Here is a 136280-nt window from a genome sequence, read left to right on the forward strand (position 1 = left end):
GGACGGCCGGAATTCAACGTGCGAATCGGGTGATGTCAAATCGGATCGGGCACGACCCGGAAAAAATACCTCGTGCGGTTAGGCGACGATGTCGACGATGACGTCATGCGGGAGGATGGTCCCGACCCGATTTTTGCTGTTTTCGGACCAGTTGTAACTAAAAAGACATTAGCTGTCGGCTTCGATGATTAATGTTAATAGTTGATCTATGGTCTCTCGCCCCTTTTCCGTTTTGCATGCTAGTAATAGGATTCAATCTTTTTGGCATAGGATTCCTCGTGGTACGAAGTTGAAAGAGTGCCTTGTGCTGTGTTTGGAGTTATCGCCCTAAGTGCGGCTGACCAAAAAGGGAAGAAACGAGGGATCGATTCATACGAGAACCCCGATAAATTCGTCGTGGTTTTTTTCTGGGATAATTTGATCGATAAACGATCTGTCGTATCAGGTTTTTGGAACGATGTAACGGCGGTGTATATTTATACGGGTACAGATGGTTCGTACGTGTCTGACCTCGGTTGTTGTGGCCGGCTATGATCGCGAGCCGAGAGTTTGAAGCCATTTGGTCCGTGCGCTAGATCAGCTATGAAAGATAAATGTGGAATTAGGATAATTGTTTGATACCTACGTACATGGTAACATGAAACGAATGGTTCTTAAACTTTGGTCAGGTGCGCGGTGTTGGTTTTAGACTTTTAATTTATTCCATATGAACCTTAAATTAATGGTTAATGTTTAATGTGACACAGTAGGCATAGTTCAGGATTTTTTACGGTGAACATAGTTTGTGTCTGTTTTGGCTTTTTTCCTTATTATTTTTTGATGATTTTTGGGTTGCGTTATTTTCTGATTTTATGCTGAGGACGATCCGCTTTTTTTTTTTTTTTAAATTTGGTTAGAGGTGCTCGACGTTTTGAGGAGTGCAATGTATGGATTGATTGTTAAGGAACTTGTTTCGTACGCTAGAATTTGAGTCCATAAGGCTCTTTCAAGGATGAGTATCGGGGTTTTCGTATGCGCTTTTAGCCCGCGCTCGGTAAATTGCTTCGATGGTAACTTAGGTCGCCGGACTTTGATTTTCATCGTCTAGAGTATCGAGTTCTCGATTTTATACGATTAATTTGTTTCGATTGGAATCTAAATAATTTAATGGGAAAAATTGCTAACACGATGGCCACTTGGATCTCACACGGTTGCCATGTCAACCCCCAACAAAAGAACATAATGCAGGTTTAGAAACTAACAAAATCGAGTGCCAAAAAAAAAGCGTCTTGCCAGCAATGGCCAAGGGTAGTCACGAGCTTGTGCGAGCCAATGGGTTCGAGGTGCATTTGTCATCGGATTTCGATGAGGCTATTTAGTCACGAAGCCTAGCCCCGGTAGGCTCGAGACCGCCCAGCGGGACTCGACTAATTCATATATATTAGGCACCAATGACTCTATGAACATATCAATTTCAGCTTGAAAATTGTTTGGGTTGGCTTATTGTTTGGGTTGGGCTTGGGTACCCAAGCCCAATAGATCCAAACAATACCCAATTCTTTTTATTGTTACCCAAACAAGTTGAGACCCAACCCGACCCAATAAGAAAATTTCGTGTTCGGATCGGGTCGGTTCGTGTTTCGGTTCGGGTACTGTGTTTGGTTTTGACACCCCTAATTTCAGGCCTTTCACTTGTGCAGGTGGCCATCGCAAGTGGCAGTTTGCACTCGGATGTGGGATCGAAGATATGCAACCTAAAATTCATAAAGCTCAAAATCCCCTTGACACCCCCACTCAACTATGCCAGCTGTTAAAAGATCATTTCAACCTAGAAGTCGAAAAGAGGTCGGAACTCGGCTAGGGCTCTTGCAGTCAGGTCGAGATAAGATGACTTTTCGTGAATTCGCTAGTCCCAACAATACGTGATTTACGCATATGACCAGGTCAGGCCGGTAGATATCAGTATCGAGATTGAAACTACGTCAATATGCCAGCCATACAAAAAGAAAATTTGATTTCGAGAACTCGTGTTTCCCTTTTTTGCGCATCTCGGTAAGATTCTCGTGGCTCTCCGGTGAATAACTGAACGAATATCGTCATATGCCCGAACGGTCGCAACGTTTGGACCCAACACCATGGCGTGGAGTGTGGTTCATGCCAACGTCGCTCATTTGCTTTCGTTAGCTTCCGCACCACATCGTACATGTCTCGTTCGAGCCATCAAGTGCAAGGCATAAATGAACGATGGGGAAGCAAATTCCAAAAACACGTAATCACAAACCCCCAATCTTTTTCTCCGTTTCTCATCCTCGAAGTTGACTATGGCCCGAAATGAGCAATTCAAGGACAGATGTCAATGCACTTCGAGCACCCAAAAAATATATATATAAATAAAAATAAAAATCTAATAATTAATGATAATTTCGAGAATGGTTAATACCACGAAAAGCCTCAAACTGATACACCAGCGACAAATTTACCCTCTGTTGGTTTCCGTTAAATTTTACCGTCAAATTGCTGAGTTGGATGGCACGTGGCAGTTGACTGGTGTACCGGTTTGGCGTTTAACCTAGGGGTGTGCAAAACGGATCACCCAAACCGGGATCCACCCAGATCGGGCCGAGCCGAACTGGCTGGTTGGGTCCGGTTTCTAGAAGTGTCGATCCAGTTCTCGGTTCCTAAAAGTGGAATCGGTGTCCAAGCGGTCCGATTCCCGGTTCCAATGGGGAACCGGACTAAATCGGACCGACTACATGTACTTTTTTTTATTTCTTCAAAAAAATTTCTAAAATATGAACTAAACTTTAAGTGAACCTCGTTGGCATAAATTCATTGACAAAAATTAGTAAAATGTGAACTAAACCCTAGGGGACCGGTCCAGTCCTCGATTCTCGGTTCCACCTTGGAATCGGATCGGACTGTGAACCGATCAACCCTAGTTTAACCCATCCGTTTGTCACAAGTTTATCAATTTGTGATTTTTCGTGATATTAATCCAATTTAACAAGAGATAAATTTGTCACAAGTAAACCGGTTTTGGGTTTTTTATGATTTGGCGTACCAGTTTTGGATTTTTTGTAGTAAAAAAGTTAATTTGGGATAATTCTGTCGCATACGTTCCAGTTTAAGGCTTTTCGTAGCATTAACCCTTTCAAAAATTGCTATAATGACGATTACATCATGTGTGAAATGGGCTTGGCATCTTGTACGAAAAAGAGGGCGAGGCCAGGTTGCGCAAGACGGCCGGAGTTCAATGTTCGAATCGGGTACGACCCGGAAAAAACCCCGTATGATTGGGCGATGATGTCGACGATGACATCATGCGGAGGATGGTACCGGCCCCATTTTGCTGTTTTCGGACAGTTGTAACTAAAGAGACATTAGCTGTTGGCTTCGATGATTAATGTTAATGGTTGACCTATGGCCCAGGTTTTCACATTGAGAGTCGATCTCTCTCTCTCTCTCTCGCTCCTTTCCGTTTTGCATACTAGTAATATAGGATTCAATCATTTTGGCATAGGATTCCCCGTGGTACGAAGTTGAAAGAGCACCTTGTGCTGTGTTTGAAGTTATTGCCCTAAGTGTGTCCGACGAAAAAAGGGAAGAAACGAGGGATCGATTCAGACTGGAGTCCCGATAAATTCCTCGTGCTTTTCTCGGGTAATTTGATCGATAAACGATATGTCGTATTAGATCATGGAAATGATGTAACGGCGGTGTATATTTATACGGTTACAGGTCGTTCGTATGTGTCGACCTCGGTTGTTGTGGCCGGCTAGGATCGCGAGTCGAGAGTTTGAGGCCATTGGGTTCGTGTGCTGGATTGGCTATGAAACATAAATGTGGAATTAAGATAATTCTTTGATACATATGTAAATGGTAAAATGATACAAACGGTCCCTGAAACTTTGGTCCAATGTGCAGTGTTGTCTTTAGACTTTTAATTTGTTCCATGTAAACCTTGACTTATTAGTAAATGTTTGATGTAGTCCTTCTGTTTGTTCAAAAGTACATGGACGGCGTTTCGCATTGAACCAAAGTTCAGAAACCATTTGTGTTGTTATCCCATGCAAATTTGTTACGTGTAAAATTTCAAGTTGCTCCTCAAATTCTCACGATTCTATCCACTCGATGGATTGCCATGCAATGACCCAATATTTTGTTGCTCCCAAGAGTCGTGAATGGTCGAATTTCAAGATTGAAAATTCAATGCGGCACATCATACACTTGGGGGAATTTCAGTGGTACACCCCTAGTGGCTGCACAAGGGCAAATAGTATATACCATATGCTCCATTTATTATTCCTCATTATCTATCCATTCCTAATGTTTATCATCATTGCTAATTTGGTTAATCAAACAAATTTGGCAACTGGGTACACGTCACGAGCCTATTTTGAAAATAGGAAAAGAAGAAATCATGATGTTTCGTGTCCTTATTTGCCAAAATGTGCACGTGAAAATAGTTGTTGCTTAGACGCGAGCACAAAGCGTCTGGAAGCGAAAGAAATCCCACGAGGTTGTGACGTAGAATTTGCTTTCTAAGTACGAGTTTCCTTTCCGTTCTCGCACGACATGTTGGTCCGAAACGCCTGGAAATTGTCGTTTCGAAACTGTCTTCTCCTTTTCTTGTGAGATGAGAGTCTTATATAGGAAATCTTACTATTTGAAGAGTACCGACGTTTGAGTTCCCCGAACGTAGTTTTTTTTCTTTGAGGACGAGTGCATCAAAGACCTCGAAATTTGCCGTGAAAGTGCAATCGAGTTCAAAAATTTCCAAATTTCCAAAGAATGTAGTCACGTCCTGAAACTCGTCGAATCCGTCCAATTTGGATGACGGGAAGTTTGCATAAGAAGGCGGAACTCTTTTTTGTTTTTTCCTCTGTACCTAGATTTTGAACACTTTTCGAGATTTTATATTGTTTTTTAATGTTTTGTGTGAGATTGACAATGAAGTTTCTTGAGGCTATTTGGACATGAGATTTTGTCGGATTGCGTAATGGGAATGAATTCGAGAGCTGAGGAAGTTTTCTATTTCTCTTTCGATTCCTCTCGGATTCTAGGCCGCCAGCTTTGTACAATTTAGACAAGGATGTTCGTTTGTAGGGTCCGTACCTTAATATCCAAAATGAAATTCTAATTCAATTAGACATAGTCCATATAAGTCCGGGTCGAGCGGACGGCCTCAGCAGGGCGGATCGGGCCTAAATATCCTCTACTCTGTTCAAATCCTCAAATCCTCAAACTAGTCAAACTTGGCAAGAATTCGATTAGAGCGAATTGGTTTTGGCATCAGGGTCGACATCACGTCGGCTAACAGGGGACGATCAAGGGCGGATCTGAACTCGGTATCAATGCGTGGATCGAAGCAACATGACCACACAGGCATCGGCATGAGATCTATGCAAGATAAAAAGAGAGGCACAGAGGATTTGAAACACACATTTTCACTAGCAACCACTAAAATTGAAGTACGGTGCTTCTATAGCACGTTCAGGTTAACAAAAGAAATGGTCTTCTCGACCTGTGTAAGAATTTCTGCTTGTTCTAAAAGGTAAGAACATGTGTAGAATTGAAATGCGCCCCAAAAAATGAGTTCCCCATAATTTAGTCAATTCCAAGACGACATATCGGGTTCCTCTTAATAAGACCGAGATCAACCTGCATGAGACAAAAGTACATGGACAATAGTAGGGGCAGTTCACTGGAAAGATCTCGAGAAAGGGAAGAACAAAGAGAGATCGTACCTTGTGTCCAAACAGATCCCGGATGTTATCAATCCCATAAAGTATCATTGTAGGTCTGGGTCAAAAACCACAAAACATGAAAGGATTTGAGCAACAAATATGCCAAGCAGCCTAACCTAAACCTATAGTAACGAAAGAAATTGGAAAAACTGCAGCTACTTCAGAAAATCAATTTCATTTGCATTTATCCTAACATCAAAACACGCCCAATGTGATAGTACCCCTGCAACTTCATCATCCAATTAAGCCACAAACAAGAATATGAAGAGACACTATTTACCTTTCAAGGGAGAGTCCCCAGGCAATAACGCGAACATCCTCAGGAAGTCCCATTGGAAGCAACATTTCAGGTCTGAACATGCCAGAGTTCCCTATCTCCACCCATTTCCCAAGGCCCTCATGGTAACTGGCCAAAATGTAAAACAATTTGCTTAGCCAAGTATAGGGGTGCGAAGGTAAGCAATAGGGAGAGGTAGGAATTGAACGGAAGACCTCTTGGGTCTTGTAACGAAGAAGACCACCGCTACTAGATCGATCCCTATTCCGTACGAAACAAGCTATACAAAGCTACTTATGTTACCTGAAAATCTCCATGCTAGGTTCGGTATATGGATTGTAAGCAGGCTTGAAACGGAGCTTCGACATGCCTGGATAAAGAATTGAGGTACGTCAAATATACATATTTACCAAGACCACCTTAAACCTGCACATCATTGTCTGGGGCTCCCCAAGGTCTTTCTGTTGGCTGATATCATGGAACACTCTTTACCTATACGAGAGAAAAAATCATGCAGGACTCCAATCAAATCTCCAAGAGTAAGCCCTCGATCACATACGAGACCTGAAATCAGAGTCATGATTCGGAAAGGTGATTAATACAAAGAACCAATGTGATATCTACCAGAATATCCAAAAATGTTTCTACTCACTTTCACTTAAACACGGTTCTATCTAGAGACAGCATATCCGTACCTTGGACACAGCTTGACACCTGATGCCACAGATCTACCGGATTTTATTTATCGTAGAGACAATTGGAAAACTCAGGACAGAGAACAGATGTAAACTCCAATTAAGTATTTATTCTACTTATTTGAGAAACAGTGTAACTGAACAACCTACAAAATCCAGATATACTCCGACAATTCTCGACATGCCAGGATAATCAGATAATTACCTTCGATCTGGTGGAACTCTGCGAGATGGGTCCGATCTACCGCTTCATTTCTGAAAACACGATCGATTGAAAAGTACTTCTTTGGTTCAAAGGGTTTCTTCTGCAAGTAATGTCAAGAAATCAAACAATAAAAGGTCAATTTGAATTGACTTCCACTTTTATTTGCGACTCACATTTTAGCTTTATCTAATTTGGAACTCCCAAAACCTTGCAAAACATCTAAACATTGACATTTAGTAGCTTTTCATAATTAAAAAAGATTAATCTCTTTCTTTTTAAATCTTTTAAGGCAGAATCATACACCGAAATAATACTTATTTTGCTTCCAAAGAGGCCCCAATAATGCTTCTAGTTCAAAGCGGAACATACTAGGACAAATTGCACAATAACATCACAAAGTCATTTAGTGTGTGAAGCGACTTTTACTTCACTATGCTACTGTTTCCTTTTTAGCAATCGATATTGTACTTTTTACTTAATGTTGAACACCCTGATTCTTAAAAACATGGACAGTTAAATTCATTTGCAAAATTGAAATCATGTAATTGTTTTTGTAATCTTTTCTATTCTTTTGGTTTTGGCGAGAAAGTAAAAACTGAAACAAGTGGGTATGTAACAGTTCTATAGGAACATGAAGAACTGCAGAAAATATGTTAACGGTATTTACCAAGTGTCTAAACCAACATTTATTATGTTCTACAAACTATAACTGGCTATGAGGTGGTATAGCAAGGGAGCAAAAATGAAAGGCTCATAAATGGTTCTAGTTCTTGTCGGCAATGTTGCAAGTTATTCTAGATGAAGTGATCCAATACTATGCAACGAGACAATAAACAGAAAGAAATGCAAAGTCTAGGATTGGCCAAACAATTGCAGAGGAAGCTTTTTGACAGGAAAGCATCAAGCACAACCACACCTGTGCCAACAAGTAAAGCATCCGCGTGGAAACAGCAGTCGTGTGAGTTCGTAAAAGGTTCTTATTTGCTTCATCTCTTTTCCACTCATATCCATATCTGTTCACCCAAAAAAAAAATCCATCAGCAAAAAAAAAATGTGAGGCAAATCTTACATCAATAGCAGAGATTAATACAGGAGTGGAGTTAAAAATGAACATGAATTGATAAGAACATGAAACAAATAAATATGATACCCTCGAGACTGGTAACCACCCGATTCGTGAACTCTCTTCACACGTTCAACATAATCTTCAGGAAGTTCCCTCGTGATGGAAGGAGCTATATGCGTTTACAAGCCATATAAATATGAGAACAACTTCACAAAAAGTGAAACTACCGATCACACAATCAAATTGGACAGACCTTTCAGAAAGAAAGTATCATGTGAATCACGAGCAGGGTGTTGCTGAGGCTGGAACAGAGCATCAAAGTTCCAGAAACTGCACATTAACCAGAAATGGGTAAGATCTTCATAGACTGGTATTCTACAACAAAGCTGGGCAACAGTAAATATAAGGCAAAAGCACCTCATGCATGGTAGATCTCATTATTCTTATTACTGATTTCGTGAAGTAGACAATAAACAACTAAACTCATATTTATCAACTTAGCCTTCAAGATGCACGCTTACATGCATCTGCTTAGCCCTCAATACATCAGATGCATCATCAGTTACAAAAAGTTGAAGAATGTAGGCATCCAAAACCCCCCATGTTCAGCACCAACAGATAGAACTCACAGACAAATTGAGATGACCTTTTATCCAGGGAAAATGTGTACTTTGTGCTATATATTCTTTCTACTTTCAATCTGTGTCTGGAGAGCATGCAAAAACCAGGAATTGAAGCATGTTGTCCAACTATGGAACCTTAATATAGATGTATTATACATAAGACCAATTAGTGTAAGTTTTGTGATCATTGTAATGAGTGCTTAACATATCACTGAGCACCGACTTCAACATGAAGCTTGTATAGAACAGCAAAACAGAGATGAGAACCCATACCTGCTTTCCACAAAGTTGTTTGTGGGCATTTCCTCGAAACTGCAACCAACAAAAGAGCCACTGTAAGCAACTATGGAACCAACGAACAAAAGGGTAAACAAACTGTCATACTTTCAGTAGCATGAGAAATTGCCACGTCTTACCCCATATAAAGAAATATATTCTTCAACTGCTGCCTCACCTGAAAATGAGGAAAATAAAATATTCGTAAGAAAAGTTAGGAAAGTGATGGGGAAGTCAGACTATTCGAAGTTGATGAGGATCTATAACTAGTCCAAGTTTCAAATTTAAGAAATTAAGCTTAAATTGCATATGTCGAATTTGCAAAAACTTTAAATGATGGACATATGAGAGAATATCGGTGGCAACAGCACGAACTTGAGGATGATACTGCAAAGAGCTCACTGTCATATCGAAGTTCCACTATGTTTATGAAAGATTTCAAATGAATGTTGCAAATGGAGCAGCTTTTAGTAGCCATAACAATCGGAGAAAGCAAGATGGTAGGAAACATAAATTACATGGACTTTGTTTTTGGGCAGCTATACTTGCTTTTTATCTTCCAAAAATAAATTAATACTTCTGATAGCCGATCTAAAAAATTAAGTAATCAAGAAGTTCAATAATATCCTTTGCAAGTCAAGTTACTTGACTCCAGATACTGTCCTCACTTCTTTGATAGGTAGCACGGTTCGTAATTCAATTAAAAATTGAAACATTTTGGACCTTATGGAGTGTTGTCAACAATATGTGACCCAGACCCGCATAAAAATATTCAAGATCTAGCTGAACACATTCAGCATGTGACAAAATAGACTTTCCATAACTTCTTTTTTCAGGTTATACCATATCATAGATTTTTATGCAGATTTCATCTCCTCTAACATATCCACTTAATTCTCTTCAATAGATGCCAATTTATTGATCCACATGGCCAGTTCCTATGAAATTGACAAACAGTCCGACTAAATATACTCTTTATGATTTTTGCAGGACCCACTGAGTACCTAGCTCTGTATTTCTCTACACAATTGACACAGTATTCATCCTTATGATTAACAAAGGTTTTCCACATCAATGTCAAGTGAAGGAGATAACTCTAGATCTCAAAATTTAGAAGCGATACCATGATTAATAAAAAGATACATGCAACAACCAGTTGAGTTGAACATAACATCAAAATCTCAGTTCATGCCCGGGGGGACGCACAGTTTCCATGGCACTAAGCACCTTAACTGTCTAAGAGATTAAATGTAGCCATGATGACTCATGGTACTACTTCAGTCTACAAAAGTGACCGGGGTTCTGAAGTAGTTGGTCCATTGTGTTGATTTGACCACCAAGTAGGGACCCTTCAGCAGAGGTCAAAGCTAAGGATATGATCAATTCATATTCTCCTTAGGCCCTACGTCCAATCATCTTGGGTCAAACAGACTGGAACAGGCTAAGCATAATATTAATCTCCTCAATAAAAACATCTAAAGAATAAAATCCTTGCCTTGAGAAGTGGATGAATATGGCCACCTCCGGCAGGTGGACCCTTGGCGCTGAAGTTATACTCTTTGAACTCTAAATCCTTCCAGTCACCCCTGCAATAAAAGAGCGCGCTTTATCAGTTCACAAAAGTGAACCGGACACAAGCACATCATATCTCATCTAAAACAGTATGAGCTACCATTATCAGGGTCTACATCCATCGACCAATCAGCCTTGTGTGATTTCCTCAATTTAAAATAGCCAAGTTACATGTATGTGACAAAGACAACCCATAACAGTAAATAATCCAATGATTACGAAAATGGAGAGTTACTAGGTAATAGCGTTCATAGATTCTAACAATGTGAGAATTGCTTGGCTGCTAAAGCAAGACATTCAAATAAGTGAATAAATTAGTAAAAGAAAAAGCATAAAAGTAAACACAAGAACTTAAAGGTTACGTCTGGAAGACCAAAATCACCCTTCAACCGAATCGCCGTTTAAGGGTCAAATTCCCTTTCCTCTGTCAATAAAGAAAGTGAGAAGCATTTGAAATCCACTTAAAAGGTAAATGTATGTTCCTTTTTCTCTCTAATGATAAATCTGAAGACTTTCATACAACAGCAGACTCCCTCTACTTTTCCGAAATAATGGAACTTCACATCTTTAGGGATATGTAGCTGTAAGGTAGGGGACATTGGGTAAACAGAAACTCACACGTCAAACAATTTCCCTCATAGACCAACTAATTTAGCAACATTAATGCACAACTTTCTCAATAAATAAACCAAAAGGTAAAACACCGACCAAAAAAAAAAAAACCAAAACGTAAAATTAATACCTCTGGAGATTTTCCCGAGTCAAATCTGTAGCAGCCTTCTTCCTTTTAGGGGCATAATTAGGACCTCTCTTCACTGAGTAACCCTTCCATGTCCTTGAAGAAAACAGGTTTTACATAGATGTGAGCATTAAGAACAGAAAACCCGAGAAAGTTTACAACTTCTGGACCAACCAAGTAATTTGCAAACCAAAAGTTAAAAGATAGTATTTACTGTGGAATAATAAGCTTTCTTGCTCTGAGAGCTTTGATGTTGTCTGCATCAATATCCTGAGACAAAGGGGATATTAGGTCAAGAGACCTTTCAAAAATGACATGAGCGGGAAGGAAAAAAGGGACAAAATAGTCTGTATAAACTACTCAAATTTAAATCTGGATCTAAAAGAGAAGAACAAGAGGGGGACAAGTCCTTAAATTACTAATGTGTCGATTTTATTGTAGTAAACCTCATGCTACACATCCTTAAGCTTGCATCGATGCACAAGCAACCAGATACTCACCAAAGCCTACCAAATATCCATACCCCATTATGCATGACTTTGGTGGATGAGAAAGTTATCCATGTGAGAAGTACACCACTTCCCAATAATACGTGGTGTGACAAGCCAATTAAAATTGAGTGATTTCAAATTTTAAGTGCCAAATAAATGAAATGCATAGCAAGCAATGTGATTGGTCAATCACGCCAAATCAGCTGTATGACCAACACATAAAATACTTCTCCCTGATGGATAAGCCCACATTGTGAACCTCAATAACTTACAGCACCCATTGCAACTCAAACAATCGCATGTCTACTAGCCACAGGAATTTCAGTAGTATCTCTAGCAAAAAGTTGAGACCATTTGCCACAAATGGCTTAAGGGCCCGTTTGGTTCAACTTTGCAAATGAGCCTCGGGGGAATGCAAATACCTTTAGGTTAAAGCCCATTGGGAAAATGCAAATGGCATTTAGTAAAAAATTCTTTGTGAAGCTACTTTGGCCCAAGTAGTGTTTGGTTTTTTTTTTTTTTTTGCAAAGGGCTTTGGGATTTTCTTTTTTATTAAAAAAAAAAGGTTACCCTTTGCCGAAGGCGGGAAGGGCTAAGGCCACCAGCGAGCCAGATCCGGCACTGACAGCCGTCGCCCGACCTCAAGCGACAAGGCCTGAGGTCGCACGACCCAGGCACCGTCGCATGGACTCACGCGACCTCAAACGACAGCCACCTGGGGTCGCGCGACCCAGGCCGACGGCGCCTGGGCGGTCGCGCGACCTCAGGTGGCCATCGCCTGGGTCGGGCGACCTCGCCCGCCCTTTGCCGTCCAGTTCCGGTGTCGCCGGCCGCCCTTTCACGAAGAAGATGAACAATAACAAGTGGAAAACCGGAATATTAAAGAATAAGTGAGGGTAGTTTAGGAGGAAAAAAATTAGTTTCAGCATTTGGCAAATGTTGAAAGCCCAAAGTTGGTCCTGACCAGCTTTGAGCATTCTCAATGCTGGCTTTCGGTCAAAAGCCCATGGGGAATGCTTGCCAAACGCCCTAGCATTTCCCCAAGGGCTTTCGAGGCCAAAGCCCCTTGGGAATGCTGAACCAAACGGGGCCTAAGAAGGTTCATAACTTCATACCGAACGATAGACAACATGGACCTACTAAACAATAATTTTCTCGAGTGTTTGGTATTATCCGCATGCATCTTTTGAAGAACCCCACTTCATTGAAGATCTTACCATTTTACTCTCAAACGTCAGAGAGATCTCTTGTTACATACTAGATGATACTTATTACATGGAAAGTAAGTCTTACAATGACAAAAAAAAAAATTATAATAACGAATGACATATTACAACGAAGAAGGTCTAAGTGGTAAGAAAGAATTCACGAACAGTTCACTCACCTGCCCATCTTTTATCCGTGTAAGCATATCTTTGACTTTGTCATCCACATGTTGAACCTACAAGAAGATTTCTATTTCTTTGTTAAAAATATAAAATAAGGAATAGAAAATGGGTGCATTCAAAACTTAGAGCCAAGAACAAGTGGGTTTCCTTTTTTTATCCTCAAAGAAAAACTCAACCAATAATAATGTATCAGGAACTTATATACCAACTAAAATTCAAATCCAGCCACTCAAGCTCTCCACAATTGCACTAAACATTTGACTTCACTCTTAAACTTATGAAGACAACTGATGCTAATAGTAATGGCAGAAGTCATGAGAAAGAAAAAAAAAAAAACCTATTCAACGCAGCAAACCAAATGAGGCAAGCCAACAAACTATCTGATGTTAGATCATCTAACATCCAAGACACACTGATTCTTCCTTTAGCAGTTTATAATACAACTAGAACAAAGAAAAGTCACATAGAACTTATATACCCACAATCAAATTCAAATGCTAACAATCTGGGAAAGTAAAACATTGAACATGAAGAACGGAGTGCAGCTCAAACAATATATTCCATGTTAGAAACTAAAAGAAAATACTTTATAGCTCTCAAGTAAATTTCAAGCCCATTTATTTTGCTCGTATGCTTTGTACATTTTATTTTATTCTATAAATATAAAATAGGACATGCATTAAAAAAAAATTAAAAGGAAACCAATATCGCCAAGAGCAAGGATGGCAGCTGATTGGCAAACGAAAATGAAATGCTAAATGAATTAATTGTTAGAAGAAAACATTTTAGAATGCTAAATGGTAGAAAAGATCATGCTAAAATGAATACCCTAAGTTGCAAGATATTTAAAGATTCAATACAAGTTACTGTGTTTCTCCACTAAAAATTTGGCAATGTAAATTTTAGTGCTCCATAGTTCTAGTGTATCATAATGCATTGACTGTGTTGCAAATTACAAATGTGCAAAGGATGAGTACATCTCATAGATTCTCCAAGCAAAACTATGGACACAGAAAAACAATAGCTAATGAGAAAGCCTAAATGTTAACAGGGAAAGACTGCACTGCATTACTTGAAAGTCCAACATGGACGGAAGGCAGAAAAATGTTCAGAGAAATCCAAATGACTTGAAAATGGGGGAAATTTCTTCCATCTCAGCTGCTTTCAGTAAAAGTAAATGCCAAAGGTAATGCAAAGTAGCAGCAAATAAGAAACAACACATTTTCTGTAGTGCTTTCTTCTTCATTTCTGGATACTCCAGAAATAGATGGCTTTCATTGGATGTTGACCTGAAAGGCAGGCATTCCTCAATAAACCTTTACAGCAATTAGCAGAATGTTTAGTTCAATTCTTCCAACTTTACAGTCAGTAAATTCCAGTAGCATCCAAACAACTAAAATAAGGCACCATTATGCAGGAAATTGCATCAACACATCTGCAGTCAGAACATTTTATAGATCAAGAACCGAATATCTGTAAAATACTCACTTCACGAGTTCCGCGAAACTCAAGAAAAAGGAATTAAATAAGAAAGAATTATTCACGCTCTTACAAATCGGAGGAATACAGATCAGACGATCTAATAAAATGAAGTCAAACCCTAAGGAAACCTAAATAAGCAAGGAAGAAAGCTTTTGAACAGAAGATACAAAGCCAGAAAATTCATCAACAAAATAGCATAGTTGCTTACCTTTCTAGATATATGTTTGCCCATCTCGACCCATTTATTCTTCCCTGCTTGTGCACAACCTATTTTGAAAACCGAGGGGTCCAGCCTTTTCTGCATCCATGAATTAACTCGGTGATAATTCATCCATTCTTAGATATTCTTACATAGAATTCGAAAAGGGAAAACTTTTAGAAATATGTCAACAGCTCCATATGCTATACACTCAACTCGCAGGATGAAATCCACATTTACCCCCTAGAAAGCAAACTTGCTACAAAAGAATCACTCGCCAGGCACAACGTCGACAGCATGGCAAAAACCAATCAGATGGAAAGTGGCGGTACTAACCTGAAGTTCATCACGAGAGATACCCTCTGGCGGTACAGCCAAAAACAGCTGCACTTCAGGTGATCCGGCAACCGCATACGTCTTCCCTTCCTCTGTAAGCACCCACGTTTCCCTCTTAATGTCCTGCACGTCCAGTCCAGCCCATAACGTTAACATTGGTGTAACAAAGAAGCGAAAAGCACAAACACATGCAACGAAATCCGCGACCCGGTGGATGATCGGCGTCCACAAACTCCAATGTACCCATATCAACACCAATTCCGCCATGTCCAACCCCGTCATAATCAAGACTCTCCCGCGGCGTACGAGCAACGGAACGGACAAGCATTGCCCCATACACACACACGCCCTTTAGCACTCGCTACAAACAAAACCCAGAGAAGAATCGACGAAAAATGCGGGCGCACGACCGATCGGCAAAAGCAGCGGGGCACCACTGGACGGCGAAAATGACCTGAGGGTCGATGTATCTGAAGCCGTGGAGGCTCTTGATGACGTTGACCACCTCGTTGTGGTCGATCCCATGCGCCGCCGCGAACTCGCCGGAATCGGCGATCTCGTCGTGGTTCTCCAAGAACCCTAGGATTGCTTCTTCCGCCATTTCTCTCCTCTTCAGCTGACACCAAAACCCCCCCGTTGAGTCCCTGAGTAATAAGGGTGGAGAGAAGACGATCCCGTTTGGCTGGGCTTGGGCTTGGGCTTGGGCTTGGGCTCGATCCAAATCAACAAGAATAGTCAACGAGATGAATCCGTTGACATGGCCGCCGATCGAGCACCGAGGAGCACCGTCACGGCGCGCCACCGGGTTGCCGTCGCTGGTCGGTCTTGCCATGAGGAAACCCTAATACTCAGTGGATCCTCGGTGGTTAAGGGTATCCTCACCACAAGAGCGGGAGCTGAAGCTCCGACTAGACTGCCCTACCTGTCTAGGTGTATACACTCGACGGGTTGACAAACCTTCGTTCCTTATTTTAGCGTGCCCGCACACCTAACCCCCCAATTCCCCCCGAACATTTATCTTTTTCAGGAAGAGGAAATATCTTCTCGATGTTTTACGTCCAAGGTATGTCGAGGTCCACAAGAAGTGAGGCCTCGGACCAAGTAGCTTTACCTCTTGCTTAGGAGGAAGGAAACCCCAATCTATAAGCAAAATTATTTGATCCTCTTCGAATGTTGTTGTTTTCGAAATGCGGATAAATCGAAAGGCTTTTTTGCTGCTTTATATGATGTTGATGTTCTCTTGCTAGTTTTGACTTTTACGCATGTTAGGATGACTTTGGTTGGATAGATATGGTGAAATTTATGCGAAACTTATCTCATTGTAAGGCATTGTGTTATTTTGGATCCTTTCTCTTTCATGGACCATATCGAAGAATTGTCTTTTTTTTCTTTACTATGGGCGAGATACTTTTACATGGAATACGGAAGACGTTACTTGAATATAGAAAAATACAGTGAATACATTATGCACAATGAGATCTTGATATTTTTTTTGTAAACATCAAAGATGGTATTAATATCTATTAATCCAAAACAATGAGATTTCACTAACATTCTTATTTTTATGTAATGTTTGGATTTAATTAAATTTGATATTTGAAAGATGTAAATGTGACTTTATTTTGGAAAATCTTCAATGAGGGTTGTTTTTTCTTCATCCAATCATCCCATTATATATATGTATACGAAAGAAAATCGATAAGAAAGGGTCTAATGGTGTTATGCACAACAAAAGTGAAAAATTATAAACAAGTGATTGTGTTAAAAAATTGTCTATGCTAAATTTTTTCTAGATTCTACTTGACAGTTTATCCATAAATTTACTCGACAAAGTGGAAAAGAATAAGGTTTCTTGGAAATCTCTCTTTTTGACAAAAATGATTTTTATGGAACTAAAATCTAACAATGAAAAAAACATATTGCCTTTAATATACACGGGATACCTACAATAAACAAAAACTGAACATATGAAATTCTTAGTTATGGTAATTGGATCGTACATATAAATAGAAAAACTTAAAAAAAGGAAAGCAAATATATTTGGTGTCGCCAAATTAAATTGCAATTTAATGATTAATGGTCCGTTTGTTTCGCGAAAAACCTTTATTTTGGAAAACATTTTCCTGAAAATTATCAATTGTATTGCATACATTTATACACGATGAGATACTAATTGGAAAAATTCTACATTTTCTTAATTATATAATTGTACAATCGATTATATTTTAGGAAAATGTTTTTAAAATGTAGGTAGGTAATTTTATTCTTTTGGTAAAAATTGGGTGGATTTTAGTGATATAAAAGATCATAAGATAAGTGCATTAGAAATCCTAAAACTTATTACAAAAGCGTAATTGAGTTATAAAATTTTCAAAATATGCAATAAAGTCATAAAATTTATCACAAAAGTGCAATCAAGTTCTGAAACTTTCAAAAAAATACAATAAAATCCTAAAATTTATCGTAAAAGTTCAATCAAGTCCTAAAACTTTCAAAAAATACGATCAACAAATGGACTTGATTGGACTAATTATACAAGTTTTATGAGTTGATAAGTTTTAGGACTCAATTATAATTTTACGATAAATTTTAGAACTTAATTATATATTTTAATATTTTCAGGACTCAATTATACTTTCGTGATAAATTTTAGAACATTTTTAACGTACTTATTCCAAGGGTTGTACGGCGCCGTCCTTGAGATTTTGGCAAAAGCGATGAGATGACTTGTTTTCGTATGTCTGTGTATCTTGACACAGAAGTCCCGTGTGGACACGTCTCAAGCCAACGCAGCGACGCCGTATCAGCCCGTGTCAGAGAGTCCGAGGATCTTCCTATCGCTGTGGCTAAGATTTTTAAGGAAGAGCCGATTGAAGAACCCCAGAAGTCAATTTCCTTCCATCTTCACCCGTACGGGCACGATCATTCATTGCCATCTCCAGGAGGCTTTTTGGTCGTGTTTCATCAATCGTGGCGTCGTGTTCGTCGCGCCCAGGGCGTCTGAGAGGTGACCCGCCACGAAAGGTAGCGTCTTTTTGCCCCCCACCCCACGAGGAAAACCCTAATCCGTAAGCAAAATTATTGGTTCTTTTTGGCGGTTGTCGTTTGAATCGTGGGGGAGGAGCTGGTGTTTTCTGAGGTTTTTTTCATCTGGGTGATTGATAGTTCAGTGAATTAGGGAGAAATCGAAATGCTTTTTTGCTGTTTTGGTTAATGTTTGTGCTAGTTTTGATTTTCATGCGTGGGAGATGGTTGTTGATGTTTGGATGACTTTGGTTGGATAGGTATGGTGTAATTTCTGCTGCTTGTTTTACGTGAGGATTTTGATGCCACTTTCTGTTTTGGCGTTTCTTCTGATGTTTTATGTCTAGTTGAGACTTATCTTATTGCAAGGCATGGTTATTCTGGATTGTTCTCTGCAATATGTTGGTGTAATTAGCTGCTTGGAGCTTCATATTCTCTCTGTAGTATGTCTATCTGAAATTCTGTGCATCTTTTGCAGGGCAAGTTACCATTTTCATAGCCGAGTTCATGTATGATATGCGTTGTGGTGCTTAATTATACATGCGGGTTAGTCCATGGCAACTTCTAAAGGGAGAGTTTCGTATTCTTCGCTGTCTAAGATAGACAAAAAGGAGAACGGTGGGTTTACATACGATGATGAATACTCTGATTCTGGATGGATTGTTTCGGAGGGTGGAAATGCTGGTCCAGCGGCCTCGAAAGACTCCAAACAGGATGGACTGTACCCGTTTCTGCCAGAATTGGAAGATGGTTATGAGGAGGAATATGATTCCGGTGATGAAGTGAGTAACCCGAGTCAGGTTCATGGTCCACCAGAGGTGAACTTGAAAAATGTGGTTGGCGGTATAATTGCAATTTTGACTGGGCGTAATAAAGGTCCAAGTCTTCCTGCAGGGCAGCAATTGTCGAGCTCCAATGTCTCATTCTTGGGGTCAGGTAAAAATGGAGATACGTACTTGCACTCCTCGGTTTACATCCCAAGTGCCCCACCGCTACTTGAATTCGATGGAAAGAATCACAGTGCATATAAGGATTTGTTGGAAGCGGAACCTCCAGACTGGCTTCCTGATAGTTCTACGACTGTTTGCATGCAGTGCACTGCTCCTTTCACAGCGCTTACTAGGGGACGGCATCATTGTCGGTCCTGTGGTGGGATTTTCTGCCGTATATGTACCAAGGGGAGGTGCTTGTTGCCTGTCAAGTTCAGGGAGAGGAATCCACAGAGAGTTTGTGACACGTGCTACGACAGGCTCGACCCATTGCAAGGAATCCTTATCCACTCCATTAGCAATGCGGTGCAAGTAGCTAAGCATGACGTCATGGATTGGACCTGCACGAGAGGATGGCTGAATCTTCCCGTTGGTTTAAAGATGGAACATGAGATATACAAAGCTTCTAATACATTGAGAAGTTACTGTCAGGTGGATTGCGCTAATAATGGACACTCCTTCTGCTATGCTTCAATTGAACTCTACTTTTCTTCCATCCCATTGGCCTCATTCTTATGAATGATAAATTGGTTCTTTTTTTCAGACAGTTGTGAACTATTATTGTTTCTTTCATGCCCTTGTCAATTATGAAACTAGGCGCTAATGCCTTTAATCTTTTGCATGATGATGTGGGCAGGTTGCTCTTTCTAGCCCAGAGAAGTCCATACCCTTGGCAGTTTTACAAGGTGCAAAAGGCTTGGCCATTGTGACTGTAGCTAAAGCTGGTGTGCTGGTTACGTATAAAATTGGCACTGGTTTGGTCGTTGCTCGAAGAGCAGATGGAACTTGGTCTGCCCCATCGGCAATACTCTCTGTTGGTTTAGGATGGGGTGCTCAGGTAACTTGGATTCTAACATTTCCTGTGCTTTTTGATTTGTATTCCCTCATTGTGAACAGGTAGATATGCGCTCTTCGGCTTTTGATGCTAATCTTGGGGAATTTTAGTCTGATGTTTGTCTTATGATTTTCTACTTTCTCTTGTTTTCCCATCATTCATTGATGCACTCCAGATCGGGGGCGAGATCATGGATTTCATCATTATACTCCATGATTACAAGGCTGTGAAGACATTTTGCAGTCGCATGCACTTCTCTCTTGGTGCTGGTTGCAGTGCTGCAGCAGGTCCTGTAGGGAGAGTGTTGGAAGCAGATCTTCGAGCTGGTGATAGGGGTTCTGGCATGTGTTACACCTACAGTTGCAGTAAAGGTATATTGTCTGGTTTTATGCCTTCAGATGTTCTATTATGATGTTTTCGGTCGATATGCTCATAGAGTAAAATGCCGGGAACCCCATTCATTCGCATCTAATACTTGCTATGCTGTCAAATCAAGATTGGAATCATGAGTCATAAAGCTCATTTTCTAAATGGTAAATCATGAGATTCAGTAAAAACTTTTTAGAGTAACTTGAAAAGAAGGAAAATGTTACTGAACCCTAGCTATTAGTGCGAAAATGTAGAAAAAAAATGTAATAAGACATATAAACACATTATTTTGAAGAAACATCATGCTATCGTGTCAATGAACACAAATGATATATGTAAGAAATTCAAGAAAATGATGCCTTTATCAATGGAATTGTAACATGTAAACATTCACAACATTAAATGTTTATAAAACACAATCCCAAAACTTTTGGAGTCCAACAATCACAAGTCTAGGAGTCTGACCAAATTGTAGTGAATCGTACCAAATTGTATCGAATCATGCACAAATTGCAAGATTCGCTTGTGATACTGATGCATCTCCAATTCATAGCTAAGAATTGAATTGTCTTGTGTATGAATGAGTCGAGTCACACGATTTGGATCGCTAATGGTACGATTTTTTAACGACACTGCTTGCTCCTATCTCCTTAATATCACAATGTATCATGACGTTGGGCAGAGCTGATCTAATCTGGAGTTGTTTGGTTCTTATGGTTGAGGGAATTCAGAATATGGCTTAAAATGCCTTTAGAAATCCTCGAGCCTCGTAATTGTGGGTGCTGTATGTCTAAAACAATGTTTAGTGCCATGTTTCACCAGTAGCGTTGCGCTGATTGCTTTTCTGTTTTGCTGCTCAATATGGTCGGATGATGCATGGAACTTAATGCCTTATTTTTTTACCTTACTTTGAGAGGCATGCTTGTTGTAGCATAAAGGAGGCTTAACTTGTAGATACTATATGTGCAATGAAGTTGCTAAGAAATTGAAGAGCCTATGTCGGAGTTATCTCACAGGGTGAACTTCTTTTTCTTTTTTCCCCTTGCACCATTTGTTGGGATTTCCTTACAATTTGATGCTTCAAATTCGGATTGAAGTTTTTTGAAACTGTTGTAACATCAAGGGTAGAGAAGCTGGGCGGGAAGTCTGATGAATATTGACTTTTAATTTACCATCTCCTCTTTCCCTATATGAAAAGCTGACGATGGCTTGTTCCTTGATGGAGGTGCGTTCGTGGGGGTGTCACTGGAGGGTAACATGGTTGCCACGAGGATGGATGCTAATCTGCGCTTCTACGGCGATCCATATCTCACCACATCCGACATACTGCTTGGGACGGTGGATAGACCGAAGGCTGCCGAGCCTTTATATGCTGCACTGGAAGATCTTTTCTCGACGGTCCGTGGTCCTACTGCTCATAGATCATTGCCCTATCGTCACACGTACGCATGATTGGCCTGTTCTGCTCTATCTGTTTCCCTCTACAAATGGTGGCTACTGTAAATACAAAGTCAAAGGCCTGTAAATAACAATGGTTGGGTATAGTTTATTATGACATTGGACGAACGAATGAACTGCGGAGGTCTTTGTGTGAAGAAGGCCTTCTATTCTTTTCCAAGTTTAAAGATTGTTTTATGCACTGTGAACTGGTAGCAATTGAGATTGTTTTCCAAGTTTAAGACTGTTTTATACCTTGTTCGGGCCTCGAGAAGCCTTGGAGAAGCACGGAGTCTCGTCGTGTTCGATCTCGAACCGATTCTTAAAGCTAGTGTCCCCAGTCACGACCCGATTCTTAAAGCTAGTGTCCCCAGTTTTGGCAATTCAGAAATGATCGACATGAGATAACAATAGATGACGGTAGACGGGATATTTGTTTATGGATATTTCGGCAATTCATAATATTGTATTTGTGGTTGCTCATGATCGTTGTGATTACGACAACAAGTGAGAAATTCCTCGCAGTTGAAAACCATTTCAACTCAAATTTAAATTATGAATTTGAAACTTTCCAATCCAAACTCATCGATCACCATTCACTTTGTAATTCCATGTACATAAATACCAAGAAGTTATTTTCTTTTCTTTAGACACGATCTTCTTCAGGGTTGGGATAAAGTTAATCCGAATATATTTTCTTACTTTTTCCAAAGTAATCCCAGTCTACATGTGGAAGCTACTTTGGAAAGTACAAAAGGAGAAGGAGAGAGAGATCTTTGAAGGTCCTTATTAAATTAAGGAGTACATAAATCTTAGCTTAATCTACGATTTGTTATCTTGAGAAATCTGTAATTTGGTCATGATGTAGTGCAATATACCAATTAAATCAGTCAGTAAAAGATTTGGACCTTGCTATTACCAAAAAAATTCTTCAAAAAGCCCTTGCTTGCTACTAAAATGAACCATAAAATATTCACGCCATTAACAACTTCTTCCACACTTTCCTGTTCATGCCCTTATATTTTTCTGGATTTTATGTAAGGAAACTAAATTAGCGGAATCGAATCGATATTAATATAAGAGCACGGGGAATCAAACAAAAAGAGTGAAAAATATGGAGAATTGAGAAAAAAATATTAATGTCATCACAAAATCACATTGGTTCTGTAATTGTTTACGCATTCAGAATTCAAACCTTCTTACCTCGCAACCATTTAAAACCCTTTTTCCCGAAATAATTCAAACCCTAAGCATTTATTTTTTATACACACATTCCGGATTTTTTTACGCAATTGCCAACCTTAATATATTTTACTTACAAAGAAATAGAAAACCTCCAACGCTTTAATGGAAAACTTTTGAAGATAAATAGCCGTTGCATATCCAAACGGTAATTTAAAAAAACCCGAACATCCCCACGATCGCATTCCATGATTTCGTTAATTCCGAAATCGAAATTAAATTTCCGTCATTTTAAAATATATTTAAGTTCTTCGACCAAAAAAGATAAAAATAAATAAATTTAAGTTCATTCTTATCAGCCCACGAAGTCGAAACGTCAGCTCGTTTTCGCTCCGAGCATCCCGGACTCTGACGCGCCCCGCAGCTCCCACGGAGAAGGAACCCCATGGCGACGGAGGAGGTCGCCGTCGAGATCGTCGACGTCGACCGGTACGACGTGCCGGCGTCGCGCTTCGCCCCGATCGCCGCCGGGGGCAGCAGCAAGTCCGACGCCATCTCCGTCGAGCAGTACATCGAGGACAGAGACCTCTACGAGGCGATCGTCGCTTCTCTCCTCCAAACCAGGTCCCAAAGCCTCAACAACGGCGGCGGCGGCGGCGGCGACGACGACGACGTGCTAGTCCTGGACGCGGTTCCCGCCGGAACTCGGCCGTCGTCCTCGCGGAAGCGGAAGAAGCGCTACAGCGGCTCATCGGTGACGGAGCCAGGTCAGGCGTCGAATTCCAAGCCCGATCCTTCGTTCGTCTGCGAAATCTGCGTCGAGCCGAGGACGAGCGGCGACCTGTTTCGGATCAAGGGCTGCAGCCACGCGTACTGCAACGATTGCGTTGCCAAATACGTGGCTTCGAAGCTTCAAGACAACGTGACGCGCATAGGCTGCCCCGTCTCCGGCTGCGGCGGCGTTCTGGAGGCGGTGTACTGTAGGTCGATACTCCCTCCGGAGGTGTTCGATCGCTGGGGCAACGCGTTGTGCGAGGCCCTGATTTTGGAGGCGGAGAGGTTTTACTGCCCGTTTAGGGATTGCTCGGCGTTGTTGATCCGCGACGGAGGCGAGGTCGTGAGGGATTCCGAGTGTCCGAATTGCCGGAGAATGTTCTGCGCGCAGTGTCGAGTGCCGTGGCATATGGGGGTGGGGTGTGAGGAGTTTCAGAAGTTGAACGAGGGGGAGAGGGGGAGGGAGGACATAATGTTGAAGAAGCTGGCGGAGGAGAAGCATTGGAGGAGGTGCCCCAAGTGCAGTTTCTATGTTCAGAAGATCGATGGTTGTGCGTTCGTGAAGTGCAGGTTGGTTTGCTTGCTTATGGCTCTTCCTTATATTTCCCTAACCAGATTGTTCACGTGAAATCTGGAAATGTTGTTGTATGAATTTGCCGCGTGTTAGACCCTTCAACCCGATATATCTTGATGCTTGCTTATATACCTGCGGCACGTCTCATGCGGGGCTCGCTAAATTGAAGAGTATCAGATTTTACGTGCTCGATGCATTCAACAATGTCTGGTGAACTCACTTTCTGTGGGCTCTTGATGAATCATTGTTGTTTATTTGTTCTTTGGCTTTTCCTATGCACCTTTTTCGTTGTTGGTTTGTGTTACTAGGTGTATTTTACTTGTCCCTTTCATTGGTTTTGGCAATAATTGCGCGAATCCGTCTTAGTTATGTTTGATCAACTTGGTTTGATTTGCCATGGTCACTCATTGCTCGTATGTTTCTTCTCACTCCTATTGGTTTTCCCATCTGCATCTGTAAAAAGCTTTCTGATGAGGAGATGAGGTTCCTTGGAGGGTATCTTTTCAGTGAGGAATTACACTTTTTACTCTGATAGGAAATGTGATGGATGGCTGCAACTAATATAAACTCAATGCTTGTAATAAATCAGCCATGCACACGCTTGAGTAGTTAGCTGCTTACACGAACTTTTCTCTCTTTTCTGATAACAACTTGAGTGATTGTGGCTAATTAAAGAGACTGATCTTATTATTCTTTATTTCTTTTATTCTTGGTTTCTTTATTAGAGTGCTATAGGATGTGCCTGCAGCTTCAATAAGAAGACAGCAAACCTTTCTAGCATTTGTATAAATTCTCAGTTCATGCTACAGCATAGGACTTGTTGGTATTATGTCTGTCACTTTGACTCTTTGAGAGAGATTCCTCCTTAGCCATGGCAATAATGTACATTAAATGGAAGGTCATTGTTTTCAAAAAGGTAAAACTACAAAGGTTAATGGTTAATGGGTTGGTGAAATGATAACAAGTTAATCTACCATATGGATATGCATTGTGCCGTGTCACATCTGCTTCATTAACCATCAATATCTCTTAAAACGGCAAGCTATATGCATGCCACAGATGTGATTAGTTGATGAAATCTGACTAGCAGTCTTTCCGTGAATGTAAAAATTGCTGATGTTGCTGAAACTACTACTTCCAAATTTTGTTACTATGCTTACACTAGCCCCGTTTGGTTCGGCTTTGCAAATGGGCCTTGGAAAATGCAAATACCTTTAACTTAAAGCCCCTAGGTTTGGTAAAAAATCATTTTTAAAGCTACTTTGGCTCAAGTAGTGTTTGGCAAATTTTTTTTTTGCAAATGTCTTTGGGTTTATTTATTTTTCATTAAAAAAAAAAAAGCAAATGGCAGCGAAGGGCTATGGCCGCTGGCGAGCCAGACCTGGTGCTGGCCTCATCGGCGGCCGTCGTCCGAGGTCGTGCGACCCCCGGCAAGGGTCGTGCGACCTCGGGTGGCCCTCACCGAGGTCGCGCAACCCTAGGCAATAAGGCCTGAGGTCGCGTGACCTAGGTCTGCTGTTGCTTGGGAGGTCGCGCGACCCAAGTGACCGTCGCCTGAGCGGTCGCGCAACCTCAGGCGGCTGTTGCCGGGGTCAGGTGACCTTGTTGGCCCTTTGCCGTCCCGATTTGGCCTCGTCGACTCTGGCCAGCCGCCCTCGCGCAAAGAAGATAAACAGTAACAACGAGGGGCAAAATAAAACAATTAAAGAATTAGTAAGGTTAGTTTGGGAAGAAAAAATTAGTTTCAGCATTTGCCAAATGCTGGCTTTTACTTGAAAGTCCCTTGGGAAGGCTTACCAAACTCCCCAGCATTTCCCCAAGGGCGTTTGAAGGCCAAAAGTCCCTTGGAAAAACTGAACCAAACGGGGCCACTGTCATATTTCAAAATTTCTCCTGCTACTGTGATTCCGGGGTTCTCTGTATATTAAGTATATACCAAGGTCTTATCTTCTGTTTGTAGTGTCTAACACTTGGGTGCTGGATTTGAGTTTCCTTGGTCAATGATATTCGTGTAGCTCTGTTTGCCCCTTGTAACGTGTGCATCGTATTTGGTTATCTTTTTCGACATTTCTCTAGTCTGTTCAATTCAGGAGTGCAACGATTTTCAAGTTTTCAAGAGCTGTTGTCTTTTGATCACCTACTCTTTTTTTATTCAATGCCTGTGAAGAATGGAAACTGTCAATGTATTTTTGCACTGAAACTGATCCCCCGCAAACTCAACGTCTTCGTTCTGTTCTTGGAATTGTAACAGGTGTGGAGTCGAATTCTGCTACCGATGTGGAACCCAGGCACAAGTGTCGCATTATTGTCCAAAGTGTCGGGGTTGAATCCTCTCGGCATGATGTACATAATCTCTTCTTTAGGGTTTTGCAGCACAGCGGTGTATACGTCCTGCGATCTGTTTAACATGAAACAATTTCTGAAGTGGCTAGCAAGCTACTAGATTTCGGTTCCTTTGTTGAGCTGAATCTTGCACCTTTGTAACTTGTACAATTGTGCTTGGAGATTGTTATCTTTAGCCAAATGTTGATGCAGATTTACTCATCAAAAGCACGGCAACAACGTTAGGCATGCTAAGGTGATTTATTGAATTATGCATATTAGATGATGCGGCAAGATCCTATGGGGTATATAAAGAAGCGGGATTCATTAAATACTGATTATGTGTTTCTCAAATAATTGACTAAACCAATATTACTAAGTGAATTAAGGTTTACCTCAAGTAGATAATTCGAATTACAAATTTTCGACTGTATAACATGAGTTTGGTTGTCGGTCAGGGACTGGGCATGGGCACCGACGTCCTTGGGCAGCCTTGATGGACGAGGGCTTGAGTGTCCAGACCCAAGTCACCGGGGTTCCACGCTTGGCTTTTATGGACCCGGGGCTAGATGTCGGCGACTTGAGCATGAGCACCGGGGCCTTAGGCTCGACCTTTGTGGACCTGAGTCAGGGTCCTAGTAAGTCTTGCAGGAGCATTGGATTTTTGGTTTCGGCTTTTGTGGACAAGGGATTGGTGCCTGTGTTTTTGCTTGGGACTCGGGTCACGGTGAAATGAGGCTGGATTTGCGATCCACTTACCCATGCCTAGTTTCCCCAAATGTTTGGGTGTAAGTTACGGGCTCATGAATAGTGTATATATATTTAGAAAATCATATTTTGCTTTCAAAACGACAAAAAATATTTTCGGGCTCTTTTTCACATTTCAACCAAACATTGAAAAATGGCAAAATATTTTTGGAAAATGACTTTAAATGTAACATTTTTCATGAAACAAACGAGCCTAAAATGTGTGAATAATCAACAAAATGCTTAAAAAATACGAGAATGAAGAAATTTTTTAATTTCCATCATCAATTACATCGTTTCTATATTTATGTATGTGTTCGATATTCAAATCTCCTTATATTGCAACAACTTAAATTCCTTATATGGAAAAAATTCAAACCCGTAAATTTATTTTCTTATAGAACACATGTCAAACCATTTTGCACAATTTAATATATTACTTATAAAGGAAAGATCTCATTTACAATAATCAGATCCCGTAATTTCCAAATTTTGAAAATTTTCCATCATATCAATCACATCCCATAATTTCTTTAACACCCAATTTTATTTAAGTTTTCCTCATTTAAAATAATTTGAGCTTATTCAACACACTCCAGCCTTCTGAATCCCAGAAAGCGAAACGGTACACCGTTTTTTCGTTTTGTGCTCACTGGACTGACCCACCGCTGGCTCGAACGGAAAAACCCATGGCGACGGAAAAAGCCCTCGCCGAGGGCGTCGACGTCGGCCGGCGCGGCGCGTCGGCGTCGGCGTCGCGCTTCGCTCCGACGGCCACCGGGGCCGACGCCCGGTCCACCGCCGTCTCCGTCGAGCAGCACACCGAGGACAGAGACCTCTACGACGCGATCTTCGCTTCTCTTCTCCCAACCAGGCCACAACGCCTCAGCGAGGACGGCGCCGGTGGCGGCGGCGGCGGCGTGCGAGCCCTGGACCCGGTTCCCACCGAAACACGGCGGTCTTCGTCTTCGCGAAAGCGGAAGAAGAAGCCCTACAGCGGCTCCTCGGTGACCGAAACAGGTCAGCCCTCGAATTCCAAGCCCTGTCCTTCGTTTGTCTGTGAAATCTGCGCCCTGCCGAGGAGGAACAAGGACCCTTTTCGTGTCACGGGCTGTGGTCACGCGTGTTGCAACGATTGCGTTACGAAACACGTAGCTTCGAAGCTTCGCGACAACATGACGCGCGTAGGCTGCCCTGTGTCGGGCTGCGGCGGCGTTCTGGAGCCGGGCTGTTGTAGCTCGATACTCCCTCCGGAGCTGTTCGATCGTTGGGGCAATGCATTGTGCGAGGCTCTGATTTCGGAGGCGGAGAGGTTTAACTGCCCGTTTAAGGATTGCTTGGCGTTGTTGATCGACGACGGAGGCGTGGTCGTGAGGAAATCGGAGTGTCCGAATTGCCGGAGACTATTCTGTGCACAGTGTAGAGTGCCGTGGCATGCAGGGTTTAAGTGTGAGGAGTTTCAGTGGTTGAATGAGGGAGAGAAAGGGAATGAGGACATAATGATTAAGCTGGCTCAGTCTTCGTCCTCGCGAAAGCCAAAGCGCAAGAGGAAACCCTACAGTGGGTCATTGGTCACCGAAACAGATCAGCCGATGAAACCCAAGCCTGATCCTTCATTTATCTGTGAAATTTGCATCGAGCCAAGGACAAACAGCGACCTGTTTCCGATTAAGGGTTGTAGTCATGCATATTGCAATGATTGCGTTACTAAATACGTAACTTCAAAGCTTCACGACAACGTGACGCGCATAGACTGCCCTGTCTCTGGCTGTGGCGGCGTTCTGGAGCCGGAGTATTGTAGGTCGATACTCCCTCCGGAGGTGTTCGATCGTTGGGGCAATGCATTGTGCGAAGCTCTGATTTTGGAGGCGGAGAGGTTTTACTGCCCATTTAAGGATTGCTCAGCGTTGTTGATCAATGATGGAGATGCGGTCGTGAGGGAATCGGAGTGTCCGAATTGCCGGAGATTGTTTTGTGCACAGTGTAGAGTGCCGTGGCATGCAGGGGTGGAGTGTCAGGAGTATCAGGGGTTAATTGAGGGGGAGAGAGGGAAGGAGGACATAATGTTGATGAAGCTGGCTAAGAAGAAGCATTGGAGGAGGTGCCCTAAGTGCAGGTTCTTTGTTCAGAAGATTTCTGGTTGCGCGTTTGTGAAGTGCAGGTTGGTTTGCTTTTGGCTCTTCCTTGTACTTCCTTAATTAAACATTTTCCCTTAACCAAACAGTTCATATGAAATGTGGAAAAGTTGTATGAATTTGCCTCAGTTAGACACTTCGACCCAGTTTATCTTGAGGCTTACTTATACCTGTGGTGCGTCTCACATGGGGCTCGCTAAACTGAAGAGTCTGAGATTTCACATACCGATGCATTTAACAGTGTCTTGTGAACTCACTGTCTGTGGCCATTTGATGAATAATTGTTGTTTATTTGTTCTTTGGCTTTTCCCATGTGTCCTACTTTTTTTCTTGGTTTGTGTGGCTTGGTGTGTTATACTTATCCTTCATTGGTTCTGGCATGCCTGTGCAAATCCATCGTAGTTATGTTTGATCAACGTGATTTGATTTGCCATGGTCACTCATTGCTCTCATGCTTTTTCTCACTCCAATTGCTTTCCCCTCTGCATCTGTTGATTTCCTAATGAAAAAAACTTTTGATGAGGAGATGAGGTTCCTTGGAGGATCTTTGCGACAAGGAATTACACTTTTGACTCTGTTAGGAAATGTGATGGATGACTGCAACTCATATAAACTTGATATTTCAAATAAATTAGCCATGCACATGGGCAAGTAGTTAACTGCTTACATGAATTTTTCTTTTTCTTTTTTGATAAAAACTTAAGTGATTGTGGCTAATCAAATTTAGAGATCTTATGATTCTTATTTCCTTGATTCTCGGTTTCTTCATCAAAGAAACTAGTTTGTTCCGTGTGAACGATGATAATAAGAGAAACTAGCCACAGTTCTATACACAAGTTAAATGAAAGGTGTTTTAAAAAAAAAAAAAAAAAGAGAAACTAGTTTGTTCCGTGTGAACGATGATAATAAGTAAATTTGATACCGTATGAATATGCATTATGTTATGTGTTGTGTTTACTTCATTCACCACCAAGATCTTAATGCTACGTGCATACCACAGATGTCATCAGTTGATGAACACCGATTGCATTTGAATTAGCAGTCTTTCCATGAAAGTAAAGTTAATTCACATGTATACCCTTCTTTTCGATCTCTTCAAACTTGTATTTGTTACATGGACACACTTGAAGAATGGGCAAAGGTTTGCTAAATCAAGTTGTTGTTCTAGGTTTGCAACCTCTCTCACGTTTGTTTACTCTTGTTGATTGGTAAAATTGCCTATGTTGATAAAACTACTGCTTCCAGATTCTTTTGCTATGCTTGCACTTAAATTTCTCCGCCTACTGTGATTCCGTGGTTCTCTGTATGGTAAGTTTACCGTGGCGTTATCCTCTGTTTGTAGTGTCTAAGTGCTAGCATTGAGTTTTCTCATCAATGATTTTCGTTTAGCTTTATTTGCACCTTGCAATGTGTGCATCATATTTGGTTATCGTTTTTGGCATCTCTCTGTTGTCTATTCAATTGGGGAGTGCAATATTTTGCAAGTTTTTAAGAGCCATTGACTTGTGATCACCTATCGGTTTTCTTTTTTTCAATACTGGTGAATAAGGAAACTGTCAATGTATGATGTGCTGAAACTGAAACCATACAAACTCAATGTCTTCGTTCTGTTCTTGGAATTGTAACAGGTGCGGAGTTGAATTCTGCTACCGATGTGGAGCCCAGGCAAAAGAATCGCATTATTGTACTGAATGTCGGTGTTGAATCCTCTTGGTACTATGTACCTATCTCTTCTTTAGGCTATTGCAGCACGGTGGTATATACATCCTGATACGGGAGCATCATGCTCAATGGAACAACTATCAAGCTCAACTCATATTTCGTTGATTGATCCAAGACCAATCCTTCCTCCTGCAAGCAAAGGCAAGTTTCGGCTATAGGGTCCATGTCTGAAGATGTTGATTCAACTTGGAGCATCACCCTCGATGGACATATTTGGAGTGTTCAATATTAGATACATGCGTCTGGTCTTTACTTAAATGTATTTAGTTCTTAGTTTTTATGAATCTTTATTGTGAAGTCTGTTTGAAGTAGATTCGTCAAAATGGATCACTTCTTAATCCTTATACGATGGACTGAGTTGTTATATAGTTATGTTAAGTAAATAGACCATGATATGGTTTAGAATGGTAAAACCCAGCATAATATGGGTGTTAAATAGTTTACGGCTTGTTTAGACCCAAACCACCTCTACGACCCCGTCTTCATTCTCTCGTTCTCACCCGATCTCGAGTTCGCTCATTTTGCACTCTAATCTCAGTCTGGGTATTGGTTTTTCTAAATTGGGTGAAATATGAAAATATTTCAACAATATGGGTTGGGTCGGATCGGGTACAAGTTAGGCATGTGCCGTTTTGGGTCGGGTATGGGTTACTAGGTTTGTTTTATATGGAAATGGGTCAAAATGGGTTTATTTGGGTTTGATAATTTTTTACCCGATCCACTCATTTGGTAGATCTAGTTTCAAGGGTCTTAATTATGTGAGTACCCCAAGAGTCATTTCGGCTTTCTAGATTTCGAGAGTCGCTTTCGTTTGCTTAGCAGAATCACTTTGTAAATATAGGTGTAATCTTATTTATACGAGATACAAGAGTTGAATTTGAATATATGTGAGAATTTCCTCAAGTGAACAAAATTCTATTTCGGTTCTTTATGCAAATATCTTTGATATTGAACCAAGAAATCCTTTATTGGGTTTCTTTTAAGTATTGGTGGTGAACTTTTTCCTATTACGAAATTCTTTTTCCTTGACGGGTGGCTTAGTCTTTTATTCTTAGGTGATGGACTTCATTTATCTAGAAGTTTTTTATCCTCGGTTGATGTTGTGTTTTTAGGCCTTGGTCGTGAACCTCATCTCAATCTTTTTCATTGGTTAGTGACGTGTTCTTTTTTCTTGGTGATCTTTTAGCCAAATGACTAACCATCTGATCCAAGATTAGTTAGGGCACAAGGTTGGCGAATGGATTCTTTTAGTCATAAAAAACACGGCGACAGTGTTAGGCATGCTAAAGTGATTTATTGAATTGTGCATATTAGATGATGCGACAATATCCTATCCGGCATATAAATAAGTGGGATCCATTAAACACTGACCGTCTAGGGGTATTAATGGGTGAGGTCGGGTTTCCATGATACCCGACCCAACCCGAATTATAAAAGATGTATGGACTCTTGACCCGAACCCAACTCGAATTGAACATGATCCAAAATGGAAAAATCAGGTCGAGTTTTCGAGGTTTTGTGTTTATGTGTGTGTGTTTTTTTTTGGGGTTCAAGCTAATATTTGATGATGTTACAGTTGACTCGAAGGTTTTTCGTTTTTCTCATCCATTCTTTAACGGACATTAATTGAGAATAATACAATTACACATAGGGTGTCAACGGGTTGAATTTCCATATGCGTTCCATGTAGAAGGTTTGGTGTTGCAATCAGACTTTATTTGTTTGTGTGCTATAGTTGTAGAATCTACATTTTGACTGCATCACTTTGTTTGTCTCAAAAGATCTCTGGTGGTTTATAAATGTTGAACATGCCATCCAAGCTTGAATTTTCACATTCAAGGAGATCAGTGGATAAGATAATTAGTTCAGATATTTTGACGATTGATGATTGCACAAATTTGCTATTCTCATAATTTATGAATATGTAGCACACATATTGGATGTACATTCATCGTCAGCTGTTAATGGAGAATGTTTATGTTGTTAACAAGATGTATATTGCATCCAATTAAGCATAAAGAGTGGATAATTGCCTGCTTAAAATCTTCTTAGCAGAAGAAAAGCTTATTTGGTCGAGTTTCGCTGCATGAGATTGCTGTTAATATTGGAGTAGTTTGTGCTCCAATCCGCTATTTTTTCCACGTTGTTGGAACCTATGAAATTTATAATTGTGTCAATCAATTATTTTGAAAAATTTTGGCTAAGAGAAACCATTGAGAAGAAAGGATCTTTACTTTGTGTTTCAGTTCTAAAAATAAAAGTAAAAATGAAAATAACAATATATGTGTTTCGGTTCGGTTCGTGTTCATAAACACGAAGCGAACCGAAACCATTGTGATTCCCATTTGCTTAGCTAATACACAAACATGAAGTAGACCCAGCCCGAAAATATCCGAAACGTCGGGTCGGTTCGTGTTTCGGTTCGGGTATACTGTTCAATGCTAACACCCCTACGACCGTCCTATGTGGTGCTGATATGAAATTTTTTTAATAATATTTTAATTTTTTCTTTTTCTTTTTCTTTTTTTTTCTCTTTCTTTTTTTCCCTTCTTCCTCTAGTTGGTTGCCGAGAACCGGCCAGAGGTGAGGGCGAGGAGGGTCGAGCCTCACCAGTGGCGGGCGAGCTCGCTCTCGCCCAGTGACGGTGAGATTTAGCCTCACCAGTTGGCTAGAGGAAGAAGGGAAGAAGAAAAAAAGAAAGAGAAAGAAAATAAATTAAATTAAAAATAAATAAATAAGTCAAAAATATATATTATTTTCGACTACCGCACAGGAAATTAGTAATTTAAGATCGAACATCCCAGCAATCAAATCCCATAATTTCATTAATACCTAATTTAAATTAGATTTTCCTCATTTAATATAATTTAAGATAATTTGAACTCACCGGACTGACACAACGCGGGCTCGCAAGAAAAATCAATGTCGACGGAAGACGTAGTCGTCGTCGTCGAGGGCATCGACGTCGACCGGCACGACGTGCCGGCGTCGCGCTTCGCTCCGATCACCGCCGGGGGGAGCAGCAAGTCCGACGCCATCTCCGTCGAGCAGTACACCGAGGACGGAGACGACGACTGCGACGTGCGAGTCCTGGACTCGGTTCCCGCCGAAACTCGGTTTTCGTCCTCGCGAAAGCGGAAGAAGAAGTCCTTCAGTGGCTCGTCGGTGACCGAAACAGGTCAGCCGTCGAATTCCAAGTCCGACCCTCCGTTCATCTGTGAAGTTTGCGCTGTCCCGAGGACGAATGAGGTCCCGTTTCGTATCACGGGCTGTGGTCACGCATGTTGCAACGATTGCGTCACTAAACACGTAGCTTCGAAGCTTCATGACAACGTGACGCGCGTAGGCTGCCCCGTCTTGGGCTGTGGCGGCGTCCTGGAGCTGGGGCATTGTAGCTCGATACTCCCTCCTGAAGTGTTCGATCGTTGGGGCAATGCATTGTGTGAGGCTCTGATTTTGGAGGCGGAGAGGTTTTACTGCCCGTTTACGGATTGCTCGGCGTTGTTGATCGACGAGGGAGGCGCGGTCGTGAGGGAATCGGAGTGTCCGAATTGCCGGAGATTATTCTGTGCTCAGTGTAGAGTGCCGTGGCATGCAGGGTTTAAGTGTCAGGAGTTTCAGGGGTTGAATGAGGGAGAGAGAGGGAGGGACGACATAATGTTGTTGAAGGTGGCTCCGTCGTCAATCTTGCGAAAGGGAAAGTGCAAGAAGGAGCCCCACAGTGGGTCATTGGTCACCGAAACAGACCAGCTGTCGAATTCCAAGTCCGATCCTTCATTTATCTGTGAAATTTGCATCGAGCCGAGGACGAACAGCGACCTGTTTCATATTAAGGGTTGTAGTCATGCATATTGCAATGATTGCGTTACTAAATACGTAACTTCAAAGCTTGGCGACAACATGACGGGCATAGGCTGCCCTGTCTCGGGCTGTGGCGGCATACTGGAGCCGGAGTATTGTAGGTCGATACTCCCTCCAGAGGTGTTTGATCGTTGGGGCAATGCATCGTGCGAGGCTTTGATTTTGGAGGGGGAGAGGTTTTACTGCCCGTTTAGGGATTGCTCGGCGTTGTTGATCAACGACCGAGGCGCAGTCGCGAGGGAATCAGAGTGTCCGAATTGCCGAAGATTATTTTGTGCACAGTGTAGAGTGCCTTGGCATGCCGGGGTGGAGTGTCGGGAGTTTCAGGGGTTAAAGGAGGGGGAGAGAGGGACGGAGGACATAATGTTGATGAAGCTGGCTGAGAAGCAGCATTGGAGGAGGTGCCCTAAGTGCAAGTTCTATGTTCAGAAGATTTCTGGTTGCGCGTTTGTAAGGTGCAGGTTGGTTTGCTTTTGGCTCTTCCTTATATTTCCCTAACCCAAATTCGTGCGAAATCCGGAAAAGTTGTGCATGTTAGTCCCTTCGACCCAGTTTATCTTGACGCTTACTTATACCTGTGGCACATCTCGCGTGGGGCTCGCTAATTGAAAATTCCGAGATTTCACCTACCGCATGCATTCAACATTGTCTAAATTGAAGAGTCTGAGATTTCACATACCCAATGCATTCATCAGTCCCTTGTGAACTCACTGTCTGTGGCCTCTTGATGAATAATTGTTGTTTACTTGTTCTTTTGGCTTTTCCCATGTCCTACCTTTCCTTTTGTTGGTTTGTTTGGCTTGGTGTGTTTACTTGTCCATCATTGGTTTTGGCATGCCTGTGCAAATCCTCTTAGTCATGTTGGATCAACGTGGTTTGATTTGCCATGGTCACTCATTGCTCTGATGTTTTTTCTCACTCCAATGGCTTTTCCCCTCTGCATCAAAGATACAGATCTTTTGATTCTTATTTCCTTGATTCTCGGTTTCTTCATCAATGCTATAGTATATGCCTGGAACTCAAATAAGAGGTTACCGTACTAGCATTTGTTTAAATTCTCAGTGTATGCTACAGCATAGGATTTGTTGGCTTTTCTATGTTTGTCATTTTGAGAGAGAGAGAGAGATTCCTCCTTAGCCGCATTATATACACAGGTCAAATAAAAAAGAAACTACAATGGTTAATGATGGTTAATGAATTGGTGAAAGTATACCAGGTTAGCTCCATGCAAACGATGATGATAAGTTAATCTGATACCATACGGATATGCTTTATGTCATGCATCACATTTGCTTCATTCACCATCAAGTTTTTAAGCTATATGCATACCACAGATGTCATCAGTTGATGGACACCGATTGCATTTGAATTAGCAGTCTTTCCTTGAAAGTAAAGTTAATACACAAGAATTACCCTCCTTTTCGATCTCTTCAAACTTGTATTTGTTATATGGACACACTCGAAGAAAGTACACAGGTTGCCAAATCTCTACATGTCGTTCAAGGTCGAATTGCTTTAGGTGGCGGTGGTGTGTCCCAATTGAGTTATTAGCTTATTGTTTATAGATGTCTGCCGTCTACTTTGCAAGCTCTCTCATGTTTGTTTACTCTTGTCAATTGGGAAAATTGCCACTGTTGCTGAAACTGCTGCTCTCAGATTCTTTTACTATGCTTGCACTAAAATTTCTCCGCCTACTGTGATTCCGTGGTTCTATGTATGGTAAGTTTACCGTGATGTTATCATCTGTTTGTAGTGTCTAACACCTAAGTGTGCTGGCTTCGAGTTTCCTTGTCAATGATTTTGGCATTCCTCTGTTGTCTGTTCAATTGGGGAGTGCAATGTTTTTCCAGTTTTCAAGAGCCATTGACATGTGATCACCTACCGCTTTCTTTTTTCTTTCTTTTTTCATTACCTGTGAATAGGCGAGACTGTCAATGTATGATGGCTAAAACCGAATCCATGCAAACTCAAGGTCTTTGTTCTGTTCTTGGAATTGTAACAGGTGCGGAGTTCAATTCTGCTACCGATGTGGAGCCCGGTTAAAAGAGCGGCTTTTCTGTAGAGAGTGTCGGCGTTGAATCCGCTCGGCACGGTGTACATAATCTCTTCTTTAGGCTATTGCAGCACGGCGGTATTTTCATCCTGCCATCGATTTAACATGAAACTATTTCTGAAGTAGTTAGCTACTAGATATTGGTTCCTCTGTTGAGCTGAATCTTGCACTTATAACTTATAGAATGTGCTTGGAGATTTTGATCTTGTAGCCAAATTGACTATCCATCTGACGCAAGATTAGTTACGGCATAAGGTTGATGAATGGATCGTTTAGTCATCAAGAAGACTGCAACAATGTCAGGGATACCGAGGCATGCATTTAGTTGAATTTTGCAAATAAGATGATGCGGCAAGATTCTATTGGGTATTTATATAAGCGGGATCCATTTATACTGAATATGTGTTTGTCGAATTATTGATTAAATTGATATTACAATGTGAATTTGGTTTACCTCAAGTAGATAATTCGAATCCGAGCTTGAAAACGAATGTTGTTCCGTTCAGTTTGAACTTGTAACCTAAAGCTCTGGAATTACATCGGTATTTGTTATCTTATGAAATCTGTAATTTGGTCGTGATGCAGCACAATATACAGAATAAAATCAGTAAGTAAGAAAAATTTCAACCTTGATATTACGAAAAAAATTCTTCAAAAAGCCCTTTGCTTTCTATTAAAATGGACGATAAACATATTCATGCCTTTATAATTTTTAGATCTTATACGAAAAAACTAAATTAGTGGAAGGGAATCGATATTTAATATAGGAGTGCAGGTAATCAACAAAAAGAGCGAAAATATTAATTTAATCAAGAATCTCATTGTTTCTATATTTATGTACTTATTCTAAATTCAAACCTTTTTATATTACAACCATTTGGATTCCTTTTCCCATAATAACTCGTACCCTCACGTTTATTTTCTTCGTAAACATATGTCGACTTTTTACGAATTTTCAACTTCAAATGCTTAATATATTACTTATGAAAAGTAAGGGTCGCGCTTTTTTCACTCCCATTATGGCTGAAACACTCCTCATCATAATATTTTGACAATATTAACCTTTATGGGTCCCACATTTTTTTTAAATATTCGTTACTCTTATTTATTCTCATTTGTTTCTCTCTATTCTCTCTCTTTCTAAAATACCCCTCTCATGTCAATAATATGTGTTGTTGCCCACGTATCCTCCTCACCCAACTAGTCCTCTCCCATCTCCGTTTCTTCAACTCGAAAGCTCAACTATTAGTGAAAAACCCATCTCATAACTCTTCCTTATTCTCCCCCGTTCCATCCCTTTTTCTTTATGTGTTATTTGTTGTCCCATCTCGCATCGAACCCTTTGATTGATCTATCACAAAGACAAGAAAACCCCCCAGAATTAGATCTAGGAGCTGAAGCCCTCGCCCAAAACCTCATCAAGATAATGGCAATGTGTGCTTCTTCGTCTTCTTAGTCCTAATTGTCACTGTTATCACCGATTTACCATCACCTACGAGCCTCCAAATACATGGCTCGAATCCCCTTCCCTGCTCTCACTAAGTTGTTTACACCACCTTCTAGAACGACAATCCTTAAGACTAACAAGGATTTGCCCCTGTAATCTCTCGTACTTCTGCGTCAATCTCAGTTGCCAAGCCATCGCTACCAGTGATTGAGAGGGCTGAAGAGGTGACAGAGAAGTCGATCCTCATGTCTGAGCACCCTTATGCGATGAGGCGATCTTGTTGCCCGTCAAGTATTCGGATCCCTGTGTTCTAGTAACCATTCAGAAGTTCAATGCGAAAATCTTTAGGTCTGTTGTGTTCCTGGATATCAAACTCTGGTTAATGATTCAAAAACCGATGAGTGTAACGTGGCTTGGACTAGGGCTGTAAAAAAAGCCCGACCCGTACCGACCCGGCTTGTACCGACCTGACCCAGCCCCAAAAATTGGGCCTTTTTCGGTTTGGGTCTACTCCGGTCCGAGTAAGAGCTCAAAAACTTGGGTATTTTCCCTGTTTCGGGCCGGGTCGGTCCGGGTCGGTCCAGGTCGGGCTTTACTCGTGACTTAAAAAAACCCTAGTCATTTCCTAGAAGTCGCACAGCCTCGTCCTTGTCCCTGCTCGGTCTCGGCCTCAGCTTCGGTTTCCATTTTCCTCCACGAAGCCAGAAATCAAACGTCCTCTGCAAATCAAACATAGCACAGCGACACATCTCTCTCACTTGCTCAAGCATGATCGTAGCTTTACTAGACAAAACCTCAGTTCATGGTTTCTGATTTTATTCAACTTTATGGGTGTCTTCGGTCTAGCGTCTTGTCGGTGATCAGGGGATTTCTAGCTCAAGTCGTGGTTTGATCGTTCACAGATTAGGGGACCATATTTCAATGGCAGAAGCATTCGACTCGGATTTGAACTGGGTAGAGAGAGAAATAGCGGCAGCACACCATCTCGGTAGAACCAGGAGCATCCGAGTTGTGTTTTGTGCAGAAGGAAGCTACTTTTGATGGTTTTTGTTGCGGCATTTTCATTAATCTTTCGCGTCTTGTGAGAGAAGTGAAGATCCATCATCTTCTTCCTTGCTCCGGAGCATTTGCATCAAAAGATCTCTCCTTTTCTTTCTTTTTTGCACGGAAAAAGCTTGCAATAATACCTCTCTCAAACTAAATTTGTCTTTAATCTTCCGAAAGGAAAACGACCCACATCATGTATTGGGTTGGTTCCCTTTTTACGACTTGAATCGGATTGTATATTCAAGTAGAAGTGGGATATTGATGCTGTTGCTGATAGTGACGGATCAAGAATGGGTATGCTGATATCTTCGTTTTCTTTTGTCTATTGATTTGCTTAATAAATTAATGCCTGAGTCATTGAACTTTCCTCTTGCATTTTTTGTGAGATCTTTTCGGGTCGTTGCCTCGTGTTTGTTCTGCCCAGTCTTTGAGTGGGTAAACAAATTTTCATTCTTTCTATATATATCACTTTTTATATATTGCTGGACTTGCTTCTAAACATACCCCATGAGACCCCAAAAAAAAAAAAACTCGAAACCCGACCTGGACCCACCTGAACCGACCCGTCGCTGTGGTTATATGCTGAATGGGTCTCGGGCCGGGTCGGTTCGGGTCAAGTACATCACTATGGGTTTCAGGTCGGGTCGGGTATCATGAAAACCCGACCCGACCCATTGACACCCCTAACTTGGACGACTAGTGACAACGACATATCACAAAAGAGAATTTTTTTTTTTAGTAGATACCACCAAGGCTTGAAAACAAATGGGACAGCACAACTAAACCAAAAATGATGCTTAAAAAAGTGGGACCGGTAGAGATTGATAATGTCGAAACACCGTGAGAATGGAAAAAACGCGGCAAAAAATGCTCAAAAAGCTGAATGGAAAGATTCTGAAAGGATCTAATTTAAGATTGAACATCCTATCAATCAAATCCCAGAATTTCATTAACACCTAATTTAAATTAGATTTTCCTAATTTAAAAATAATATAAGTTTATCCAACTCACTCTATCTCCACGAATCTCAGAAAGCGAAACGATACTCCGTTTTCGCGCGCGGCTCGAACGAAAAATCAATGGCGACGGAAGAAGTCGTCGTCGAGAGCGCCGGCGTCGACGTCGACCGGCACACCGTATCGGCGCCGCGCTTCGCTCCGATCGCCACCGGGGGCGGCGGCGAGTCCAACGCCATCTCCGTCGAGCAGCACACCCAGGACGGAGACCTCTGCGAAGCGGTCGTCGCTCCTCTTCTCCAAAGCAGGTCCGAAAGACTGAACGAGGTGGACGATGACGACGACGACGTGCGCGTCCTGGACCACATTCCCACCGAAACTCGGTCGTCGTCTTCGCGAAAGCGAAAGAAGAAGCCATACAGTGGCTCGTCGGTGACCGAGACAGGTCAGCCGTCGAATTCCAAGCCCGATCCTTCGTTAGTCTGCGAAGTTTGCGCCGTGCCGAGGACGAAGAAGGACCTGTTTCGTATCACGGGCTGCAGTCACGCATGTTGCAATGATTGCGCCGCTACATACGTAGCTTCGAAGCTTCGCGACAACGTGACGCGCATAGGCTGCCCTGTCTCGGGCTGTCGCGGCATCCTGGAGCCGGGGTATTGTAGCTCGATACTCCCTCCTGAGGTGTTCGATCGTTGGGACAATGCATTGTGCGAGGCTCTGATTTTGGAGGCCGAGAGGTTTTACTGCCCATTTATGGATTGCTCGGCATTGTTGATCGACGAGGGAGGCGCGGTCGTGAGGGAATCGGAGTGTCCGAGTTGCCGGAGATTATTCTGTGCACAGTGTAGAGTGCCATGGCATGCAGGGTTAAACTGTCAGGAGTTTCAGGGGTTGAATGAGGGGGAGAAAGGGAGTGACGACATAATGTTGTTGAAGGTGGCTCCGGCATCGTTCTCGGGAAAGCGAAAGTGCAAGAAGGAGCCCCACAGTGGGTCATTGGTCACCGAAACAGACCAGCTGTCGAATTCCAAGCCAGATCCTTCATTTGTCTGTGAAATTTGCATCGAGCCGAGGATGAGCAGCGACATGTTTCGTATTAAGGGTTGTAGTCACGTGTATTGCAATGAGTGTGTTACTAAATACGTAACTTCAAAGCTTGGCGACAACGTGACGCATGTAGGCTGCCCTGTATCAGGCTGCGGCGGCGTACTGGAGCTGGAGCATTGTAGCTCGATACTCCCTCCGGAGGTGTTCGATCGTTGGGGCAAAGCATTGTGCGAGGCTCTGATTTTGGAGGGGGAGAGGTTTTACTGTCCGTTTAGGGATTGCTCGGCGTTGTTGATGAACGACGGAGGCGAGGCCGTGAGGGAATCGGAGTGTCCGAATTGCCGGAGATTGTTCTGTGCTCAGTGTAGAGTGCCGTGGCATGCAGGGATAGAGTGCCAGCAGTTTCAGCGGTTAAAGGAGGGGGAGAGAGGGAGGGAGGACATAATGTTGTTGAAGCTGGCTGAGAAGCAGCTTTGGAGGAGGTGCCCAAAGTGCCGGTTCTATGTTCAGAAGATCGATGGTTGCGCGCTTGTGAGGTGCAGGTTGGTTCGCTTTTGGCTCTTCCTTATATTTCCCTAACCAATCAGTTCATGTGAAATCTGGAAAAGTTGTCTGAATTTGCCACATGCTCAAGTAGTATATGCCTGGAACTAATAGGAAGACAGTTACCTTACTAGCATTTGTTCAAATTCTCAGTTTATGCTACGGCATAGGACTTGTTGGCTTTTCTATGTTTGTAGAGAGAGAGAGAGAGAGAGAGAGAGAGAGAGAGAGAGAGAGAGAGAGAGAGAGAGAGAGAGAGAGAGAGAGAGAGAGAGAGAGAGATTCCTCGCCACAGTTACATACACAGGTTAAATGAAAGGTGTTTTTTTTTCGAAAAAGAAAATGAAAACTACAAAGGTTAATGATGATTAATGAATTGGTGAAAGTATACCGGGTAAGCTCCATGTGAAGGATGATAATAAGTTAATCCGATACCATATGGATGTGCATTATGTTTATGTGTCACATCTGCTTCGTTCACCGTCAAGTTCTCTAAGCTATATGCATACCACAGATGTCATCAGTAGATGAACACTGATTGCATTTTAATCAGCAGTCTTTCCATGAAAGTAAAGTTAACTCGCAAGAATTTCCCTTCTTTACGATCTCTTCAAACTTGTATTTGTTACATGGACACACTTGAAGAAAGGACAAAGGTTGCAAAATCAAGTTGTCCTTCGAGGTCGAATTGCTTTAGGTGGTGGTGGTGGTGAGTCCCGATTGAGTCATTAGCTTATTGTTTATGGATGTCTGCTGTCTACTTTGCAAGCTCTGTCATGTTTGTTTACTCTTGTTGATTGTGAAAATTGCCATTGTTGCTGAAACTGCTGCTTCCAGATTCTTTTACTATGCTTACAGTTAAATTTCTCCGCCCTCTGTGATTCTGTGGTTCTCTGTATGGTAAGTTTGCTGTGGTGTTATCTTCTGTTTGTCGTGTCTAACACCTAAGTGTGCTGGCTTTGAGTTTCCTTGTCAATGATTTTCTTGTAGCTTCATTTGCCCCTTGTGATGTGTGTGCATTCTTTGTGGTCTGTTCAATTGGGGAGTGCGATGTTTTTCAAGTTTCCAAGAGCCATTGACTTGTGATCACCTACCCTTTTTCTTTTCATTATCTGTGAACAAGGGAAACTGTCAATGTAGGATACGCTGAAACTGAAACCATGCAAACTCAATGTCTTCGTTCTGTTCTTGGAATTGTAACAGGTGCGGGCGTCAGTTCTACTACGGATGAGGAGCCCAGGCGAAAGAGCTGCATTACTGTAAAAAGAGTCGCCGTTGAATCCTCTCGGCACGATGCACATAATCTCTTCTTTAGGCTATTGCAGCACGGCGGTAATTTCATCCCGCGACTGATTTAACATGAAACTCCTTCAGAAGTAGTTCGCTACTAGGTTTTGGTTCCTTTGTTGAGCTGAATCTTGCACTTTAACTTATAGAATGTGCTTGGAGATTTCGATCTTTTAGCCAAATGACTATTCATCTGATGCAAGATTAGTTAGGGCACGAGGTTGACGGATGGATCCTTTTTTAGTCATCAAGAACATGGGCAACAATGTTAGGTACATACTAAGGTGATTTATTGAATTTTGCAAATTAGATGATGTGGCAAGATCCTGTTGAGTATTTAAATAAGCGGGATCCATTGATACTGAATATGTGTTTGTCGAGTCATTGGTTAAACCCGAGATTACTAAGTGAATTTGGTTTACCTCAGGTAGATAATACGATTCCGAGCTTGAAAACAAATGTCGTCCTCCGGAATTACATCAATATTTGCAGTAACGTCATCTGCATGTATTTAATTCGGTTATGGGCATATTGGTAGGTACGTGTGCAGATTTGGAACTACTTTTTGACGGCAAAGCTTATGAACGAGTCAACTGCTTCGGGACAAAGCTGTCCTATTATCATGCACCAGAATGTTTTATCTAACTGGGGTCTTCTGACCAAAAAAAAAAACCGGGGTCCATCTGTCAAAGTTCCTATTGTCACTCAAAACACATCCCCATCACGCATCGCATCTTGCGATCTATCTAACACGAAACTATTTCTTAAGTACATAGCTACTGGATTTTGGTTCCTTTGTCGAGTTTTACTTGCACTTTGACTTATAGAATGTGCTTGGGCATAAGGTTGATGATTGGTTCCTTCTAGTCATCAAGAACTATGCAACAATGTTAGGCACGCTAAATTGATTTATTAAATAGGCATATTAAATGATGCGGCAGGATTCTATAGGGTATTCAAATAAGTGGGATCCATTAAATACCGAATATTCATTTGTCAAATCATTGATTAAATCGAGATTACCAAGTGAATCAGGTTTACCACAAGTAAATAATTCGAAATCCGAGTTTGAAAATAGAGTTTGTTCCGTTCGGTTTGAACTCAAAACCTAAAGCTTTCGAATTACATTTGATATCGGATCGAGTCGATTGAGGCTCATCTTCTATTGGCTAGGATACGAAAGGTTGTGAGAGGTAGGGCGTCACTCTACCAACAGTGTAGGCCTTCCCATGTAAATGTTTTATTGGCTACTGTATGGAGGCTTCCTTCCTCCGTCTTCTTGCATAATTAGTCTCTTTGAAATGCTAAGGGTTTCTCCTAAGCTTTTGTGCTTCATCTGATTAATGATATCCACATATTTATGCAAAAAAAAAAAACAAATTTTCGACTTTATAACTTTAATCTGTCCTATTCTCTCATATACAGGAAATTACAAAAGGAGAGAGAGATCTTTGAAGGTCCTTATATAATCTTCGTGTAATCTACATTTTGTTATCTTATAAAATCTTTAATTTGGTCGTGATGTAGTGCAATATATGGAATAAAATCAGTAAATAAAAGATTTCAACCTTGCTATTACCAAATTCTTTTTTTCAAAAAGTCCTTTTCTTTCAATTAAAATGGACGATAAGCCTATTCATGCCATTATATTTTTTTTTGATCTTATAGAAAGAAATTAAATTAGCGGAAGCGAATCAATATTAATATAAAAGCGCCGAGTGATCCAACAAAAAGTGTGAAAATACCGAGATTCATGCAAAATATTAATTTCGTCACGGATCACATTGTTTCTATATTTATTTTATGCACTCTAAATTCAAACCTTTTTATCTCGCAACCCTTTAGATTCCTTATCTCATAATAATTCAAACCCTTATATTTATTATTTTTCCCGTAAACAAATGCCGACTTGTTACGCAATTTTCAACCTCGAATGCTTAATATATTACTTATATTAATAAAAAAAAACTCGAAAAGCCTAATGGAAAGATTTTGAAAGAGCCTATGTCTGCGCCAAACTAGTAATTTAAAATCGAACATCGTAGTCAATAAAATCCCAAAATTTCATTAATTACCTAATTTAAATTAAATTTTCCTTATTTAAAGATAATTTAAGTTTATTAAACCTAACCAGTTGAAGCGAAACGATACCCCTTTTTCGTTTTGTGCTTCCCGGACTGGCACACCGCGGGCTCGAACGAAGAAACCCATGGCGACGGAGGAAGTCGCCGTCGAGATCGTCGACGTCGACCGGTACGACGGGCCGGCGTCGCGCTTCTCCCCGATCGCCGCCGGGGGCAAGACCAAGTCCGACGCCATCTCCGTCGAGCAGTACACCGAGGACAGGGACCTCTACAAAGCGATCGCCGCTTCTCTTCACCAAACCAGGCCCGAAAGCCTCGACGAGGGCGACGACGTGCGAGTCCTGGACTCGCTTCCAGCCGGAACCCGGTCGTCGTCTTCGCGAAAGCGGAAGAAGCCCTACAGTGGCTCATCGGTCACCGAACCGGGTCAGGCGTCGAATTCCGAGCCCGATCCTTCGTTTGTCTGTGAGATTTGCGTCGAGCCGAGGACGGGCGGCGACATGTTTCGGATCAAGGGCTGTAGTCACGCGTACTGCAACGAATGCGTTACTAAGTACGTAGCTTCAAAGCTCCAAGACAACGTGACGCGCATAGGCTGCCCCGTCTCGGGCTGCGGTGGCGTTCTGGAGCCGGTGTGCTGTAGCTCGATACTCCCTCCGGAGGTGTTCGACCGTTGGGGCAAGGCGTTGTGCGAGGCTCTGATCTTGGAGTCGGAGAGGTTTTACTGCCCGTATAAGGATTGCTCGGCCTTGTTGATCAAGGACGGACGCAAGGCCATGAGGGAGTCGGAGTGTCCGAACTGCCGGAGATTGTTCTGCGTGAAGTGCAGAGTGCCGTGGCATGCGGGCATGGGGTGCCAGGAGTTTCAGAAGCTGAACGAGGGGGAGAGAGAGAGGGAGGACATAATGCTGAAGAAGCTGGCGGAGGAGAAGCATTGGAGGAGGTGCCCTAAGTGCAGTTTCTACGTTCAGAAGATTTCTGGTTGCGAGACGGTGCGGTGCAGGTTGGTTTGCTTAGCCCTTCCTTATATTTCCCTAACCAAACAGTTCGAAGTTGTGCATGTCAGAACCTTCGACCCAGTTTATCTTGAACAATTGTTGTTTACTTTGTTCTTTGACACTTCCCGTGTGTCCTGCCTTTCCTTTTTTTTGGGTTTTTGTGCCTTGGTGTATTGTACTTGTCCTTCATTGGTTTTGGCATGGCCGTGTAAATCCATCTTAGTGATGGTTGATCAACGAGGTTTTCATCAGTAGATGAACATTGATTGCATTTGAATTAGCAGTCTTTCTGTGTAAGTAAAGTTAATTCACAAGAATTACCCTTCTTTTGAATCTCTTCAAACTTGTATATGTCATATGGACACACTCGAAGAAAGGGTAAAGGTTGCTAAATCTAGATGCTATTCGAGGTCGAATTGCTTTAGGTGGTGATGGTGAGTCCCGATTGAGTCATTAGCTTATTGTTTATAGATGTCCACCGTTTTCTTGGCTAGCTCTCTCATGTTTGTTTACTCTTGTTGATTGTGAAAGTTGCCAAATGCTCCTGAAACTACTGCTTCCAGATTCTTTTACTATGCTTACACTTCTATTTCTACGCCTGCATTCTGTGGTTCTTTGTATGGTAAGTGTACCGTGGTGTGATCTTCCGTTTGTAGTGTCTGAACACCTAAGTGTGCTGGGTTTGAGTTTCCTTGTCAATGTGTGATGGCCGAAACTGAAACCATGCAAACTCAATGTCCCGGTTCTGTTCTGGAAATTGTAACAGGTGCGGACTTCAATTCTGCTACCGATGTGGGGCCAAGGGGCCGGGGCATGATTACTGTAGAAAGAGGCGGCGTTGAATCCTCTCGGCGTGATGTACATAATCGCTTCTTTAGGCTTTGCAGCACGGCGGTATATACATCTGGTGATCGATTTAATATGAAACTGTATCTGAAGAAGTTAGCTACTAGATTTTGGTTCCTCCGTTTGAGCTTAATCTTGCACTTTAACTTACACATTGTGCTTGGAGATTTTTTATCTTCTAGGGCATAAGGTTGACGAATGGATACTTTTAGTCATCAAGGACACAGCAACAATGTTAGGGATACCAAGGCGTTTCGTTGAATTTTGTAAATAAGATGACGCAGCAAGATTCTATTGGGTATTCATGTAAGCGGGGTCCATTTATACTGAATATGTATTTTTCGAATTATTAATTAAATCGAGATTACTAAGTGAATTTGGTTTACCTCAAGTAGATAATTCAAATCTGAGCTTGAAAACAAATGTTGTTCCGTCTAGTTTGAACTTGAAACCTAAAGCTCCGAATTGCATCGGAATTTGTTGTCTTAATAACTTTGTAATTTGGTCACGATATAGTGCAATGTACAAAATAAAATCAGTAAATAAAAGATTCTGACGTGGCTATTACAAAAGAAAATTCTTCACAAAGCCCTTTGCTTGCTATTAAATTGGACAATAAACGTATTCATGCCTTTATATTATTTTAGATCTTATAGATGAAAAGTAAATTAGTGGAAGGGTATTGATATAAATATAGAAGTGCGGGTAATCAGCCAAAAGGGTGAAAGTAATATTTTCATCAAGAACCGCATTGTTATTGTCATTCTAAATTCAAACCTCTTTAGTTGTGGGTATTATTAGAGTTGGTTTACGGTCGGGCCTGACTCATGACACCTTGGTACCACCCACAAATCCCCCTCTCTCTTTCCCCTTCTCTCGCTTCTCTGTCTCTACACGACGAAACCCTAAGAACATTAACCATCGAAGCTCACAGTGCTAGCAATCGTGGCCCACCAGGCGCCCCCCCACCATGCCGCTCCAATCTCGGCCGTCCGCAGCCGTCGCCGCCGCTGCCTCCGCCTCCGCCTCGTGGCCCGGCGACGACGGGACGTCCGTGTCCTCCAGCTTCGGCGAGCTGCACCGGGAGCTGCGTCACCGGACGAAGTCCCCGCTGGCCGCAAACTTGAGCTCCGGCACTCGGAACGGTGGCGGCAGCATTGGTATTAGCAGCAACCGCGCATGGCTGCCGGGGTGATGGACGGCTGGCTTCGCGGGCAATGGGGGCTTCGGACCCCAACCCGATCCGTAAATCTACGTCCCCATTATTCATACAGACGTCATCATCCCCATCAATCACCCCAAAATCCAACCTATTTACCTCTTCCGACACCGAATCCGCGTCTCCCACGAACCGAGACGCTCGGCGAACAGATCCATGCCAGAGCCGCTCCCGCCGTCGAGCTTCCGGAGCAAATCGTCGGAGTAGGGATCGGAAGCGACGTCCCTGCTCGGGGCTCCAGTTCGATCGGCAGCGGCGATCGGATCGCAGACGGGCAGCGTTAGGTTGTCGTCGGAATCGAAGAGATTGATCGCGCAGCGGCTGCTGCGGCGGCGATCGGGGTGGCGGAGGCGGGAGGTCGGGGCCTCTGCTGACATGACCTTGGGGTATATGCTGATCAAACCCGAAACCCGATCCCATCCTTGGGGTATATGCTAAACTGGGTCTTAGGCTGGGTCTGGGCGAGTCAAGCGCGATCCTGTTGGTTTTGGGTCAAGTAGGGTATCATGAAAGCCCAACCCGACTCGACCCGACACCTCTAGTAATCATCCAAATCCTTAAATTTATTTTTTTTCGTAGAAATATGTTGACTTTTTACGGAAGTTTCAACTTCAAATGCTTATAATTTCACTTATGAAAAAAAAACTCAAAAAAAAAGAAGCTTAATGGGAAGATTTTGAAAGAGCCAGTATCTGTGCTAGAAGATAAATCACTGCATACCAAATTAGTAATTGAAAAAATGACACAAACAGTCTCTGAACTTTAGCTCAATATATAATATGATCCCTGAACTTTTAATTTGTTCAATATGGTCCAAGAACTTTAACTCAATGTGAAATGTGGTCCCTGAATTTTTAATTTGTTTAATATAGTCCCTGAACTTTAACCCAATAGTCCCTGAATTATATGTTCAATGTAGTATATGAAAATGTTCAATGTAATACTTCCATTAATTCATGTTCAGAGACTACATTGATCATGTTCATATAGTTCAGGGACTACATTGCACATTGGGTTATAGTTCAGGGATTATATTGAACAAATTAAAATTACAGAGACCACATTGCACATATGATTAAAGTTCATGGACTATATTGAACAAATTAAAAGTTCAGGGACCACATTACACATTGGGCCAAAATTCAGGGACTGTTTGTGTCATTATCCCTTTGTAATTTAAGATCGAACGTCCTATCAATCGAATCCCATAATTTCATTAATTACCTAATTTAAATCATAGTTTCCTCATTTAAAAATAATATAAGTTTATTCAACTCACTCTATCTTTATGAATCCCAGAAAGCGAAACGATACTCCGTTTTCGCGCGCGGCTCGAACAAAAAATCAATGGCGACGGAAGAAGTCGTTGTCGAGAGCGCCAGCGTCGACGTCGACCGGCACGGCGTGTCGGCGTCAAGCTTAGCTCCGGTCGCCACCGGGGGCGGCAGCAAGCCCAATGCCATCTCCGTCGAGCAGCACACCGAGGACAGAGGCCTCTGTGACGCGGTCGTCGCTTCTCTTGTGCAAACCAGGTCCCAAAGCCTCAATGAGGACGACGACGACGACGACGTGCGAGTCCTGGACTCGGTTCCCACCGAAACTTGGACTTCGTCTTCGCGAAAGTGGAAGAAGAAGCCCTACAGTGGCTCGTCGATGACTGAAACAGGTCAGGCGTCGGATTCCAAGCCCGATCCTTCGTTTATCTGTGAAGTTTGCACCGTGCCGAGGACGAAGAAGGACATGTTTCGTATCACAGGTTGCTGTCACGCATGTTGCAATGATTGCGCTGCTACATACTTAGCCTCGCAGCTTCGCGACAACGTGAAGCGCATAGGCTGCCCTGTATCGGGCTGCGGCGGCATTCTGGAGCCGGCGTATTGTAGCTCGATACTCCCTCCTGAGGTGTTCGATCGTTGGGGCAACGCATTGTGCGAGGCTATGATTTTGGAAGCGGAGATGTTTTACTGCCCGTTTACGGATTGCTCGGCGTTGTTGATCGACGAAGGAGGTGCGGTCGTGAGGGAATCGGAATGTCCGAATTGCCGGAGATTATTCTGTGCACAGTGTAGAGTGCCGTGGCATGCAGGGGTGGAGTGTCGGGAGTTTCAGGGTTTGAAAAGGGGGGGGGGGGGGGGGGGAGAGAGAGTGAGGACATAATGTTGTTGAAGGTGGCTCCGGCATCATTCTCCCAAAAGCGAAAGTGCAAGAAGGATCCCCGCAGTGGGTCATTGGTCACCGAAACAGACCAGCCGTCGAATTCCAAGCCGGATCCTTCATTTATCTGTGAAATTTGCATCGAGCCGAGGACAAACAGCGACCTGTTTCGTATGAACGGTTGTAGTCATGCATATTGCAATGATTGCGTTACTTAATACGTAACTTCAAAGCTTGGCGACAACGTGACCCGCATAGGCTGCCCTGTCTCGGGCTGCGGCGGCGTACTGGAGCCGGAGTATTGTAGGTCAATACTCCCTCTGGACTTGTTCGATCGTCGGGGCAATGCATTGTGCGAGGCTCTGATTTTGGAGGGGGAGAGGTTTTACTGCCCGTTTAGGGATTGCTCCATGTTGTTGATCCATGATGGAGGCGCGGTCGTGAGGGAATCGGAGTGTCCGAATTGCCGGAGATTATTCTGTGCGCAGTGTAGAGTGCCGTGGCATGCAGGGTTAGAGTGTCAGCAGCTTCAGGGGTTAAAGGAGGGGGAGAGAGAGAGGGAGGACATAATGTTGATGAAACTGGCTAAAATAAAGAGTTGGAACAGGTGCCCTAAGTGCGGGTTCTTTGTTGAGACATAATGTTTGCTTTTGGCTCTTCCTTATTATTTCCTAACCAAACAGTTCATTTGAAATCTGGAAAAGTTGTATGAATTTGCCACATGTTAGACCCTTCCACCCATTTTATCTTGAAGCTTACTTATGCGTGTGGCGCGTCTCGCTATATTGAAGAATCTGAGATTTCGCATACCCGATGCATTCAACAGTGTCTTGTGAACTCACTGTCTGTGTCCAGCTGATGAATATGGATATGCATTATGTTATGTGTCACATTTGCTTCATTCACCATCAAGTGCCTTAAGCTATATGCATACCACATATGTCATCAGTTGACTGATTGCATTTGAATTAGCAGTCTTTCCATGAAAGTAAAGTTAATTCACAAGAATTACCCCTCTTTTCGATATCTTCAAACATGTATTTGTTATATGAACACACTTGAAGAAAGGGCAAAGATGTCGTTTAAGGCCGAATTGCTTTAGGTGGTGGCGGTGAGCCCCAATTGAGTTATCAGCTTATTGTTTATAGATGTCTGCCGCCTACTTTGCAACCTCTGTCATGTTTGTTTACTCTTGTCGATTGGGAAAATTGCCCTTGTTGCTGAAACTGCTGCTTCCAGATTCTTTCACTATGCTTACACTTGAATTTCTCCGCCTACTGTGATTCTGTGGTTCTCTTTATGGCAAGTTTACCGTGGTGTTATCCTCTGTTTGTAGTGTCTTACACCTAAGTGCTGGCTTTGAGTTTCCTTGTCAATGATTTTGGCATTCCTCTGTTGTCTGTTCAATTGGGGATTGCAATGTTTTTCAAGTTTCAAGAGCCTTTGACTTGTGATCATTTACTGTTTTTTTTTTCAATACCTATGATTAAGGGAAACTGTCGATGTTTGATGCGCTGAAACTGTAACCATGCACGCTCAATGTCTTCGTTCTGTTCTTGGAATTGTAACAGGTGCGGAACTGGATTCCTCTACGGACGTACATAATCTCTTCTTTAGGCTATCGCAGCACGATGGTATTTTCATCCTTAGAGTTATTTAACATGAAACTATTTCTGAAGTAGTTAGCTACTAGATTTTGGTTCCTTTGTTGAGCTTAATCTTGCACTATAACTTACAGAATGTGCTTGGAGATTTTGATCCTTTAGCCAAATAACTGTCCATGTGATGCAGATTAGTTAGGGCATAAGGTTGACGAATGGATCCTTTTAGTCATCAAGAACACAGCGACAATGTTAAGGATACCAAGGCGTTTTGCTGAATTTTGCAAATAAGATGATGCGGCAAGATCCTATTGGATATTTAAATAAGCCTGAGCCATTAATACCAAGTACTTGTTTCTCAAATCGTTGATTGAACGAATGTCGAATCCGAGTTTGGAAACGAATGTCGTTCTGTCCAGTTTGAATTCGAAACCTAAAGCTCTGGAATTGCACCACGGCAAAAGTAATGGTCGAGTCAAACTGCTTCATGACGAAGCTGTCCTGTTACCATGTACGAGAATATTTTATCTAACTGCGGTCCAAGGATCAAATTGAAAGGGGTCTCTTCAAAGTCAACCATGACTTGATATTTTGTCTAATTTCCGCCAATCATGTCAGAGTTTAAACCCTTCATTGGAATACAGTCTTATTGAGTATAAAGAACAGTTAAAAGACATGGGAAAATGATGTGTAAATAAATGTCAATTGCTTCTTGACCTGCTCTTTGTTCCGTGTTCTCTAACTGAACTGTACAAATAATGTTAAATATGTCTTGAATTTTATGTTCTTGGTCCGGTTCAACACCCGACCCGACATATTTTTGTGCGACCCGAAAATTGAGATTTAGTTCGCGATGCGGAGAGTTGGGCCGATAGGCCCAACTCGTAGCAAGTGAACAAATCTCTATGGCGGTCCGCCCGAGCTGGAGTAACGAACCAATGTTTCGGGGGGTTCGGGGGCGTAGCCCCCGAGGAAAAATTTCGGGAGCACTATTTATACTGCGGCTAGGTTTTCTCATTGATGTAGAGAGAGAGAATTTTATTTTCAGAGAGTTTTGTAAGCCGTGAGCTTTTGTCGTTGTTTCGACTTCTGAAAACTGTACTCTCTTTGATTATAGTGGAATTTTGTTTTGCCTCGCCCGTGGACGTAGATCACGTTGTGATCGAACCACGTAAATCCTCGTCTTCTGTGTTTGCTTTTCCGCGTTTGCTACAACAAATAACGTAAGCCTATATGCCTGAAAAAATTGCAAAAAACCGCGAACTGGAATCGCCGATTTCTCGGGTCTGGTAAGTAAATTTCTAGAGGGCGGTGGTGATTTTCTGTGCGACGGCAGACTTTCGTTGTTTTGGAAGTAAACTCTCTAAAACGTGTCGGTAAACCGGGATCCGTGCAACCGTCGATCCCCTCTCTCTATGAGGGCGAGGCGTTTCTGTTGCATCACAAATTGCGGTTGAATAGTCCGTAAACAACGAGTAGTCCCACGGCGAGTGAATGATCAACTTTTGGTTCCACGCTCATCGTCAAGACATCGCCCCCCAGCGAGACCCCCGAGCTTGAGATCTTCTCTTTCACCTGTTCAATGGCGAAGTAGAGATTGAGTTCATGTTCATGCCATCTTTTAGAGAGAGAGAGAGAGAGAGAGAGAGACCTCTGCTATGAGACCCCCGAGTCTCTTGGTTATGTTGCACGCAGACTTGGAGGTGCCATGTCCTTGAATGAAGAAGTAGCTAGGTTGGTTCTTGTCTGTCCAAACCGTGACCTCGTACAACGACTCTCCCTTCTTAAAACTCAATGGCTTCTTGACTTGAAACAGCGTCCTCCTCTCCTCCGATCCAGTTGATCCATAACCCTTCCATGTCTTGCACAAGCTATATTTCTTCACAGAACAATAGAAACATGCATGCGATTAATGAGAAACTGACACGATTCGACTCGATCTCACTCAACTTCTTTCTCATATCTATTGAAGTTTCTGTAGTGCGGTAACGAATTTCGAGAGTAAGGCGCAAACCGCCGACTCTAGACAGTTGAAGAGAGAATTTGAGCTGATGTTGTGTGCGTGATCTTTTCTTACCTTCTTAAGAATGGTGAATAGAACCTTCCCTCCGCGGTCCATCAAATAGACCTCGCTGCTTCGCTCGCAGTCGTAGTTATCTACCCGATAAACAATTCCACCGCTCGAGTCGAACACGGTGCATCCCTTGCTGTTCATGATCATGGACTTCATCCACACGGTGAAGACCTCCCGTTTAGCGGACGTGCGATCACGGGAAGTCGTCAGGGACGGGAGATCAAGCGTTGCTTTCGGATGAATCTTCGACATATGATCAGCTGAATTATTTCATGCACTGCAAACTCGTGGAAGAGGGCATTTTAAAGGGCTTCCCTGTAGCTGTCCTTGTAGTAAATTATGGAGGCTGACTTCATACGAAGAGGAAATTCGCAGCATAATGTTTTAGAATCATGTCGATAAGATATAGTTTATTTTTTGGCCAAATATAGGAAGATTAGACATGAGTTATCTTATATGACGGCCACCTTTTATATTGATTAGTTTAAAGAACCAGATAAGAGCATGGTTATAATAAGTGAAATTCAAAGACGGCTTATAAAGTTGAAAAGCATAGTATAAAAATGGAAAAATGATACAAACAGTCCTTGAACTTTGGTTCAATGTGCAATGTGATCCCTCAACTTTTAATTTGTTCAATATGGTCCATGAACTTATAATTTGTTCAATGTCGTCTCCGAACTTTTAGTACATGTTCAACTTTAGTCCCTGAACTATATGGAAAATGTTCAATATAGTCATTGAATTTGAATTTAGTGGAAGGACTACATTGAACATGTACCAAAAGTTCAGGGATCACATTGAACAGATCAAAAGTCCATGGACCATATTGAACAAATTAAAAATTCATGGACTACATTGCACATTGGGCAAAAGTTCAAAGACCGTTTGTGTCATTATCCCTATAAAAATTTAGTGTAAGGCATATGAGACTATGCATATCAAGAAGGCATAGGATATATGCAAATATTTTATAGTAGCTTCTCTATACCAGTAGAAAATATATTATGTATCACGTGTCATCGATAAAAAAAACAAGACACTTTAGGTTTAAAATAAATTTCTTTATATAATTAAGTACGAACCAATTGGACTTTACTATGATTGATTGATCTCATCTCGTTAGCAATCAAGTCCTAATTGAAATGCTCACGATGAGTACATAGATTATTGCATTATTTTTGTCGTATATTTTTCGAATTTAATTTATGGACGTCACACTTGGTGCTTATCCATGGGTTTTGCTAGGCATGGAGAATAAAATAACTATTTTTTTGTGCTACACAATAAAATATGTGCTGAAAGAGTAAAAGCCATGTACGGCACTTTTCTTAATTATTTGATGCCATCGCTTAACTTTTCTTGGGAATGAGCTTGAACTAATTTAATGATAGTGCTATTTATAGATGGTCTTAATAATGGATGCAATAGAACAAAAATTCTTCGATTGTAAATAATGTCTTTACATGTAGATGCATGTATGCCTCCGCATAGCAGGTTTCTTTCATAATTTCTTTGAGAAAAAAAAAAAGAAGTAGCCAAACTATGTCGAATCAATAAGCCAACTAATTTCAGACAGCACAATATATGACGAACAATTACAGATCGACACATATATGTGCACAATTCAATCTTCTAAACTTGCAAATGATAATGCTTGGCAGACATCGTGAAAGATTGCTGAGTGAAAAATTGCACGCATTTTATGTCAGTTCAAGTTGTCAAACTCGTGAGTACTCTTATCCGAGGGTATACCCTTGTTTTACAAAAAAAAAAAAAAAAACATACCCACTTTTACTAATGTCATTTTAGATTGATTCTATTATAGATGTTGGATTAGCTAATTAGCCATCTCTCTATGCAAATCCAGATGATGATGATGATGATGGTGATAAAAGTTATGTAGTGGAAAAGTTAAACAAGCACAGAAAGTAAATATGATAAAATTGATGAGTTTCACAATAGCATGTTCAATTTAAGCTTTACAGTAAAGTGCATGATCAATGGACATAATATCACTAATTGGACAAAAAGAGATATTGGTTTTGAGTTTAGTCTTTCTTTGCTATCTTTCCTTCAAATTCATCAACGTAAGAGATTTTATATTTATTTAATTCTCAACCATGTGAAAGTAATTTTAATTGTGTATCTATAAAAAACTTCCATCGATATCTACATGAGCCTATCACTTTCCATGACTTCGCCATCATTTGGGTGCTTCTTCTGCCAATTCTATAAAGAATGGTTTAACAATAATAGGAAAAAATTAGGCAATCAAATACAAGTTTGGTCTTAAACTTCGCCGTCACTAGCGTCCGTATTGTGCGACGTTGCAACGACCCTATGTTTGGCATCCGTCGTTAGCACGGTAGACCCCCCAAGCATAGCTAATTAGATCAGATTAGTCAAGTGAAATGAATGTGATTATGACAATAGAGAAAATGACACAAACAGTCCCTGAACTTTGGTTCAATGTGCAATTTGATCCTTGAGCTTTAATTTGTTTAATGTAATCCCTGAACTTTAGCCTAATGTTCAATTTGGTCCCTGAACTTTTAGTCTGTTCAATGTGGTCCCTGAACTTTGAGTGCATATTCAATTTAGTCCCTGAACTATATGAAAATGTTCAATGTGGTCCTTCCATCAATTCAAGTTCAGGGACTATATTGAACATTTTTATATAGTTTATGGACTAAAATGAACATGTACCAAAAGTCTAGGGACCACATTGAACAAATTAAAAGTTCATGAACCAAATTGAATATTAAGCTAAAGTTCAAGGACTACATTGAATAAATTAAAAGTTCAGGGATCAAATTATATATTGGACCAAAGTTCAGAGACTATTTGTGTCATTATTCCTATGACAATGTAGGAAATATTTTACTAATTTCGTGATTTTTAGTACGGGCCAGGTGAGATTTTGTTCATTGGACCCTAATGGGCTTTCAAAACACAATGAATTTAAATCTATGTGCTAAGAATTTTGACTTTTTAAGATGAGTAGCACTTTGACTTTTTATGTTTATTAAAGTAGGGGTCCTGACTTCTTCCCTTTTACTCTAGGCATGCTGAAGGCCATTTGATTTTCAAATCCACTTGAAGACTTGATGTTACTTGCCCTCCCAACAGGGCCATAGAAGTCAAACCTGTAGGCTCTAGTGTCTTTAGACTAGGGGTGATTGGTTCCCAATATGGTCCGGTCTCACTTAGAAACCGGGAACCAGACCAGTAGGATCGGTTCCCGGTTTGATCGGTCCGTCTTGCTCACTTCTACTTTTGACAATTCTATTATTAAATATCATTAACATTCTAATTGGTTTTTACTAGATTTTCATTTCACAAATTTATGAGAAACTTCTAATTCTTTACTTCGTGCCTCTCCCAACCTGGAGACTCTTCATACGAATGTTTCATGGTTAATTTGTTTATTGGCCAATGAACTAATATATCCATTTGTGCAAATTTTGCAACTATAAAAGATTACATCCCGTTCATGATTTCATGTAAGTGTGGACTTTATAATTATCAACATTTTGGAATTCCCACATGTCTTATACAACAAAAATTGGAAATTGTCAGCTTTATGTAGTTTCATTTTCAAGGTACTTTTTCTGGCAGCATGTATTGCATAATATCGATAACCAAAATTAGTTTATTACGGACCCATTCGTCCAACGTGTCTACTCTTTATTGGGTTTATCTCGATAATGGTTTTGATCATATTGACTATGTATAAGTCGAGCTTGATTAGGAATTTTATGTGGCGGTGAGGTTCGCGTTTGTGGATTCTTATTAGGCTAGCCCTACGGTCTTCCATATATTTTGGGAAATAATTGGTAAATCTCTTGTTCTTTAATAGTTAAAAATTATAGAGATGAGCAACAAATGCAGCTATCCCCTATGAGCATTATGATAAGAGTCCATATTCGCTATGAAATGAATGGTTTGAGCTATAACTCTTTAGTCCACCAATAGGTGTACGAGCCTGACACTTACATTTATACTTTGGTAGCTGCCGAGTCAGGGAGCATGAAGGGTTGGGCACAGAGAGGGGCGGTGTGCAGAAGAAGCTGAACATGAGGATTACAAAATTGCAAGAGGAATCGATGGCGAACGCAGCTAAAATAGTGGAGGTCAAAGCTAAAGAGATGGATGAGAGGATGAGGTGCAAGTAGACCTGTCAAAATGGATCATAAACTCATTTCTTAACCCATATATTAATAAATTGGTCATAAATTGGTTAGTTATATTTAGTAAATGGGTCATAAATGGGTAGAGGTATAATATGGGTGTTAAATGGGTTGTAAATGAGTCGTAAATGGGTTTACAACTTATTTAAACTCAACTTATCTCTCTCGTCCTCACTCAATCTTGCGCTTACTCCCTCCACACTCTCATATCAGTTTAGGTATGAGTTTTTCTAGATTTAGTTAAATATGGAACCGTTTTAGTAATATAGGTCGGGTTGAGTATGGGTCAAGAAAATTGCATTGCGCATAAATGGGTTATAAACGAGTTAATAAGTCAATTTGGATCGGACCATTTGTGACCCGACCCAAAACCGACTCAACCCACCCATTTGACAGACCTAGGTGCAAGCATGAGCAGTGGGTGAAGACTGATTTCGAAGGCTGAGCTTCTATTGAACTGAAATAGTTGTTTGTTGGGTGGCCATCTTGTGTAGTGTACAGGATTTGTGTGGATCATTGCTTTGTTTGAATGGATGGACCCTATTGAATATCGATGGCCATGTTGCCAATCCTTTGAAAAATTGCATTCACCTTAATACAACAATGAGCAATGAAAAAATCGCGCACTGTTTAGAGGCAAAATATCGACTGACACATTGAGACAAGGTGTGCACTTGATGGCATTCGTTGAACTTTAGCATAAATATGGCTGATGCCGCACTTAGAAAGTCTTAAAACATGAGTAAACGCCATGATTGTCACATTGCACACCCTATAACAACTGCAGACAAAGATTAGATGACAGATTTCCTTATCTAGTAATAGCAGAGATCATTTCCGAAGCTACAGGGGACGGTAGAGGAGGGGCCGATAGGTGGATTCGAGCATTTCAACACACAAAGGAAGTAGTGGGATTGCAAACAATATGACAAGGGAGGCAGCCAGAAAAGTAATTAGAATGTAAATCCACTTCAATGGTTCACTCAGAACCATTGTAAGAGCAGAGCCGAACACAATCAACATAAAGGCCAAAGAGAGGAAGAGAAAAGTTAGGCCCACTATCATTTTTCTCCATAGCGAGCAGAGGAAATCATCGATTGCGTAGCATGAAGTTAATATAGCCAAGAACATCAATGTGGCGATGATAGAAGAGAAGAGAGCGAAAGTGTATGCAACCGCAAATACCGTGAATGTGCCATTCTTTAGTAAGATCAGTATTTTCGTACTGCTGTTGGTGCCCCCAAATATTGTAAAAGCTGCAACGTAAACTACCATAATGATGGTGGGGACAAGGCTACAAAATGATGTTGTATTCTTCATCCACTGCCCTGCCTCCTTAAGTAAACCGTTGCGGTGATAGAAGAGAGAGAGCGAGATGGTATGCAACCGTCGCGGTTTTTAACAAAAACTTCCCGATATGTTTTCTTTTCTTTTTTCGATGTATATTTTGGCAAGTCCGGACGCTTTAAAGAAGGAGCGCTCCTACCTTCCATTACCTTTAGAAAAATAAAGGACGACCATCAATGTTAATGAGAATTAAAGAGCAGAAAGGGTGGCAAACAAATCAGGTGAACTGATCTTAAACCGTTGAAGCTCCTTCTGCAGAAGAAAAGCTGCCGCAGAAACATCTGGGGATTCACATCTTGGTGACCATTTTGTCACATGGTTTGTCAGGCCTTCTTTCGTCAGAATACCGTTAGTAAAATGACAGTCCACTAGTCTAATCAACTCAACATGCCGGGTAACTTTTTTTTATCATCTCTTTTATGAAATCTTTATCCCATATAAACTCTGGAAAATTCTTTAGACATAACTTGACAATTTCGGAGATTTCTTGAGATGCATTGTGAAGGACAATGTCAAAAGTAAATTGAAGTATTTTCGGAGATTTCATAGCTGTTTTCTTCTTGGGAAGAGCTAAATTTGCAAACTTAAGTGAGCATTTGTGCCTCAACTTCAGTTCTCCAATCCTTTTGATGAAAGATGCTGCACGTAACATTAGATAATCAATGTTTCCAAAGATGAAGAATCAAAAGGTTAAAGAGGATTTCGCATTTGTACCATATTCTTTTGTACATAATAGCAGTTGAGAAGAAAATGATGGATTTAAGATATTAATCTAGAAAGTCAACTTCATATGGCTTGAAAATCAAAATGCATGCATCAAAAAACAAATGGATCTTTCGATGAGCACAACCAATGTCATGAGAATATAAGAGTTTTTTTTTTCTTTCTAAAAAGTGGGTATATTCGGTCTGTTTTCAATTGACTATTTTTATAGAATGGATGCATATTTTAGACTTTGAATTGCATAGATTCGAATCGTATCGTAATATAAGATTGAGAATTGGTCCGTATTAATAACTATGATGTCAAAGGAATATATGAAAATATCAATTTACACTTCAAATCTAGTATCTTCCCATGGATGGAATGAGTTTCTTTTTCTATAGATACCATGGCAGTTTCCTGTACCTGGTTATGTAGCAACATTCCAAAGTGATATCTTGAACGGCATAAATGTTGGTTGGACCACCATGAAGAGGAGAGAAAAATCGAGTCAACAAATTAGGAATTTATGACGAACAAAAAGAAACACGCAAGCTCAGTGGCCGGCGAGCTCCGACAACCCTCACCTGCTACAATGAAAAATAAAAGAAAAGAAAAAAGAAGAATTTTGAAAAAAAAAAATGTTCACGATAACGCCGGTCGTCGGCCATGCCACATAAGACAGCGGGCATGCACATCGGCGATTTCTGACCAAAACCAAAATTGGTTAAATGGACTATATTAGCAAATTGGTTAAATGGACTATATTAGCAAATTGTCAAGAGGTTTATGATTAATTTGATCAAACTGAAAGGATTATGATAGAATTGAGACAAATACAATAGGTTTATGAATTTATTTTTGATAATTATCCCATTAAGTGATGTTCACTCGCATTTCATATGGGACTTTTGACCATGCAATTGAGCAATCACTTCTCTGTTGTCTGTACAATGGCATGTGCTTTTCTATGGAGTTTGTCTCCTTTTCGTTTTCGTTTTATGCTTCTGGCATCTGCTAGAGTCGGGAGATCCACCAGACATGCCAGCGAAGTTGCCAGGGATGTACTACCAAGAACGATTGTTAGAGTGATTATTGTTTTGGCCTTGTTAATTTAATTTAACTTATAATGCATTCTCAGGAGTCACAATTACATATTCAAAGCGACGTGCCAACGTAGCCCAAAAAAAAATTTCTCGACTATACGCATTTTTATGTATAAATTTTTTGACACGTACTTTTGATCGGGTAACAATATTATGTTTTATCCCGTCGTTTCACTTTCACCATCCTTATTTTCGTGCGCCTCTTTTGATACAATTCTCATATCATATCTCAAAATCTTCTCTAACAAATATATTTATCGGAAATCTTCTCCCAAAAATATTTTTTTTATTGGAAATCTTCTCTCGTAGATATTTTTATTTGTTGATAAGGAAGCCTTATTAACAAAATGTGTGCCTTTTGGCTTTTGAAATTGCATGGGAGGGAGCAAAATGATTGCACAAACCCAAAGATAAATAAATAAATAAAGCGGGCCCCCTCTCCAACCTGTGTCCTAGCCGTTGAACTTTTAAAACTTTGCCTTTCTTTTTAACGTTCGAATTTCTCAGTTCTTGTTCTATATAGAGAGATTCATCAGTCTTCCATTTCATTCGAACAAGAAAATTCCTCAGCTCCATCGAATTCGATAAAGAAGATGTCCGCCGTCAAGTCGAGAAGTTCTTGCTCGTTCCCGAATCTCCTGCTCTCGTGCCTAAACTTCTTTCTGTTCATCCTCTCCGCCGCATCTTTCGCTCCCGTGATCCTCCTCAGAATGCCCCCGACTTCGCTCGGCCTTGCGTTCCTCATGATTTCGTCGATGTCGCTTGTCTCCTCTTTTGTGGGCTTCTACTCCCAGCTCACCCGCTTCTGCTTCGTGACCCACGTCTCGATCCTGCTCGCCTCGCTGTCGGGGCAGGTGATCGGGGTCCTGGCGCTGTTCACCAAAGAGGCGTCGAGCCTCTCGCTGCTGAAGTCGCGGAGAGACCCGAAGGAGGCTAAGGTCCTGGTGAGGCTGGAGTGCGGGGTCCTGATGGCGATGCTGCTGATGGAGCTGGTGGTGCTGGTGCTGACGTGCGCCGTGCACAGCTGCTGGGTGAGGGAGTACGAAGGGCTGGGCGCCGAGAGGGACGCGGTGGAGAAGAAGCGGAGCATGAGGATCGCGAGGGTGCAGGAGGAATCGATGGCGAACGCGGCCAAGATCGCGGAGGTCAAGGCCAAAGAGCTGGATGAGAGGATGAGGTGCAAGTATGGGCAGTGGGTGAAGACCGATTTCGAAGGCTGAAGCTTCGATCTCGGATCACTACATCGGAAGTTCCTCGTGTCGGGCCACCAGTTGGGTGGCCATCTTGTGTAGTGTAGAGGTGCTGTTTGATCTAAACTTCCGCCATTCATGGGAGAGCTTCAACCCTTCATTCAGCCCGACTCAAATTCAATTGAAGTGTTCTTTGTTGCAATGTCTGCTTCATGAATCTCTCTGTCTTGACTTCCTGTGAATGCTAAAGGCTGAGGAGTATGATTTCCTTGTACTGTGCTTTATATGATAAGCATTGAAGTATGAGCGATGGAGGAACCGATAGCGAACTTATTTTCATAGCATGTATAAAGAAGAATCAGACATGGGAAAATGATATGAACTTCGAATGGGAAAATTCACAGGCACATCTGGAATGCCTCTTGACCTGCACAAACAATGTAGCACATCCGTTTGAAATATTCTGAAACATTGTGGACTGAACCACTGATTTTTCCAGATTCTGCCAGTAATTTTTAAGAGGCAAAGGTGATTTTTCAAACAATCGTCGCGTGCTGTAAAATTAAATGCGGAAACTGACATGATCCTGCAATTTAAGTCGATGCGAAATTATTGAAGAAATAGACGAGAAACGATAAAGGCCACCATAGATTTATGTGATTCCGTCTGAGTGTCGGTACACTTACATGGGAGAACCAGCAGCAAATAATTCATTATAAACATCGGAGAATCAAAATTACAATCGCTCACATGCTCGAGTTTTCCACACTTAGATTTCATCAAACCAAACCCGTGTGAAGGGTTTGTTGCGACGACGATGGGCGTCGGGGCTGGTGGAAGGTGTGCACAAAAGAGGGCAGAGGGAGATGGCCGAATGTGGTTGTGTTATGCGTGTGCGAAGGGAAGGGAAGAAGGAGAAGCAAGAAACAAACCCCAAACCCAGCCTGAACCGAGTCGTCAAACTACCCAAATTCCTTTACTTATTACCCGAATTGAAAAGACCCGAAATTTTCAACTCGGATCAGGTATTTCTTATGCCCTAATTTCAAGAAGGCATATGGTATATGCATGTATAATGAAGTAGCCTCTCTATAGGCTGAGAGAGTATACTATAAGGGATAAGGACGATATCGGTGTTATAATTACTGTATGGCGACCGCTTTGATGTCAAAACTTTTCGAATGATCATTTAAGTATTACAACTTCTAAAGAGAGATCACTTAAGTAATTTCAGTGATGGAAAATCTGACGTAACTCACTTGAGTAACTTAAATGAACGCTTTTAAAAAGTTTTGGCACTAAATTGATCGTTCGTAAAAGTTTTGGCCTGAGGCATTTATGTAATGAACAACGTGGTTAAATGCATCAAATTTTCAAGATATTGAGGTTAAATTGGTTCCGAAACGTTCCATAGTATTGATCCTCACAGTTGATCAACGAGAAGGTTCCATTTCCATCAGGCTCCAAGCTTTATTGTCCAATCTCAAAACGGAGATTCTCAGAGATACTTCATGGTTTAAGATAAAGTCTTTGTACAATTAAGTAAGAACAAGCAGACTTTACTAAAGATCATTGATTGATCTCACCTCGTTAGCTATTAAGATGCATTCTCAAAGACGTAAGGTCGGATGAGGATTTCTTTGCTGTTGTAAATAAAGAAAGTATATCGTGCGCCAAATATATCACGTGTCACCGATCATATTTGAGATGTTCTAAACATTCAAAAGTAAGTTCCATCATATGTAAGAACAAACAAATAACTGATTTCATCCCGTCGCCAATAAGGTACTTTCTCATCCACCGATGGAAGAGTTGCCCGATTCTTTTTTCAAACCAATCGAGATCAATACCAATAAACAATGCTGGCTTGACGATTGAGAACCTAATCATAAAAACGGAAAAGCCGGCCAACTCATGAGACAGTGACATGAACACCGATCGAGTCTGCATCAACTGTGTCTTTAAGCTTTTCCCGCCATATTTGATTTGTAGGGTTTAAACGATGAGTCGGTAGGGCCTTCCAAGTTGGATTCCGCACCATCGTTTATGATCGAAAATAAGAGAGGCGAGTTTGAACGAGTGTATCTTTGCCTTCGAACCGCCATTCCCAACATGAATAGCATATGCATTAGAGAGACGCGAGACGCATAAAAATTAGGAGTGTACAAAACAGATCACCCAATCCGGGAACCGCCCAGACTAGACCAGGACCGTTCGGTGTGGTCCGATTCCTGAGAATGTCGATTCGGTTTTCGGTTCCTAAAAGTGGAACCGGTGTCCAGGCGGTCTGATTCCCAGTTCCAATGAGGAACCGGACCGAACCGACTACAATAATTTTTTTTATTTTTTTTATTTTTTCAAAAAAATTAGTAAAATGTGAAATAAACTGTAAGTGAACTTCATTGACATAGATTCATAGATAAAAATTAGTAAAATGTGAACTAAGCCCTAAGTAGTCGGTTCCATTGGACCGGAACTAGAACCGGGTCCAGTTTGGTCCTCGATCCTAGGAACAATCGGTCCAGTCCCCGATTCTCAATTTTGGGAACCGGGAATAATAGAAATGGAATAGATCGATCATGGGTTATTCTTGGCACAAGGATAAGTAATACTCATATAAGATTGCATGTACATTCCATCACAAGGATCACCGATTTTGATCGCCTAAAGTCCTAATCAAAATGCTCACCACAAGTATATGAAATTATTACATTTTTTTCGTATATTTTTTGAATTAAATAGATCCGCGGAGTGCTTATCCATGGGGTATATTGTTTTTTGTGTTTTTTTAGACCATATAATATGTGCTGAAAGAGTGAAAACCATGTACGCTACTTTTTTTTTTTTTATAGTTATTTGATGTCGCCACCTAACTTTTCTTGGACATGAGCTTGAACTAACTAAAGATAATGCTATGTATAGGTGGTGTTACTAATGGATGCAATAATATAATGTCTTTACGTGTGGAGAAATTCCTTGACTTGGCAAGCAGAGTCTCTTGGCTTTTTCATATCAAAGTTCTTTCTAATTTCTTCGGCAAAGAATAATATTAAAAAAGCGGATAAGACAAACTATTGCGGATCGACACGTGTTTGCGCATGATTCAATCTTCTAAACTTGCAAATAATAATGCGTGGCGGACATTATGAAACATCGTCGGGCGAAAAATTGGTCCTACTAATCGTGTAAGTTCGAGGGGTCAAACTAGTGGAAAAGGTGCCCTTGTTCAAGGGTATGCCCTTGTTTTACTACGTAAAAAAAAATAACACTCTTTTTATAACCAGACACCCTTAGAAATATTTCGATTGTACTTTTATTAATGTTGTTTTAGATTGATTCTTTTATAGGATTAGCTAATTAGCCATCTTTCTATGCGAATTTAGATGATGACGACAATAAAAGTTAGGGTTAATATTACGAAAAACCCCAAACCGGTACACCTGTGACAAATTTATTCCAAATTAATTTTTTGACCATAAAAAATCCCAAACCGGTACACTTATGACCAATTTACAAAAAACTAATTTGTTACCATAAAAAACCTCAAAATGGTACATTTGTGACAAATTTATCCTCCGTTAAATTAGATTAATACTACAAAAAATCATAAACTTGTACATCTATGACAAATAGAGGGTAAAATCCACAAACCGGTACACCCTTTAACTATCACGTGTCATTAAACTCAACAATTTGACGGTAAAATTTAAGAGAAACTAACATAAGGTAAAATTATCACAGGTGTATCAGTTTGGGATTTTTAATGGTCAAATAATTAGTTTGGGGTAAATTTGTCATATGAGAATTTTTGTGATATTAATCCTAAAAGTTACATAGAAGAGTAGTTAAACAGGCACCGAAAGTAAAAGTGACTGAATTGACTAGTTTTACAAAGATTTACAGTAAAGTGCATGATCAAGGACTAGTTTTGAGTTTAGTCTTGTCTTTGCTATCTTTCCTTCAAATTGATCAACGCAAGAGATTACATTTATTTAATTGCCAACCATGGGAAACTAATTCTAATTGTGTATCTATAAAAACTTCCATCAATATCGACATGAGCCTGTCATTTTCCATGACTTCGCCATCGTTTGGGTGCTTCTCCTTCCAATTAGGCAATCAAATTACAATTTGGCCCGAAAACTTCGCTCTCGCCGGTGTCCGTTATCGTGTAACATCGCACGATGCAATGTCTGGCAACCGTCATTAACACGACAGACTAATGGTGTCTTATCTTGCTAATTAGATCAGATTAGTCATGTGAACAGAATATGATTGTGACATTAAGGAGACATTTTACTGATTTCCTCGATCTTTGTTCTGGGCCAGGTGAGACTCCATTCATTGGTCCATAATGGGCTTCCAAAAAACAATGAATATGGGCCTAAACGTGCTAAGAATCTAAAGGGCCCTAGTGAATAATCTAGCCCCATCAGTTTAATTAAAAGTTTTATTTTCTTGCTTTTTTTCCCTTCTCGCATTTAAGAGGGCAGCTTTATCCTAATCCTAAGGACTTTTTGACTTTTTAGGATGATGACTAGTCATAGGGAATTGAAGCAGGGGTGTTGAGTTGCTCCGCTTCTACCTAGGCATGTTGAAGGCCCTTTGATTTTCAAACTTGATGTTACTTGACCTCCCAACTAAGCCATAGAAGCCAAACCCCTCAAGGCTCTAGCGTCTCTACAAGGTTCAATTATAATGTCCAGTACAGCAAAAATTGGAAAATCTTCATATATTGCACCTCTATGTAGGTTCATTTTCAAGGTACTTGCTCTAGCTACATATATAACATAAAATTAATTACAAATTTGATTTATTACAAACCTATTGATCTGCCAGGTCTGCTTTTCATTTGGATTGGTCTAGATAATGATTTTGGCCGCATTGGCTTAATCCAAGATAATTTGAGTTAATATAGAGAAGAGGGGTAATTGAGTAGCGAAATTGAAAAGCCCCCCAAACCAAGAATGTTAAAATTGAGATTTTAGGTAACATAGTTGCGGGGTCCTGTAAAACCGTATCATCGAATCGTGAGGTTTTAACAACCTGTATGAATAATCTCATAAAAATGTCATTCTTGTTTTTTTACCTCATAGATATGTTAGATGATATTGTAATAAGTAGTGACTATTTTCAAAACTTACGATATAAAGTAGGGGTGAGCACTGAAACTGAACCAAACTGGCTGATTTTGGACAATTCCTAGGAGAAACTGGTCCAGTTCCTGATTTCTAAAATTTGGAACCGATGATCGTTGGACCGGTTCCTAATTCCAAGTGTAGACTGAACCACATGGACCGGATCGATACTTTTTTTTAATTATCAAGTTAATGATACTCTAGTGTCTTTTCACCAATATTTTCATTAATTAAAGATCCAAAACACTATAGAATGGGAGTTTGGACGATGCAACAACACTTGCAGTCTTGTAGGAAATAAGGAAAAAAAAAATATCACCGTCGGTTCATGAACCCACTCGAGAATTAGACCAATGGGTCGGTTATTGATTTCACAAGATGGAAACCAACCCCTTTCCGGTCTAGTTTCGGGTTTTAGGGTAGGAACCGACTAGCCCTAAGAGCAATCACCCTTAAGACAAAAGCCAATCAAAGTATGTCAAGTAGGAAAGGATACCAGATGAAGATATAAATCTATTAGTTTAACAATCTTACGATTCCGCGATTTTAATTGTGATCTTGACAATATTATCAAACATATAAGGATTTGACCCTTTTATTTCTCATATTAGGAGCACCTGTTCCTTATGGCTTAACATATTTCACTTCTCACTTTCTCAGCGATGGGGTGACATTTCACATAAATTTTCAAGCACCAAGATCGAGTCCGCTTCCCTATAACCCGATAAAAGACAAGCCATCTCCGACAAGACTAGGAGTTTAGACGAATTATTTCCTTTAACATGAAATTAAATAATTATTCACAAATAAGAATTCAATTCGTGATTCGATTGATATTGATTTTATTTTTTTATATCGGTCGTCGCATTTTTTTAATATTGTGAGATTTCAATCAATGACCTAATTTTATTTGGTTCCTTCAAAAGGGGTCCAAAGAAAGTGACGACCCGGAGATATTTTCCATTATTCCCATCTCTCTTTCGTCCATTTCCTCCTCCGATTTTATTTTTTTAAAGTCATTTTCTCTGCTCCACAGGAAACGGAGGACTCTGGCCATGAAAAAAACAAGACATCCGACAGAAAGGAAGAGAAGAAAACAGAGACGGGAAAGAAGGAAAAGCATTTCAACGAACACATGGTGGGCAGGAAGAGAAGGAGGTAGAATTTTCCAATCACACATTATCTGTGATCTCTATCTCTCTCTCTCGTACGCACGAGCGTGCGTGTGCGTACACCTGTGCATGCAATTATCACCGTCACGGTAATGCCGACCGCGGACGTATCATCATTCACGTGTTAAAAAAGGAAGAAAAAAATTCATTGATGGAAGCAGCTTGGTCGTGTTTGGGGTTAGGTTTTGATTGATGGGGTTCGTGTAGGTTTCGCATTTCGAGCCGTCGTTTCGCTTTCGGAGGGTTGTGGGGTTCGGCTTCTTTTTTCGGTTTTCGTTTTTTTTTTTTTTGGGGTTGCTTTGGATTGGGACGTTTTGCTCGAGCTCGCTTGATGAGTGGAATTTCTGCTGGGTCGATGGTGGGGGGGCGAGGTTTCTTTGAGTGTTGGCATTGGGGTGGAGGTTTAGTGGGTGCTGGAGAGTTTGGTTTTTGCTGTTCGGGGATCGAGTTGGAGTTGGGTTTTGAGTCTGCCTGAATTCGTGTGCCTTTGTCGAACGATGGACCTGAATGTTTTGTTTTGATGTCAGTTGTGGCTGCGGAGAGTTGATGTCGGAAGAATTCGGATTTGCTTAGGAGAATCGCAGGTAGTTTTGTTCCTTTCATTTCCTTTTCCGGTGAAAATGTTTTGCTTTGGGTAATTGTGCTCGGGTGATTCCGGCTGGAGCTATTTAAGCTTTAATGCGGTCCCTGGATTTAGTTATACCGTTCACGCACCTCTCTGGAAATGGAAATTGCCCATGCATGTTTGGTAGGGAATTTTGGTTCTTTGGGCCATATCTAAAGTATCCGGAGTGTTTTTCTTTCAGCTCTATAAGAGGTTAATTTTGCTCTGCCGGTGATATTTTGGGTTTTGCTTTGATGAGCTTTTTTCCAGGTTGTTGACTCCTAGTTTGGTTGTGGTGGGATTGTTTGGACTTGGCAAATGAGAATATCGGGATGAGGGGTCTTGGGTGGGAAGTTGTCGATGGGCACCCCCGACAACAAACTATCCGAGCTGGTTGACTTGGTGAAGTCCTGGATCCCTCGGAGGGTCGAGCCAGCACAGTTATCTAGGGACTTTTGGATGCCTGATCACAGCTGCAGGGTATGTTATGAGTGCGATTCCCAGTTTACTGTCTTCAACCGCAGGCATCACTGTCGAATTTGTGGACGAGTTTTCTGTGCTAAGTGTACGGCGAATTCCATTCCTGCCCCATCTGATGAGCAGAAGACTGGACGGGAAGATTGGGAGAGGATCAGGGTTTGCAACTATTGCTATAAGCAATGGGAGCATGGGATAGTGGCAGTTGATAATGGAAACGGCGCCAGTGCACCCACCCCTGGCCTTAGTCCATCACCATCTGCAACGAGCTTGGTGAGCACCAAATCAAGCTGCACATGTAATAGTGGCAGTAGTACCGTGGGTTCCACTCCTTATTCAACTGGACCTTATCAGCATGTGCCTCACAATTCCAGTCATAGCCCTCCTCAATCTTCTCAAATGGATTCAACTGCAGTCGAGCAAGATGATGTAGCTTCTGGGACAGGAATGCCACCCTACAAGGATGCAGGGGATCAATCTTCTAACCAGTACAGCTTCTGCATAAATAGGTATCAATAGCTCATGCTGTTATGGTGAGCAGTGTGGGGAGTCGTTCCCCTCTTCTTGATTTCTTCACAATTGTCGATATATCAGTATGTGCTCCCGCATCTGTGTTGCTGGCTTTTATGTAAATCCAACAACATTTGAGATGGGGTATATGAGTCATGGAAACTAGCTACCTTCAGTACCCTGCCTTAGTAGTTCCTTTCTCTAGCATGATTGATGATTTGCTTAAGAAAGCTATCACGTTACTAGGTCTAATAAACTGACTTATTTAAAATTTTTTATTCATACCAGGAGTGACGATGAATATGACTATTACGGTGGGTATCCTTCGGATTCTGAATCCAGGCAATATTGTCCTGTAATTGTAGATGAGATTACCCACATGTATGGACCATATGAAGCCCATCGTGGTGGAGATAACGTCAGTTCTAAAGACGTCAGTTGCTCCCCAGTACTTGAGAATTTTGCCTCCCCAGTTGTAGATGGTAGTATAGAAGTAGGGGAGCAAGAAGGGAAACCGCGGCATGGTCTGGACACTGAAGCTTCTATGCATGATTTAGAAGAAACTGATACAGAACCTGTGGACTTTGAGAACAATGGGTTACTTTGGCTCCCTCCTGAGCCAGAGGATGAGGAAGACGAAAGGGAAGCTATTCTATCTGACGATGAGGATGGGGAAGGCGCCGGTGGGGAGTGGGGTTATCTACGCTCTTCAGGCAGCTTTGGTAATGCGGAGTACCGTAGCAGGGAGAAGTCAAGTGAGGAGCACAGGAAGGCCATGAAAAATGTGGTGGAAGGGCATTTTAGGGCTTTGATAGCCCAACTTTTACAGGTTGAGAACCTCTCCATGGACAATGAAGATCGGAAAGATAATTGGTTGGATATAATTGCATCCCTTTCTTGGGAGGCTGCCACACTCCTTAAGCCTGATATGAGTAAAGGTGGAGGAATGGACCCTGGTGGATATGTGAAGGTTAAATGCATTGCATGTGGGCGGCGGGGTGAGAGGTACCTCGTGTGGGCATGTGACTACTTTATTTAGATTTATTTATTCTGCTAAAAGCTTTTTCCACTCCTTTTCTTGTAAGTTTTTTCCATTTGTCTGCTTTGGGAGCGTTGCGTTGTTTAAAGGGGTTTTCTCCTCTCAACAACTGCCAGTCGGGCACCTGTCATAATAGTTTATATACTAGCTTTGCCCCAGGCTTACATGGTTCTGGGAACTCGGTTTTCATGGACAGTACAACATTATATGAGGTTATTAATTCACGTCATATGGCTAAGGTGGTATAATTATTGAACAGGTGGTAAAAAATTGTTAAAGTTCTGCTTGCTGCACTTTCAATATTGCTAGCTGCTTTCCTAATTGATTAGATAATGGTAAATATCAACATTTTTCATTTAGGTATTTGTAGACAGGTTATTTAAAGTGTCTTGTCCATAATCTATAAAACTGGTAGTGTGAATGATGCAGTATAATGAAGTGAAAGTGAAGTCAACGCAATGAAATTACTTGAACTAGACTTTGATGGTAAATTCTCTGCTAGATGTCAAGTTTAACCTGAGCTTGATTAAACTTCAGCTGACCGAGCTCAACTCAACAAGATACTTAAAGTTTTGAGTGTGACTTGGTTGTTCCCGATTGCCGCAGTCGAGTTGGTATTTGGGCTAGAGCGTCAACTTCAGGTTGAATTTGATTGTTGCAAGAAAGACAAAGCCTACACTGTCATGCTGTATGAAGGGTAAATTAAAGACTGAAATGCTTGATGATTTATTGAAGTGCTTGGGCGAGCTAAGAATTTCATTGAGCTTTACTTGGTCGATGATTTGATTACTGTTGACACCTAAATTTTAATTACCCAATTAAAAATTATTATGAGTTAAACACCCCTGTGGCCCCCGTCGAGGGTCACTGGCGGGGAGGTCGCGACAATTACTTGGACACTATCATAACTTAATTGAGCTCAGATAGGTGAATCAGTACATTGTGATTATTCTCCCTGAGAGTGCAATCCCATATATATTTATTTTCGCCCCAAGAGATTAATATTTAATTGTTTGCTGATCTTGCTTTTGTACATCTTTTTCTTTGAACTCATGAATTTCATGGACCTGATTTCAAGTTTAGATAATGTAAGGACGATGTTGTTATCGAATCTGATGAGATGTGTTAATTTGTTGCGTAAAGCTGTAAATTTATAGTTATTTAGTTTAATCGGCTAAATAGTGTCATAACTTATCTGGATTCTTCCTTTCATTATGACTAAGCTTCGTAACCTTTCTTATTTCATTAGGTCCCCCCGCCCCCTTCCCTAGAATATACGTTGGGTTTATTGTCACTGTTCTTAGCACTTATCATTAGACTGACACGATGATGTCAATTTGGTTTGCTCAGTAAGGTGGTCAAAGGAGTTGTTTGCAAGAAAAATGTGGCTCACAGGCGGATGACGTCCAAAATAGATAAGCCACGTCTTCTAATTCTGGGAGGAGCTTTGGAATACCAGAGGGTTACTAATCATCTATCAAGCTTTGATACATTGTTGCAGCAGGTTCATGTGTTATAGTTTTCTGTTCTCACTATATGACTAAATAACGGCTTTGTATCCAAGTATTTACAAGCTTTCAGTGTTAAAACATTTTATCTAACCAATTTAAGTTTTCTGCTTCCTGCAATTTTCAGGAAATGGACCACTTGAAAATGGCAGTTGCGAAGATCGATGCGCATGATCCTGATGTTCTTTTGGTAGAGAAGTCTGTATCTCGCCATGCACAAGAATATCTTCTTGGCAAAGATATATCTCTTGTTTTGAATATTAAGAGGCCACTGTTAGAGCGTATAGCTCGCTGTACCGGTGCACAGATAGTTCCTTCAATTGATCATCTAACATCACCCAAATTGGGGTATTGTGAGACGTTTCATGTGGAGAAGTTGATGGAAGAGCATGGTAGTGCGGGCCAAGGAGGAAAGAAATTGGCAAAGACGCTGATGTTTTTTGAGGGTTGCCCAAAGCCCTTTGGTTGTACTGTAAGTCTGGCATAAATATGTTACTACATACTGAGTGAACCATCTTCCCTGCCCTCTCCCTCTTTCCTGCTTGATCAGATGGAAACGTTGAAAATCAGGGATCTTTGCTTGATCTGATATGGTTGACTGGTGCATTGCTTGATAATTTCTCAGTGGACATGAGGACTCACTGTTACATCATGGTTTTGCTTTAGTATTTAGGAGATCTTCTCCGATTCTGGAGCAACAATTGATAGCTCTAGTTCTTTAAATGAGGTGGCTTAGCAGTTACAATTTTTAGTTAGGCTGATTTCTATCATTAGTGTATGTTGCGAGTTTTGTGTTGAAATCACAATTTCAGATGACTTTGTACCTCCTTGGTACAATTTGATTAAAATCTTCATACCATCGAAAAGAAATGAGACTATAAAAGGTGGATTTAGATGAATCCTTTTACTAAACTATGGCTGATAAAAGCAGGATGTGATGACCTCTTAGAGTGACAGCATTATTTGGGTTTAAGTTGAGAAGGAATAACAAGCAAATAATGGTGGGAAAGACTTGCAACGATCTTTTTTTAAAGAGGGTGACACTTGCAATATCATGCAGTTGGTAGGTTACCCACGAGTTATTAGTGCTGTCAATAGTATTGGCTTTCAAAGGAATTTCAATGAGCCCACTTCCCATGAATGGCAGCTGAGAGGATTAGATTAACTTTTTTTGGGCCATTGGATTTTATTGAGGTTATAATGTTTCGCAATTGTAAAGGTTACTTTTAAGTTGACTGTAGTTGTATTTTAGAACTCTTGATAATAATTTTCTTGGAAGAGAAATATTTGTAAAATAACTACGCTTTTTGCATTTAGTTCTCTCCATTAGTTTTTAATCTGTCAGGGTTGAATGAGAATTCATTTATCAATATATGAATGAACAAACTAAATAAAGAAATGGCTCTTCATGGCAATGTATTGAGTCTGTTGCTTTCTGTATGACCAAGAAAGGTCTTTTGCTGCAGATTTTGCTCAAGGGCGCCAATGGGGACGAGTTGAAGAAGGTGAAACATGTCGTTCAGTATGGAATTTTTGCAGCTTATCACTTGGCGCTAGAGACATCATTTCTTGCCGATGAGGGCGCATCACTTCCGGAGCTACCTTTGAGATCCCCGATAACGGTTGCATTACCTGATAAACCATCAAGTATTGAGAGGTCCATTTCCACTATACCTGGTTTCTCTGTCACATCTGCTAGTCCTTCGGATGCACGACCAGTTAGCGAAACGAGTTTAGATAAAGGCTCTACATTAGGTGGATCCTTGCCTGCCAACACTTCACCCACTGACAAAATGGAAGGTTCGAGGTCTATTTTTCCTTTTAAAGGTTCTATTCTCAATCTTCATATAAGAACTCTATCTTAAGGTCTACTTGTTCAGTTGTCCCATTCACCTTTTCTTTCTTTTTTCCCCCTTTTAGGGTTGGATAAGTTGGATCCTAAGAGCAATGAACTTTCGTTAAACCATTTTGCGGAAAATTTTATAGTGGGCAGAGGGGAATCTTTTCCAATGACATCTGCCAGCGCATTCAAAGATGATTCGGATAACAGTTTTGTCTCTAATGCTCTTTCCACTTCTGAGAAGGTCGGACAAAGTGACAATTATAGGCATGGGAATAACATTATTTTGCCGGCAGATAATGTTGGGAAATCAGATTTGGCAGCTGCAAAAGATGGGAAGAACCATAATGGGGAAATGGGCCCTTCAAAGGAAGAGTTTCCTCCTTCTCCTTCCGATCATCAGAGCATTTTAGTTTCTTTATCCACAAGGTGTGTGTGGAAAGGAACTGTATGTGAGAAGGCTCACCTCTTACGCATTAAATACTATGGATGCTTTGATAAGCCCTTGGGCCGGTTCTTACGGGATCACTTGTTTGACCAAGTACTACCTTTATCCTCTCCTTACTAATTGTTTCTCACACTGAGCATAGTTTTTGCAGTAGAAACTCCTGCCCCCTTCCTCTTCCTTCTCCTTCGAAAGCATGAGCTACTATTAACAAACTCAATTTTTGACAGAATCACCATTGTCATTCATGCGACATGCCATCAGAAGCACATGTTCATTGTTACACTCACCGGCAAGGCAGCCTGACAATTTCCGTCAAAAAACTGCCAGAGTTTCTCTTACCAGGAGAACGTGAAGGAAAAATCTGGATGTGGCACAGGTGTCTGCGGTGTCCTCGAAAAGGTGGCTTTCCTCCGGCAACTAGAAGAGTACTTATGTCTGATGCGGCGTGGGGATTATCTTTTGGGAAATTTTTGGAGCTGAGCTTTTCCAATCATGCTGCTGCAAGTAGGGTTGCTAGCTGCGGTCATTCACTGCATAGAGATTGTCTCCGCTTCTATGGGTAGGGTTCCTTCCTCACTAAGATCCTATACATGCTATTGGCTGAACACAGAAAAATAAAAGAAAGAATCTAAGGCATACTGGCACTTACTAGATTGATAAGAATGCCTTTAGATGTTCTCATTTATGCATTAGGAAGAACGGATTCTTCCAGAGATTATGTACTTAGATATGCCATGCTGTACTGATTGATGACAAGCTGAGGAAATTAGAGGCAGTACCTTCTGGCATGGATTCTGAAGTTACAGGACTACTTTGCTTCTCTCTAAGCAAACCTTTGTGAAATTTGACTTAGTTAAGAAAGATATTTTATTGTTAGATTAAAGAGAGATTTGGTAAGTAATATTTATATTTAGGTATGCCGTGTATGCTTGGCACTCACATAGGAAGATTTGTTTCTGGTGGTTCAAGAAAGGGGTTGATCTGGGGCCTGGGTAGCTTCATTCAATTCCACTGTTATAGCATCTAAGGACCTATTTCGCAGCTGCTTCTGCTCTCAAAAGGTGTAGCATTTCTTCTTTTAAAAAGTAGAATCCGATGGAAGCACTGAAAAAGCTTTTTCTTTGGGAAGCATCCCAAGGGTGTTTTTTGGGCTTTTGTTGGATTGGCTATTCTATTAATAGATTTTTTATACTATTAGTAAGGACAACAAATATTCAGGGGAGCTCATTTCCAGTCTGAAAGATATCAACATCAATATAAGCATATATGAAATATTTTTTGTTCATTATAGCACATTCAAATATCACTCGCCAAGCACCCAAGACGTGTCACAACAAGGCATCAGAGCTACAATATCAAAAGCTATAGCAATGCCCCATGGATAAAGTACCTTATTACTCGGGCCTAACAGCTAATTGTTGCAATGCTCTGATGTATTTTCTAGGGACTGCTGCTCTGACATGATTCTTCTTGGATATGCAGATGCATATATCTGTCTCTTGACCTAGTCTCATGATGACACACTTCAGTGCTATCTGACATACTTTCTTACATGTGCAGCTTTGGGAGAATGGTTGCATGCTTCCGCTATGCTTCTATTGATGTTCATTCTGTTTATCTTCCACCTGCAAAAATTGAGTTTAACTATGATAATCAGGATTGGATAAAAAAAGAAGCAAATGAGGTGCAACTGATGGATATCCTTTTTCTTTATTATTTTTTTATGATAGATGACCTGATAATTATTAACATACCATTATTTTGTTTAATAGGTTCATGAACGAGCAGTACTCCTATTTAGTGATATTCGTAATGCTCTTCAAAGGGTAACGGAGAAATTACCTCCTGCGACATCACTGGAAGGCAGTGATAAATCATCAGACTTAAGAAATCAAATGGAGGAATTGGAGGAGATGCTAGTTAAGCGGAAAGCAGAATCTGAGGTGGGGTTCATTTCAACTAACGTGTATAATTAACAGAAAAAGGGCATATTAAAATTCATTCACATTCTAATCCGTTCAGTATACCTGTGAACATATCATACTAATATATAATGGTGTTAGGATATTAAATAATAAACGACGCCTTCATCTAACAGCTTAAGCCTTCAAAACAGTTGGCAGTGGTCCCACAAAATCTCAAAAATTTAAAGTTGAGCATTTTGGCACTTGCCAACTTCTTGGGGTTTGGTTGGTAAAGGCTATATATTCTTCTTTGCTTCTTTTCAAAGCATTTTCTTTTGTTTTTTATTAAGAAAGTCTTTGTAGTCCTTTGATTCTTGGGGGACAAGGCCCATTTACACTATGTACGACTAGATAAACTTCATTATTAAGAGAGCGTGTCATTGTCCAATATTTATTATCTTTGATGCTTTAGATTCATATTTATATTTTTAAGCATGGATCCAAATGTTTCGCTACACTTTGGTTTCTACTTGAACTATAAATATTGATGTAATTCATTATTTCTGGTATTGGCCATTTTAGGACCCTCGCAGGATTATGTTGTAGTGATGAGGGATCGGCCCTAGCAACCAAGATGTGTACGGAACTTAGTGAAAAATTCTTTCTTCTTGATTTAGAGATTATTCACTTGCATGTTTAATGTGATAATGCTTGATCAAAGCTATAGCTCTTATCATTATCAGTTACAAAGAATAAATTTGTGAATAATAATTGTGAAGCAGTCATTAGGATGAAACCTTAATGACAAAAGTTATGAAAAATATCGTTTCCGCCTTAAGACGTGGGGTTTTCACTAGTTACATTCGTGTCATGCTTTTGCATCATTTAGATCGCTAAATAAACTAGAGGTAGTTAGGCTTCTAAAGATTTGGCTGCCATGACATTTCTGCCTTATGATAGGTTTATTCATCAAACTACAGTCCTGCAGTCCTTTCTTATTTTTTACATGTAAGCAGAATTGTTGTTTACTATAGTCACCTTACATGGCATAGTAATAATTAGAAACAGCTACTCTTGGAGAGAGAGAGATTTCATTATTATCTGTTCATTGTTCTTTCAACATATGTTTTCCTTGCCTTATGCAGTCTCGTTTATTTTTCTTCATGCTACAGGACCTATTCGGAAAAGTGCTGGCTGGAGAGTTGAAAGTTGGCCATCCCATGATTGATATTCTTGAGATCAATAAATTGCGAAGGCAGTTACTCTTCCATTCTTACACTTGGGATCGATGCCTAATCCACGCTTTGAGATCTAATAATAATAGTCTGCAGGAAGGTTTGAACAGCTCTACTCAAAAACCTAGTACTGCTAAGGAGAAAAATGTTGCTTCTGTGGAGAAGTTTGTTGAGACTGCAGCGCCTTATAATACCGCTAAAGGCTTTAGCAGTTGTGATTCCTTTCTTCTGGAGAAAAAACCTCGTGTAAGCCTTAATCAACTTGAAAATGGAAGTGAAGGTAGCGAGTCAAGTAGGGGTCTTGAAATAAAGAATTCAGACCAGGATTTAAACAATAAAAAACAAAATGATACTTCCGCTTCTTCTAGTGCAAATATTGGCAATTCTGATCCCCTCGAATCTGGGAAAATTGTGCGGAGGGCCTTATCAGAGGGGGAGTTCCCTACAGTTGCAAACTTGTCAGATTCCCTTGATGCAGCATGGAGTGGTGAAAGTCACCCATCAACTACGGCACCTGAAGTGAACAGCAATTCAGCTGCAATTAGTTCTTTAACTGTCTCAATTTCTGCCAAGGCAAGGTCTGAGTCAGACGTTCAGGGTAGTGAGCAAAATGGAAAGCCAACTGCGAGTTCTACCGCTGTATTTCCATCGAAGGGAGGTGACGACTCGAACAGTCTTACCAGTGTGGGAATGGGAATCCCATATATCTATAGCTCTTTTAATACTTACACTGCTAATTATCAGAAGCTTGGTATTGGCGAATACCATCCAGTGTGTGTCCTGTCATTTTGGGAGTCAGAAAGGCAAAGTGGTGCCAGGTTTTTTCTCCCAGTCGGTTTTAATGATACCATTGTGCCTGTTTATGATGATGAACCAACTAGCATTATAGCGTATGCGCTCACCTCACCAGATTATCTTGCCCAGATATCTGACTGTGAGAAATCAAAAGATGGTCTCGATTCTTTGATCTCATTGCCTCTCTTTGATTCAGTAAATTTACTCTCACTCAATGCATTGAACGAAGCAACCTGGGATAGCCTTAAAAGTTTCGGATCAACGGATGAGAGTGTCTCATCCACATCTGGATCTAGGAGCTCCCAGAACACAGACCCGCTTTTGTCCACCAAGGATTTGCATGCCAGAGTATCTTTCAATGATGAGAGCCCTCAGGGAAAGGCCAAGTATGCCGTGACTTGTTATTATGCAAAGCAGTTTGAGGCTTTAAGGAGGATTTGTTGCCCATCGGAATTGGATTTTATAAGGTCTCTTAGTCGTTGCAAGAAATGGGGTGCCCAGGGTGGCAAGAGCAATGTTTTTTTTGCCAAAACCTTGGATGACCGGTTCATCATCAAACAGGTTACAAAGACAGAGTTGGAATCATTCATCAAATTTGCTCCTGCTTATTTTAAATATTTGTCTCAGTCAATCAGTTCCGGGAGTCCGACTTGCTTGGCTAAGATTGTCGGCATATATCAGGTATAGTGATTGTTCTTTTATGAGGATTGCTTAAACTGCTGTTGGCCCAGATAGCAGTCGGCATTTTAATGGCTTGCAAACATTTCTATTTTAATTTTACTACATTACAACAATAACAAGCAAAATGACGTCTACAACCATTTCCCCTTCATCATTGGACCTATATTATTGGTTACCCTTTGATGGGGTTGTTCTTAATGAGCTCTTAAAATTTCTTGTGCTTTTTAGAATACCTTAAGTGGACCCATATTTCATGTTTGGCCATTGCATTGTGCTGGTTTTTTCTATTTATTTATTTTACGATTAGATGAAGTTGACATTGATTGGAAAATGGTCTTATCCAGAAACGTTTTTGGATATCTGTTTGCTACTGATACATATGCAGTTTTGATTGCTTCCAAGGTCCAAAAAAAATTTCTATTTTCCGTTAATTTTTTTTCTTCACCAGTGGAAAATTTGTTGCCTTGTTGGTAATGTGAACTTTGGCTTTTTTTATTTCTTTTGTTGGATTTAAAGGTTTCTTCCAAGCACACTAAAGGAGGGAGGGAAACCAAGATGGATGTTCTGGTGATGGAAAATCTTCTCTTTCGCCGTAACATCACACGCCTTTATGACCTTAAAGGATCTTCAAGAGCAAGGTACAATCCTGATACCAGTGGGAGCAATAAAGTACTACTGGATCAGAACTTGATCGAAGCAATGCCAACCTCTCCAATATTTGTTGGAAATAAGGCAAAGCGGTTGCTTGAGAGAGCTGTCTGGAATGATACTGCATTTCTCGCTGTAAGTGTAACTCGCTTGCGTACCAGGGGAAACTCTAAAACCCCTTTTTAGATGTGGAATTTTATGCTGATGTTGGAGTTGTTGCAGCAACTTTAGTTTTGCCTGTTGAAATAGAATTTTCTAATCACATTCTTTTGGAAATGGATAGAAAAATAAGAACAACCAATTGCAACGCCTTTTTAGTTTCAGTTATGTAAGCCGTCTTTTATTGGGGTTTCACTCTGTTTGATGTGTAAGTGGTCTCTTATGTTTTGTTAATTGCTCGTCCTAGTCCTACTAATGCGGAGATTATGGTCTTGCAGTCTATTGATGTGATGGACTACTCATTACTTGTTGGAGTGGATGAGGAAAGGCACGAGCTGGTTCTTGGCATTATCGATTTTATGAGGCAATATACATGGGATAAGCACCTCGAGACTTGGGTGAAAACGTCAGGCATTCTTGGTGGGCCAAAGAATGCGTCTCCGACCGTGATCTCCCCTCAAATGTACAAGAAACGATTTAGAAAAGCTATGACTGCATACTTTGTCATGGTGCCAGATCAGTGGACACCTCAGACGATAATCCGCAGCGGCTCGCAATCGGACGTTTGCGAGGACAATTCCAAAGGTGGGAACACCTTAGATTGATAAAGGTCATATTTTTTGCTGTATGTCCAAAATGTTAGTTCAAAATAATCATCACCTTCCCTTTTTTTTCTTGTATTATACACCTTTCCCTCTTCTATTCTTTTCCCCTCCCAAGCCCCCATGCGTGTTGTTCTGATAGATGTACATGTTGAAAATTCTCTCTTTGGGCAGCAGTCAAAGGTTCTAAATGCCGAAGTGTTTTTTCAGCAAGGGCATAGTGCCTCACTCCTGTTCTTCTTTGTACAATGTCTTATAGCCAAAGCCAAAAACGAAAGAGAAGGAATTACAGAATGTCTACATGTAATCGTCGCATGTGTTTTCTTCTCTCTGATTCATTTCCCTTGCTCGTTTGGGTTCCACTCTATCTTGGTCCCATGGATGTCTCTGCTTTATCATCTCTAAATGGCAATTTGCAACCGTTGATTGGGTATTTTCTTTTGCTTTGATAAAAGATGCAATGAACTGTTTCTGCCTATTGAAATGCTTGATATCTTATTTAAATTGTCAGAAGCAATACGGGTTGCAATTCTATTGTGTATTTTTCAATTGATTTTTCAATGCTAGGCACCACATTTTTACGCTGAAGTTGTACATTTGAATAATCCTCCCGCGGCCTGCTGAGGAACGTCTAGGCTGTCACGTTGTTGAAGGGCCCGATCCGGCAATTTCGGATCGTGAAGCCCATGTTCTGATTCGGGTCTGACTTTCCCTGGGCCCTGATGATGTTCAACTGACTTGCCATGGGCTGTCTCGGCCGGATGCTACAGTTCTGGAGCACGGCTGCGGTGTTCCTGAAGATGAAATCTACAATCCCCGTGGTGAGAATCACAGTAGAACTGTCGGCCAGAATACGCGTAGAGAGTGTCTTGATACGCGTCATTGAACAAATTAAAGTTCAGGGACTACATTGCACATTGGGCTAAAGTTCAAGGACAGTATTAAACAAATTAAAAGTTCGGAGATCACATTGCACATAGGGTTAAAGTTCATGAATTATTTGTCATTTTCCCTTAATATAATAAATCAAATGGTTAATACTACTAAAAATCCTAAACTAAAATACCCCGAAAACCCTAAATTTGCCCATTATGACACAAATATCCTAAAAAAATTTTCATATCATAAAAAATCCTTAACTTATACCAGTGCGACAAATATGCCCTAGATGAAATTGAAATAGAGGGTACATATGTAACGCATACAAGTTTGAATTTTTTCATGACACAAAAAAATTGGGGTGTTTATGTTATAGTGGGCAAGTTTAGGGTTTTGGATGACACTAAAAAAAGTTTGGGATATATATGTCACAATTGACAAAATTTTGGGCTTTTGATGTTATTCACCCTAAATCAAAAGAAACCATAGATTTGGTATTCAATTCCTTTTTTTTATTTTCCTGCTTTTATGAGGCCATAGGATCGAATTTAGTAGGACTCTTTGGAAATATGCATGAGATGGACAAGTCGCAATTTTGGTGCATATCTTCCAAATTCCATCACTTCATTGATAGAGTGATGTGACTCTACATGTGATGATACCTAATTCTTCAGTGATGCCATGATGTAATGATATGACACCTAATGGCCAAAACCTAATTCGATAGTGCTGTATCTAAACTTTAAAATCAAAGCAGTTAGGTGTGTTTGAATGACTAGTAATGTGGACCGATGTGACCTTATGTCCTAAAAAACACTTAGTGAAATCTTCATTTCATGTAACACATGATTCCTTTCAATCAATTACTTCGGGTTTGATTGGAGAATGCAATTTGTTGCTAAAGCGTGGACGATAATGACATGTTTGGTGCCTCGCAAGATCCATGATGAACTCAGAAGACCAGAGCGAGCCAAAAACCGAGGCGAAAATATGTGATAACCATCATTTATACCCTTTAATCATGTTTAGCGAAAGAAAGAATCAAATTTGTAAGTACACAAAATATAACAACATCGTCATATTAATAGATTTGTATGTAGATCAGCCTTTAAACCCCGAGGCCAGCCGTGTAGGCCACACCGGTTGACGGCAACCAGGAGTTCCCTTCGATGAATTGGGCCACGGTGAAGTTATTTGCCTGCGCCGTGTTGTTCAACACGTGAAACCCAGGCCACTTGACCCGCCCGGTGAGGCCGGCGCCCGGCCCGGAATTCATGAACTCCCCGTAGTACAAGGTGTCCAAGGCAAACTCACCATTCCACTCTAGCCATCCTTCTGGCCTGATGCAATTGCTCATATAAGACTGCATGAATATGGTCCTTGAGTATAGCTTCCATGGCCTCCCTAAGTACGTTGGCGTCGAATTCACGGATGGCGCCAGATCGGAGTCGGCCGAGACGTTGCAGAACTGGAATGAGAAGCCCGTGTCCTGGTTCAGGTCCCTCCGGCCCTGGGCCGTGACGGTGTTCTTCTGCTGGGGGAGGCCCTTCTTGGCCAGGATCTGGCAGTTCTGGAACACAGCCACCGCGTCCCCGAAGATGAAGTCGACGGTCCCGCTGATGCGGCACTCACGGTAGAACTGACGCATCGTGTGGGGGTAGAGCGTGTCCTGGTAACCCCTGATTGTGCACCGGTAGTAGACGGACAGATCGGAGTCCGACCGGAGGGCCACGGCCTGGTGCTTCTGTGGGCCCGCCGCGTTCTCGAACGCCATGTCACGGGCTATGAACCCTCTGCCGCTGACGGCTGCATTTGTGATTGACAGTGTTAGATGCGCAACTTTATGGATAGAAAACGTGGGCAACTCATAGCGCCAGACTGGTTTCTTTTCGGATGCTCAATTCAGAGCATAACTTTACGAACAAGCGACCTTAGTCATGTTCCCAAAAGATGATTACCAAGGACATTAAAGTTTATACTTTGGTGCATAGTTAATCAAATTCAATAAATGATGTGAAAAATTATCTGGATACTTAACCCTTAAATTCAATGAAGCATAGTATAAGTAAAAAAAAAATACTAACCCTCCTGTACATTGTGATTTCTACATATGATGAGCGAACAACAAAAGAGCAGTCGGATAAGCGAACCCTAATAATTTTCTCCTCGACCTGACGCGCGCCCGAGCCATCTGTCCCGCGATAGCTCGCACCGACAGTTTCGATTTACTTTGTCATATGTTCACTAAATAAGGAGGGACACCATATGGCATCATCAATTGCCACACAATCTCCACCACCACCACCACAATAACTACAAATATACACAAAAGAACAAATTGAACAAGCCCATCAAGTGAACATGGTTAGGGGGACCCAGATGCATGTACTTCTTCTCAGTGAACCCAACTGACCAAAATATAACCAGACATCATGTATCTTAAGTTCGACCATAAGACATAGGTATTAGGTTATAACCCAATACTAGGAAAAAATTTTAAAAAAATTTGGAAGGTCATAAGGCTCACCAAATGTTGCTGTCCGGAATGTGGTCCAGCCGTCGACGAAGCTCCGATTCCCCGAAATCACCGTTGCATCCATCCCGTCGCCAACCATCATAATGTTCCACTTCTTCTTCTTGATCTCCACGTTTTCCCTATACACGCCCTTCTTCACATAGATCACGAACCGGCGCGTCCCGTAATCGGGCACGGCTGCGATCGCGTCCTCCACCTTGGTGAAACTGCCGCTTCCGTCCTGTGCCACCACTAGATCTGCTGTGACCCCGCTCACTTGCAACAGCTTCCGGTCCTCGCTTTTCACCCAACGAGGAAACCGGGGGCTGTCGCCGGAGAGCTTCCGTCCCGGGCCCTTGCCACCTCTGCCGCCGCCTCCTCTGCTGGTGGTGGAGTTGGAAGAAGATGGGTGGACCATGGTGAGGAGTTCTGTGACAAGTGAAGTAATTTGGTTGAGACTGCCGGAGACAACGCTCTTGACAATGCCACTGGTGCCCTCAAAGCCATCTCTGCATGTCTCCTGGTTTGCAAGTGCAGCACTGAGCCATGTCCTCAAGTCAGAACTGAGATCCCCAGTACTGTCGTGTTTGCCTGAATGAACAAACAATAAATAAATAAACGAACATGCATTATTAAAAAAAATCAATTGGAAAGAGTAAAATAAAAAGCATAAAGATAATAGGGTAATAGAAATGAATAATGATAGACGGGTCGATACAGGACTCTACCTCGATCATGAAAGTACGAAGTTGTAACCTACCACACATCCTAGTACCCCCAAAAAAATTTCGTGTTTCTTATCTTTATGTTTTTTTTTTATCTTTATGTTCATATATTAAATTGTCCCATAATTTCCTTCAATACACATAATTTTTTATCAAGAAAAAGAAGATCAAGAACAGCATTGCACCGACAAAACTTGGTGCTGAAAATCAAGAAAAGGAACAGAAGGCAGGAAGCAGCAACAGAGGGAGAGGGTGTCGCACCAGATGGGTTCTGAGCGGCGGAGATGGACCAGCTCAGCTCGTCGACGGAGAAGTCCAGCAAGTCGAGGCAGTCGGAGACGGCGTTGGAGAGCCTGAAGTCCCCGAACACGGTGCCGAACTGGGACACAATGCCGGTGACCTGCCGGAGCACCTCGACGGTGGACCTGAGGGAGCTCAAGAACTGGGAGGACGGCACCGTCAGGCACTCGCTCTGCAGGAGATCCGGGGGCCCCGAGCTCGGCGCGCCGTCGCCTGAGCTGGCGAAGCAGCACAACAGGATGGCGAGGGAGATGACGATGGCGGAGGCGACCTTAGGAGCCATGGATGTGAGGAACATGAAAACGAGAGAAGACAGAGAGGGATGGAAGATGATGAAGGAGAGAGTGAGTGTATTTAAGGCCTAAGCGAGGGGAGATTAGATAGGTTGTGAAGGGAATTTATTGGGAGCGTTGGCGTTGTATCGATCGTTAGCTATAGTAGATGACATTGCCAAATAGGAAAAAAAAAAAGGTCAGCTGTTTGACAACTAGACTATGATTTTATAGTTAGATTTGATCTACCATAAAAGAAGAATATTGGAAGAGAAGAATGAGTGAAATGAATGAGGAGGGTGCCGCAAGAAATAATTTTTTTTTCCTTGAAGAAATGATATGGGTTTTTCTCTCTCCTTTCTTTTCTCTTATTTGCATAGGTATGAATTTTACTTTATTAATGAGTGCTCTAATAAAGTTGAGATCAATTTGTTTTGGAAAATGTAAAAAGAAAGAACACCTTTTCATGTCAATCTTTTTTAGGAAATTTAAACTTGATTTTATTACGCGTTATTTCATGGATCAGGGTGTTTTGCATGTCTTAGAGTGCTAGCTTATGTGATCAATGACCACAATTTCACTCTAATCAAAGTAATAATCATAGTAAAAGACGGCCTAAAATGGGTCATGTTATCATTCATTCTTGATCGGAGAAAACTTATTCCCAACTAGTCTTGTGATTAGTGAGTTATAAATATGGACATAAATCGTATTCGTTTTAAATTTTCATATGAGCGACGTTCATACTCATAGCACAACAGTCAAGGCATTTCCTCCTACTAAAAATGGAAGAGTAGTTATTAGAATTTACCGTTTAGTGTTGATCAACTAAGACAATTGTCGTGTGACCACTAAGCGTGGTTTGCTGAGTGGTCCTGTGCTCACCTATATTTTATAAAGGCACAAGTTCAATTTCATGTCGTGGGCGACTGATGACGTGTTCTCCCGAGCGCTGCTACCTCTCTAGAGAAAGAGTTAAAAGCTCCTAATACACCAATGGAGCTACAACAACATTGCGGACTCTCCAATCTCTAAATTTGATGTCTCGGGCACTGCCAAGTAGTTATATGGCTCAAACTCGGGACTCTTTTGAGAACGCTCGACGTCGATAGCCCCTACTTACTTTTTTTTTCCAGCTCCCAAAGATAAAAAGACAATTACCTTATACATTATACGTATGTTTGGTGTTGGGTCATCAGTATAAAGTCAAAATATACCATCGGTCCGTAGAGGGAGTCAACTAGGCCACGGGCAAAGGTACCCCCTATGTTATCCTAATGTCGGCGGTCGCCGGATGCGGATTCTCTTCACGCCTTTAAAGTTTCAACCCCACATTCCTTCCCCCTTCACTTTAATGCACGGAAGACATACAAGGTATAAATACAACGTACTATACTGATAAAAGCATCTTCATAAAATAATTTATATCATGTCGAGTTGTCCTGTCCCTAAATATTCACTTGAGTGTATGGAATACTTCGTAAAGCATTTATACCACGCAATGCATCGGTAATTATATCAATGTTTATACTGCCCGAAAATTTTGGCTATACATATTGAAATGTGCATTTCATGAGATCTTGCAAAGATCCCAAGTGAATATTTAACAAAATGAAATACTGTTTTTTCTTGGCGTTGCTCCAACCTTATAATCATAGACATCAATAAATTCAGGAAATTTCGTACGGTCAGAGTCAACTGAAGAGCGATGCACACTGCCCTCCAACATGTGAAGACATGCAGAGACTGCAATGAATGCATGGATGCATGCAGTGGTCTCGCAAACGAGCGGTGGTCAGATCTTGCTGCTTATCGAAGTCATTCAAATGCTGACTCTTGACTTCAATTCTCAACCAACTCTTTAAAGAAAGCAAGAACTTCAAGAAACCCTAGACTGATTACGAGTGCTCTAAAATCTCATCTATTGATTGACACAAGAAGTGATGTGACGTACAGTAAATGGATAGACCTATCTTTGCCGTGAGATTATAAGTGAATGTTTAGACAAGCGAGACGATGTTTAACGCCCGGTAGAACTCCGACTAATCGTTGTGCATGCCGAGTTTGTAAACGAGTTTTAATATAGCTAGAATTATGCGAGCTACTTTATCTAATGTTCTTTATATTTTAGTGTTAAATTAGTAACAAGTAAAGCATGGAGAGAGAGAGCCACAATCGTTATGAGGGTCAAATGTCCTAAGAATACTTGTTAGATATCCTTAATAAGAATGTTTCAAATATCGAAAGGAGCGACTATACACATCATAAAGAATGTCGGTGTGCTAAAACTTGAAAAGCTTACCGATCTAATTTAGTTACTCAACACCGTTACAACAAAATCCTCGCATATGACACGATAGAGATAGTCAATTTAACTTCTGTTACCGCTTAACAGGTGGATGAAATAATCAAGTACAGTACGCATAAAATCATCTTTATGTTCACGTAATGTATTCAATATCTAGTAGGCTATGTCATCTCATTTAATATATCATTATTCAAAATGTAATTTAGAAAATAAGTGTCATTGTAATAGGAGATTAGTTCACGGGTAATGGCACTATCTTCACAACATATGTGAACTTTAACTTGAAGACAAAAACTTCACTTATTCCAGTAACCGACATTTTAAACCTTTTTGAAGATGCCCGCGTCTCCTCGTAAGCATTGTCGGCTGTGGTGGTGAAATCTCGACAAGGATCACAAAATATTATCTTATTTTGCTCCAAACAAGGAAAGTACAGACAAAGGAAGAACATGTAATTAATAATTATGGTTAATACCAAGAAAAACTTCAAACTAATTCTCATATGACAAATTTACCACAAATTAAAACCCAAAACTGGTATACTTGTGATAAATTTACTCTCCGTTAAATTTTATTTTCAAATTACTGAGTTAAATGACACGTGACAGTTGACGGGTATACCGGTTTGGAGTTTTACCCTCCATTTATCACATGTATACTAATCTGTGATTTTCGTGATAATAATCCAATTTAACGAAACTAACAGAGGGTAAATTTGTCACAAATGTACCAGTCACGTGTATCGATTTTGATTTTTGATGGTCAAAAAATTAATTTTAGGATAAATTTGTTACAGTATTAAGCCTAATAACTATCACCCGGAATAAGGAATAATTCACCCCCTTGCCTGATGAATTCAAGTTGGTGAATCATCATATTCCTTTTGTCATCTGGGCATTATTCTTTCAAGACCCACCTCAGAATCAATGCAAGTAATCCTCTCGAGAACGTTCTAGCTGGCAATTCGACATTATCAATCATTAATCACTCAGACGACTCGAGAAAAAAGTCAAAAAATGCCAAACGAAAGAAGAAGAGAAGAGAAAAAGAAAGACAAGTTTGACTTTTTCCACGTCGAATTGGTCAGAAACAGGGCATTGGTCGAGAGGCATTAAACTCCTTCCCACAGCACGAAGATTTGGCCATTAAAGAATAGGGGAATATAATGCAAGTGGATCGAATTATGCATGGGAATTTCATTCTTCTTTTTCTCTCTCTCTCTCTCTCCTCTTGGGAGCCCACGCGTTCGATTTCAGTGTGCTTTTTCCATTCATAAGCAATAAAGGCTCTAAAGAGACGTGCTTTAAAGAAGGAAATGCGAAGACGCGTTGTGTTTTACAGCTAATTTGCAGTGTGTGTCCCCGTTCATTAGGCTGCTTTCCCAAAGACAAAAGGCACGACGACCACGGTCTTATTACGCTCTTTGTCCACCACCGATGATGCTGTTAGCCTAATGCCTACACGAAGATGGCGACATGCATCGTGCATTATTCAATTCTTGCATTCTATCTAAGCCCTAGCTAGGTTTGGCTGGGGGAGTTATCATGCTTTCCTTTGGCCCAAAAAAGGGTTTCGTTCTTCTTTTCATTTTTTTTTATTCTTGGTGTCGTAATGTATCGATATGTTACGAGCTCTCCCTTGGATACAATTAGGGTTTTAGAAATTAGGAAATTTTGTGATTTCACGTCGCAATTCTTGAGGAGCAAAATTCCGTCCGAGAGATAATTGTGGTTATGTCTTTGTCATATGTAAGAGTTAGGATGATTTTTTTTTATTTCTATTTTTTGTTACGAACGGCTTGTCACCCTTGATAGATCGAGAAGTAATTAATTTCCCTGGGATTTTGTTGATATGTTTTGGGTTACGTGTGACATTCACAAATTAGTGACCGATTGATGATGATTAGCTAGATCTCTTTGCCATTAGATTGAACCTAGTAAAGATTGAGTTGCTAACGTGAGGGCAAGATGGGGGGAACTTATTATCTTTATTTCCCTCGCGATGCTAAAAATGGGATGGACAATGGCACCATTTTTGGTTGGTTCTTGGCTTGGAAAAGGTAAAAATCATCCTTGGATTTGAATTCATTAAATCTCTCTGTCTCTTCAATGACCTAACCAGCTGATTAGAGGAGGAGGGTGATGCTTTTTTGGGCATTGCTTGCTCGTGTTGCAAAGAGAAAGTAATCATGGTTCCCTTCCGTGTACCTTTTTGGAGCCCTCGTTTTCACCTTAGTCACAGCCATGAAAGTTAAAATGACCACTAGGAATCACTTTCACGAGCCTGTCTTGAGACACTCGTCCTGCTTCTCTTGCCCTCGTTCACGGCGGCTCGACCCGTGTTCATGTCGGACGTCAGATTAACCCCTACAAAATCATCTTGTATACGAGCAATCATCTAAAGATGGATCTTTACTTACAAATCATTCGACGATTCTCTGCCGCCGCCAGACATGGGACTCAAGATCTTAAATCATTCCTCACTAAAGCCCCCTAAATCCCATACAGCTCAAACTTCAAACTGACAAATGAATAGGAGTTCGATTATCCTCTTGGGTCATTCGGAAAAATAACGAAAAGAAGGTTCGGTTCGGTTCGGTTTGGTTTTTGCACACAACCCTCGTCTAGCACTTTGGAATTGAGAATTTGAATTAAACTACATTCTGAGTGATTAATTTTCATTATCCGGAGTTGCCTATATGCACCATAATCGCAAATTCATAAGGAAAATGCAAATACTAGGTAGCCAAATTTTTCAAAGTGTAGGCCGGCAATCTTGTCTGTACTAGGCCCAACCGAACTTGTCATGTTCTTTTCAACTCTAGGCCCAATAGGCTCTAACAGGCCTGATGGACTTAGATCAGAGAGGCCTAGCCTAGTACGTGGTAGGTAGGCAAATACGACATTAGCTTGGTTTTTCTCACAATCAAATACTTTGATTGATTTTTTTTTTTTGGATAATGGCACAAATGATCCCTGAAATTTGACCTAATGTGTAATGTGATTCCTAAACTTTTAATTTGTTCAATGTAGTCTCTAAATTTTAGACCAATGTTCAATGTAGTCCTTAGACTTTTAGTACGTGTTCAACTTAGTCCCTGAAGTATATGAAGGAGTTCAGGGACAACATTATACATTTTTCATGTAATTCATAGACTAAGTTGAACATGTACCAAAAGTCTAGGAATCACATTGAACAAATTAAAATTTTATGGATCACATTGCATATTAAGCTAAAGTTTAGGGATAACATGGAACAAATTAAAAGTTTAAGGATCACATTGCACATTGAGTCAAAGTTTAAGGACTATTTATATCATTATTCCAATTTTCTTCTTGGGAAAATACCACAAAAAACCCCAAATTATGCCACTTGTGATAAATTTACCCTAAACTTTTTTTTGTAACACGAAAAACCCCAAACTATGCCACCTGTGACAAATTTACCCTGAACTTTTTTTTGTGACACGAAAAACCTCAAACTATGCCACTCGCGACACATTTACCCCACAATACTTTGGCCCATGGGCATTTTCGTCTCTTTCCTTTTTCTGTTTTTTTTCCTTTTTTTTTCTTTTCTTCTCCGGCGAGGGCAGTCGGCGTCGCGCGAGGGCTGCCCTCGCTCGCCCAAGCGAGGGCGACCCTCGCTGGCGTCGGGCGAGGGCGACCCTCGCCGGCGTCGGGCGAGGGCTGCCCTCGCCGAAGAAGAAAAGAAAAGAAAAGAAAAAATAGGGAAAAAAATAGAAAAAGGAAAAAGACGAAAATACCCATGGGCCAAAGTATTGTGGGGTAAATGTGTCACAAGTGGCATAGTTTGGGGTTTTTTGTGTAAAAAAAAATGTTCAGGGTAAATTTGTCACAAGTGACATAATTTGGGGTTTTTAATAGTATTTTCCCTTATTTCTTTTTGGGGGATATTCTTCTGTTATACTCCTTCTAACCCTTGCTTTCCTTTTTTTTATTTTATAATAATGTGTGAGCCAAAGATTGCCTGCCTCGCACACCACAAGTTAATGCTTTCCATATACGATATAACCAGAAAAAGTTTTACCGAGAGAAACTCGCGTTTTACAGAAAATAAATATCCATCTCGACTTGATCTCTCTCAAGGTATATTTCTCTTTCTCTATGTTCTTACGTAGACACTGACAATTCGTTGATGTGGTTACATCTTGATCATTAATGTTCTAATCGAAATTAAGGCGTCTCTTATCGTATCTTGAAAGCTGATAAATCCTCCCATTTCATCCTCAATCCACTTCAGTTGAACGGCAGAACATGTTAATTTTCTTGTACCCCACCTCATATAGAGTGATAGAAGGGGGGAGCAAATCTTGCTTAAAAGCAAATTCCAAAAGTTCAATTCGGTTTCTGATTAATCATTAATTTGAATCATCAACTTAGTCATGTCGACATCAATACACCAACACTTCGAACTTATTTGTGAAATGAATATCGATTTCTTCTCTATCAATAAACTTTCTTTCTTTTTTCATTAGAATCAAATAAATAAAACAAGTTGGGAGTGCACCTAATCAAAAATATGAGAAGGACCACTAATATAGCTTTGAAGTTAAAATTGATTGTTTTCACCTGCCGACGAACTTTTACCACTACCATTTATCAATAGTTTGGTTTCTCCTATCAACTCAAAAGTCATGTCATTGCCTTGCTGGTCATGGAGCCCACAGTCTAGCATCTATCACTATCCAAAAGACTTGTTTGTGGGAGCAACTCTCTTTAAATTGGGAAAATATATTCGAAATATATATTTATATATCTATAGGAATTCATGAACATAAACAAGTGTATTCACTTTTTCACAATTGTCATGAAATTGCCACAGTAATCGCTAATCTATCTCTGGTGGTAACATTAACCCATCGAAATTTATAGATTTTGTTGAGCGGTCAATCGGAAGTTTAGTCTTACGTTTGATACATCAAATGATTTCTCTCAATGCACATTGAAAACGTGCAATCATTCAATCATAAGTTTAGTTCCATGGACTTCTCACTTTAAATCTAAAAGAAATTAGAGTCACGTTAATCTCGACAAATATGGTAGTATTAAATAATTTAATGGGAACTATCTCTTCAAGGACAATACGTTACATATAGATTTGAGTGGGGCCAAACACTCAAATTGAGATTTTAATAAAAGAAAAATTAGTAGTTTTTATCTTTTAAGAAAGAAAGATGATGTTATCATTTTGGGTTTTTGAATGAAAGAATTTACACCTTTTACGCATCGGGATTGTCCAACTCCACGAGCTAGCAGTTACGTCCCGTCACTTACAATTAGGTACGACTTCTTTCCTTTTTCTTCTTTTTTTGTACTTTGACCCATAATGCTCTTTCTAGTAGTTCTAGAATGAACTTTAATAATACAAAAAATTGATATAAATAATCCATAAATTTTAAATCATTATATAATATAATCCATAAAATTTTAATTTATTTGATGTGATCTTTAAAATTTAACTCAATGTACAATGAAGTTCCTAAACTTTTGGTACATGGATCATATTGAATAGATTAAAAATTTAAGGACCACATTGAACAATTAAAAGTTTATGAATCACGTTACATATTGGGCCAAAATTCATGAACTATTTGTATCATTATTTCTTAATAATAATTATAATCATGATGATAACCAGACAAATGCTTGGTCAACACAAACTTCTTTCTCTTATTAGAGATCTGTTTTGTAGATACGGGCTCTAACGTAGGATTTTAGACAACTCCTTTTGATGAAATTTGGATAACCAGCCCTTAATCGCACAATTCTTGACTAATCTTGTGAAGTTTACGTGCTAAATTCTTGTGCTCATGTTTACTTTCTTGCCCGCGTAACAATACCGTAAAAAAAATTGTGAAGTACTTAGATGGACGCCCTCACTTACCTCCCTTGTTGACTTGTTTCACATGTACTGCCATCGTTTGCAAATACGATGCGTCTAGATTGATTTCGCGACTCTTAAGGTCGATTCGAATTTTGGAATTGGACCGATCATGCTACTAGCTCGCATGCTGAACCTAATGTATCCTTAATGTTCGTAGCAGAACAATTTCGGAGGAAGGAATTGGTAGCACCTTTTTTTTTCCGATAAGAATAGTAGCATTTTTTTGGTCAGCTGAAGTTAATTTGGATCGCACTCTCTTTCGATAACAACATCACAGAAGTTATCGCAAGCTACATCTATTGCGTTGGCAGCCCGTTTTATATACTTGAGCATCCTAAATGATGATCAATAGACATTTCGACGTGTTACAGGAAGCACCATCACGTCATAATATGATCAACTTGACCCTTATTTCAATAAGTTAGATGTAAGTATGCTTTCGAATCTAGTGGTGGCCACGGGCCGGTTTCGGCCCGGAACCGGACCGGTCAAACCCGGGCCCGCAGTTTGGAACCGGCCCGGAACCAGCGGTTCCATGCCCGGTTTCGAAAAAAAAAAAAAAAACTGCTGCACTTGCAGCAGTGGCAGACCGCAATGACTGCCCTCTGCCGCCCTCACGACCCTTGGCTCGCATTGGCAATGACCCGTTGCCAACGAGCAAAGTTTTTTAAAACCCCCCCCCCCCCCCCCAGCCTCGACCTCGCCGGCGTCGGGCGAGGCCGACCTCACCTGCAACTGGCGAGGCCGGCCTTGGCCGACGCCGGCGAGGCTCAACCTCTGCGAGGCTCGACCTCGCCGGCGTCGGCCGAGGCCGGCCTTGCCCGGTTGCGAGCGAGGTTGGCCTCGCTCGACGCCGGCGAGGTCGAGCCCTCGCTCGATCCGGCGAGGCCGGCCGCCCGGACAGCCGGCGAGGCCGGCCTCGCCCGGACGCCGGCGACCTCCACGGCCCGGCTATAGCCGGCGGAGGAAGAAAAAAAAAAAAATATGAACTGGCCGGAACCAGGTTCAATCGACCGGTTTCGAACCTGAACCGGAACCGGAACCGGCCCGGAACCGGAACCGCCAGGGGAGGTTCCGGTTCCGGTTCATGCTTGGCCACGAACCGGAACCGGTCGGTTCCGAACCGTGGCCATGACTAATCTATCCAATAATAATGAGAAAATTTCAAATAAAGATATAGATTAGGGCCGTTTTCTCATATCAGTATTCAAAATGGCCGGTTCAGCCTCGAGTAAGGGGCCGAGTTCGCAGTCCGGCAACATCTTAGCTGGTCGGCTTGCACAGGCGTTCTCGACATTTCGGCACGTTGCACAGAAATTTCAAATTCGTTTTTGGCATGGCCTTTATTTTTAATATAAGTTAAATATAAGTTGGCCTTTAGAATCTGGCTAAGGACACAAAAAAAAAAAGAAGAAAAGAAATCTGGCTAAGGACAAAGGAGACAAGTGGAAACCCGAGAACAGCAACGCACGAGGGCAATGGGCTAATGACACGTGGACTCCTGTTGCTTCCGTATCGAACTCCGACACGTTTGTCCACGTGTTCCACAGCCCCTGATAAGGCCGAGTACATTTCGCTTCGAATATAAAAAAAAAACCGCTATATTATTTTAAGGAAATTTACCCAAAAACAATTTATATGGTCATGATACTTTAATAGTTTATTTCACAATTTGATATGCAAAATGTATTTTTTTTTTCCCGCGATCGACGTGTCCATCCGAATGCACGAGTTTAGATGAGTCCGGAGGAGTCACTAGCATCGGTCGCCCCCCCCCTCCCATTCCTTAGAAAAAAAAGTCCGGAATTTCTTTTTTATATAAGTGGAGTCTCGATCATAATCCTAAGTCTCAGAGGAGTCATTATTGTCGGTCGCCCCTCCCAACTTCTAAAAGAAAAAAAGAAAAAAAAAGTTCAATTTCCTTTTAAGTGAAGTCGGAATGATAATCCGAACGCTCATAGGAGTCATTAGCGCCCACCCTTTTATTAAAAAAAAAAAGAGGAGAGAGATCCAAAATTTCTTTTCTTTTAAGCGGAGCCCGAACCATAATCCTAATATCTGCAGGAGTTGCTACCGTCGCTCGCCTCTCCCACCCTTTTATAAAATAAAATAAAAAGGAAGAAGAAGGAGGAAAAAAAAAATCCAAAATTACTTCGTTTTTTCTTTACCAAGCGATTATAGGAAAAATATTCGATAGGCAGAGAGCGGTGGACGGGTAATATAGTCGCTTCCGACTCATATTGCACGAACGTGACTACTTCCAGCCTCAGCTCCTCAGTTATCTGTCTCTGTCTCTGTCTCTGTCTCTCTGCCTTTTCAGGTACGTAGGTCACCTGCGCATTGGCCTCGTCACGGTCACGCCTCACGTCCTCATCTCATTATCGCAATCCAGCCACGACCCTCACATTCAATCCTCCACAATTGCAATATTATAAGACGAGGATGGTTCGTGATGTCATTATGCGTGTTGTGTTCTTCTGGGTAGGAGGAAAAAACTGATCTTGAAACGCAGACAGACCCGTGGTGCGGGGATCCCACGAAGAAACGCCGATTTCACACTCTCGGAGTGAAGTGCAGAGACCCCTTCTTCGCAATTTGCAGAGGCAGAGAGGTACCGTTCAGAGAGGTCCACGTTTCTTGCAAGGTTTTCTTGTGATGTCGCAAGTCTGTGCATGGCTTTCTCTTAAGGATTGTTTGTTGATTAGTTCCAACCTTTCGCTAGATGACGGTCTATGTTTTATAGTTAATGGCTGGGTTGTGACGATTGATGGAAGCGATTGTAATTTGTATAATATGTTTCATTGTCAAGGGCTCTGAATGGTTTGAATGAAGTCACAGCCTTAAATCTTTTTTTGCTCTTCTAAGGCATTATATTTGTTGAATTCTCTTGAGTTGGCTGATGCAATGATTTCCAGGTTTTGACTGATCAAGGTCTGCTATTTTCAAAGTGTAAAGATGTAGCGCATGCAGGCAGATTCATGACAAGGATCTATATGAAACCGTCACCTTCACTTCTGTCGCGTTATTTTGTATCAATTAGCCGAGAAGTTACGCTAATTAGGTCAACTGTGAAGAGCTGCCGCGGTTACGACCTATTCGCTCACCTCTCTGATAGTAAAAGTGATTTTTTGTGCGTGTGTTTGGGGAGGGTGGTATGAAGGCAAATTAAAAAAAAAGCTAATTTAAAAGCCTTACGCTGAGTGGTATGATTTGCATTGGTGGTTCTGTGTACTTGCGAGACTTCAGTCATATAATCTGACTGTTTACTATAAGAAAGGCCAGAGCTGAGAGTTCTAGAATTCTGCGTGAACTTATGCTTATCCTTTGTCAGATTTGCCAATAATCAGTTATCGAGTCGGTAGATCATATATGATTACTATCGTGTTGCTACTCTTATCAAAGTGTTAAACATGAAGATGCCCTTGTAGGAATTCTATTTTGTTCCGAGAGACATCCTGAGTATTACATAAAACTGATTATGATGACAGATAAAGGGCACAATGCTTGGGAATGGAGTCGTCGGGATCCTCTCCGAGTCTTCAAATAAGTGGGAAAGAAGAGTGCCCCTTACACCTTCTCATTGCGCTCGGCTTTTGCTCGGTGGCAAGGATAAAACTGGAGTAGCCCGCATCATCGTGCAGCCATCGACGAAGCGAATCCATCACGATGCCCTTTACGAAGACGTGGGCTGTGAAATATCAGATGACTTGTCTGAATGTGGTCTTATTTTGGGCATCAAACAGCCGAAGGTTCGGAATACCAAGTCTTGGTCCAGACATAAGCAAAATTATTTAGTCATTTTTTTTTAATTATAATTGGTCTTTTGCAGTTGGACATGATTCTTCCTGATAGAGCCTATGCCTTCTTCTCTCATACTCACAAGGCCCAGAAAGAAAACATGCCCCTGTTAGACAAAGTACATATTCCTTCATTTGCATATGTTGCTCGAGTATTAATGGTAGAGGAAATTTTTGTCCTCTCTAATTCTCTTTAAATTGTTCTCAGATTCTAGCTGAAAGGGCTTCACTTTATGACTATGAGCTCATTGTAAGTGAGCACGGGAAGAGATTGCTTGCATTTGGAAAATATGCAGGAAGAGCAGGACTAATTGACTTCTTAAGTGGACTAGGACAAAGTAATTTTCTAAGCAATATTTTTGTCTCTGTATGCCATGTAATCCAATGTAATTGTGCTGAAAAATAAAGAGTTTTTCCTTTGGATGTTTCGTGTACCTCAGCAGCTGTAATTTATAGGCAGTGCCAGTCAGGTTAATCATCATCTTTGTTCCTGACATCTTTCAGGATATCTAAGTCTTGGATACTCAACCCCTTTTCTCTCACTTGGTGGATCTTACACATACTCCTCCTTGGCTGCTGCCAAGGCTGCAGTAATTTCTGTGGGCGAAGACATTGCAACTCAGGGACTACCATCGGGAATTTGTCCTCTGGTCTTCATATTCACTGGTTCAGGAAATGGTACTGTATCTTTGTAAATGGCTCTCCTTGCAACCATCATTTATGATGCTGTACACTTGCAATTAATGAAATCAAATTGGGTATGCTGTTTTTGTTTATACTGTTACTCTATTAAAAGAAGGAAGCCATCTGTCAATTTCAGATGCATTAGTATCGTTCATTTCTCCCTACAACCCTTTACTCTATCATGGTATCTCATCTCTTATTTGCTTCTCTGTAGTTTCTGCTGGAGCACAAGAGATATTCAAGCTTCTTCCTCACACTTATGTTGAACCGAGCAGACTCCCAGAACTCTTTCAGATGGTAAGCTGATATATAGCTTAGCATAATGGAAGTCCCATCGAATTGAATTAGGGTATGGGTTATTTTGGTTTTCCATATACTAAGACACTCCCCTGCCAGAGGGTCCATAAGTTTCATTAATAGATTGAGACTTAGAAGATGACCTCACATAATGAGACGAAGATTTCATCTTATAACCGCTAGTCAAGTGTTCTGACTAGACTACATCTTTCATAGAACTGCGTAACTGTTAGTCCACTGGATTGCCATTTGTTTGTTCTCATATATACATGCAATTTTAAGTCAATTTTAGGTTTTGCTCCATAGTTTTGGTTTGATTCGGCTAAGCTCTTACTGTATGTTTCTTTCTGCTAGGCCAGAGATCCAACTCAAACGGCAAAAAGATCGAAGAGAGTTTTCCAAGTATATGGTTGCGTTGTGACTTGTCAGGACATGGTTGGACACAAAGATCCTTCGAGAGACTTTGACAAGGTATGCTAGACCACTTTTCATTTTTCCTTTTCTCAAAAGTTACAATAATCTTGTTACACATACTATGATTTCGAAATCACCAGTCCAGCTGTTTTTGAATGCTGACATGGACCTGAAATTGTATGCACATGGACATTTGGTTTCTTTCAGGCTGACTACTATGCACACCCGGAACACTACTCTCCAATTTTTCATGAAAAAGTGGCACCATACGCATCTATCATCGGTATGCTACATTATGTTGACTCTCATAAGGTTGTTTCAAGATTAGGATGCAAGAATTTTGAGCAATGTAGGACAGATCTCATATCTTTTTGATATAAGTTTATCGAATACTCCCTTGAATTATATATTCCTTTGATCTGGTCCAGCTGATGTATCGCTGTGATTCACTCTCATGCAGTCAATTGCATGTATTGGGAAAAAAGGTTCCCGCGGTTATTGAGTAATGAGCAGCTCCGAGGTCTAATAAAGAAAGGATGCCCACTGATTGGGATAGCAGATATCACTTGTGATATACGAGGCTCAATGGAATTTGTCAATCAGACTATGTCGATTGAATCACCATTCTTCAGGTATTGGTAATGCAAATTACTAGTGTTTCGTTGCACTGCTTATCTCATGTTCGTCTAGTTGGCACTCTTCGATATTTCTCCACATGAACAGTTGGTAAAATATTGATTGAGATAAGATCCTATTTTCTCGCGATAAAAACCAGGAGGTGATCACCATCTTAATAGGATCTTAATTCGATAGAATATTTATTGGTCAGATCATCCCAGCCAATCAATGAAATGTAAAAGAAAGATTGATTTTACAGTCTCTGGAAGCCTTACTAACTGCTGTTTATAGGAACTCATATCCAATTCTTCTTATTTCTGCTCTCTTGTTGTTTTTTGTGGATGATGCACGCTCTTCTATGTGTTGGTGGTACATGACTTGCTAATGTTGGTTGGTTATGCTCCCAATTTGCAGATACAATGCCCTATGTGATTCATACCATCATGATATGGAGGGTGACGGTGTGATATGTTCAGCTGTGGATATTTTACCAACTGAGTTTGCAAAAGAGGTGCATTTCTGAATACCCTGCATCTGATGGGACTTATGTATCTTATGGAATGTGTTAGTTCTCAGAGAGGGTAGCGAAAGTGCTCTAATGTTTTGCTTGTATAAATTAAATTAAATTTCCATTTTACTTTGGAAAGGCTTCCCGACACTTCGGAGACATTCTATCAGAATTTATCGGAAAATTAGCGTCTTCAGTAGATATTGCGCAGTTACCTGAGCATCTAAGGAGAGCTTGCGTAGCACACAGAGGAAGACTCACTGCCCTGTTTGAATATATACCACGTATGCGAGAATCCGATACAGAGTAAGATTTCTTCTGTTGTCTCTACTCTTTTTTTGCCTTCTGATCATTTTGTTTGGTGGAAAAATTAAAGACCGCCTCAGGGAATAAATATATGTTGAATGCAAGGACCTCCTTACTGAGCATACATATCTTCCCCCTCTGTCTACACTTGGCTCCCTGTAACATTGCAGTGCTATGATGCTCCTCAGTTCCGGATTAGAGATATTTCATAGTCTAAAATACATCTGTACTTTTACATGTGAAAGAGGAAATAATTCTCAGATTTCAGTGTAGAAGCAACCCTTCTATGCAGAGTTAGGTAATCAACTGAGCAGTGCTGTTCAGTTCTTGTAAAAAATGATAAGTTGCCTGGCAAGGTTAACTTTTAATTGGAAAAGCATAAGTGAATCTGGATGAGTGGTAAATTCCCAGAATATGAATAGGTTGCCATCGCCTGATGTTTCTTTTGGACATAGAACATTTTCAAATTATATTGGAAGTTGCCTCTGTCAGTATTAGGGGTCCATTTGATTCCCTTTCTATCTAGTCTATGATATTGATAAGTGATAAACCTTTACCTTTTGTCCTTTTGTATCTGTGGGTCCTACATAGGATAGAGACATCCAAGAATGGAGTTCTTAAGCAAGTCTTGAATGGATACTGATAGTTAGCCCCTTTTTCTCTTTCAATTATCTTTTCTCTTGAGAGAGCTATACTTTTTTTTTTCCTTCTGGTTTGTGAGAGTTTGATATATGCAACCTGGTCAGTTCCAGTAACAAAAACTCCAGGTTTTTTCCTTTATGATTTGTCATTAATTATCATGATACTACTGAATGCACGTTTAGGTTTCCACTTCATTACATCAATGTTTTCATTTTGCATCTGCAGAAGCATGCCAGTAAACCGTGTCAATATTCCAGCATACAGGACAAGAAAATTCACAGAATTGGTAAGTTATATTGTGTCTCTCTCCTTATCAGACTTTCTTGAGTCTGTTATGCACCGATGCAGAATATTATCTCGACTTTGGTACGTATAAGCTCATTATATATGTGCAGTTACCTTATGAAAACTATTCTAACCAATAGGTTTCCCTGAGCGGTCATTTATTCGACAAATTCCTGATAAATGAGGCTTTGAATACCATCGAAGCAGCAGGCGGTTCCTTCCACTTGGTTAAATGTCAAGTTGGCCAGAGTGCTGATGCTCCTTCTTATTCAGAACTCGAAGTGAGTAGATCTGTTCACCACTTTTACTTTGGAAGGTGGAGCTTATTAAGTGGGTCAATTTGCTTTTTTACCTTTCTCTGTAAGAGTAAATAAAAGTTCCATCCGTGTTTTTACATCTTTTTTGCTTTAGCAATATTTGGATAGAATATCTAACATAGTTGCACATTCTGAGTCACTGTTTCTGAAATTGTTATACTTGACTATATTTTGGGAGAATCTCTATAAAGACCTATCTGTGGATGCTTATACGATCTGAATTACTAAGAGCTATTTCCTTTGTTAACCCTGATTACCTTCAAGTTTGACAATCTACAGTTTGAGTAAAATATGAATATACTCCACTCGCTTTTATCACTTTTGCTTCTCGTTGCCGTTCATGGTTCTGCTTGTCGTGTAAGTTCAATTTCGCAACATTGCGTTTGCAGGTGGGTGCAGATGATAGGGAAGTTTTGGATCAGATTATTGATTCTCTAACTTCTCTTGCTAATCGGAGTGAAAATGGACCTCAGCCAGACAACAGAACAAGTCCAACATCAAAGACGGTAGGTACGGTGGTGAATAATGGCACTAAAAGCAGCTGTGGTCCGGGAAATATGAGTTCCGTTCTGATTCTTGGTGCTGGGAGGGTCTGCCAACCGGCTGCTGAGCTCTTGGCATCTGTTGGAAGCACTTCATACCGCCAAAGGCATGATTTGCATTTGAAGGTCGACTCTGAAGAGCAGGGACATGTTCAAGTTGTTGTGGCGTCTCTCTACCTAAAGGATGCAGAAGAGGTAGAACTGATGAAATATTTTTTTCATTGAGGAAATTAAGGCTTAATTATAATGTTAATGAGCATATGATTGTTCCATTACTTTCGCATTTTGTTAATAAGGAAAAAATTTTCTGTATGAGAATTAAAAAGTAGCAATAATTGCAAACGCATGGCGACTACGCTAATTGCTATCTTTCTTTCTGGGATTTAATCTTTGTTCTAATGTTCGGGTGGGCACAGACTATAGAAGGCATTCCAAATGCAACCGCAATCGAGCTCGATGTGACAGACCATGGTAGTCTCTCCAAGTGCATTTCTCAGGTGTTTAAGACTTTTATTAATGGAGATTATATGTTCCTTCTGGTTATGTGAGTCTCCAAACGGAGAATTTCATTAAGCTGTACAGTTCACTGACGATGTTGTTTCCCTTGTCAAGGTCGACGTTGTTATAAGTTTGCTTCCCCCTCTTTTCCACGTTACTGTAGCAACTGCTTGCATCGAGGTACATTGTACTTTTTAATTTCATATTAGGTGCTTGAATTTATCTTAACATATCAGCAAAATAGTTCCACTATGAACACTTCTGTTTTATAACATGATCATGAAATTAATTGATCATCTCATGCTGTTGTCTCTATCCTACATTTGGTGCAGCTTAAAAAGCATCTTGTAACGGCTAGCTACGTTGATGATCAGACATCGAAGTTAGATGAGAAGGCAAAAGATGCTGGCATTACAATTCTTGGAGAGATGGGGTTGGACCCTGGAATTGGTAACTGTTTTCCCAATGCATAGTGCTCGTAGAGAACTTAATATTACAAAGAGGCACTAGTTTCATATATTTCGAATTTTACACTGCGCTCCTTCATTTGGCAATTACGTACTCGATATGTTTGTGCGCCTTTCATGTACATTCACGTGCCCTTTAACATGCTGATATGATATCAAGCATTTATTGCATCATTTTGTTACCGTACTGGAGCTGCTGTATCTGTTTAAAATGCATCAGATCATATGATGGCAATGAAGATGATTGATCAAGCACATCAACGGAAAGGGAGAATAAGATCTTTCACTTCCTACTGCGGAGGCCTCCCATCGCCTGCAGCTGCAAATAATCCACTAGCATATAAGTTCAGGTACTCTCTGTCTCGAAGCGTGAACAAATCGTTCTCTATCAACTGGTCTATGGAAGACCATAAGAACACATTCCAGCTTTTTCCTTCTTTAAACCATTTCTTTTGATGCAGTCTATGGAATTGATCAGAACCGTTGGATAGGATATGTAATTTGACCTTAATGTAAAAATAGATTATTTTTAGATTAGTAAGTTCATACTTCTTCATTCCCTGCTTATTTTTCTTCCGCAATTAAATCTATAACTTCCGATGCATCCGGTTTCTGATATTATGAAAAGAGTGTTTTAAAAAAAGCTCTCGTAAACTTTTGTAGTTGGAATCCTGCTGGAGCTATCCGAGCTGGGCGTAATCCTGCCTTATACAAGTCTCATGGTGAAACTATACATGTTGATGGTACGATATCCACTTTCAGCAGAGTGAAAATTTTCAGATGTAGTTTTGATTTTATTCTCTTGTCCACAAACTTTTGGCATTTCCAATTTTTATCACGTGGTATAGCGCCGCATTGATTATCAAGTTCATTCTGATCACAGCGAATTTATCGTGCTTCTAAATTTGCTTTCTGCCTTATATTGATGGTGTTAACAATATGCAGGAGAAAAACTCTATGAATCTGCTACTAGACTCCGAATACCCGAACTCCCTGCCTTCGCACTAGAGTGTCTTCCGAATCGCAACTCTTTGATATATGGGGACTTGTACAGAATAAGTAAAGAAGCTTCGACCATTTTCCGTGGAACCCTCCGCTATGAAGGCATGATGAACTTTTAGATCTTTTATAATCTCAGTACCTCTCATTTTTATCCTGCAATAAGCTAGCTCCAGAAGCATGGTATGAAAGTTAAAGTTTTGAAAGAAATAAGAATTGAACATGCTTGCTGTTTTTAACACAGAGAATTCAAAAATTGGCCACATGTGAATGTTATTAATATACTCGGAATTTCTGGTTGTTTCTTTCTGTAGGTTTCAGTGAAACAATGGGGACTCTTGCAAAAGTAGGTTTATTCGATACTGAATCCCAAATGATTCTTAAGAATAGCAAGCGACCCACATTCAGGACTTTCTTGCTCAAGCTTCTCGAACTTGAAAAAGAAGATTCAGATAAGGCTTCATTTGGGGAGAAAGAGATTGCCCAACAATTGCTTATACTAGGACACTGCAGTGAAGAAGGAACAGCCCTAAGGACCGCCAAAACTGTCGTGTACGTAACTTTTGATTGTTCTATGTAGTTCTTACTTACATAATATCCAGTTGGGCCTGTAAACTATTCTACGATCACTTATTTGTACGTTTTCTAGAGCCAAATGTTTTTCTCTTGTGCGTTAAGTAATGAAAGCATTTCGTTTGTTGCTGCATGCTTTAGGTTCTTGGGTCTTCATGAGCAGATGCAAGTCCCTGCATCCTGCCAGAGTGCCTTCGATGTAACCTGTCTTCGCATGGAAGAAAGATTGGCCTATTCTAGCACAGAACAGGTATGATTTTGGCGTGTATTATACTAGTAGTAAAGATTGGGCTAATATGTATGCATTAGTGTGGTTAGTGCACAATGAAACTCCATTTGACGAGAAGTTTAATTTATGATTAGGATATGGTGCTTCTGCATCATGAGGTGGAGGTTGAGTACCCGGAGAGCCAGCACAAAGAAAATCACCGTGCCACTCTACTAGAGTTTGGTAGGATCGAAAATGGAAAAACCACCGCCGCCATGGCTCTCACAGTTGGTATCCCGGCAGCCATTGGAGCTCTGGTACTTTCACGCCCACCTTGTTCCTCCATTAAATGAATCTAATTAGATGCGTCGACTAAGCTATTTTCTTCTCTGCTATTGCAGCTATTACTTGAGAACAAGATCAAGACAAGAGGCGTGTTGAGACCTATTGAACCTGAAGTATATGTGCCAGGTATATTCGAAAATCAGCTGCCTCATTCCCATTGTCCAGCATTATCGACTATTGTCTTCTGCTGCATTTTTTATATAACAAAAGGTTGATTACACCATTCTTTTCAGCCTATCAAGTGATTTTGCTAGTCACCAATTTCCCATCTGAGAGTCCTAGGCAGGATTCACTTATTGGCAACTTAAAGCCTCTGACCTGACTACTTTAATGTTGCTATTATGTTAAAATAATTTGACATATAGCTCCTCGAGACTCCCTCTTGACATTGGAATAAACCGATGACATTCTCTTTTTTTTTTTTTGGTTGCAGCACTGGATATCCTGCAAGCTCAAGGTATCCGGTTAATAGAGAAGATCGAGTGACTTGGACTTTCGGGAATGTGTCCGATTGTATCGTGCATGCATATTGAAGGAATCAAAAAGAAGATGGAAAACAGAACTACATATGTTCTTGTATGATGTAATAATTAAAATCTCATTTAGCATTCCTTGTGCATAAATTGTCCGAATCACCATCTTCTGCAACTATTGAAACTTGGGCGTCTATTAACTGAAAGATCCCAGGCATTGCATTAATGTAGATTCACTTGCTTTTTGCATCAAACTGTACATTTTCAATTTTTGATTGCTTTAAAAGTCAACAAGCTTTGATCTTGTTTCCATGGTTAGATATGACATCAAGGTTCCGTTGGGGGAGGCACTGCAGAAGTCTCAATACATTCGTAATAGAGAGCCCATTACCCATAACTTAATGGCTTATGTTTTTAAGTGAAGACGGATCTAAACATCCAATATGAGTCTTCTTTCTTACTCACACATGCACTCGATAGGTTCTCATATCAGCAACTGCAAGCTTGAGGCAAGAATGAAGAAAGCATTTTTTTCAGTATGTCATGATACAAGTTACAGGATAAAATAAAATTGAAGCTTACTGACATCACTGAACTCAATGACTGTCGGAGCGGAATTTTAACAGTAAGCTTCAGCAAGAGACGAGATAATACTCGGGTTAAGTGACACCGTCAAATCTCGGTAAAAACAGCCATTCTGATAACAAGTTTGTCACGCACACCATGATGATTTAGCGATAATGGTAGTATCACCTCCGGTGTGGTCACTCGACTAGAGCTATTGGATAAGCTGTCCTGTTTACTGTCAAGGGAAAATTTAAGCATGTCAAGCATCAAAGTTGCAACTTCTGACAGGTCAAAGCACCGGGTTTCATTATTTTGGCACCAAAAGCTTACAGCATTACTCCAAATCAGAAGCCCAATACCAGTTAATGCCCTGAACGTTTATAATTGTTAACCTATTTCTGGACTCAAAATAGTTAAAGATTAGATGCTTGAAACTTTCATGAGTACATAACAATGTCATGAATATTTCGAATATGTAAACGCAACACCTTTAGCTGAAATTTTGTAGATTAAATGCTCGAAACTATCCTGAGTACAATGCTAGCATCAAGGACTCATTTGTCGTAGCGTTTCTAATGGTTTTGCTTAAACTATCTGGAAAACTCAACTGTGCTTATGTTGTTATGGATGTACTCTCTCTCATGTACGCCACAAGAGCTCATTCATGATAATTTGAGCCTGATGTCGCGAACATTGACAAGGGAAAGTCTGGTTTACTTTTGAAACTTCCCCTTTTATTTTATAAGTACTAGTGAAGCTTGCATCGTGAGATCACACCACAGTCACCCCCTTAATTACAGATCATCATCATCAAGAAATAATCTCTCTATGTCTGAAAAAAAAAAAAAGAATGCTCTTTTCTTGATTCTCTACTAGTCGACTGAGCTTTTGAGCAATCAGATGGTGAAAATCAATGCTCAGCCTGATTCTAATATCTCTCTTTCCACGCCATTCGGGCTAGAATCCACCGCTGATGTTTATGAGACCTAATCACGTCCATTAGACGACAAGGACTTCGAGTTTCCTCGACTGATCATTGCTCAAAACAATGACCCGGATGCCAAATCCCAGTACATACAACAAAAGATTAGTGCTAAAACATGCAGAAGAACCAAAAGTGATGGCACATGCTTTCCTCTGCTTGAGTTTCTCGCCGATGGGGTCTTCTCGTGCGTTCCGGTATCAATCATAATCTCGAACCTGCAACCGTCTCGTGAGGGATCGATCACAGTGAGGACCGTCAAATTGTTGAACGAGCACGCGCCTTGCCTCTGATCCATGGTCTGGTAGTACATGTTGAATGCATATGAAGCATTGCTCCTAGCGTCAAGATTACCGCAACTCGATCCGTAGCCAAGGCTAGTGCAATCCGCGTAAGAACAAGCATAACTTATCCCTCCCGGCACATTCGGATCTAAAAGGCTCACCTGGGGCGACATCACACACCAGTTCCTGGACAAGTACTTGACGCCTTTCGCAGGGACTAAACTCTTTCCATTGCCCATGTCCAATGGGTACTTGATGGTCCCGTCATAGTAGAATATCCCCCAGTGCCGCTCGAAATTCCCTGGGTCGACGCTCTTGATGTCCTCATCTATAAGGGCGAAGAGGTAAATATCGGGCTGAGACGGGCGCTTCGGGGTGCCCTTGCCGCTGAATATGCGGTTCAGGAGGCCCTGGTTGAACCGGCGAGCATTTTGGATGTTTGCACTCGGGGTGCCATCCGAGGGCCACCCGACCTCTCCAATGATCACAGGCATCGATCCGAAACCATTCTTCTCAAGGGCAAAAATGAGGGTGTCAAAATTGGCGTCTAGGACATTCGTATACGTGATTGAGCCATCCACCACAGGGGAAGCAGCACCATCAAAGAAGGCATAATCGACAGGGAAATTGGGGTCCGCGTCAAGGCTAAGGAAGGGGTAAATGTTGACAGTGAGAGGGGCGCCGTTGTTGCTCAGGAACTTAGTGATGGAGATCATGAGGTCGCGGATGTCGGCCCGGAAATCGCCCCCCGAGGGGAGGCCGCTCTCCGTCTGGTAGACATCACCATTGAGCGGGATCGTCGCCTTGACTTGTTGGCCGAGGCCAGCTTTGATAAGAGCTGCTTGGATATTTTGAAGAGCTGGAAATGTAGTATTGACGAACGTGTGTTTGTAGGCCTTCAGGAATGGCTCATTACCAACAGCCACATACCTAGGAACAATAACATCTGATTGTCAAGTTCATTTCTGGTTTTAATTAGCTACCTTTAAATGGACACTAACTAGGAGCATTGCCTTGCATGTTTTAGTTTAATACACAGAGATTCGTACCTTATGTCGACCCCATGTGTGGAAATGAAAGTGGACACATTCTGCGACACCCAGTTGATGGCGGCTTGGACGCTGCTCGAGAGCATTAGGAGGAGGTCGTTCGGTATCCCGACCATCACTTGGATCCCAGAATGCCCGAGTGCCTTGAGGGGCTCTGGATCAGCCTCAAAGAGCTTCACTTTGTTGAATCCGTTGTCCTTCAGTAGCTGAACTGCTATTTTTGGAGGAAGCGGATGCGAAGCGCGCGACCCCCAGTTGCATGCGAGGCCTTGAACTTCCAGGGTCACACCTTCAAGGATTACAGACAGGATCAGGAACCATGAGAAAAAGCGAGAACAGCCCATGTTTTCTCGAATTATTGATTCACTAATCATTTTTTCCGAGTCTGCTGTTTATAAGCTGTCTCGAAAACTTGAGTAATTTGGAGAATATCAGAGAAATCATCCTTTTCAAGTCTTTTCAAGGGACAGGCAAGGAATTACATGGAGATTCAACAAGGAACTCGATACCATTTGAATCAGCACGTAGCCATCTCGATACAGATAAAAGAATATCAAGCCCAAGAAAGGGATGGAGTGAACGTGTTGCAGATTATTTTGTCCAGGAATGCCTTGGAAAAGTTGCGATTGGAAAGTCTCTTTCTTGAAATCTTCAATTTGCTAAGCTTTTGGCAAAAAGTGGTTCTTAAACATTCTTTAGCTGTTCATGGAAAAGGTAAGTGCCTATGCACACATTTTGTGAGGACTGAGGACCTCCATTGCCACTGTCTAGAGGGCATCAAAGCTTGCTTGAGCTGTAAGCATTGGGAGAACCTCCTTAGATATATTGAAGATGACAAAATAATGTTCTTTGTTATTATCTAACATATGCGGATTGTATGTTAATTAGGTGAGTTGAAATGACGAATGCAATGCCACTATCATTGGTGAATAAGATATCGTGCGTTGAGATGGCTATAAGCTAAATGGACCTGATAGAAGAACAATCACGGTAGAACAAGATGTTCATGAAATGTATAGGTGAACAGCTGAATAAAGCCGTGATCGCAGATAAACTTGGAAGGACCGCAGGATAGTTGCCTTGAAGTCGTTTCCAGCGTATAGCTTGGATAGACTCATGGGATCACTGGCAAAGGCAACTTCCTATATCAATTTTGTAGAAGACATTGGACGTGCTTCTATCACCTGTTCAAGAAGACCTTGACTACTTTTCATTTGAATCGGCCTGAAGTTGAATTAGAGCAGTTTTAGCTTATTTGTGCAAGCAGCCACAGGGACAGATTGTTGATAGAAGCATCAAACTTTAATTAGAGAAATCTTACTTTTATCAAGGAAAACGGCAGTCTGTTTTCCAGCGATGCACTCCCAATTCCAATGGCTCTTTTAGCTTTCTAAAGACACTTCAATGGCTAGATTGGAGCTTGAAACGTCTATATAAAGTATACCAAACAAGTTGAAGGTTTTGGCAAAAAATTGGCCTAATTCCCTAAAAAACCTCAAACTTTAAGGTTTGTTCCAATTCTACCCTGAATTTTTTTTTGTCTCATAAAAACCCCTCAACTTTCATTTAAGTCCCAAATTTGCCCACTATTTGACCTTCGGTCCAACTTTTCGTTAATTGTCCATCGTGGCATTTCCACGTCAAAAAAAGTCCAGGATTTCAGACACTGTTCACACGAACTGTTCATCTTCTTTGCGATTACTGTTCATTATCTTCAACCTTCACCTGCCTATCAAAAGACACAGAACTCTACTTACCCATTCACCTTCACCTTCACCTCCCAAAACACACGAAACTCTTAACTTACCCAGTCACCTTCACCTCAACCTCTCTCTCTCTCTGCAGCCATGCTCGAAGAATCAGTGACAAGTGCACCGTCAATCTGGGCGACCATGCACAGCTGGTTCACGCCAGTGTTTTCTCCGTGCTCCTCAACCTCATGATTGGCACCATTTTCACCACATCAAGCCTTAGCAGCCACAAACCCAAGGAAGAAGAAGGAAACCCACATCAACAACAAAGAAATCACGAAGATAGCCCAAAACCCCAACACCTCGCCATATCTGCATCAATGTTGCAGAGGCTCAAGTCCGTGAGTTTCTACAACTACAAATCCCAAGAACCCAACACCCATTTTGGCAAAACCCTTGAAATGGAAACCCTTCATGGGTTCTTACAGCAAGGCTCCGAGCTTGGACAAGAACAAGAGGGGGAAAGCGAAAAGGGAACTCCTTTCTTGACCAGATCTCCTTCAATGCCGGACAGGCTCAAGTCGTTCAATCTCTACAGGTGTGTGTCCCAAGAAGCTAGCTTTTCACAGACCTATCACAGCTCTGAGCTACCCCCAGGAGCCAGAATAACACGGAGCCCAAGCTGAGGAGGAAGAACAAGTTGACCCAGCTGGAGATGAGGAACCAGAAGAACAAGATGAGCAAGAAGTAGAAGAAGTTGAAGAAGACAAGGAAGAGGATGAACAGAGTCTTAATGATGTGTACAGTCAACTGAAAGACAATCAGGTTAAAAAAATCAAAACCGGCACCGAACCAACATCAGGCGAGAGCAGCTGAACTTCCCCATTTCCAACATCTTCAAATGTGTGAAGGACGGCAATGTGATCGGGAGAGAGGTGCTGGGATTGTGTATCATGGTAAAATGCCAAATGATGTATTTATTGGATGACAAATCGAGCAATCCGGACCTTACCAAAAAAAAAAATCGAGCAATCCGGAGGTTGAAGATGATGAACAGTAACCGCAAGTTGAAGAAGATGGCGGTTCGTATGAACAGGGAAGTTGACGTGGCATTTTTATGGATGTGGCGATGCCACGGGACGACTAATGGTACTGTTGGACGGAAAGTCAATTGAGGGTAGATTTGGGACTTGAGTGGAAGTTTGTGATTTTTTACATGACAAAAAAAAGTTCAGGTAGGATTGGGACAAACCCTAAAGTTGGGGTTTTTTAGGAAATTAAGCTCAAAAAATTGAGAAAACTTATACTCTGAACTCTTTTGTACTCCTGTGCTTGTACCGATAGTAATATTTGCTTGTGATTCTCTCTTCTAAGGGTTTTCTTTGCTCCTTGTAATATGTGAATTGACAAGTGTACCAAGTGTAATAGCATTGTTTGTTTATTTATAGTAGTGTCTACCGGTTTTGGGTAGAAGTTGTAAGGTCTTATGAGTTTACTCGTGGTATCCAACCTTGTTGTGGCTATTAGTCTAAAAGAGTGAACTTAGACTTGACATAAGCCTACACACTATAAAATCTATTTGCAGTATCTTCATTCTCTTCACTCTTTTCAATATATGACTGATAGAAGCATCTATATATTATATTATTAATCTATTTTAAAAATCTATCAAAGTTAATCTTGAACAATTCCGCTAAAATTTATCAAGATTTCAAATCAACCTATTCTCTTCCTCTAGGTTATTTTCTTAGTCTTAACAAAAACTCCCCTACAGTGCAAAAGGAAAGACGAAGAAAGAAACTTGACTTAAATAATATTTCTTCTTCGATAATAATCATTGTCTAGGACATCCTAACCGGTGATCGATTTACCTCATTTAAAATACCAGTGTTACCAAACATTCGAGAATAGTAACTTTATCTGGTGACCAAATTTCATCTACCAAATAGGAAATACCGCTATAATCAACTTACAGATGTTTTATGTAAAGAAGTCATTTTGAAATATAGCCAATATGTCATACATGACATCCACGGTCTGGGTTTTCAATTTCTGCCTAAAGGCACATAGTTTCTCTATTTCGTGGCCTGTGGGTTTCCAGTCAAACTTGCATATAGATTGGCCAGGCATGACCCACATATAATTCCCTCAACAATTTCCTCTCTTCAATCATGTGGCAACAAAGGGATAAGCACTTCGTTTTGACTGTCATCAAAGGCTTTCTTCATCTGCTAAAGAGGGAAAAAGTGATCTTCGTTTCTCAATTTGAAGTACTCCATTAAGAGTCATCTAATTTTGGGATGATCAGGTTAGTGATCTCGCCTTAACCCACTTACTCAAGTGATATATTTTTCACTGAGCTCTTTGGTCAAAAGACAGGTAAATTGGCTGCTCAAATCTATCGTTCAGTAGAAGCTATAGCTAGATTTTCTATTATTTTATGTATAGCTAGATTGACCGAGCCTTGTTAGCAAGGAAGGGTTGCACCATCAATCAAGTCCAATTGCTAGTTCATCCTTTGGGAAGCTATCAAGATTCCTTGCTTAGCTCTCTAAAACACTAGTAATCTTTTTAATCCTACACTTCTGGACTATAATAAGAACAGAAAGAATAGCAGCTATACATTGCAATTTGAAAAAAGAAACACAAAACTTTACTAAAGGAAGAAGTGACTCTGGATTATGTACACAAGAAAGCCCAAGCCGGTCCAACCACAATAACAAGAACCAAGAATCTTGAACATCAGTAGTGAGTGATTGCTGATTTCAATATAAAGATTAAATTCGATTATAGCGACTAAACTTACAGATCACAGTAATCACATCTACTCTAAGCCTTCCAAAAAAAGTCAAAAATGAAGAGGAAAAAAAATTCCAAGATAACTATAGAAGCAGATCATCCCCAAAAAGATAGAGAAGTCTCTCCACAGCCCAACTGGGTTCGTTCATACTCCAGTCCGAGCTCTGTGAGGGGGTCAGCAAGGGGGCTCTACAGAGCGGGCAAGACTTGTGATTATCTTCATGATCATGATCTTGATGGCCATCATGATCCACCCATCTGTCAATGCATTCTCTGTGGAAAACATGGCAACAGTTCCTCAGCTCCCTGACTTCATCGTCCTCCCTCAGCTGGCTAAGGCATACTGCACACGTTTCACAGATCTGTGGCAGCCTCTCCATGACATCCGCATAGGTGGTCAGCACCAGATTGTCTCTTATCATCTGGGAAGAAACGGAGGGAGCGTGCTCTGTTTCAACAGAGGAGGAAGAAGAAGATGAGGAGGACATGGTGATTCTGTCTCTGAGCCTGAAAGCCCAAGACAAGACCCATCTCATCACTGCAAATATAAGAGCTGCTTTGTACAGGACATGGGTTACTATCAAGCAACAGCTAGGATCCTCCAACAAGAAACCCATTTTGGCATTAAAATCTTCCTTCAAGGGATCAAGAAGCCTCAAGAACCTAGCCAACAAGAAGAACTTCGAGAAAAGAGAGAGAGCAAGAGGAGTAGGACGAAGAAGGGGGAAGTTCTACATGAGGTATTGGCCCCCTTATAAAGGGAAAGGTTGGGGGCGTTGTTGGGGATTTTTGGGTTTGCTTTTAATTTTCTTCTTTAGATTTTTAAATATATTGTCAAAAGTAATGTCCACCGGGCACTTGACACTACCTTCTGCATTCGTGTAAAGTCACCAAGTCTAAGAGGGTGGACTGTGATATCTTAATTCAAGAAAGCTTTCTGAATATTTATCGTGTCAAAATCTTTGATAACAATGAAGAGTATAGAAGCATAACATTTTTTTTGCTTTCTTGATAAAGTGAATGATTCTATTCTTGAAGGTGTGTCTGCACTGTGATATTTGCCTGAAAGAAGGGAAAAGGAAAAAGAAGGATGATGATGGTCATGTAGAAAAAGAGGTGGAAGCTATTATGACCTGAATAGAAAGCTGACAAAGACCATCATGACATAAGTGACACCATGTTGGTCCCATGTGGCCAAAGAATCAAACAAATACTAAAACCTAAGAAAAGATTCTACAAAAGAAAAACAAAATCCTAAAATCAATCAAGCAATTAACAAAAGCTATTATGAAGATCTTGAAATGAATTACACTGAAGGATCACTTAATTATTAGTAATCCATTATTTAATTTAAGAAATTGTTAGGTGAAACAGGAGGAGGAAAAGTACCATCCCATCAGCAACAGCTCAGGTTGCCCTTTTGATCTTATCATACGTGTGAAATGGGCCCATCTAATGTGTCTTGCTTCCTTCAATCTGAGTCAGAAATCCACCAAGCTGGCCATCATCTTGATTACTTTCTGTCATGATGATGGAGGACGATGCAGGAAAAGAGAGAGAGAGAGAGAGAGAGAGATTATAGACAGTGTCGTGATCCTGAACCAGCTCAATAAAGGAGACCAATCTCTGGTCCTCTTTATTGATCTTTATCTCTTTACCTAAAACCGAAAAAGAGCTGTCGAGCCAGTAAAAGCCATCTTCAGTGGGTGCAAGAATAGATATGAGCAGAAGCTGCAGTTCAGGTCACTGCAGTTGTGGTGTTGCCTTACGTACACGACCAAATGATAGGGACACGCTGTGGCTTGTGATATCAGCAAATGAACCAGCATTGGAAAAAAAAAAACTCAAGTGGGAAGATGTCAATTGGTATAGTTTATATCCTAGTGAATTGTAAAATATGTGCACTAGGAGAAGCTAAAACGGTGCATTCATCAAATCTCACACGGTTTATTTTATTTGCAAAGATTAAATTTGCATAATCCATGAGTTGGCAAACGAGATTTATGATAATTGTAGTCTATTTCATTGTCTTGGTATATAACATGTTATATTTTGTACTATGTGTGAAACTTGAGACGTTTATGGCATGAATGAGGAGTTTTCAAAGAGAATGTTTTCTATTGATTTTTTCCGAGCCTAGTTCCTTTTCAAAATACCAACTTTAGCTTTGGGTTTCAATTTCGATCAAAACTTTTCCGCCCTCCTCAAGCTTCATCCAGTAATTCTGTTAAAAATTTAACGTGTCATTTCATACATACTTGACAACTCACAGTTGTTGTCACCGAAGATGCCGCCTGAATATCAATAGCTTCAAACCAAATTTTTTTTATCTCATAAAAAAGTATCAACTTTCAGTTTGTATATAAATTTTGCCCCCGTCAAAATTTGAAGTGTTATTCCATGTGTACTCGGTGACTCGCAATTATCGCCACCACTGTTATATGAATAGTTTTGAACCAAGTTAAAGGAGGAAAAGCGAGCATTCAAATTTGGATTTTTGGCAAACAATCATGAAAGAGCGATTCGTGGGATCCGAGCATGTCCATAATTGAGAAAACAGAACCTTGAACTCGCAATCAGCGGCGTCCAAAAACAGGGAAAATTCTCGAACCGTGTATGATCCTCCGCGTCAACATAGTCATGAGTTGTCAAATACACGTTGAATGACTCGTCTTTAACGTCATCATTGGATGGAACCTTGATGGGGGCCGGATTTTGGAAGCGACTGTAATTGATGCTTCTTTGAGTAGATTAGAATTGGAATTCAAGCTAAAAGTTAGTACTTTTTTACGAGATAAAGAAGATTTTGGATCAAAATTGGAGCCTAAGAAAGAGTATATGTTTTTATTTCATGAGATAAAAGAAGTTGGAGCTGGAATTGGAACTCGAATTAAAACTAGCGCTTCTCAATGGATAACGAAGATCCACGATTCGAGAAGTGGAGGCCCCAATTCTAGGGGCTGATGACATGGAGGTTAAGGTAAGCAAAAGGGCGAAAAGAGGAAGTGGAAAAACCTTATCACACGATCAAGATCGTGTCCTTTTTCCAAGAATAGACCCTCTCATCCCAAAAACCGAAAGGAAGAATTCAATGATCTTATCAAGAACAGCCTCAAAACAACATGCCCATGTCTGACCAGGTGACCATGCAGCTAATTGTAAAAACAGAGAAGAAAAACAAAAAAACAGGGGATGAAAAGCTAAACGAGCCCAAAAGGGCAAAATGACACAGAATTTGCTTACATACGAAGGAATATATGCTCATCATCATCCCTTTCGGCGAGAACCCAAGACGACTAAAGCCAACCTGTGTTAGATTGCCTACCCAAAGAAAGGTGCAAGAAAGGTTGGAAGATGACAACATGCATATGGGGGCTAACATATCTTATCTGTACAAACACCAGATAAGATTTTTGTGAAAGCTTCGGATCCAAGACATTTCCCACCCGAATTACCGAAAAATGTGTCGATCTTACACCGAAAGTGAGTATGCCCAGCAATCTTTAATGAGAAGCTCTCGAGATTAATGAATGATTTAAGATGGGTCTACACCATTCGCCTCGCCGAATCGTGCGACATGTTTCCATCTGGGTGTTTAAATGCCTTGATAAATCTATTTTTGTATAGTTGACTATTGAATTATCCGACTCTGATGCTTGTTTATCTAGTTGAGTTATTTGAGTTCTTTTTTTCTTCCTTCTTTTTTTTTGTTGCTAAGGTGAGTAATTTGGGGTTTCTTAGGAAGAAAAGTGAAGATCTTTCAAATTAACTGTGGACAATCTTCCACACCTTGTATAACCAAATTGGCTTATTCATCATTGGGTGGTCTATGTTTCTGCTTTTCAATGTGATCAGATCAGAGAAGAGAATCATCTTATCGGAATTTAGCAAAAAGCGTGGACAAGGCCCCGAGGTTCACCACTTTTTTCCTTTTTTCTGTCTTAACTGAAGTCAAGGCCGCATTTTTTTTTTCTGAAAAATTACCTCATAGGCTTGATCTTAGGATGTACTATGAGTTAATTAATTTGATCACTCGGCTTGCAATAAAAGTAGCAAAAAAAAAAAAAAGGATGGACAAGTCCCCGTTATGAAAAGTTGTTGTAGTTTGATAACATATTCGGCATTGCCCAAAAAATTATATGTGCATCTATGTTTCGATATTTAAAAGCTTGAAGTGTTTCGGCTAAAGATGAAACGCCAGAACCTATGAAGCGGAAGATCTAAGATTAAACTTATCAATTTTCCACTTGAAGATAAGGAATAAATTGACCCTCTTCATTTTCTTGTCACAACTTAAAATATGATCCGGCTTTCAAAAATTTACAAAAATAAAAAGAAAATTATGTGTGACTTTACGTGTTGACATTTATGACTTGCGATAAATTCGATGTTAAAAGGAATAGCTATGATGCACGTGTGAGTGAGTTGTGTTAGAAAAACTCTACATTGAAAAATCGGTGCGGCGTAGAACAGTTAATATATTCTAGTTAGTCCATAAAAGTGAAGGTGGATCTAATTGGATATATTGACGCCACTCCCAACAACACATACCTAAACTTTTACTAATTTTTTTTGTTCAGATACTTGCCTCCATTTATTGTAAAAGCAACGTTAAAAAAGAGCTCAAATTTCATCTAAGTGTTTATGGTGTTGTTATTTAAAATAAAATAAAATTAAGGATCCGTTTATTGAAGTAAAACTGTTTTCGGGAAATTATTTTTTGATTTTTCAGGATTTGGATGAAGGAAAACCAATCAATCTACAGGCGGCATTTTTCATGGACCGGAAACAATAAGTTTATATATCCCTTTTAGCAAGAAAGAAATCACTCTCCCTAAATCGTAAAACAAATGAAAACTAAATCATTTTTCTTCAAAACGATCTCCATGGAAATTATTTCACCGTACCCTAAAATTTGGATCTAGTAAAAAGTAGAGATAATGACACAAGCAGTCCCTGAATTTTGGTCCAATGTGCAATGTGGTCCCTGAATTTTTAATTTGTTTAATATAGTCCATGAACTTTAGCTTAACGTTCAATCTAGTCCCTGAACTTTTATTTTGTTTAATGTAGTCCCTGGACTTTTGGTACAATATTCAATGTAAACTATATGAAAATGTTCAGCGTAGCCATTTCATTAATTTAGTTCATGGACTATATTGAACATTTTCATATAATTCAATGACTAAATTACACACGTGACATTAAACAAATTAAAAATTCAGAGACCACGTTACACATTGAGTTAAAGTTCAGGGATCACGTCGAACAATTAAAAGTTCAGTAACCGTATTATATATTGGGGTCAAAATTCGGAGACTGCTCGTGCCATTTTCTCTAAAAAAAAGTCAAAAAGGAAAAGTAAAAATTGAATCGACATGCATGATCTACTTGGGGGAGGCTAAATCCAAGTGGGCGATGCTTGTCCGTTCCCACGTTTTTCTCTGGGTAAGAAGCATCGGTCGCCCATGAAGACGTAGAAAAAGCCCCGGAGACGAGGGCCCCTGCTCCAAGTTCCTCGCACAATCTTCAGGACCCGCCGCCGCCGCCGCCGCCGCCGAGGGGATTCCGACTCGCTCTTTTTGGCCGGAAAGAAAGATGGGATCGGAGGAGGGAATGGAGCTGCAGCTGCGGGAATTGCAGAAGCAGCTGGGGAAGAAGCAGAGGTTCGAAGAAGCCGTTTCCTCGATCAAGTCGATCCTGCAACGGTGCTACCCTTCCGCCTCGCCCTCGCTTCGCCGATCGGTGGGCACCCGGTTCTTTCCACCCCTCCTGTTGTTTTTCCGTCGCGGGGATGAGTTTGCGCGGACACCCATTTCGAGATTGTGCGTTGACTCTGCGGAATTAGGGTTGGAATTGGCAATGGTGGCGTTTTGTGCGTTCAAGTTTCGATTTTTTTTTTTGCTTTTTGATCGTGGCGTTCTGGTGAACCGGATGATCGATATCGGCTGATTGGGTTTGCCTGGGTTTTTTAATCTCGAGAAATTAGGCCGTGTCATGATGCGCGCGTATAAGCAAATGCGCCCTAGTTGATCGTGGAGTTTCGGCAGATGTTGATTTTGGGCGCCGTGATCCGTGCAATTGCAGCTCAAACTGCTAGAATTACAATTGGAGGAATTATATAGGGACTAGAATTTGGAGATGTTTTGTATGCGGTGCTCGATTACAAGTTCGATTCTGATTTATGGAAGTTTACTCGACTGAAATGAGAAAAATTTGTGCTTTTCCTGGTGCTAGATTTATTCTGTGGTATGTCGAGTCGCAACAATCTTGAAGACGAGACACACGGCGCCTGGTTTTTGGCTCGCCGGATTAGGGCTCTTTGAGGAGGCCGAAAGCTTGGTGTCTAATCCTTCTGAGAAGGAAAATTTGAAGAGTTGTATCGCTCAAGCACGAGAACAACTGCATATTGCGGATAATCCCACTCCAGAATCCACACAGTCTAATGCAAGTAGAGGTCTGAGAGCAATTTTTTAATCTAATTAAGGTTCTTTGTTTTCCTGTTATTGCTTTTTGGCTTAACAATCATGTCTCTTTTTTTCCCGCATGAATATGTCGATGCAGGTTATTTGTTTGAAGGGCATCTTACTGTGGATCCAGAGCCTCCTCGGCCCCATTGGCTCGTGCAGTCTGAACTCATGAACACTGTTTCTATGCTTGCTGCGGCTGAATCATCTCATCAAATGGAGGATACCCATATGTCCGAAACAGCTGCAAATTTGATTCAGGAATTGATGGAGAACCTTGATACGACATTACCCGAGGTATCTCTTAGCTCCATTCACTTGGTGTTTGCTCATTAGCTGCTTCATGTATATTGCTTTGTGGTTGGTGCTTTGTAGTGTTTAATCGGTTCAGTTTGGACAGCGAGGTGTCTTTGCTGCTCCTATGAAGGATCTTTGACATAAATTTGTGTCTGTAGATCTTGGATAACATTCCCGTAGCTCCAAGAGCCCCACCTGCCAGTAAAGAAGTTGTTGCAAAGCTTCCAGTCATTACTCTGTCAGAAGAAATTCTAGCCAAAATGGGACATGATGCAGAATGTGCAATTTGTAGAGAGAACTTGGTCGTGAATGATGAGATGCAAGAGCTGCCATGCAAGCACACGTTTCACCCTCCTTGTGTAAAGCCTTGGCTGGTAATGAAACTCTACCTTGTTATTATATTAGGCAGAAATTTTGTAAATGCATTATTCTCAGTCACACTCGTGGCATATTAAGCAAGTGTACTTCAAGTTCTGATTCCGTGTGATTTCCTTGAGCTGTGAAATAACTGGTTGCCGCACTTGTGCTTTACTTTGTGGCAGGATGAACACAATTCTTGTCCGATCTGTCGGCACGAGCTGCAAACTGATGATAATGCCTACGAGAGCTGGAAGGAGCGTGAAAAGGAGGCTGAAGAAGAGAGAAAAGGCGCTGCAAATGCTGTTCGAGGGGGTGAATACATGTATGTTTAGTAATCACTCGCTTATCGCACCATGTAGCTTAATGTTGTGCCGGGCTTTGGATACCACTGCTGTCGGCACTTCCTTGTTTAGTCTTCTTTTGAGGAGATGTCATTGACTAAAATTGACTTATTTGTAGTAGAACGCGTAAGCAGTCTTGAGTGGAAAGCGTTTCTTCCTATAGTTTTTTCTGTTCTCGTTCTGGCGAGGCCAATTTTTCAAGGAAGGTCCTGGGAAACCCATTCACTGACAGATATATCAGCCATCGTTGCCATTTTGTGCCATTGGTTCTCTCTTTGCAAAGGATCTAATGTGAAGGGAGATGGAAGAACAATCCCCCTCAGGGATGCATAATATTCTAGCCAAACCGACGCTTGGTCGCGTCGGCCGGGAATGGGGTTCGGAGCAAGCTCTTGAATTGATCCCTGAGAAAAGAAGAAGAGAGAAAAGAAATGCATAAATTTGCAGAAGTTTCCAAATCAGTGCCACGTTTCTGACATGTTTAAGTTTTCAAACCCCATATCCCTGGAATGACAGGAGATGTTGATTTTAAGGTGCTGTGTTTATTGGAGGAAAATAAATGATTTGAAAAGTATTTTTTTTAAAATAATTTTTTATTTATGAAAATATTTAGATATCAATTATTATCGATATTTTTTTCATTAACTAGTAATTTTAGAAGATACAATTGATTATTATCGAAAAAAATATTTTTTCAAATTATTTATTTTTCGCGAAATAATCGGAGTGTAAGAGGGTTCTTTATTCTCGATGTATTGAATTCATCTATTTTCCCCACTTGCTACCTATATATCACCATTTTGGTTGAGTCAATTCGCACGAGCATTAAGCACCAAAATTTGTAGAGTCCTAATTGCTGCACTCTCGTGGGAAAAGGAAGTAATATCTGATTGGTTGATCGAGCGTTATGAACTTGGTTTGCAAGTCAAAAGTGACATCTCAGAAAACCTTAATTAGTCTACGAAGGATGGACTTGGGTTTAAGCGTATTGCCGATCTCAAGCTTCCTCACTCAGATCTAATAAGGCAGTGGCGACAGACTCATCCGGAAGATAGTTAGTGCTCCGTTGGTGTCATAAATTGAACACTCTAATGCCGAGTGAGGTTGATCTCAACCCCGTCCAAACCCTTTTGTTACGCAAAAACGGGAGTAATTTTGCCAAGAATCTTCGAGGACAAATACTAATGGCTTGATTTGACTATGAAGATGGATCTTATCAACCACACCGTTATATTTCTCTTTTACATATGAAAATATAATTGAAGACCATATAACAAGGAGTCATATTTTGGTACATTGGATGCACACGAGCTCCGTATATCTCAACTCTTAGATCATATCGGTGCCACGTGGGATGATTTACCAATATTACGGGCTCGGATGCATTGGACTCTCACTTGGTCCCTCGTAACTCTCTACATTATAAATTAATTTTTTTTTCATTTGGCCAAAAAGTAAAATAAAATAAACGATCATTTTTTATTGTCATAATCAGTTTTTTTTTTCCACTGTCATAATTATCTTCGTACTACTGAAAGGCCCAGAACCAGAAGGAGAGCAAGCTTCTCAAGCCCAAAGAAAGAACAAATACACAGGTATCTCCCAACAACCAAATCTTAATCAAACAAACAGACGGCGGAATCTGAGGATGCGTGGCGGAAGCACCAACATTAAAATTTCTCCCACCACCGTGTCTTGTCTTTTTCTTCTTCCTCCTCCAAGATTTCTACAGTCCCCACACCGTACTTGCTTCCCCATTCGAGCTCCAATTCTCAGGTAAGGCTCGGTGGCTGAATCACAGCATCGGTTATGGAACTGGGCACATCAATTCTCGGCTCTACGGTCGGATGCATCTCTCCAAAAGCCCGCACTTGTTATGGACCCGGTTGCTCTCGGACCCGCAACTTGTTACGGTCCAAGATTCAATCTTGCGGTCTCAATTTGGACAGCAACCTTCCTCTTCGACGCATGGTCTCTGATGGGTACGTGGGAAGTGGCAGCTTTGGCGTCAACACGAACGCTAATAGTGCTCTTGGTAACAGCAGGAGCAAGATATACAAGAGGTTAGATTCTTGCTTGGTGGTGCCTCCAACAAGTGGTGGGAAGCCACGTGCCATCATCAAGTTCTTGGGTGGTGCCTTCATTGGAGCCGTTCCTGAAGTCACCTACGGGTAGTCTGTTCCGATTCTTTTATTTGCTTATGTTAAGGGTACTGTTTTTTTATTTCTTTTGACTGATTGTTTTTGGTGGTGCTGCAGCTATTTGATTGAGCTTTTGGCAAAGGAGGGGTTTCTGATCATCGCAGTGCCTTACAATGTGACCTTTGACCATGCCCGAGCTGCTAGTGAAATATATGAGAAGTTCCATTCTTGCCTAGATAATGTCTTGACATCTGGATTACCTGATGACGACTTATCTGCTGCTGATCTTGTTGATCTACCTCTCTTTTCTGTTGGTCACAGGTGAGGAATTCATCATGGCATTTCTGGTGATTAACAGTTTATATGCTCTCGTGCGTCCTTGGGTCCAACGTTATGTACCTGTGTAGCTATGTATACAGTCATGTCTACATATGAGTATGGGGACACTTTTATACGAAGGAATTGTAGCGACCAGCATGAATGAAAGCATAGCACACTAACTTTAATATATAAGTTCATTTTAAGGATGGAATATATAACTTGGTGTTCTGTGATTGAAAGTTGATCACTTTGTTGGAGTTGGTGTGCAGCAGGTGTTGGTACCACTGATAATTCCTTTTATTGAAGGTGTGAGAAATGCTGTAATGGGCATTTCTCCTCCTTTTGGGAATGCTTGAAGAATCTTACCTGTTCGAAAGGATTAAGACGATTATCGAGTTCGTCATGTTGTTGTTGGGAAGTCACAGAGTCCCACCTTTTGAGATACATAGTTCTGCTGCAGCAAAGTAGCAATTCTTTTACTGGTGCATCATTTCACTTACAGTTCCATTGTTATTCCAAGCTGGAGAAGCGACTCTGCTAGATTGCTTACTTAATGCATACTTCTCAGATTAAGAATCCCTAAATTGCACTATGAAAATCACACCCTAGGATGTAGATGACTTTATTTACATTGGTTGCATGAGCACGTGATTGTGGTCTGCGGTCCTTTTAGTAATCAATTGCGCTGCTGCGTTTTACCATTTTAGAACTCCCTTGGGAGATTCTTGAATCTTAATAAAAATTTTGGGTCTTTGATCCCTAAAACTAGGGCAATGAACATAATATATCTTTTTGCCTTCGTTGCTGTTAACCCATTTAATTCTCAAACCATTCTTGCAGCAATGGTGCACTTCTCCAAGTACTAGCTGGAAGTTACTTCTCTGAGAAGATACCAAAGGTCTGCTTATCCTTGCTTTTGCCCCTCTCCGAAATTATTGATTGAAATTGTCCTAGGCTCTTTGAGAAGCAAATCATATACATCAGCCTCTATTGATGTAAACTGCTGATTATGAAATTTTGTATGGTTTAAAGTAAATCAAGCGATTATGGAGTGTGACAGAGCATGTTGTCTCTTGTGGAAGGCCAATGCCATAATATCGTACAACAACCGACCAGCATCAGAGGCAGTTCCTTACTTTGAGCAGGTAATGTTTTTTTCTTTTAATTTCTTGGGTTTGAAGGTCATCTTCCCTTTTTCATCTCAAAGTATGCTTGTTTTATGTAGGGTCATGCATGTTTGAACATGGTTATTTCTTACATGTGATTGAACTCTCTAAGTTTGTATTGCTTGTGGCACTTGCATCTTTCTACATAAGCCGAAGAGAGCATCACAAAACATTTTCCCAAACATGCAAGATTGTTGTGCATGCAGCATTATTCTATGCTTCGTCGGTGGTGCTGTGAGTGCTCCACATTGTTTCGTGAATGTAAAAAAGCTTTTTGCATCTCAATAAAATAGCTTTTAACACGAAAGTGCTTCCGTTTTTTTACATTAAATGTTTTTAAACAATGTTGGCTTTAGTAGCTGGAGCGGGAGCTTTACTCACCTTCGTTGATTGAATAGCTGAATCCTTGTTAGAATGTTGTGTAACAGGACTTCATCATCACTGCCTTATTTAATAGCTGATAAGGAAAATACGTTCCCACAATCTTTATATGGACACCGTGATAAATAGATGCAATAAAGTAGTCGCTTTAGTTCAGCTATCTAACAGATCATTCTTCAGTTTACCAGTATTCTCAATTAGAACTAAAGTTTTCTGGATTTCTTGCAGCTGGGTCCTCTTGTTAGTCAAGTGATGCCACTTATGGAGGTTTCCCCTGTTTACAACATGGCTAGAAATGCCTCAGGTATGGGGTCTTGTGATCCTCTCATCACTGCTTGCCCTTAAAGTTAACCAGTATAATTTCGCTATCTGTTCAGTTACATCTTATTATTGTTATGTTTCATGAAAAATAATAGGAAGGTAATCATATATATGTTTGGTGAAGAAAGCTACTTTTACATGATTTGCTTCAAGATATATTCACCTTGTAAAGCAATGAGTTTGAACTGCTTTCACTGTTCTTAAAATATAGGAGATGCATTCAAAATGTTATTCGACACAGCTGGTGCAGTGATAGCAGAGTATGACCAGGAAGCCCTAGTCTCTTTGAACAAGTTCATTGATCAGTTGCCTTTAGTACTAAATCAGGTAAGTTGGATATTTGCCAGAGATCATCATCAATTTGGCTTTTAGATCCATTTCATTATTATATGAGATAAAATATAGATAAGATCTGTTATCCATATTGAAAAGCTGAGGCAACTACTGACCTAACTCTTTTTATCTTTTTCGTAGATGCATGATATCATTTGTAACCTTAAGCTTATCAGGAGTTGAAGAATACATTATCTGCTGATTTTTGTGAATGTTTTTTCCAAATCGTGAGAGCAATGTAAGATTGAGAAAAGCCTATTCCCTAGAGCCCCCCAATGGCCCCATGAAGGCACTGTTTTCAATTTTAACAGTAGATAGTTGAATTGATCGACTGGCAATTCTTTAAATGTCTGTGCATCTGAAAGCTTCACATTTCTTCTTTTAGGTATCTGAGGGGATATCAGAGTTCAAACCAACACCCTCTGAAAATCGTGATTACTGCAAGAATGCATACAATGTGCCACACACTCTTTTGGTAGGTAAAGTTACTTGTGTTAGTCTGAACTCAGAGGAAAAGAGTGTTATTTCTTGCCAAAAAGTAAGATTGACAGATGAGGCGTGGTGTTTCCAGTATGTTTTATAGATCTCGTGCCATTCTGCAGTTGAAGTTCAGTGTGGATCCTATTGATGAGACGGATTTGTTGGAAGGGACACTAAAGCCTCGAGTCGAGTCCTTTGGGGGGACATTGGAAAAGGTCCAGCTAAGTGGTAACCATATCACGCCATGCGCACAGGTAATGTCTGATAATTCAAAAGCAATACCGTAAATATATTTTATCGGCACTATAATATGAACAGGCCAACACCTGATAGGCAAGCATAATCTAATTCATTGACATTTGACCAATTACCTAAAGTTTTCTTGTCACTTTTAGTGTGTCATTAGCATTTTATAATTAGTAAGTGTCATCTTGTTCTGTCACTACTTGCTAGAGAAATCATGTATGCCTTTTTCCTCTCTTCTCTCTCAATAAATATCTCTGGATTCAATCAACTTAATCTCGTTTTGATTTTGTCTTGCCAGGAACCAAAATGGCAAGCCGGTTACCTGTATACTCCAGCGGATGCTATTGCTCAGGGGCTCAAGACTCTTTCTTTGAATGAGACTAGAGTCCTCTCTAGAACTATAAGCGACTGGTTCAGACGTTTTGAAGCATGAAATGCCAAATCCTCTGTAGTCCCTCTGTTCTCGGCAAGATTTGGCATATTGATATATAGTAGATGTCAACATAGCATGATCTGGGTGCTTCCCTCACGTATATTAGAGTTCGAACTCAAGTCATGTGTATAATAATCTACCACATTGCCGTTGCTTGCCTGATGTCTGCACAATTTTGGAGTCAATTTTGAATCCTCCCCTCATCTTTCCCTATGATGAAATGATGCGTTTCTCATTTACATCTTGACTACCATCTAAATTACAAGATGATTATCCATGGCTTCTTTTGGGGGTCCTTTCTTTTAAATAATGATGATGATGATATTGGGCAGCTGGTGTCAGATTGCTCTAGGTTGCATATATAGGCCATTAATCTGATTCCCAGAGCGGCAAGCTTGTCGAAAATCTGTTATGTTACATATTGATATGGAAATTTATGGAGACACAGTTTGTTCTCTAGATCTCTTTTTCATTACCTCAGTGCGTTCTTTATCTAATAATTACAAACAATTTGGTTGTCACTATCAAAATCACTGAAAACAAGGACAAAAACACAAGAAAAATGCTTGTGCTACGTGAGATCAGTCAAAAGACCTTATTGTAATATCTGATTACCCAAGCGGCACCACAGCAATAAATCACAGACAAATACTAGACACTTAAAATTCCATATTTAGTAATTCACAACTTGCATCTAATCTCCACCACATCAGGAGTCTCTGAATTCAACTTAACGTCTACCCAAGTGATCCTCTAGTCTAAAATTCAGCTCAACTGTTGATGACGGTGGTTGTACTAGATGGTAGGTTGAAACAAAAGCTATAATAAAGCCCACGCAGCATCAAACTTGACAATTACGAACTACTGCTTTATCGTGGAGAAAGTGTTAAAGATAATATTACGAAAATATTTCAAGTCTTCACCATGATCCACCAAGAACTGCAAGCATGCTTAGAGGGCAACCGGGTATCTGTCAATGCAGTCCAACCAGGGACTCTTATTCGGCTTCCTCACACGGCGCATCGACTTCCAAACCAGGCTGTTGCACTTGAAGCCGGAGCCGAAGGCGATCTGCCACACCCGGTCTCCCCTCCTCACCCTCTCCTTGGCCTCCAGATAGGCCAGCTCGTACCAGATGCTGCTGCTCGACGTGTTCCCGAACCTGTGGAGCGTCATCCTGGAGGCCTCCATGTTCCTGTTGCTGAGCTCGAGGTTCCTCTGGAGCTCGTCCAGGACGGTCTTGCTTGCGGCATGAACACAGAAGTGCTCGAAGGCGAGCTTGTAGTCCGGGATGTAGGGCTTCTTGGGGTGCGGCTGCGACCCGTTGCCGAAGAGGTGCCGCCACACGAGGGCGGCGAAGAAGAGGAGCTGCTCGGAGAAGGGCAGGACGAGAGGGCCAAGCGTGGTGATGTTGGTCTTCAGGGCTTCGCCGCCAATCTCCATCAGGTCCTTACTCACTCTTAGCCCCTTGAACCTCTGCTCATCTTCCTCTTGGTAAATGCACCTGATAGTATGTAGAGAGACAATCAGATTTAACCAAGATCGAAAGAGATAATTCTAGTACTGTTAGATTGATGGACTTATTAATCAAGACTCAAAGTTTTCATGGTCATAGCTGATCCCGAAACCCATGTGATTATTACGTTAGAAAGATATCATGGTCATGAATCATGATCATCAGAATCCCATTTGAAATCCAGAATCCCATCAGAATTCCGTAAACCCCCCCCAACTTTAGGTTAAATCCCAAATCTGTCTCGAACTTTTTTGTTTTAGAAAAAACCTCAAACTTTAAGTCCAGTCCCAAATCTACCCCGAATTTTGTTTTGTGTAAAAAAAATCACCAAAATTCAATTTATTTTAAAAAATATACCTCCGTGATCCTGTCCCAACTTGACATGGCACTTCCATGTCGATAAAAAATCCACATCAGCAAAGTAATGGGGTAATAGGTACAGACCGACGTCGCATTTCTACTTCGATAACAAATCCAACACATTAAAATTGTTGAAATTCTCCAAAATAAAATCATTCTAGGAAATCCATCCCCCAAAAAAATTTTAATTTAAAAAAAACCTAATTTTTAGGTTTATTCTAAATTTGCTCCGAACTTTTTTTTATCTAAAAAAACCCCATTATTTTGTTGATGTGGATTTGTTATTGACGTGGAAACGTGGAAGTGTTACTTCAAGTTGGAACTGGATCACGGAATATATTTTTTGAAAATAAATTGAATTCTAGTGATTTTTTTTACACAATAAAATTCGGGACAGATTTGAGATTGAACCTAAAATTTGGAGTTTTTTATGAGATAAAAACAAGTTCGGACAGATTTGGGAGTTGACCAAAAGTGAGGACGGAATTAGGCCTCTTTTATTGGCCATTTCTTGTTCCATTTCTGGATATGCATGTGTATGATAGGGATTGGAATAGGGGTTGAAGAGGACTAGACGTGGGGTTGCAACGAATAAGGAGCCACGTGATGGATGCAGAAATTCATTTAATGGAGGGTTGGCTGACCAAACATAACTCTCAACCACTCTCGTGTGCATCGCATTTACTCCCTCTCCCTCTCTCCTCCTTTTGGCATTGAACTGGTTTCTCAAATGGTCCCTTTCCTCCGGAAGCCCCTCGTGCGTCTCTTTCAGGTCTCGTGAAGTTACCCATGTCTCTCCCAGTTCTCGTGAAGTTATGCCGCGGGACTGCGACCCGGCGACGTCGAGACCAGGGTTTCAACCGTGTAAAAATTTGAAGATAAAACTCTTAATATCCGTGCCGTCTCAACATGTTGTCGGGGCATCGAAATTAGCAGTCGCCGGTCGCTTAATTAACTGAATGATATCTTAAGAGAACTAATGGTGGCCTAGTCTTTTGAAGTAGCATCCTGGACTTTTGTATTCACTTGTTAGTGACATTTATGTCCACCGAGAGCGCTAATCTTGGTTATCTCTACGGATACCTAAAGCAAGCGGCGTTCCTGGGAAGATTATCTATTTGTCCAAAGCAATTCGACTAAGCCCAAAGTTATCATATGGTTCCTAGCAATCGACGTACCTGAAGCTGCGGTCATCGGCACCCTTGTGCGTGCGGACCACGTGCTCGAGCCGGTACTTGGCGCGGGGGAAGTCGAGGCGGCGGTTCGAGAGCAGCACGGCTGAGCAGCCCATGCGGAAGAAGCAGTTCGGGAGGATCATGGAACGCTCCTTCCCCTGGTACCAGTTGTACCCGACCATCTCGGTGCTCACGACGACCGCGTAGTTGTTCGGGTTCGCCTGGAGCATGTCGCGGGCCAGGTCGACCGCGATGATCCCCGCGCTGCACCCCATGCCGCCGAGGTTGTAGCTGAGGATGTTGCCCCTCATTTTGTAGTGGTTGATGATCATCGCGGAGAGCGACGGCGTTGGGTTGAAGATGCTGCAGTTGACGACGAGGACGCCTACGTCCTTGGGGCGGACCCGGGTCTTCTCAAAGAGCTCGTCAAGCGCGCCGAACATGACGGCGGATGCCTCGGCGCGGCCTTCCTTCATGGTGGCGCAGTTCTCACCGGCGAGGAGGGGCTTCGGGACGTAGGTGTCGTCACCAATGCCGGAGGCGTGGAGGATCCGCCGCTGGAACTCGATGGTGGACTCGTCGAACTTCTTGGATCGGATGGCGTGGTCGATCAACTGAGCTTTGGTCACCTGAAAAGAGCGAGCGAGCGAGCGATCCTTTCATTTTATTTGATTTGACTATGAAACTGGAGTCTTGTCGGATAATAGTTAGATCGAAAGTTGGACATTAGGCAGGTAAATTTGAATCGTCGGACCATAAATTGAGAGAATAATGAAAGACGTACCAGAAAACAGTACTTAGCTAGATGGTGTACCATTTAACTATAGATAAAATCAACATCAAGGAAGCACATCGTAAGTAGTTAAGTACAATTTTAGGTGTCTGTCCACCGTATCATCCATGCGATTTGACTCCCCGAGTCACTTTCCTTGCTTTGCGCCTCGTGAGGCCTCGGTAGGTCGCTAGTTGTCAAGAGCCCGATTGAGATGTACGTGATGAACAAGCTAATTCAATTCCCACTCCCAAAAATATGCACATAGAATTGACTACGTTTCGCAGAAAATATACGTGCAAGGATCAAGAAATTAGAATACCACTCTTCTCGCTAGTCTAGATCGGTGTTTATCGCATCTGTCGTATCGCGTAAGACCTACATGTGGATCGATCTCACCGATACTTCACGTTAGACCCACTTACTGATCTTACCTAGTTAAGGTACGCACGTAAAAGCCCGATCTGTTCAAACACTGCATATGAATACGGGAGAAATAGCTTGATACGTAATAAAACACGACTTTCACTACACCATATTCCTTGCCTTTTACGTTCCCCATGCATGCAAGGACGTGGGGAAAGGAGCTTATCACCTTGAGATCGTCGTGAGGCTTATAACAAGCGAAATCGACGAGGTAGATCGAGCGAGGCCTCGACATGAAGTAGACACTGAGCGTGAACACGAACACTCCGAAGAACGAGAGCACCGTGGCCAGGTCGTCCCGCGCGTCCTCCCACAGCTTCCTCCACAGCTCCTCCCGGCTCAGGCTCCCAACCTCGGCGCCGAACACGAGCACCAGGACCGGTATGGTGGCCAGGTATACGCCGTGGTTGATCAGGTAGTGGTAGCCCAGCTTGACGTACTTGAGGTTCACCGACTGGACGAAGTCCGGCAGGCGGCGGCGGACGCGGACGGAGAACGTCGGGGACCCGGCATTGGGGCCGGAGGACTCGATGCCGCGGTCGACGATCTCGGTGGCGAGGAGGTGCTGCTCGTTGCTCGGCATGGTGGGGGGGCAGCGGGAGGAAAACGGGCGAGTCGGGGATTGGATGAAGAGTTAGGGTGATTTTGAGGTTGTGGTTTTGTATATAAAGACTAGAAGAGATGGGGAGCGGTGGGTGAGGGTGTAGTTAATATAGTCACCAACTAGTGGTGGGTGTAGTTGAAGGACCTTCAACTGCCTTAAATTCTTCATTCAATGTTTGTGGGTCGAGACTTCAAAAGGTCCAAACTGGCGCCAGCGAACAGGGCATGCGGCCCTGCGAGTCAAGGGATCGGGGGCGGGAGCCAGAGAGTATCAGGTCTGGGGTTCGATCCCCGTGTACATAGAAGAGAGGAGTGAGACCAGAAAAAAAAATGGGTGCTACTTAGTTGCCCCCTCTCTCTCTCTCTCGGGTACGTATATGTGACTAAACATGCATATTACGTCCACGTTTGAAACATCCCACGTCGTTCAAAAATGGGGTTTATATGCTCTCTATGTACGTGCGGTCTTCCTTTGATACCGTGTTCAAATGTCCGACCCGAGAGCTTAATAATGTCCTTTTCGATCAAAGTAATTGTAAGATGCTAACGATAACGATCGCGTCAAGCACAATCGAGAGGCTCGATTTCATCTTCGAAGCATGGCTGCACATGCCAAGAGAAAACCCCGCGTCTTGAATAATCAAAAATCTCCATTATTGCGTTCATTATCTGGTATACTTGTTAATCAAGATAGCAGCAAGAGCAAGGAACTCCTCGCCAGCCAACTACTACTATTATGAACGGCTTCTCTATGTCTGTTAGTTTATCACGATTTGCATTTAATGAAAACCTTGGCACCATCCATATGCGATGGGCATTGTATTATTAGTTCAGCTACCACCTAATTCGACCTTCTGTCTCCCGCTCGGCATTCAATAAACCCCATGCATGCACAGTCCTTTCCCTAGCCTAGGTTTTTGTGGCGCACGCAGCTTTCTTATCAAGAGTACTGTCACGTAGGATCACCCTCGTTCCGTTGACTTGCTCCGCTGTCCATGCCCGTGTTCATCAAGTCCGCCCTCAAAGCCTTGGTGCCCGTGCCCGATGTCCCGGAACTCAAGCTCAGGTGCATAAATGCTGTGCTTGGATCCACGATGCTCGAGCTCTGATCCTCGGCACTCAGAATCGGGTTCACCAAAGCCATGCTCGGGTCCTCTGTGCTCAGGTTCGGGTCCTCAGTTAACGAAATGTTCATTCTAATAAAATATTTTTTTAAAACGATTTCGAATTTTTAATTATTTTTATTTTTTATGATCTTTTTTTTTCTTTTTGCTTCTTCCTCGGCCGGCTACTGGCCACGGGGCGAGGGATGAGCTCGCCCAAGGCCGGCGAGGCTCAACCTCGCCAGATTTTGGCAAGCTCAAGCCTCACCGGCCTTGGGCAAGGCTCCATCTCCCTAGATCCGACTAGGTCGAGCTCACCTAGCTTGCCGGATTTGGCGAGGCTCTGGTGACCTCGGGTGAGGTTCGAGCTTGCCGGCCTAGGACTAGGTCATCCCTTGGCGACCAACCGAGAAAGAAGGAAAGGAAAAAAAAAGAAAATAAAATTAAAAAAATTCCAATTTTTTGATAATTTTCCCCAGGAAAATTAAATCAAATTTTCTATACCAAACGGCGGGAAAATATTTTCTAGTCTATTTTTAGATTTCAGCCAAATACTGGAAAATATTATCATTTTCCAGAATTGTCACATTTTTCGCAAATCTCCGTTTGTTTAGCGGAAAATGAGTGATTTGAAAAACTTTATCCTAAAAATAATTACTTGTATTGCTTGGAATAATTAGCCGATGAAAAATATATTCATTATCGATTACAACTTATATCTAAATATTTATGTTGACGACTGAAATAATTTTCGTTCATTTATTTTTATAAGTGATATAAACGATCATTTTTAGGAAAATATCTTCCAAACCATTCAATTTTCACAAAGAAAACGGAGCCTATGTAAAGTATTCGCTGATGCCAACATGTAGAAGGAAAGTATTTCACACAATGAGTTCTTTGGAGACGTAAAAGGGGTGCAATCATTTTTCGATAAAGTGATCGTGTGTTGCTTGTAAATAAGAGAATCCATCTTCGGCTTTGGAATTATCAAATGTTGAGGTGTGGTTCATACTCCCTATCGACTTTTTATAGTTTGGGCTCGTATTTTATTGACAGTTTAGACTTAGACCCATGAATAGCCACTGAGTATATATAATCTCTTTCTCTATTGAAAGTTGTAACAAAGAGGTGGGAGGTGCTATAGTGGAATCTTCTATTGGATATAGCTAGGGGTGAGCATGGTCCGGATGGGCAGTTCCCACCCTAGAACCAAGAATCGCCCATTAAGGACTGGTTCCAAAAATTGGATTCGAGAACCGCTTGTTGGTTCCATGGATCCACCCGGGAATCGGACCGCCGGTCCGGTCCGGTTCTTGGGTGGATCCATGGAACCGGTCCCACCAACCAAGGACGGAGACGGAGACGGAGATGGTGAGGTGAGTATCGACCGAAAAGAGTGAGAAAGTGAGAGTAAGTGTAAGGCGAAAGCGAAAAAAAGGTATTTCTCGACTCAATGTGAGGCCGTGAGCGTCAAGCGAGTTAGGATTAATTTAGAGATTTATGATTATTTTTATAAAAAAAAATTAAAAATTAAATAAATAAATATATTATATTATATTATCATATTATCGGTCCGGTCCGGGTGAACGAGTGGGTGGTTCCACACCTGGAATCGGGAACCGGATTGGTACCCACCGGTTCCCAAAAATTAGAACCGGGAACCGGACTGGTTTGTTTAGGAACCACCGGTTCCGATCCGGTCCCGAGCGGTCTGGGCAGCTCCCGGTTCTTTTGCACACCCCTAGATATATCTCTAGTTTAAGAGTGAACCGGAATAAAATACCGTATCTCGATTTCTCTTCGTCGTTTTTACTCTCTATTTCATTGTATTTGCGCGACTAATCCTAACATCAAATTGTGGTCAATAACGTGTGATGATTAGAGACGATGATTTTACCAATAGGCGTGCACGAAAAATTGTGCATCTTCGCACGGCCGGATTTATATAAGAAAAGTGCCACGTGGCGAGCACCCTCTTAGCTCCGGCTTTTTTATTATATATAATAGATGATAGATTACCTGAAAAATAAATCGACACCTTGTTTCAAGGATAATTCTTTTGTAGGTGCTTAGATTATTTGGCATTTGTCGCACAATTTAGCTGGTCATTATTAGTAGTCGTCCTGGTTCGATCTTCCTCCCATGTTGCTCGTAAAGAGGCCAGGCCCTTCACATGCCCCACCCTCGTTCCTTTATCTTTTCACTCATTAAGACTTTATTCCACCATTTCTTTTTTTGCTCGGACACTCTCTTCCGCATTGAATTGACCGCATTATCCTCGGTGGGCCCCACGTTCGATCTAAAAGTGTCTCTTTCCTTCTTCTTTTTTGTCCGATTTTTTTCTTGATTTAGTAAAAAGAAATAAAACTACCTATGCCCCTCCCAAACAACTTCTCTTCTCAACCTACTCTCTATTTTCCACTTGCATGAGAGTTCAACCAATAGTTGTAATGTCACTAATCATACATCAGAGTAAGGAAATGTCAGTTTTATTTGCACACTGTTTACTTTATTTCCCATAGATTCTCCTCATGATCGTGAATTTTTCGACTTCGGCTTTCAATAAAACTGTACGAGAATTTACTTAAAGATTGAATATTGTATGCATACACACAATTTACTCATCTTTCATTATATTATTTTCTGCAGTGCAGTCACTATGGAAGGCAACATTCAAGAGGACCCACCAATTTGCTTATATGTATCTATTAATTATAAAAATGACGGAGAAGAGTATCAATCGTGTTAACATGTTCATTTTAAAGTTTCTCGGTAATCAATGAAAAGATAATATTCAATGTAATAATGTTTTAGGGAGCCTTTTCTTTTGTATTTGCATGATAATAGTGCAAGTTTATAATTTTTAATGTACTTAACTCCGTCATATTTTTAATTTCTTTTTATAAATTTCTTTTAAAAATCGTGCAATGATGGCATGAAAAAAGATTGGACCATCAGATTCACCGAATAAAATGAAAGTTGAGCAGTCAAATGCGCGTGCTATAATGTAATGACAATATCAAAGCTACAGTTTAACCAAAAGGTATTCATTAAAACTATGAGGTGATTCTTTTTTACTCTTTA

The 136280-nt window shown here is 41.1% G+C and overlaps 19 protein-coding genes and 2 pseudogenes across 26 annotated transcripts; 14 read left to right on the plus strand and 7 right to left on the minus strand.

The window, feature by feature from the left end:
• Positions 1-5410: 5410 nt before the first annotated feature.
• Positions 5411-15712, minus strand: LOC115688677 (phenylalanine--tRNA ligase alpha subunit, cytoplasmic-like). The gene is made up of 18 exons (XM_030614574.2): positions 15530-15712; positions 15076-15198; positions 14749-14838; positions 13055-13111; positions 11394-11449; positions 11183-11275; positions 10364-10454; positions 9009-9046; positions 8866-8904; positions 8223-8299; positions 8054-8138; positions 7820-7916; positions 6904-7003; positions 6496-6567; positions 6307-6373; positions 6007-6132; positions 5727-5781; positions 5411-5640 (listed from the first exon to the last, which is right to left on the minus strand). The coding sequence occupies exons 1-18, from the start codon at positions 15674-15676 to the stop codon at positions 5587-5589; spliced, it is 1467 nt and encodes a 488-aa protein (XP_030470434.1). The 5' UTR covers positions 15677-15712; the 3' UTR covers positions 5411-5586.
• Positions 15713-17878: 2166 nt separating this feature from the next.
• On the plus strand, positions 17879-21971 carry LOC115688669 (uncharacterized). Of its 2 annotated transcripts, none has more exons than XM_030614560.2 (5): positions 17879-18143; positions 18578-19520; positions 19726-19926; positions 20099-20294; positions 21518-21971. In XM_030614560.2, the coding sequence occupies exons 2-5, from the start codon at positions 18654-18656 to the stop codon at positions 21742-21744; spliced, it is 1491 nt and encodes a 496-aa protein (XP_030470420.1). In that variant the 5' UTR covers positions 17879-18143; positions 18578-18653; the 3' UTR covers positions 21745-21971. The 2 variants fall into 2 exon arrangements, with proteins under 2 accessions (XP_030470420.1, XP_030470419.1); XM_030614559.2 differs by having other exon boundaries at positions 17879-18099.
• Positions 21972-23265: 1294 nt separating this feature from the next.
• On the plus strand, positions 23266-27235 carry LOC130137940 (E3 ubiquitin-protein ligase RSL1-like). 2 transcript variants are annotated; one of them, XM_056310609.1, is made up of 2 exons: positions 23266-24255; positions 27040-27235. In XM_056310609.1, exons 1-2 carry the CDS (start codon positions 23357-23359, stop codon positions 27218-27220), a joined length of 1080 nt encoding a protein of 359 aa, XP_056166584.1. In that variant the 5' UTR covers positions 23266-23356; the 3' UTR covers positions 27221-27235. The 2 variants fall into 2 exon arrangements, with proteins under 2 accessions (XP_056166584.1, XP_056166585.1); XM_056310610.1 differs by lacking the exon at positions 27040-27235 and adding an exon at positions 26511-26783.
• Positions 27236-27926: 691 nt separating this feature from the next.
• Positions 27927-31551, plus strand: LOC115688657 (uncharacterized). The gene is made up of 2 exons (XM_030614549.2): positions 27927-29489; positions 31092-31551. The coding sequence occupies exons 1-2, from the start codon at positions 28018-28020 to the stop codon at positions 31165-31167; spliced, it is 1548 nt and encodes a 515-aa protein (XP_030470409.2). The 5' UTR covers positions 27927-28017; the 3' UTR covers positions 31168-31551.
• A 2556-nt stretch (positions 31552-34107) lies between these two features.
• On the plus strand, positions 34108-34813 carry LOC115688667 (E3 ubiquitin-protein ligase RSL1-like). The gene is made up of 2 exons (XM_056310736.1): positions 34108-34713; positions 34784-34813. The coding sequence occupies exons 1-2, from the start codon at positions 34108-34110 to the stop codon at positions 34811-34813; spliced, it is 636 nt and encodes a 211-aa protein (XP_056166711.1).
• On the plus strand, positions 34268-35558 carry LOC130137941 (E3 ubiquitin-protein ligase RSL1-like). The gene has a single exon (XM_056310611.1). The coding sequence runs from the start codon at positions 34843-34845 to the stop codon at positions 35542-35544; it is 702 nt and encodes a 233-aa protein (XP_056166586.1). The 5' UTR covers positions 34268-34842; the 3' UTR covers positions 35545-35558.
• Positions 35559-40672: 5114 nt separating this feature from the next.
• Positions 40673-43370, plus strand: LOC115688666 (E3 ubiquitin-protein ligase RSL1-like). The gene is made up of 3 exons (XM_056310737.1): positions 40673-40994; positions 41562-42138; positions 43343-43370. Exons 1-3 carry the CDS (start codon positions 40673-40675, stop codon positions 43368-43370), a joined length of 927 nt encoding a protein of 308 aa, XP_056166712.1.
• Positions 43371-45588: 2218 nt separating this feature from the next.
• On the plus strand, positions 45589-47150 carry LOC115688665 (E3 ubiquitin-protein ligase RSL1-like). The gene is made up of 2 exons (XM_056310738.1): positions 45589-46513; positions 47072-47150. Exons 1-2 carry the CDS (start codon positions 45636-45638, stop codon positions 47148-47150), a joined length of 957 nt encoding a protein of 318 aa, XP_056166713.1. The 5' UTR covers positions 45589-45635.
• Positions 47151-49920: 2770 nt separating this feature from the next.
• On the plus strand, positions 49921-51267 carry LOC130134655 (uncharacterized; annotated as a pseudogene).
• A 2501-nt stretch (positions 51268-53768) lies between these two features.
• LOC115688664 (protein LURP-one-related 11-like) lies at positions 53769-54654 on the minus strand. Its single transcript, XM_030614554.1, has 3 exons — positions 54406-54654; positions 53980-54207; positions 53769-53903 (listed from the first exon to the last, which is right to left on the minus strand). Exons 1-3 carry the CDS (start codon positions 54652-54654, stop codon positions 53769-53771), a joined length of 612 nt encoding a protein of 203 aa, XP_030470414.1.
• Positions 54655-59438: 4784 nt separating this feature from the next.
• LOC115688662 (uncharacterized) lies at positions 59439-60088 on the minus strand. The gene is made up of 2 exons (XM_056310739.1): positions 59993-60088; positions 59439-59951 (listed from the first exon to the last, which is right to left on the minus strand). Exons 1-2 carry the CDS (start codon positions 60086-60088, stop codon positions 59439-59441), a joined length of 609 nt encoding a protein of 202 aa, XP_056166714.1.
• A 2186-nt stretch (positions 60089-62274) lies between these two features.
• On the plus strand, positions 62275-63258 carry LOC115688637 (uncharacterized). The gene has a single exon (XM_030614518.2). It carries the CDS (start codon positions 62344-62346, stop codon positions 62968-62970), a length of 627 nt encoding a protein of 208 aa, XP_030470378.1. The 5' UTR covers positions 62275-62343; the 3' UTR covers positions 62971-63258.
• Positions 63259-69355: 6097 nt separating this feature from the next.
• On the plus strand, positions 69356-81781 carry LOC115688695 (1-phosphatidylinositol-3-phosphate 5-kinase FAB1A). 3 transcript variants are annotated; one of them, XM_056311051.1, is made up of 14 exons: positions 69356-69834; positions 70125-70840; positions 71130-71846; positions 73231-73384; positions 73516-73860; positions 74855-75215; positions 75309-75437; positions 75525-75769; positions 75904-76235; positions 77237-77360; positions 77449-77619; positions 78753-80291; positions 80808-81074; positions 81377-81781. In XM_056311051.1, exons 2-14 carry the CDS (start codon positions 70215-70217, stop codon positions 81701-81703), a joined length of 5337 nt encoding a protein of 1778 aa, XP_056167026.1. In that variant the 5' UTR covers positions 69356-69834; positions 70125-70214; the 3' UTR covers positions 81704-81781. The 3 variants fall into 3 exon arrangements, with proteins under 3 accessions (XP_056167026.1, XP_030470459.1, XP_030470460.1); XM_030614599.2 differs by having other exon boundaries at positions 69357-69834; positions 75309-75769; XM_030614600.2 differs by having other exon boundaries at positions 69357-69834; positions 74855-75188; positions 75309-75769.
• Positions 81782-83570: 1789 nt separating this feature from the next.
• On the minus strand, positions 83571-86593 carry LOC115688678 (pectinesterase/pectinesterase inhibitor PPE8B-like). Its single transcript, XM_030614575.2, has 3 exons — positions 86081-86593; positions 85107-85685; positions 83571-84385 (listed from the first exon to the last, which is right to left on the minus strand). The coding sequence occupies exons 1-3, from the start codon at positions 86415-86417 to the stop codon at positions 83688-83690; spliced, it is 1614 nt and encodes a 537-aa protein (XP_030470435.1). The 5' UTR covers positions 86418-86593; the 3' UTR covers positions 83571-83687.
• A 10330-nt stretch (positions 86594-96923) lies between these two features.
• Positions 96924-106833, plus strand: LOC115688670 (alpha-aminoadipic semialdehyde synthase). 3 transcript variants are annotated; one of them, XM_030614561.2, is made up of 26 exons: positions 96924-97051; positions 97123-97217; positions 98095-98355; positions 98436-98522; positions 98612-98741; positions 98908-99081; positions 99302-99384; positions 99739-99855; positions 100006-100081; positions 100259-100430; positions 100831-100927; positions 101064-101230; positions 102098-102158; positions 102298-102438; positions 102864-103211; positions 103433-103513; positions 103629-103694; positions 103847-103964; positions 104202-104331; positions 104645-104724; positions 104927-105085; positions 105295-105532; positions 105695-105803; positions 105917-106078; positions 106163-106232; positions 106540-106833. In XM_030614561.2, exons 3-26 carry the CDS (start codon positions 98107-98109, stop codon positions 106590-106592), a joined length of 3168 nt encoding a protein of 1055 aa, XP_030470421.1. In that variant the 5' UTR covers positions 96924-97051; positions 97123-97217; positions 98095-98106; the 3' UTR covers positions 106593-106833. The 3 variants fall into 3 exon arrangements, with proteins under 3 accessions (XP_030470421.1, XP_056166684.1, XP_030470423.1); XM_056310709.1 differs by lacking the exon at positions 96924-97051 and having other exon boundaries at positions 97058-97232; XM_030614563.2 differs by lacking the exons at positions 96924-97051; positions 97123-97217; positions 98095-98355; ... (7 more) ...; positions 100831-100927; positions 101064-101230 and adding an exon at positions 101979-101997.
• A 1253-nt stretch (positions 106834-108086) lies between these two features.
• On the minus strand, positions 108087-109849 carry LOC115688638 (glucan endo-1,3-beta-glucosidase 5-like). Its single transcript, XM_030614519.2, has 2 exons — positions 109462-109849; positions 108087-109342 (listed from the first exon to the last, which is right to left on the minus strand). Exons 1-2 carry the CDS (start codon positions 109833-109835, stop codon positions 108187-108189), a joined length of 1530 nt encoding a protein of 509 aa, XP_030470379.2. The 5' UTR covers positions 109836-109849; the 3' UTR covers positions 108087-108186.
• Positions 109850-110943: 1094 nt separating this feature from the next.
• LOC115688661 (uncharacterized) lies at positions 110944-112175 on the plus strand (annotated as a pseudogene).
• Positions 112176-113782: 1607 nt separating this feature from the next.
• LOC115688696 (brassinosteroid-responsive RING protein 1) lies at positions 113783-114694 on the minus strand. Its single transcript, XM_030614601.2, has one exon. The coding sequence runs from the start codon at positions 114566-114568 to the stop codon at positions 114035-114037; it is 534 nt and encodes a 177-aa protein (XP_030470461.1). The 5' UTR covers positions 114569-114694; the 3' UTR covers positions 113783-114034.
• A 4786-nt stretch (positions 114695-119480) lies between these two features.
• LOC115688693 (E3 ubiquitin-protein ligase AIP2) lies at positions 119481-121578 on the plus strand. Of its 2 annotated transcripts, none has more exons than XM_030614597.2 (5): positions 119481-119696; positions 120189-120408; positions 120516-120715; positions 120874-121089; positions 121258-121578. In XM_030614597.2, the coding sequence occupies exons 1-5, from the start codon at positions 119550-119552 to the stop codon at positions 121405-121407; spliced, it is 933 nt and encodes a 310-aa protein (XP_030470457.1). In that variant the 5' UTR covers positions 119481-119549; the 3' UTR covers positions 121408-121578. The 2 variants fall into 2 exon arrangements, with proteins under 2 accessions (XP_030470457.1, XP_056166398.1); XM_056310423.1 differs by having other exon boundaries at positions 119482-119696; positions 120189-120402.
• Positions 121579-123006: 1428 nt separating this feature from the next.
• LOC115688646 (uncharacterized) lies at positions 123007-127477 on the plus strand. The gene is made up of 9 exons (XM_030614531.2): positions 123007-123587; positions 123675-123878; positions 124719-124776; positions 124961-125023; positions 125654-125729; positions 125958-126073; positions 126465-126554; positions 126682-126813; positions 127104-127477. The coding sequence occupies exons 1-9, from the start codon at positions 123226-123228 to the stop codon at positions 127236-127238; spliced, it is 1236 nt and encodes a 411-aa protein (XP_030470391.1). The 5' UTR covers positions 123007-123225; the 3' UTR covers positions 127239-127477.
• A 342-nt stretch (positions 127478-127819) lies between these two features.
• Positions 127820-132138, minus strand: LOC115688645 (3-ketoacyl-CoA synthase 10). The gene is made up of 3 exons (XM_030614530.2): positions 131657-132138; positions 130293-130918; positions 127820-128742 (listed from the first exon to the last, which is right to left on the minus strand). Exons 1-3 carry the CDS (start codon positions 132068-132070, stop codon positions 128190-128192), a joined length of 1593 nt encoding a protein of 530 aa, XP_030470390.1. The 5' UTR covers positions 132071-132138; the 3' UTR covers positions 127820-128189.
• Between the last annotated feature and the right edge of the window lie 4142 nt (positions 132139-136280).

Source organism: Syzygium oleosum, unplaced genomic scaffold (genome assembly GCF_021117445.2).
Source record: "Syzygium oleosum isolate NSW1041296 unplaced genomic scaffold, Sole_v2.1 Sole_v2.04, whole genome shotgun sequence".
NCBI lineage: Eukaryota > Viridiplantae > Streptophyta > Magnoliopsida > Myrtales > Myrtaceae > Syzygium > Syzygium oleosum.

Bases quoted from the DNA above. Each gene is read 5' to 3' on its own strand.
- LOC115688677 (XM_030614574.2), bottom strand. From the start codon at position 15,676: ATGGCGGAAGAAGCAATCCTAGGGTTCTTGGAGAACCACGACGAGATC. The intron at 11,450-13,054 runs GTGAGTGAACTG...CCTTTGTCTCAG, and splicing joins CACGGATAAAAGATGGGCAG to GATATTGATGCAGACAACAT. The intron at 5,782-6,006 runs GTAAATAGTGTC...TTTTTGACCCAG, and splicing joins TGGGGACTCTCCCTTGAAAG to ACCTACAATGATACTTTATG.
- LOC115688669 (XM_030614560.2), top strand. From the start codon at position 18,654: ATGGCAACTTCTAAAGGGAGAGTTTCGTATTCTTCGCTGTCTAAGATA. The intron at 19,927-20,098 runs GTAACTTGGATT...GATGCACTCCAG, and splicing joins GTTTAGGATGGGGTGCTCAG to ATCGGGGGCGAGATCATGGA. The intron at 20,295-21,517 runs GTATATTGTCTG...TCCTTGATGGAG, and splicing joins CACCTACAGTTGCAGTAAAG to GTGCGTTCGTGGGGGTGTCA.
- LOC130137940 (XM_056310609.1), top strand. From the start codon at position 23,357: ATGGCGACGGAGGAGGTCGCCGTCGAGATCGTCGACGTCGACCGGTAC. The intron at 24,256-27,039 runs GTTGGTTTGCTT...GTTGTCGGTCAG, and splicing joins TGTGCGTTCGTGAAGTGCAG to GGACTGGGCATGGGCACCGA.
- LOC115688657 (XM_030614549.2), top strand. From the start codon at position 28,018: ATGGCGACGGAAAAAGCCCTCGCCGAGGGCGTCGACGTCGGCCGGCGC. The intron at 29,490-31,091 runs GTTGGTTTGCTT...GAATTGTAACAG, and splicing joins TGCGCGTTTGTGAAGTGCAG to GTGCGGAGTTGAATTCTGCT.
- LOC115688667 (XM_056310736.1), top strand. From the start codon at position 34,108: ATGTCGACGGAAGACGTAGTCGTCGTCGTCGAGGGCATCGACGTCGAC. The intron at 34,714-34,783 runs GTGAGGGAATCG...CGTGGCATGCAG, and splicing joins TCGACGAGGGAGGCGCGGTC to GGTTTAAGTGTCAGGAGTTT.
- LOC130137941 (XM_056310611.1), top strand. From the start codon at position 34,843: ATGTTGTTGAAGGTGGCTCCGTCGTCAATCTTGCGAAAGGGAAAGTGC.
- LOC115688666 (XM_056310737.1), top strand. From the start codon at position 40,673: ATGGCGACGGAAGAAGTCGTCGTCGAGAGCGCCGGCGTCGACGTCGAC. The intron at 40,995-41,561 runs GTCAGCCGTCGA...TCACCGAAACAG, and splicing joins CTCGTCGGTGACCGAGACAG to ACCAGCTGTCGAATTCCAAG. The intron at 42,139-43,342 runs GTTGGTTCGCTT...GAATTGTAACAG, and splicing joins TGCGCGCTTGTGAGGTGCAG to GTGCGGGCGTCAGTTCTACT.
- LOC115688665 (XM_056310738.1), top strand. From the start codon at position 45,636: ATGGCGACGGAGGAAGTCGCCGTCGAGATCGTCGACGTCGACCGGTAC. The intron at 46,514-47,071 runs GTTGGTTTGCTT...TACTGCTTCCAG, and splicing joins TGCGAGACGGTGCGGTGCAG to ATTCTTTTACTATGCTTACA.
- LOC115688664 (XM_030614554.1), bottom strand. From the start codon at position 54,654: ATGTCGAAGATTCATCCGAAAGCAACGCTTGATCTCCCGTCCCTGACG. The intron at 54,208-54,405 runs GTAAGAAAAGAT...TGTTCTGTGAAG, and splicing joins TATTCACCATTCTTAAGAAG to AAATATAGCTTGTGCAAGAC. The intron at 53,904-53,979 runs GTCTCTCTCTCT...GCCATTGAACAG, and splicing joins TCGGGGGTCTCATAGCAGAG to GTGAAAGAGAAGATCTCAAG.
- LOC115688662 (XM_056310739.1), bottom strand. From the start codon at position 60,088: ATGGAAGGTAGGAGCGCTCCTTCTTTAAAGCGTCCGGACTTGCCAAAA. The intron at 59,952-59,992 runs AACCGCGACGGT...TCTCTCTTCTAT, and splicing joins ATCGGGAAGTTTTTGTTAAA to CACCGCAACGGTTTACTTAA.
- LOC115688637 (XM_030614518.2), top strand. From the start codon at position 62,344: ATGTCCGCCGTCAAGTCGAGAAGTTCTTGCTCGTTCCCGAATCTCCTG.
- LOC115688695 (XM_030614599.2), top strand. From the start codon at position 70,215: ATGGGCACCCCCGACAACAAACTATCCGAGCTGGTTGACTTGGTGAAG. The intron at 70,841-71,129 runs GTATCAATAGCT...TATTCATACCAG, and splicing joins TACAGCTTCTGCATAAATAG to GAGTGACGATGAATATGACT. The intron at 77,620-78,752 runs GTGGGGTTCATT...TTCATGCTACAG, and splicing joins AGCGGAAAGCAGAATCTGAG to GACCTATTCGGAAAAGTGCT.
- LOC115688678 (XM_030614575.2), bottom strand. From the start codon at position 86,417: ATGTTCCTCACATCCATGGCTCCTAAGGTCGCCTCCGCCATCGTCATC. The intron at 85,686-86,080 runs GTGCGACACCCT...TTGTTCATTCAG, and splicing joins CGCCGCTCAGAACCCATCTG to GCAAACACGACAGTACTGGG. The intron at 84,386-85,106 runs GTGAGCCTTATG...TCACAAATGCAG, and splicing joins ATTCCGGACAGCAACATTTG to CCGTCAGCGGCAGAGGGTTC.
- LOC115688670 (XM_030614561.2), top strand. From the start codon at position 98,107: ATGCTTGGGAATGGAGTCGTCGGGATCCTCTCCGAGTCTTCAAATAAG. The intron at 98,356-98,435 runs GTTCGGAATACC...GGTCTTTTGCAG, and splicing joins TGGGCATCAAACAGCCGAAG to TTGGACATGATTCTTCCTGA. The intron at 99,856-100,005 runs GTATGCTAGACC...GGTTTCTTTCAG, and splicing joins CTTCGAGAGACTTTGACAAG to GCTGACTACTATGCACACCC.
- LOC115688638 (XM_030614519.2), bottom strand. From the start codon at position 109,835: ATGATTAGTGAATCAATAATTCGAGAAAACATGGGCTGTTCTCGCTTT. The intron at 109,343-109,461 runs GTACGAATCTCT...TATTGTTCCTAG, and splicing joins ACACATGGGGTCGACATAAG to GTATGTGGCTGTTGGTAATG.
- LOC115688696 (XM_030614601.2), bottom strand. From the start codon at position 114,568: ATGGGTTTCTTGTTGGAGGATCCTAGCTGTTGCTTGATAGTAACCCAT.
- LOC115688693 (XM_030614597.2), top strand. From the start codon at position 119,550: ATGGGATCGGAGGAGGGAATGGAGCTGCAGCTGCGGGAATTGCAGAAG. The intron at 119,697-120,188 runs GTGGGCACCCGG...TCCTGGTGCTAG, and splicing joins CGCCCTCGCTTCGCCGATCG to ATTTATTCTGTGGTATGTCG. The intron at 120,409-120,515 runs GTCTGAGAGCAA...ATGTCGATGCAG, and splicing joins ACAGTCTAATGCAAGTAGAG to GTTATTTGTTTGAAGGGCAT.
- LOC115688646 (XM_030614531.2), top strand. From the start codon at position 123,226: ATGGAACTGGGCACATCAATTCTCGGCTCTACGGTCGGATGCATCTCT. The intron at 123,588-123,674 runs GTAGTCTGTTCC...GTGGTGCTGCAG, and splicing joins GTTCCTGAAGTCACCTACGG to CTATTTGATTGAGCTTTTGG. The intron at 123,879-124,718 runs GTGAGGAATTCA...CCATTCTTGCAG, and splicing joins CTCTTTTCTGTTGGTCACAG to CAATGGTGCACTTCTCCAAG.
- LOC115688645 (XM_030614530.2), bottom strand. From the start codon at position 132,070: ATGCCGAGCAACGAGCAGCACCTCCTCGCCACCGAGATCGTCGACCGC. The intron at 130,919-131,656 runs GTGATAAGCTCC...CGCTCTTTTCAG, and splicing joins AGCCTCACGACGATCTCAAG to GTGACCAAAGCTCAGTTGAT. The intron at 128,743-130,292 runs GTACGTCGATTG...ACATACTATCAG, and splicing joins GCCGATGACCGCAGCTTCAG to GTGCATTTACCAAGAGGAAG.